Raw genomic sequence first — 142957 nt, 5'->3', positions numbered from 1 at the left:
TCATATATTTTACCTTGTATTCCCTTAGTATATTCACATCTTTTGCATCTTTTGCTATCCATTTTGACCATTATTGCATAGCTTTAGGACTAATCATGCATTAGAGTATAATTGCATTGCATTTGCATCTTTTCATGCATAAACAGGTGATTTTGGAGCCTAAGGAGCATGGAAGCAATGCTGAGGAGAAGTGAAGCAATCATGAGGAGAAAGCAAGGGAGTTAAGGCTGAGGAACCAAGGTCCAGAGTCCAACTCGACCGCACACTCGACCAGACACTCAACCGTGTGCTGAGGAGGACTCGACCGAGTGAGGATGCACGAGAGAAGCCAGCTCGACCAGCCACTCAACCGAGCATGGGTCGAGTTGACCGAGCCGTTGACTATTTTGTCTTTTAGTATTTTTAGGGCTTCCACTCCCTCTCCTATATAAAGCCTTGTACCTGCAGCCACCAAAAGAGTCCAGCTTTTTAGATATTCTCTAGACCTAGTATTTACCCTTTTGGGAATTATTCCTTTTGCACTTTTATTTTTCTTAGATCTTGTACTTGTTTTAGGAGAAAAGGACTAAATTCTTGTATTTTGTTGGTTTCATAACTTTCAAGATATTAAGATTTCGAGTTTCATTTCTTCATCAATATTATAGATCTTTGTTTCATCTTTCTAATAATGCAAGTTGCAATATTTTCTGGGTTTTTGACTTTGTTCATCATGTGTTCTTGTGAGTAGTTCTCTAGGATCTTGAGGATGGGTTAGGCTGGATTGATCTTGTGGTTTGTGTGATTTGGTCAAGCTTGATTGTTGTAGATCTCTTCTAGGCTAGATGTTCTTAATGCTGATCCTATATCTGAGAAGGTAGGGTTTGATTTCAAGCATCTTAGCATCACACCAATGTCTAAGAAGCATAGATAAGGCTAGATCTAGAGCTTACCATTAGGCTTGCTAAGAGATTAGAGGTCTTGTTTGGTTTGAGATGTATTGCTTAATGCCTGCTTGTGTAGATTCTTTACTATGTGAGAACAAGTCTAGAAATGCATAGGTTTGATTGTTTCTTGCCATGAGAGTGGATTAAACATGTCTTAGAATAATATGTCGAGAGATTAGCTCAAAGTTTGCTTGAGATTTGTTGACCAAGTTAGATAACCACAATGATTAGTTCAGCCCATGAATCCCTCCTCAGGACCTTCTTTGTTTATTGATTTCTTAGCTTAAATTCTGTTGTTTGATCGTTGTTTGATTCGTTTTGGTATTGCTCTGTTTTTATTGCATTGCTCTGTTTTCTCGTTTTAGTCCAGCTCGACCTAGTACTCGATCTACACTCGATCGAGTGCTTACTCGAGTTCATCCCCAGAATTCTTGTTTATGCTTTGTAGTTGTCCTGTCTTATCTCTTGTTTCATTCTAATTGCATTTTTGTTGCATTTACTTAGTGTCCTGTTCATTACTTGTCTTGCATTAGTTCATTAGCATAGTTTCTATTTCTATTGGTAGCTTCATATTAGGCTTAATCATTCTGTTCCATTTACATTCAGCATCTAGTTCTTGTAGTTTTACTTTATGCACTTTACATTTTCATTATAGGATTGTTAGTGACAAACATCCTTTTCATTTGGCTTAACTTAGATTCATATGCATATATTAATTGTTCACAAACACTCAGATAGGATTGATACCTCTTATACTGCAATTGCATAAGGGGAATTGAAACACCTTACCATCCATTCATTCATATCTCACCATTGCATACATTCATCATTCCACCACCACAAAATAAACTTGTTTCATTTGCTTCCACCGAGATTCTTGGAGTAAAATCCGCAAAAACCGTAGGTGAAACATGCTGGCCTGAAGTAGAATAAATGTTTTTGAAAAATTGTTCAGCATGGTCTCCTATCTCTTTATCCCCTTGATGAATAAGCCCTTGATCATCTTTGATAGAAATGATCCATTTCTAGCAAATCGTGTTTTTGCACAAGCATGAAAGAAACTTGTGTTTGATCTCCTGAAGTCATCCACTGGTTTCTGCTTATTTGTTGCCAATGTGTTTCTTCATCGCTATAAGCTTTAGTAAGAGCATCTTGGAGGTCTCAGATTGTCCGTCGTACAATAGGAATGAGACTCTCCATTGCATAATTTAGCTTTGCTTGAATCGTCCCAATTCTTTGCTCAGAGTTTAGCTGATTGGTTCGTTTTAAGTTCGCCATCGCCTGTCTGCAATTTCTTATCTTTTGGTTGATTGGTATGTCCATAGAGTCAGTGCCAGATATCCGCCCTGTCTTAACCGTTTCTTGAAAGTTTGGTACATCCACCAGCCGTTTGTCAAACTGGAATGACCATCGTTTGTGTCTAGTGAGGTCTTTCAGGTCTAGCAGAATGGGTTTATAATCAGAGCCTGCAAAGTCTAAGAAAAGGGTCTCTGCATTTGGGAAACTCGCAGCACCAGCAGAGTTAAAACATGGCTCTATCTAGGCAACATTGAATGGTGTGAGAATGTCATTCTCCAACCCATGACAAAGGATTTCCTTTTGAACAGATATCTTGTAGATCACAGATAGAGATCATGTGTCTAAAGTCTCTGAATGTCCATGCTTCACGTATTGGTCCTCCTAGCTTTTCCTTGTTGGATGTTATCGCATTAAAATCACCAATGAGTAACCATGGTGTATTGCGTGTATAAGAAAATTGTTCAAAACGTTCCCATAGTTCATATCTCTCACTTGGATTGGGATGTCCATACACACAACACAAGTAAAACACAGTTTTATTTTAGGTAATCGAAACATCAATGAGTCTCTCATCCTTAGAAATCAAGGATAGACACACATTGTCATTCCAAAACAGAGCTAAGCCACCACTCCTACCATGAGGGGGCGGTATAATAACGTTTGCAAATCCTAAGTCACACTTAAGTTTAGTTATTACATCAGATTGGTTTAGAGTTTCAGATAAGAATAGAATATTACACTTAGTAGTAAAACATAGTTTTTTAAAACGAGAAATAGTTAGCTGCGGACCAATGCCTTGGCAATTCTATGAGAGAATCTTCATATTAGATCTATTAGGGGTACCGGGCCCCCTGCACCTCTGTCGAATCCTTTGTTTACAGAACATGAGCCTACCAAGATTGTGCGCTGATTCTTCTTTCGGAGTTGATTAAGGACCATCAACTCCTCTGCTGCCTCTGCATTGTTGAAAGTAATCTCAAACTCCACTCTCTTCTGCTTCAAGAACCCAAAGTCAGCGTGTGCATTGTCAGGACTCTCGTCTCTTAGAACTCTTGTCTGATGATAATCAATAGTGTTTTTTCCTGTTTTTTTGGCCTTTAGATAGCGAAGACGTTCAGCCGACAAATCTTTGTCTTTAATCATACTAGGGAGAGCATGGTTCACTACAGATTGTGGTACATAGCGCTGGACTGGAGCATTTGGTGGTGATGGCAACTGTAAACCCGGTATTAGGCTTGTCGAATTCATTGATGGAAGAGTGTTTGCCTCGGACATGTCTTTGTCGTCGTCATTGTATCATCTCCATCACTGTCATTATCAGAGTTCTCTGGTGCAGCATCCTCAAAACCAAGTTGATATTCCTTGGCATCATGTTTAAGAGAACCACATTTGGTGCAAAAGTTCCGAAGTCTTTCATATCGGAACTTAACAATGGTGTTCTCATCAGCAATAAAACATATGTTCTTTTGGAAGCGTAAGGGATCATCTATATTCCAGTCAATCCTAACACGAACCACCCCAGTCTGGTTTTCATTCTCATCATAGTCGACTTTAGAGACATAGCCTAACTTATTCCCTACCATCTAGCCATAGCATTAGTTAAGCAAAAGGTTGGAATACCTTGGATTTGAACTCAAAAGGAGATGATCTTCATATTGGTCTCACTGATTTTCGGATACCAACGGTGCTTAGTAACCATCCAATCATTGAAAGACCACGGTCCCATGTGCAGTACGAGATTCAAGGAATCTTCATATTGGAAGCGAAATTGTACTCGTCCTCCTTCGAGAATGCGTCCAACACATTCATCAGCAAGACCCCAAACTCTTGGCATCTGTCTAATGAGAGCACGCAGGTTCTGCTTTCTGGGATTGACAGGAGTCACAACCAACGTGTGTCGATTAACAGAAATCGCGCGGTTGAGGAATTCTGGTGGTAGCGAGATTGGAGCATCTTCAATGCCCAAATCCAGGTCTTGAACGGATTTACGGAGATTATCACTCATTCTTTTCGTAAATTGGGTGATTGAGGGAGACAATTGGAAGATGGATGAGAAAAAACAAGGGAAGAAGAGGAATTTATAGGAGATCCATGGCGGTTTCGGTTGATGTTTAACTCCCGTGAAACAGGAAGACAAATAACTGTCATGAGTAACTGACAGAAATAAACCGCCGATATAGATTCCCAACACAAATTTTAGGGATTTCACGGTCGGAAAAAAACTCTTGATCGGAGACAAGATCGGAGATGAAAAAGTGAAAAACGGTTGGAGACGATCGCAAAACGAGTCGTCCAGAGAGAGAGACATCGTTTTGATTTTTCTTTTTAGTGTATATTGACTAATTAAGAGAAGGTGAACAAGAGAAATTATACTCGAGATTGTTTCTTCATATAACAAACGGTGCATCCAATTTTTTTCATAACATATTTTAATATTTTGTTCAGTCAATAGTCTCATCTTGTTTGGAAAATGAAGGTCAAAGTATGAAAACAAAAACAAAGTCAATACATTTCTTTTTTTTTGACCTCACAAAGTCAATACATTTCAATTCCATAATTTTCAAACCTTTGTAACTGTGAGGCCACCATATGCATATTTCTTTGCTTGTCTACTTACGTCTCTTTCTTGCATGTTTTGTCTCTCTTCTTAAGTTGCAAGAAGACACCGCAGGTGTCCGTGTCTCTTTTAAGTTGACGGCCGTTAGGAAGCAAAACCAAAACCAGCGCAAACCTCTAATTTGTTTCGTCAATTTTGTGATTTTTGCTTGGAAGAGTAGTCTTCTAATTTAATGTATCGTAGAAAAATAAATGAATCTTCATCAGTTGATAAAAAAAAATCAAAAACACAATTCTATTACAAAATATTTTATGTTCTGATTTTCCTTATGACAAACAAAATACATAATTTGCGCAATAAAAATTCAATTCACAAAAAACAAAATTCATTATTCTTTTCAATAATATTCTGTATTCGTCGAACATAGAATACAAATTGAAATTCAGAACAGAAGAGTTGGTTAGAATTAAATGAAGAAACACAAAACACGTTTTGTAACCAACGTTTTGGATTTTTGTGTAAGACAACATGATTGGATTTTAATGGGTCAGCATTTTGTGTAAGACAACTATAGTACAAGAGAGTTGCTTTAAATTATATAACAAATCACAAAACACGTTTGTAACGAACTCCCAACTAAAAAAAAAAAGAAAAAAACTCGAATTCTTCTAGTCACTAAAACTTTAGATTCTCGAAGGTACCAACTAGTATTTAAGTGACCCTTGTTTCATCACCATTTCATCAATACAAAATTAAAACTAGTCCTCTCATACATTTTCTGATCAAATTAATCATCTAATCAATCCAAAGATGGAAGGCAAAACTGTAATTGTAAGTGTGCTCCTAATGAGTCTGTTTATGGCACAAATTCAAGTCGACGCAAAGAGCTGTTGCCCATCCGTCACCGCGAGAAACATCTATAATGTTTGCCGTCTAACGGGAAGTTCTAAGCAAGTATGTGCAAACATTAGTAACTGCAAAGTGGTTAGTGGGTCGACATGTCCTAACGGATATCCTAATGACACTCTCGAAAACACAGGTAAATAATTATGCCTTATTACGTATTTTATTTGTTACAAAACAGATTAGAAATTCATTTTTTGTCATGTGTTTTTCATTTTTTTCTCAAGGTGATGCTGTCAATGAATACTGCAAGGTCGGATGTGTATCCTCTGTTTGTGGTGCTTTAATCACTCTCCAGAATTTCAGTAAAACAAATTCTCCAAACTCATTTTCATTATTACGATTTTTTTAATAATTAACAAGAGAATAATGTATATTTTTTTTTTCTCGATGAATAGATGCAGATGAAATCGTGAATGGAGCTGTTGGAAAATGTGCTAACGCATGTTCTACAATCTGCACCAAAGGCTCCATAAATGTAATTGAAACTGCCTAGAAAATCATATCCATAAAAATACCACGTACGTCTGAAGGTTAAGGAGGTGGTCATCTTTCACAGTGTTGTTGGTTCTCATGTTTTCAATAATTATCTCGTATGTGAGAAAATGTTAGATTCTTGTGTTTGTGTTTGTGATGTATTTTCCTTGAAGGTTATCGATCTCTAGATTGTATATGCCTTCTATTCCCTAATTTTTAAATAATAAATAATGTGTTGGTATCCATACATATCTTCTCCTCTCAACCATTTTCATTTGATCTGTTCTTTTTTTTTTTTTTAATAATCGGAATTGTCTTTTGATAAGGATTTCATATCATGACAAATTGATAACAGGTGATACTAACAATATTGTAGAAACTGAAGTTTCTCACAAAGAATTTGTTTAGAAGAGAAACAAACTTAATAACAATCTCTAAAAGAATTCCGATCAAAGTAAACAAGAAAAGAAGAAATGAAATCTCTTGAGAAACAAGTTAGGTTTTGCTCAAGAACAAAGAGGAATTAGAGTTTTTGTATTGATAATTGGATGATCTTACAATGAGAGGATTGCCCTCTATTTATAGGTATTCAAAGATCTACTGAATATATTCGAATATATTGAATATATTGACTTTCCTAATTACAGGCGAACTGATTAGGAAAGTCTTTCCCTTCTTGCTAGGTCAGCCGCAGGGCGAGTTGGAATGCCGATTTGTCACCTCGTCCGTGGGCTTCTCGGTGTTATTGGGCCTTCAGGGATGAGGTCCAAACCCAGGTCGAGTTCCCGGTTCAGATGATCGGTTCGCTTAACGGGTTTACATCGGTATGTTGGGGGTGCTAATTCCCGCACCAACAAATATATAGTGTTAAGGTTTTTTTCACTATATATTTGCATAACCAAACTATAGCCTTCTTTCTACGTATCTAATATACTGAATCTGACCTAAGAAATAAATCAAATCAAATCTCTAAATTCGAGTTTTCACTCTAGCACAATCTTATAAAAATCCACTAAAATGTTCTAATATTATTATTAGCAATCAGATTTCACAATACTATTACATTATTTTGCTTTATTTATATCGAAATAGAATTTGAAGTTGGTGCAGGATATCGCCTCCTCACTATTGGTGGAGGATATCTTCTTCAGCCCTAGTTTGCTGCTAGACTCCTTTGAGGCTATTATTTGCACCAGCTTCAAATTGTATTTCCTTTTGAAAAGTATCAAAAAAGCCATGTAAAACGTTTTTTCTGTTTACTCTTTTGAATATAATTTAATATTTATTAAAAAAAAATAGAATAATCATTATTACAAATATAATTATGAATTTGATAGAAACGTACAATGAAAACTACTACTCTCTCTGGTTTTGTTTACTTGTCGTTCTAGCATATTTTTTTTGTTTTGAATTAGTTGTCATTCTCGTTTTTTAAGGTGACTTTTACATTAAAATTCCAAATTTAACCTTAATTAAACTAACACAATACATAAAAATGAAAAAAACTAAAACAAAATATTTATTTAATAATTGAAAGCATTCTCAAGCTGGATGATATTGAAGAGTCACTTTTTTGTTTTCAACTTAGAATCACGTTCTATTGTTGGCAAAAAAAAAAAAAAAAAAAAAAAAAAATCACGTTCTATTATCTGAAACAAGAAAATGGAGATACAAACATACAAATATAACATGCATCAATTCATCAAGGATCTGATTCTTTTTTAGTTTACCGGAAAACTCAAATGGGGTCACCGTGTTGGGTCCATGTACTTGAGAGCAGTGAGAGCGTGAAACAGTTGAGATTTTTTCACACGAGATTAATCCCACAACTCTCCTCTAACTCTCTCTCTCCTCCCTCTCGGTTTTTTAGTAAAACAAAAAAATGAGCTATAGTTTAGAGAATTAGAACTTATCCAGATTAAGTGATGAAATTGTAGATGTGGCAGTGATGAAACTGAGATCAAAAATAGAAAAAAAAAATTGATCAGTTAAAAATCTAGAATCTAGATCCTTATAGTTAAAATCAAAATTCTTCTGGGTTCAGCTTTCTAGATTCTTCTGGTGGTAAACTGCATCAGCGGGATTCCATGGAACAAAATCGCCAATATTTACTTCAAAGATTTTTTGTTTGATTGTCGATTAATTTTAAATTTAGCTGAAGTAAAATTTGGTGAGAGATTATAAAAAACAAATACATTAAAAATAAGATGGTTAATTGATATTATTTGCCAGGTTAGAATTGTCAAATTACAAGAATTCTTAATATGCGTGAAACTTTCTAAAACGTCAACTAAATAAAACCGGAGGGAGTATGAGATTAGTCTTATATTCTTGTCCCCATCAATATAAAGCAACAGAATATATATAATTGACTCAAATTCTCAAACATAATTATTGTATTCTCATACTAGTAGTTTTCTCAATAACCTATAAAAGTAACTGACGTTTATAATTAGTCTCATATTTGAAAACATGTTTCTTCAGATGTAGACGGTAATCTTCTAATTTTAATGTATCGTTGTAAAATACAAATTATACAGAAAAAAAAAACAGATGGTCCACTTGGAACAGCGAGGTTTAAAACAATCTTAGTCGTACAATTGAGATTGCCAGAATCTGATGTTTTCTCACACTGCTCTAGCTTTGATTTGGACAATATCTGGATCACCATTTTTTGTTTCTTTAAATGCTTATTTTTATAACTTCGCCATAGGTAGCCCCAACTATTTTGTTTCTTTTCCTTTCAAGCTCATTAATTAACACAACTTATAAACTGGAATCGACGATATGGTTTGAACCAGGAACCACTTGTAAAGTTTGGTTCAACCAAACTCATGCAGTCATGCTGCGCTTGAGCGCGCATGAAAGATACTGTAAATGCGGATGAGGCAATAATAAAGTGCAGAAAATAAACGAGACAAGAACTTTCTTAATGAGGTTCGATTTTTCATACTCCCCGAGACTACGTCCAGATTTTGATTTCACTAGAACAAGAAAGCAAATACAACCTATTCGCAAACGCGTAAATCAAGCACAACCCTCTTAATTCACCGCTCTGTTCTATAACATGAAATCTTAAGGATAAATCTCTACCCTTAACTAAACTCACACTGAGCCTAGATTCAAACCAAGATAACTTAACTTTGGGCTAAACTCTCCCTGAGCCTAGACTTCTGATTTCCAACTCTCTGGAGCAACCTTCGCACAAACGCCACACCGACGAACAAAGAAGCTTGAACAACGTACAAGCACTAAACCGCGAAACTAAGCCGCACAAAACGAGAAAGCTTTCTATGATTTTATTCTTTATGCCTCAGCTCTCTTGCTTCTCTAGGACATTGATATATCATGATTTTTTTGGTTTTTAACCATGATATAAGGAGTCTTTTAGAGTCTTTTGATGTTTTTTTAGGTTCTTTGAGAGTCTTTACAGGTTTTCTAGGATTTTGGCATTGATGGAGTAAAGTAGAGCAATTTGGATAATTTTGGAGCATAAATCTCGAAGAATCAATTTGGACTCGGATCAAAGCAATGGCATCAATCGACACCATATAGGAGCATCGATCGACACCCACTTTAGCCGATGAAGAATAACAATTTTGGAAGTTTCACAAGTTTACCCAAAGTTTTCCATAATTGCAAGACAAGTCCCTAACGTGTTTTAGGACATATATATAGTATTTTTAGGTTTTAGAAACCCTGAAGTTATTTTCTAGCAGTTTTTGAGAGAAATATTATTTAGAGCTTTTGGGAAAAAAGGATATGAATTCTTTGTAGAGAGAAGATTTCTAAACTCCCTCTTTTACTTTTCAATATCTATTGCATGTTATTCAGAATTATGATTTGCTCTTCATTAAACATGTCTGAGTAATTTGCTTGTTAGGTTTAGGGTATTTCACAGGGTTTTAATGATTTATTAGATCTGTGATTTTGAGGGTTCTTAATCTTTTATGATCTTCATCATTGGTTGTTCTTCACAATAATTCTTGATTGATCACCTAGAATTATTATCTTAGGGAAATAAATTGATATGAGAATATAACTGTTTTTCTGATTAAACCATTGATGAACAAAATTATTTCTTACAAAGAGATTTGAATTAATAATTTTGTGAATTTATCTAAACCTGTTCTTAAAGCTGATTTTTAACTTAAAATTTTACAAAGAGATTTGGATTTTCTGGTTTTAAATTTAGATAATAATTGCAGTGAGAACTGATTTATTTTACCAAAAGTTTAGAGTTCTAGATCTTATTTTTATTGCTTGAACCTTCATTATTTTATTGATTTAATATTTCATAATTACCTGAGAAATTTCCTAGGCCTAAACTTTTGATTTTCTGAATTCACAACACCTTTATTTAATACTTTGCATTGTTATTTCAATTTTAAATTAATCTGTTTAGTATAATTAAAAAAACTCCATAATTTATTGTGTAGACTTGAGTCCTTTTGGAATTCGACCCCTAAGTACTGCAGTGATCTCTTAATTTGAGAGAGTAGCTCTAGGGTTAATTTGAGCATATCAAATTTTGGCGCCGTTGCCGGGAACTCTTTGATCTACCATTAGATTTGAGTTTTTAATTTTTTCTAAATTTTTCTTTTAATTTTCAACATACACGCTTTTGTTTTTTTTCTCTTGTGTGTTTCAGGTACATGCCTAATAGGCCTAACACTAGAAACAATAAGACTGGTCCAACTTTGAAGCTTTCAAACCAAGAGTTGGGAAAACTTGAGCATGAAAACCGAAAAGCAGCTAAATCCTTGAAGATGGTTAACACAGTCATTCTAATGCATGATGAGGATGGTGCTTTGAGGGATCAAGAGGGCTACTTGCGCAACGAGCAGGGCCAAAAGCTTGATGCAGAAGGAAATGTTATTTCTGAAGTTGTTGTTGTCAACGAGCAAGCAGATGTTGGCGATGAGCAGGCCGATGGTGTCAATCGACACCAACAGGGTGTCGGTCGACACCAACAGGGTGTCAGTCGACACCCCCTTCCTGCAGATGGACATGGAGCTGCAAACCACGTTAACAATCCGGTTCGAAGACAGGAGAACAACCGAGACTTGATCAGGACCATTGCTGACTACAACTGGGCTGATCTTGTGTATGAGAACCGGTTTGCTATTGTTCCTCCCCCATTCCAGAGGAATGATTTTGAGCTTAAGCCTGCTTACTTCCAGCTGGTTGGACAAAGACCTTTCTCTAACTTGCCCAGTGACAAGCCTTTGGATCACATTGAGCACTTTGAAGATCTTGTTACCAGTATCAAGGCTAATGGAGGGACTGAGGATTACATCTTCTGCAAGCTCTTCCCTTACTCACTTGCAGGAGAGGCATCTCAGTGGTTGAAACAATTGCCAGCTGGATCATTGACAAATTTGCGTGACGTCAAGGTGGCCTTCCTCAACTACTTCTATGATGATGCAATGGCAGATGAGTTGAGAGACAAGCTGTCCTCTTTCAAGCAAAGACCAGATGAAGCTTTCAAGGCAGCTTGGATGAGATTCAAAGCTTATCAAAGGGACTGTACACACCATGGTTTCTCAAGGGTTCAATTGCTAAGCATCTTCTTCCGAGGGTGTGACTGGGAGTATCAGTTGGCTTTAGATGCTGCAAGTCATGGAGATTTCAAGACAAGATTTCCAGAAGACGCTGAAGGTTTGATTGAGATCTTAGCTGCTAGCAATAGTACTAAGAGAGCAGATGCTGAAAGAAAGAGATTACATGGATGATTTGATTCAAACCAGTTAGCTTCTGTTAATGCTAAGCTGGATTCAGTGCATAATCTCCTTGTGGGTAAGAAATCTGTTCATTTTGCTGCTGAAGTTGAGACATTTGAGCCAGAGCAGGAAAATACAGAGGAGAATGTCAACTATGTGTATGGAGCTGGGAATCAAGGTCAGAGATTCGGTAATCAGCAAGGCAACAGGCCTCACAGTGGGAACTCTTCAGGTTACACTTCCAAGCCAGAGTATCAGCAGCAACAACAGAATACCGGTTATACCAGAACCTATGGGAACTCATCCTATCAGTCTCCTCCTCCTAAGAATTCTCCTGAGAGTAGAATGGAAGCTATGCTAGAGAAACTTTTGCAGGGTCAAGAGCAGTTGTCAGTAACTTTCAATGGGAAGATTGACAATGTCTACACTGAGCTGAATGGGAAGATTGATGCATTGAATGTTCATGTTAAGAAGCTGGAGATTCAAGTTGCACAGACTACTGGGTCTGTTAAAAGGCAATAGAGTTTTCTTCCAGCAAGAACTGAGTCAACCCCCAGACATGCTTGTAATGCCATATCTGTGAGAGGTGAAGATGCTGGTGAAATTGCTTCTGCAGAACAGGGTGAGAATTCGACAAATCTCTCGAACCCAGATGATGATGTCGATCGACACCACCTGGGTGTCGGTCGACACTCATCTCAGACCTAACCAGAAACTGCAAAATCTCAGGTTCCAGCAGTTGAGAGGGTGTACCAACCTAAGATTCCTTTTCCTAAGCCAAGAAAGTCCAAGCATGAGATGGAGGAAGCTAGATGCAAGGCAATGATGGACAAGGTGATGATTGAGATGCCTTTGATTGATGCAGTAAAGCTTTCACCATCACTTAAGCGATATGTGAAGAGAATGGTATCAAATGGTTTGAGCCCTGAGGAAGGAGCACTACTTACAAAAGATGTCAGTGCTATTCTGTTAAACCAGCCTCCACCGAGGAAGAAAGAGAGAAAGCAGGACGTGGTTGTTTATGAGAAAGTGAGTGCAGCAATTCAGTGTAAGACTGCTAAGAAGTTACCAGATCCTGGAAACTTTGTACTTGATTGTTCAATCTCAGCAGGAAGGTTTTCTCACTCACTTTTTGATCTTGGCTCTAGCATCAACTTGATGCCACATTCTGTTGCTGTGAGACTTGGGATGACAGAATTCAAGCCAACTCAGATTTCTCTTATCTTGGCTGATCGATCCCGAAGAATTCCTGAAGGTGTTTTAGAGGATATTCCAATTAAAGTTGGAAACTTCATGATTCCCACTGACTTTGTGGTGCTGAAGTATGATACAGAGCCTAAAGACCCTCTCATATTAGGAAGATCTTTCTTGGCTACAGCTGGTGCAGTCATAGATGTGCAGAAGGGACACATAGCACTGAATGTGGATGGTTTGAGTATGAACTTTGAGACGGATAAGCTGAGGAGGGCTCCTACTATTGATGGACAGACTTTTTCTGTTGAAAAAGTTTCTAATACACGAGCATCCGACTCAGTGTCGACCGACACAACATTGGTGTCGGTCGACACTCCTCCACATCTGAGACAAAGCTTGTCCAAAACTTATGCTCCAAGTCATACAGCTGTTCCCAAACAGAAAGCCCCCCACTCCACACACCAGAATCCTCAGGTAAGGCAAAGGTACACCTCTTCTGCACCTAAACCTCCTCTTATCATCAATAAGACCTTCAAAGATACAAAAACTGTTTTGCAGTTAACCAAGCCACGAGATTATCGTAGAGCGTTTGTTTCTTCTGTTGATGATTTTGTAGGACATAAGAGAAACAATCTCATCCCTAAATCCTGTCCTGGTCCTGTTCCTCACATCCTTGGCAGACCTCATGCACTAAAGCTTATACACCACCTTGGATACCTCATGCACTAAAGCTTATACACCACCTTGGATGATGAGACATTCTTCTCAGAAGCATTCAATGCCACGTTCTGATCCACCAGATGCTTGAGCTCCAGCAAAGTCAAGCTAATGACAGAAAACAAGCGCTTAGTGGGAGGCAACCCACTGGTAGGTTTTTCTTTTTCTTTTGATTTTCATTCATATTTATTTTATTTTTCTTTTGTCAATCTTAGGCTTGATAACACTGGGGATAGTGTTGTTTAAGTCTGGGGGAGGTTGTCTACTAACTACGTTTGTATTTTTGAGTTTCAGTTGTGTCAGTCAAAACCATAAAGTTTGAGTCAAATTTTTCAAAATTTTCTTTTTGTCTTTGGGAATTATGATCTTGATTAATGATTTCTATTATTTGGCTAACACTCTAATGATTATTTGTTTATGCTTGATCTTAGAACTGAAGCTTAGAAAGATTATGAGCCTTATCAACAATCCTAAAAGCCCTTATTCAATGGATATCTGATTGATCTAACTTTGTCTCAACTTTTATCAGGATTTTAACCGGTCTTAATCTCTTACTTTGGGGTTGGAAATCAGTGGACTAGACTTCTTTTTCGGGCCATACAAGACAATGCAATTTTTTCAAAGTATGTCTCCCCTCTTTCTTCCCTTCAATACTTAAAAAAAAGAAAAAAAATCAGAAAAAGAGAGGAGAATAAAAGATGAGATGATTTTGATCAGTTTACAGAAGTATGTAAATTACATGTGACCTCATTATTCTACTCTTGAGTCAAATGATCACACAAAGCTTGGAAGTGAGGGGAATGTAAATTACCGATGACCCTAATATCCGCTTACATCTTTGATTTAAAAAAAAAGAAAATTAGGGAGAAATCAGCTCCATAGAAGTAAGAAAAGGGAGAGGAAAGGAGATGTATGAAAAATGTCTTGACCTGAAAAGAGTCCATATGCCACTGATCGATACACCAAGGTTAGAACTCATCTGTACTTGCTTTAATTTATGTAATGAGATGACAATGGTGAGACTATAGATTCCAAAGGATTGTGGGATTTGAGTAAGGAATGTTGATACTTATCATGGTTAAGTATAAGAAGTAAGTTCTTGAGTCAGGTAAATGAAGAGTGCGAATAAGAATCATCATGCAGTTGAGTGAGTTCCCTGTTTTCAAACCTCTTTCAAATGTCTAAGCTTATGTTTTGCTTGAGGGCAAGCAAAGGCTAAGTCTGGGGGAGTTAATATATCATGGTTTTTGTGGTTTTTAACCATGATATAAGGAGGTTTTTAGAGTCTTTTGATGTGTTTTTAGGTTCTTTGAGAGTCTTTACTGGTTTTCTAGGATTTTGGCATGGATGGAGCAAAGTCGAGCAATTTGGATAATTTTGGAGCATTGATATGCTCATATTTACCCTAGAGCTACTCTCTCAATTTAAGATGTCAATGTAGTATTTAGGGATCAAATCCACAAGAACTCTAGATTAACACAATAGACTTAATAATCTTTTAATTATGCTAAACAGAAATATTGTAATTAAATTGCAAAATAAAACAGAAAATAAAAGAGATGTAAATTCAGATGGATTAAACGCTAGGCCTAGGGAAATTCTCAGGAAATTATGGAAAATCAGATCAATTAATTAAACAAGCAGGATTCAATAATTAAGCACCGTTCTTGAACTCTAAACACAATTATAAAATAAATCAGTTCTCACTGCAAATATTATCTAAGTTTTAAAACCCGAAAATACAAATCTCTTTGCAAAATTCAAAGTAAAAACCAGTAATAAAATCAAGTTTAGATAAGTTCACAAAATCACTAAATCAAATCTCTTTGCAAGAAGTAATTTTGCTCGCCAAAGGTTTTTGTCAGGAAAACCAATTATATTCTCATATCAATTAATAATACTAAGATCGAAATCCAGATGACTAATCAAAGATCTAGCATTAAGAACAACCTATTGTGAAGAACAAGAAAGATAATGAATCCAGACAATTAATCAATCTAACAATCAATGAAATCCCTAATGAGAAACCCTAAACCTAACAAGCAGATATACTCAGACATAATCAATGAAACACAAATCATAATCTGAATAAATTGCATTAAGAGATTAAAGGAAGAAGAAAAGGAGTTCTGAATCTTCTCTGAAGGAGTCTTGATTCTTCTCTCCAAAAGCTCTCTAAAAATCTCTCAGGGTTTTCTCTCAAAAAGTTGTAGGGAAAAATAAAGCTTAGGTCTAAACAATGACCATAAAAATCCTATTTATATTCCTAAACACGTCCAGAGACTAATGATGCAAATATGCAAAACTTTGGGGCAACTTTGTAAATCTGCAAAACTTGTTGAGAAAACTTCCAATTTCTTCTTTGGCTCTGCATCGATCGACACAGCATCTGCATCAATCGATGCATCTTTCTAAATTCGTCTCCCAACTTTACAGCTTAGCCTCAATGCTTGATTAAGCTCAAAATCCTCCTATTTAGCTCCATTATGCTCCCATCCATGCTAAATCCTATAAAGACTTAAAAGACTCTAAAAATACCAAAAAGAATCTATAAATAAGACTTATATCATGGCTAAAACCCCTAAAAACCATGAAATATCAACTCCCCCAGACTTAACCTTTGCTTGCCCTCAAGCAAAACATAAACTTAGCCCTGTGAAAGAGGTTTGAAAACGCAGGAACTCATTTTCTTTTTAAAGTAATGTCATGATCATCCAAACCATAATCCATATGCTTAGCTGATAAATCCAAATCGAACCACCATGTACTTCTCCGTTGATTTTCATAGCATCCCAAATTCAAACCAAATTCCACTACTTCCTCCATTAAGCCTTCATCGGTGGGTCTCATCAATTTGATCAATGTCAAGAACCTTCAAGACTCATTCCCGTACAATACCATAACAAGCAAGATAATATCTTTAACACATGTGGTACTCTTTTTCTCCCCCAGACTTATTCTATTTATCTTCCTTAGAGCTTGCTTTGTCTTTTTTTTTTCTCAAAGTTGTAGGCGAATAATGGGGTCATCGGTAATTTACCTACCCTTCGCTTCCAAGCGTTGTATGATCATTTGACTCAAGAGTAGAATAATGAGGTCACAGGTAATTTACCTAACTCTCTAAACTGATCAAAATCATCTCATCTTTTTTTTTTAACAAAGCTCTCAGGAAAAATATTTTAAATTTAAATAAGGGAGAGGAGTACCAATTTTTTTCTTTTATGAAATCTTACTTGTCAGGTATGAACAAGGAGTCAAGCTCTATGAACATCAATCTCCTTGATGAGGTAAAAAGAAAATTACAGAAGTTACCTTAGGCTTTTGTGAATTATGTTGGAAATTTGGATGTCTCTGGTTCACTAGTCAGCCATTGGATTTTTAATTAGTCAGATTTTTGACTTAATCTGCAACATTAATCAACCAAGGCAGCACACTAAAAAGAAAAATCATAGTTCCCAACAAAATTTTGACTCAATAAAACAAATTTTTTTTTTTCGACTGATGCTCAAAAATAAAAACGTAGTTAGTAACTGCCTCCCCCAGACTTAAACAACACTGTCCTCAGTGTTATCAAGTAAGAGATTGGCGAATAAAATAAAATAAAAATAATTCAAAAGAAAAAGGAAAAAGAAAGAAAAAAAACTACCAGTGGGTTGCCTCCCACTAAGCACTTGTTTTCAGTCATTAGCTTGACTGTGACAGATCTCAGGCATCCGGTGGATCAGAACATGGCAATGAATGCTTCTGAGAGAATGTCCTCTTCATTCAAGGTGTTGTAGAAGCTTTAGGTGCATGAGGTTTGCCAAGGATGTGAGGAACATGACCAGGGAGGGACTGAGGTATTGGTGGCTTCCTTTTATGTCCTGCAAAATCATCAACAGAAGAAACAAGCACTCTATGATAATTTCGTGGCTTGGTTAACTGCAAAACAGTTTTTGTACCTTTGAAAGTCTTATTGATGATAGGAGAAATTTTAGGAGAAGGAGATGCATACCTTGGCCTTACCTGTGGGTTCTTGACTATGGAATGGTGAGATTTCAGCTTTACAACTGGTCTAGGACTTGCAGCTAAGGAACCAACTCGAGAATCTTTGGTTTTGGACAAGTCCGAGCCGATTCTGGAAGGTGTGTCAATTGATGCAACAGCTGCATCGATCGATGCTATGTCTGCAACTCGTGTTTCTTCAACGATTCGGAAACTTTCCTCAGCAATCCATGTTTCCATTACAAAAACATCATCTACCAGCGACTTGTCATGGATCAGAACCTCATCATGGTCTCTAGTACTGATTAGATGATCTCCACTCCAATCTTTAAGCTTAACTGCTTGTTTGCTCACTTTCTCAACAGGCTTCAACTCAGTACTGTCTCCATGAAGCTCAATGATCGGATCTTCATCAGAAGCTATCTCCACACAAAATGTCTGACCATCAATAGTGGGAGCTCTTCTCAGCTTGTCCATCTCAAAGTTCATGACCAAATCATCCACATTAAGAGATATGTGTCCCTTCTTTACATCTATGATGGCACTAGTTGTAGTCAAGAAAGAACATCCTAAGATGAGAGGATCATTAGGCTCTTTGTCATACTTCAACACCACAAAGTCAGTGGGAATCATGCAATATCCAATATTGATTGGAATATCCTCTAAGACACCTTTAGGAATCCTTCTGGATCGATCAGCTAAGATAAGAGATATCTTAGTTGGCTTGAAATCTGTCATCCCAAGTCTTACAGCAACAGAATGTGGCATCAAGTTGATACTAGAGCCAAGATCACAAAGAAAGTGAGGAAACCTTCCTGTGGAGATAGAGCAATCTAGCACAAAACTTTTAGGATCTGGTAACTTCTCTGCAATCCTAGTCTGAATCACTGCACTTACTTCCTTAGAGACAACCACCTCCTGCTTCTTATCCTTCTTCCTCTGTGGAGGCTGTTTCAACAGTATTGAGCTGACATCCTTTGTAAGCAGTGCTCCTTACTCAGGACTCAAACCATTAGTGACCATCCTCTTCGCATATCTCTTAATACCAGGAGAAAACTTGACAGCATCAATCAAAGGTATCTCAATCATTACCTTATCCATCATAGCTTTGCATCTAGCTTTTTCAATCTCCTGCTTAGACCTCCTAGGCTTAGGAATAGGAACCTTAGGCTTATAAGCTTGCTCTGAAGCAGGTGGAACTTGAGGAGAAAGCAGAGCTGGTCGTGGGGTGTGTCGATCGACAATGGCGGTGCATCGATCGATGCTAGATGATGGTTGCATCAATCGATGCTGCTCTGTATCGGTCGATGCAACATCCACTTCCGAATCACCTTCTACGTCCTTCACCAAAATGGCATTATAAGCATGCTTGGGATTCCACTTTGTTCTTCTAGAAAGAAGTTCCTCTTGTCTTTTAACAGACCGAACAGTCTGAATAATTTGATTCTCTAGCTTCTTGACATGAGTATTTAATGCATCAAACTTCCCAGTCAGTTCATTGTAGACATTATCAATCTTTTCATTGAATGTCACTGTCAACTGCTCTTGTCCTTGAAGAATTTGATCAAGCATGGCCTCCATTCGACTCTCAGAAGTCTGTGGAGGTGGAGACTGATAAGAAGAATTACCATAGGTCCTTGTAAAGCCGGTGTTCTTTTGTTGCTTCTGGTAATCCGGTTTAGGAGTGTAGCTTAAAGAGTTCCCATTGTAAGGTCTGCTGCCCTACTGGTTGCCAAATTTTTGTGTCTGATATCCAGCTCCATACACATAATTGACATCTTCTTCTGTAGTCTCTGGATTTGGCTCAAAAATCTCAACATCTTCAGCAAAATGGACTGACTTCTTTCCAACAAGAAGATTATGCACTGTATCCAACTTAGCATTCACCGTAGCAAACTGATTTGAATCATGGCCGTCATGTGCTCTTTTCCGCTCTAAGTCTGCATTCTTAGTACTGTTGCTTGAAGCTAGTCCTTCTATCAACTTTTCAGCATCATCTCGATACCTTGTCTTGAAGTTCCCATCACTAGCAGCATCCAAAGCCATCTAATACCTCCAGTCAATCCCGCTGAAGAAGATACTGATCAACTGCACTTCTGAGAACCCATGATGTGGACAATCTCTCTGGTATGCTTTGAACCTTACCCAAGCAGCTTTGTAAGATTCAGCAGGTCCTTGTCTAAAGGTAGAAAGCTTAATCCTCAGCTTATCAGACATTGCATCATCATAGAAGTAATTGAGGAATGCCACCTTGATATCATTCCAGGTCTTCAGAGATCCTGGTTTGAGTTGTCTCAGCCAATGAGAAGCTTCCCCAGCAAGAGAGTAGGGGAAAATCTTGCAGTAGAGATAGTCTCCTGTGACTCCATTAGCCTTGATGCTTGTAACTATATCCTCAAAGTGCTCAATATGGTCTAGAGGCTTCTCATGTGACAAGTTCTGGAATGGCCTTTGTCCAACAAGAGCAAAGAGGAAGGCTTTAGCTCAAAATCATTCCTTGGGAATGGAGGAGGGACAATTGCGGAGCGGTTCTCATAGAATAAATCTGGTCTGTTGAAATCTGCAAGAGTCTTAACAAGCTCTCCATTGTCATCCCATCGCCTCTGAACATTCTCCGCATCAGCTCTGGCATTGCATCGATCGATGCCAACATTGCGTCGGTCGATGCCTTCCTGGTTGCGTCGATCGACACCATTGTTGCGTCGCTCGACGCCACGTGCATTCTCATCGGCCACGATGAGTTCTTCCTGAATAATCTGTCCGTCAGCATCAAGTTTCTGGCCTTGCTTGTTGCGCACATTACCCTCTTGATCCTTCAAAACCCCAGCCGCATCTTGTCTCAATATGATTGGGTTGACCATTTTTGCTGATTTGGCTGCTTTTGTGTTCTCACGCTCTAGTTGTCCTAACTCTTGATTTGTAAACTTAACAACTGGACCAGTTGGATTTTTCCTGGTGCTAGGCTTAGGCATGTACCTGAAACACACAAGAGAAAAGAAACAAAAGCGTGTGAGTAAATTAAGAAAAGAAAAATCTAGACAAAATCAAAGACTTTAATCTAATGGTGAATCAAAAGAGTCCCCGACAACGGCGCCAAAATTTGATATGCTCAAATTTACCCTAGAGCTACTCTCTCAAATTAAGAGGTCAATGTAGTATTTATGGATCAAATCCACAAGAACTCTAGATTCACACAATAGACTTAATAATATTTTAATTATGCTAAACAGAAATATTGTAATTAAATTGCAAAATAAAACAGAAAATAAAAGAGATGTAAATTCAGATGGATTAAACGCTAGGCCTAGGGAAATTCTCAGGAAATCATGGAAAATCAGATCAATTAATTAAACAAGCAGGATTCAATAATTAAGCACCATTCTTGAACTCTAAACACAATTATAAAATAAATCAGTTCTCACTGCAAATATTATCTAAGTTTTAAAATCCGAAAATCCAAATCTCTTTGCAAAATTCAAGTTAAAAACCAGCAATAAAATCAAGTTTAGATAAGTTTACAAAATCACTAAATCAAATCTCTTTGCAAGAAGTAATTTTGCTCACCAAAGGTTTTTGTCAAGAAAACCAATTATATACTCATATCAATTAATAATCCTAAGATCTAAATCTAGTGACTAATCAAAGATCTAGCATTAAGAACAACCTATGATGAAGAACAATAAATATAATGAATCCAAACAATTAATCAATCTAACAATCAATGAAATCTCTAATGAGAAACCCTAAACCTAACATGCAGATGTACTCAGACATAATCAATAAAACACAAATCATAATATGAGTAAATTGCGTTAAGAGATTAAAGGAAGAAGAAAAGGAGTTCTGAATCTTCTCTGAAGGAGTCTTGATTCTTCTCTCCAAAAGCTCTCTAAAAATCTCTCAGGGTTTTTTCTCAAAAAGTTGCAGGGAAAAATAAAGCTTAGGTCTAAACAATGACCATAAAAATCCTATTTATATTCCTAAACACATCCAAAGACTAATGATGCAAATATGCAAAACTTTGGGGCAACTTTGTAAATCTTCAAAACTTGTTGAGAAAACTTCCAATTTCTTCTTTGGCTTTGCATCGATCGACACAGCATCTGCATCGATCGATGCATCTTTCTAAATTCGTCTCCGACATTCACAGCTTAGCCTTAATGCTTGATTAAGCTCCAAATCCTCCTATTTAGCTCCATTATGCTCCCATCCATGCTAAATCCTATAAAGACTCAAAAGAATCTAAAAATACCAAAAAGACTCTATAAATAAGACTTATATCATGGCTAAAACACCTAAAAACCATGATATATCAAGCATAAATCTCAAAGAATCAATTTGGACTCGGATGAAAGCAATGTCATCGATTGACACCGTATAGGAGCATCGATCGACACTCTCTTTAGCCGATGAAGAATCACAATTTTGGAAGTTTCACAAGTTTACCCAAAGTTTTCCATAATTGCAAGACAAGTCCTTAACGTGTTTTAGGACATATATATAGTATTTTTAGGTTTTAGAAACCCTGAAGTTATTTTCTAGCAGTTTTTGAGAGAAAGATTATTTAGAGCTTTTGGGAACTCTTTTACTTTTCAATATCTATTGCATGTTATTCAGAATTATGATTTGTTCTTCATTAAACATGTCTGAGTAATTTGCTTGTTAGGTTTAGGGTATTTCACAGGGTTTTTATGATTTATTAGATCTGTGATTTTTAGGGTTCTTAATCTTTTATGATCTTCATCATTGGTTGTTCTTCACAATAATTCTTGATTGATCACCTAGAATTATTATCTTAGGGAAATAAATTGATATGGGAATATAATTGTTTTTCTGATTAAACCATTGATGAACAAAATTATTTCTTACAAAGAGATTTGAATTAATAATTTTGTGAATTTATCTAAATATGTTCTTAAAGCTGATTTTTAACTTAGATTTTTTTTTTTTTTTTTTTTTTTTTTTTGTCAACCAAACATTAAATTAAAAGATAACTCCAAGATTGGTCGCCCAAACTGGAGGAAAAGTGTTTACAAAAGAAGAAGCTGTAAGTAACAATCTCGAAGAGCGAGCAAGGCAATCAGCCCGCACGTTAGAGCTGCGCGATATCCTCGAAAGCATGAAGGATGGGAAGGAGGAGCGAAGTAGACTAAACTCATCTAGCAGGGTGGAGAAAGCGGGCCAATCATCGGGAGACTGCACCATCGCCACTAGTTCAGCACAATCCGTCTCGAAATACTGACAGTTAACGCCTGAGGCTAAAATGGAAGCCATCGCCCAAATCAAAGCATGAAGGTCCGAATGAAGAGGTGAAGGGCCACGACGCTGACTCCGTGCTCCCAATAACTGCGTTACATCCTCACTATTGCAAAACCACCAGCCTAAGCCTTCCAAGGGATCTGATGCCTTCCAAGATCCATCAATCTGACACCGGGGAGCGTGTGTCTGATCCTCCAAGGTAAGAGGCTCAGTCGAGGTTGAAAGAGAGGATCTTACTTCCTCCCATAACAACTTATCAGAAGTCGCATGGGTCAGAACATCACCTGGTTCTGCCTCGAAACCCTGATAGACTTTTTTATTCCTATCTTTCCAAATAGACCAGACAATCCATGGTAGGTGAAAACCAATATCCGGGACAGCCGACTGGGACGACGCCCTCCAAAAAAGAAAATCAAGATTTGAATAAATAGAAGCAAAGGGGAATCCATCAGTGCATAAATCTACCGGGGATAAATCCCAAATCCGCCGCGAACGGGAACATTCAAAAAGAGCATGATTGATAGTCTCCACTGCCAAGCCACAACGCGTACATAGAGGATCACACCGAACACCCTGATGAGCCAAACGCTCCAACACGGGAAGAGTGCCGGAAGCAATCTGCCAGAAGAAATGCTGAATCTTTGGGGGAACCTGAAGTTTCCAAACCTGAGCCCTAAGAGATGTGCACGTCGGCCCAATCTCTACCTCATTTATTAAATCACGGGCGAGACGGTAGCCAGATTTTACCGAATATTTCCCAGATTTAGTAAAATGCCAGATCAGTTTATCCGATTTAAACGATTTACTAACCTCCATAGATAAAATGATTTGAATATCTACCGGATCAAAAAACTCCTCTAGAATTGGCATATGCCATTCCTTCGTGTATGGATTAATCAAATGGTTGACCATTAGACTGGGAAGTAACTGCCGACCTCGACCATTTGCTGATCTCGGTTGAATATCTGGAATCCATGGATCCCGCCACACTGAGACATTACAACCCAAACCAATCGCCCATCGAGAACCATGTTCTACCAAACCCTTAGTTGAGAAGATGCTCCACCAAGCAAATGAGGGGGAATAAGGTTTCTTAGCCTGTAAAGGATGTGAATTCCAAAAATATCTACCTCGCAACACTCGAGCCATCAGAGACGATGGATAATGAATTAACTGCCAATATTGTTTGGCCAACATAGCATCATTGAATTGTTCCAGTGCGCGAAAGCCCAAGCCGCCTTCACTTTTGTCCTTACATAATCTATCCCACGCCACCCAGTGCAAACCTCGTTCCTTATCATTAGACTTCCACCAAAACTTTGCGATAACACTTGTTAAACGAGACGTTAACTCTGTTGGTAACTTGTAGCAAGACATAACATGAGTTGGAAGAGCCAGAGCTACCGACTTAATCATTACCTCCTTTCCTCCCTTAGATAGAATTTTTGCGGACCAACCATTCACACGATCATCCAAACGGTCACTAACGTAACGGAAAGCCTTTGTTTTAGAACCATGGAGGTCCTCTGGAATACCCAAATACGAACCCATACCACCCTCACTGGAAATACCCATTACACCTTTCAATTGAGTCCTTACTTCAGTGGGTACTTTTTTGCCAAACATAATGGATGATTTCTCCAAATTTACCTCCTGGCCCGAAGCTCGTCCATAATCACTTATAATATCCATAACCGTACTACATTTAGCAGGGTCAGCCTTACAGAAAAATAAGCTATCATCAGCAAACAAGAGATGTGAGATAGTAGGACAATCCCGAGCTATCTTAATACCCAAAATCCTATGCTCCCGTTCGGCCTTTTTAATATTGGCAATTAAGACCTCAGTACACAGTATAAACAGATAAGGAGATAAAGGATCTCCCTGACGTAGACCCCTCTGAGGTTTGATATAACCTCTGGGTTGACCATTTAGGAGGACTTGATACGAGACTGAAGAAACACACCACATAATCCAAGAAATCCATTTCCTATCGAAACCCAGCTTAACCATTACCGCTTCCAAAAAATCCCACTCAACACGGTCGTATGCCTTACTCATGTCCGTCTTGAAAGCTAGAAACTCTGATTTACACCGTGGATTAGTATTTAAGCCATGAAACATTTCCTGAGCCACCAGGATATTATCGGTAATTAAACGTCCAGAAACGAAAGCCGATTGGGTTTCAGAAACAAGGGATGGAAGAAACCGCTTAAGTCTGAAACAAAGAACCTTAGAAATAATCTTATAGCACACATTACAAAGACTAATTGGCCTAAACTCCGTCATCCATTGAGCCATCTCCTTCTTAGGTATAAGGCATATATTCGTTTCGTTTAACCGAGGATCAAATCGATCAGTGCGGAAAAAATTTAGATAATAATTGCAGTGAGAACTGATTTATTTTACCAAAAGTTTAGAATTCTAGATCTTATTTTTATTGCTTGAACCTTAATTATTTCATTGATTTAATATTTCATAATTACCTGAGAAATTCCCTAGGCCTAACCTTTTGATTTTCTGAATTCACAACACTTTCATTTAATACTTTGCATTGTTATTTCAATTTTAAATTAATCTGTTTAGCATAATTACAAAAACTCCATAATTTATTGTGTAGACTTGAGCCCTTGTGGAATTCGACCCCTAAGTACTGCAGTGATCTCTTAATTTGAGAGAGTAGCTCGAGGGTTAATTTGAGCATATCAGACATGTCCAACACCTTGTTATATATCCATCAATACTTTCTAATCACCATAGAATAAGATTTCCAAATTCTATAAGAAAATTACTATTTTCCTTTTCGTTGTAAGACTCCAATTTAACCAACAAAAGAAATAGTAGTTTTTCTCTTCAATTCATCCTCAAACCGTCCTTCAATATTGCCTTCTCAAACCTTCTAGAAACTTCTCAGTCATATAAAACAACAACAATCCTGTATCACGTCTTTTATCACACAGACACTGCTTCAGATAAACTAATACATCTTCATTCTCCCCCTTTTTAACTATGCTTGTGAACTCATCAGTTCAAACACCTAAACAACATCACTAGACACATCTTCATTCTCTCCCTGAATGAGTCACAACATGGTCAAAACTAACTAGAAAATTCTCTCCGCTTTGCAATAAGCGGTTGATAGCCTAATACACCACCTCCATTGAAATTATCTTTTCTAATCCATATCTTGTTGCGCCTTAGACCTCCATGTTTAACCTCTTGAATCAACCTGAAACAATTCCTCTTAATATGTCTTTGAATTCCACAATGATAACATGTATGACTACAAAACCTTACATCAAAAGCATTCTCCATGCAGCTCCTCTCTCTCAACAATCTGAAACATCTTGGTCTAATATGCCCAACAACACCACAATGATGACAAACTGGTCGAAAAACTTTTCTAGGTGCACTCTGCAACTCGAAAATCCTTTTACTATGCTCTTTCACACATACATTCTCTGTAGCAATCTTCAAAGCAGTCCTTGAAGCAATCTTGACACAGTTCCTCATGCAGACTATTTTTCCACTTGAAACAAACACCGGATCCAATTTTGAAACTTTTCCTTCATATCCAAGGCCACACTTATCTGTCTTGCCATATTTAAAATATGATCCAACTTCTCTGTACCATTATTAAGCATCCTCAAATTCTTTTGAGTATTAAGCATCCTCAAATTCTTTTGAGTTTCTTCAACTCGCAATTTAGCTTATAATGCTTCTTCCTCTATTTTTGTTGCATATTTCTCTGCTTCAACAATTTTAGCCTTTAACTTGAGCTTCTCCTTAATTAAAACTGAATTATCCTCAACTACCTTAAGCCAATGTGCATACAACTTCTCATAACTCTTACCAAGTTCTTCATAACTCATATCCTCTGCATCACTAACATTCTCAAATTCATGTTCTGCTGTAGTTGCAGATTCATATGCAATTGCAAATTTTGCTGCAGATTTAGAAGTAGTTGCAGATGTTGATGCAGAACTATCTTCAAAAGTTGTAAATGCTACAAAATTCTTCAGATCTTCTTCTTCATCTGAATCAGTTTCAGAATCACTAGAAACAACATTCATAGCCTTCTTCTTATGCTTTTGTAGATTGACACAATCTGACCGTACATGATCATATCCTTTGCATTCAAAACATTGAACATTCTTTGATGAAGTTCTCATCTCTTCATCCATTCTATTTTTCTTCTCCTTTGCCCTAAGCTTCAAATATTTAGCAAATCCTTTTGATAACATAGCCATTGAATCTTCATAAAATGATAAAATGATACCTTAAGAGCTACTCCAATCTCAACTTCCTTATTTATTGCTTCCTTAACTTCATCATCTTTCTTCTTTAACTCCTTCAGATTCATATGCTTTGCTTAATTCAAAAGCTTTAATAATCCCAACAAACTCATCAAAAGCCATCTCATCTAAATTTTGAGCTTCTTCAACAACATAAATTTTTGATTCAAATTTTGCAGGCAATGATCGCTTCAGCTTCTTCACAAGCTTTTTGTCTTTGTCCTGCTTTCCAAGAGCAAAAGCCTCATTAGATATATCACATAACTTAGCACTGAACTCAACCACTGAAACAAGTTTATTTTGTGTGGTGATGAATGGTGAATGTATGCAATGGTGAGATATGAATGAAATGATGGATGGGTGTTTCAATTCCCCTTATGATGTGGCAGTATAGGAGGTATCAATCTTAAATGAGTGTTTGTGAACAATTAAGATATGCATATGAATCTAAGTTAAGACAAATGTAAAGATTGCTTGTCACTAACAATCCTAAGATGAAAATGTAAAGATGCAGAAAGTAAACTACAAGAACTAAGAACTAAATGCAAATAAAACTGAATGATTGCAACAGTAATGATACTAGAACAGAAATAGAAACTACTACTAATGAACTAATGCAAGACAGGTAATGAACTGAAAACTAAATGAATGCAACTGGAATGAAATAGGAATGAAATAGGACAATCACAAATCATAAACAAGAGTTCTGGGGATGAACTCGAGCAAGCACTCGACCGAGTGTAGGTCGAGTACAGGGTCGAGCTAGAATAATCCAGGAAACAGAGCAACACAATAAAAACAGAGCAATGCAAATACGAATCAAACAACAAGCAAGCAACAGGATTAAGACTTTAAAATCAATAAACAAAGAAGGTCCTGAGGATGGATTCATGGGATGAACTAATCATTGTGGTTATCTAACTAGGTCAACAAATCTCAAGCAAACTTTGAGCTAACCTCTAGACATATAAATCTAAGACAAGTTTCTTCCACTCTCATGGCAAGAGACAATCAAACCTATGCAATTCTAGACTTGTTCTCACACAGTAAAGAATCTACACAAGCAGGCATTAAGCAATACATCTCAAACCAAACAAGACCTCTAATCTCTTAGCAAGCCTAATGGTAAGCTCTAGATCTAGCCTTATCTATGCTTCTTAAACATTGGTGTGATGCTAAGAAGCTTGAAATCAGATCCTACCCTCTCAGATATAGGATCAGCATTAAGAACATCTAGCCTAGAAGAGATCTACAACAGTCAAGCTTGACCAAATCACACAAACCACAAGATCAATCCATCCTAACCCATCCTCAAGATCCTAAGCAAACTACTCACAACAATACATGATGAACCAAGTCAAAAACCCAGAAAATATTGAAACTTGCATTATTAGAAAGATGAAGCAAAGATCTTCAATATTGATGAAAGGATCAAACTCAAATTCTCAATATTAAGAAAGTTATGAAACCAACAATATTGAGGAATTTAGTCTTTTTCAAGTACAAGATCTAAGAAAAAAAAAGTGCAAAAAGAATAATTCCCAAAAGGGTAAAAACTAGGTTTAGAGAATATCTAAAAAGCTGGACTCCTTTGGTGGCTGCAGGTACAAGGCTTTATATAGGAGGGGAGTGGAAGCCCTAAAAAATTCTAAAAGACAAAATAGTCAACGGCTCGGTCAACTCGACCTGTGCTCGGTCGAGTGGCAGGTCGAGCTGGCTTCTCTCGTGCAATCTCCACTCGGTCGAGTCCTCCTCAGTACACGGTCGAGTGTCTGGTCAAGTGTGCGGTCGAGTTGGACTCCGGACCTTGTTGTTTCAGCCTTAACTCTCTTGCTTTCTCCCCATGATTGCTTCACTTCTCCTCAGCATTGCATCCATGCCCCTTAAGCTCCAAAATCACCTGTTTATGCATGAAAAGATGCAAATGCAATGCAACTGAAGTCTAATGCATGATTGGTCCTAAAGCTATGCAATAAAGATTAAAATGGATAGCAAAAGATGCAAAAGATGTGAATAAACTAAGGGAAAACAAGGTAAAATATATGAACATCAACCACAGATTCTTTTCCTTCCATCATTAGATTCTCAAATTGTGATGCTAACATATCCAGCTTTGTTCTCTTAACACTTGTAGTACCCTCAAACATATTCTCCAATGACTGCCTCGCTTTCTGAGTGATACACATTGAGTGTGTGTGAGTGACTTCCTGGATGTCGTAGCTTAAGGCGGTTGGCCTCATAGCGAGCCGGCATGATTTGTTGGTTGCGACCACGGACGGGGGAAGCATTGAGTTTTGAGCAAATATGGACTTTGATGTGATTATATTGGCTAGAGGGAGACCTCATGGTTTAGTCGGAGGTGTGCGGTCTTTTGCGACAGTGCATGGGAAACTTTGGCTGACGGTGTTCAGTCCTGTCGGAAGATGTGTGGGCCGTGTTAACGGTGGCACAGAGGTCCTTGACGGATGGACGGTGCTGCAGGATTCGAGGACAAATCCTTATTGTGGGGGAGAATTGTAACATCCGCGAACAAGTTATTGTATTTTTGGAGTGGGTGTCGATCGACACCAAGGGTGTGTCAATCGACACCACTATTTCTGGGTTCGTCGGGTTTGTTTTAATTCGTGATTTTGGTTTGGTTGGTTTGGTTTGGTTTTGTTAAGGGTTTTAGGGTGTGTCTTGTCGCCGTTTGTAGAAGAAAAAGAGAGAAAATAGAGAACTTGTGGTTTGTGAGTTTTTGGCTTGTTCTTGGTGGTTTTGGTGAGATCTGTAGCTGTGGAAGGGAGAGTTGCTGCTGGGAACGAAGGAGAAGCTTGTGAAGGTGTTGTTTCCACCGATTTCTCAACCCAATCTTCCTGTAAAAGAGTTGAGTGCTTGACCATGGTTGATCTAAGCATGAGATCTCTTTTGTTTGGTTTTTCTTTGTCTATTTGGGGTGTTTGCTTGCTTGGGTTTGTTGTTTCGGGTTTCCCATAGGTTCCCGAGGCATTTGGGTGAGTTTGGGACGGTTTCAAGATGATTTGAAACGGATGATCGATGTTCGTGTTCGTACAGTTCGCGTCTGCAGAAGCAGTGTCGATCGACACCAGTGTGGTGTCGGTCGACACCATGTTGTGTCAGCATCGATCGACACCGACTTAGTGTCGGTCGACACCAGTCTCATCCGAGACTTGTTTTCCTGGTTTGATGTATTGTTCGTGTTATATTTGCTTGCTTAAACATGAGGGTCTCAAATGCTTGTGTGTATAACCTAGTAGACGGGAGGACGGCCTTACTAAGTATTTATGATAATACTTACGCATCTCTATTGTTGTTTGTGGTGTGCAGGTAAAGGTAAAGTGTGATCGTGGAATCAAGGCGATGAGGAGGAGGATGTTCTAGAGAGTTGGTTGATTGTGGTCTAGCTCTTGTTAGGTTGCTAGTGTTGAGTTGATAGAACATTGTAAAATGTTGGAACTTGGTTATTTCATTGTTGGTTTTGGATTATTGCATTGTTGGTTATTGGATTGTTATTGTTGAAATTCTTATTAGTTTAATGGAATTGTTTTGTTATCCGCTGTTGTTGATTGTTGCAAGGTTGTTAGTGGGTATGGGACCACTAGTAAATTAATATTATTTATATAAAAAAACGGGAAGGGTTGTTTCACTTATATATCCATCAAGACTTCCTAATCACCATAGAAGAAGATTTCTAAATTCTATAAGAATTTTTTTTTTTCTTTTTTGCTATCTTCCTTTTCGTTGTAAGACTCCAATTTAATCAACAAAAGAAATAGTAGTTTTTCTCTTCAATTCATCCTCAAACCGTCCTTCAATATTCCCTTCTCAAACCTTCTAGAAACTTTTCAGTCACATAAAACAACATCAATCCTGTATCTAGGGATGTCAAGTTGGGTAAACCAACCCAAACCAACCCATAACCATAAAGATTTAGTATTTAATGGATAATGAGTCAACTCAACTCATTAAGCAAATGGTTTGGATCAACCCACAACTCATTTAGTTTAATGGATTAATGGGTTAAATGAGTTGATCCATTTATATCATAATCAGAAATTTAGACCTTGTGTAATTTTATAAAATCATCAAAGCTTGTGTATTTTTTTATACATAAACTGTTTATGATAAACATGATATATGTCTCCAATTATTCAAATTTTGAAAACCAGAAATTTTAAACAATAATAATCCAGAAATCTTAAGATCCATACTCAATCACTCATCAAAACTAATTACTCAAAAAGTCTTAACTCAACAACATCTTAAGTCATAACCGATTTGTAAACACCTAACCGAAACAAACCCAGTTCACATAATCTCATCAGACACCAAATTGATCTAATGAAATCGATTTGAAGATCAATACTCATCATAACCGTTAATCACAATCTTTTTTGTTAAAGAACCGTTAATCACAATCTGACAAACAAAAACAGAGAATCTAAGCATACACTTTGAAGAAAAGGAAGATTTTCATCAACGACCTGGAATTAGCCAATTATGTCGTGTAGAATCATAAGAGCATGAGGTCGGTTAATCAAATCACAGCTAGAACCCATAAAACTCAGACAACTACGTAAAAATATAACTACTAAACCAATAAATATGAACAGATCGAAGAAGAAGTGGGAGAGAGAGCGAAAATCGAAAGAAGAAGAAGAAGATATTTTGGAAAGAAGGTATTCAAATTTAATTCAATGGTTTGGTTTGAGTTAACCCATAAACTCATTTTAATCCAATCCATTTCAACTCAATCCACTAAACTAATAAACCAATTTGACTCATTAACCCATTAATACTCAAATTATCAACTCAATAAGTTTTTGGATTGGTTTGGTTTGAGTTAATCCATTAATTTTGACCCATTTTGACATGTCTACCTGTATCACGTCTTGTATCACACAGACACTGTTTCAGACAAACTATTGGAGATAACCGGTTTAATTAACTTGGTATAGTTTATGTAGGATTAAGCTTCCTTTTACTTAATCTTACTCTGGTATATAAACTGATGTAAACATACTATTCTACATTAATGAGAAATATAGTTTTATCTGATTCTTGTTATGGTATCAGAGCTAACAGAATTTCCAAGCTTCCGCCATTGTTTCTCATTCATCTTCTTCGATTGAGCTGAGATTGAGCTTGCATCTTCAAATCATGAGCAGTTTGATTTCCTAGATTCTCATCGATTTTGTTCTTTGCTTTTCTTTCGCTGTACTCAAATTTCTTTTGTTCGCGTCTTTCATCTTCTTCTTCTTGCTTTTGATTTTGATTTCTTTGACCTAGATCTGTTGCTCTCTTCTTCGATTAATCACTCTGCACAGATCCTCTTTGCCGTTCTCAATTTCCTCATCGGCAATGGGTTCGGTTAATCTAGTAAATACAGCGACTCAAAGCAATGTTAATCAAGATCCAGATCAATACGAGAATCATTATTTCTTGCACGCGGCGGATCACGCCGGACTCGTGCTTGTTTCCTATCGTCTTACCGATGGATCTGAGTTTCATTCTTGGCGTCGTTCCATTCTTATGGCGCTTAATGTTAGTAATAAACTTGACTTCATCAACGGTACAATCCCTAAACCTCCTGATACTCATCGTGATGCTGGATCTTGGTCTAGGTGTAATGACATGGTAGCTACCTGGTTGATGAATTCAGTTTCTAAAAAGATTAGCCAGAGTCTATTGTTTATGTCTACTGCTGAGGCTATTTGGAAAAATTTGTTATCTCGTTTTAAACAAGATGATGCGCCAAGAGTCTATGTGATTGAAAAACGATTGAGTACAATTAGGCAAAGTTCACTTGATACCTCTTATTATACAGAGTTATTCACCTTATGGGAAGAGCACAAGAATTATATAGAATTACCAGTTTGCACTTGTGGTTGATGTGAGTGTAATGCTGCAGTTTTGTGGGAAAAGCTACAATAACGCAGCAAGGTTACTAAATTCTTAATGGGGCTCAACGAGAGTTATGAGGCTACTCGAAGGCATATCTTGCTGCTTAAACCTTTACCAATATTGTAGATGCATTCAATATGGTGACATAGGATGAGAGACAGAGGACTATCGCTCCCACTACCAAGCTGGAGAATGTTGTGTTTCAGAATACCGGTCCTACTGAAGTGGTTCCTCCTAGCTACTATGGTACTGATGCTACTCAGTCTATGAGTACTGGCTACTACAGTGGTTCTCCTGATAACATGGTCTATGCCGCGGTGAATTATCGACCTAGTCAGCGTCCGTATTGTACACATTGCAATCGTTCTGGTCACACATTTCACAAGTGTTACAAGCTGAATGGTTATCCACCAGGACACAAGTTTGGACCGAGTGCTACTACTCAACAGTATTCTATTCCTCGTAGCCAAACCACTTCCACTTCAGGGCAGCGCCCATCGTTTCCTCAACAGTCTTACTTCCAGCAATCTCAGTCTACTCGTCCTGGTCTGATGGCTAATGTAGTGACAACTCCTGCTCCATCCTATGATGCACAAGCATCACTCTACATGCCGTCACCAGCTATGACTGCCACTAACCTTGACTTGTCACAGTTTAGTCAAGATCAGATTCATTGCTTGGTCCATCAACTCAACACTCATGTCAAGTTGCATGAACAGTCATCTCCTCATCTAACTGCTACGATAACTGAGAGTGGAGCCATGGCACCTACTTCCACCTCCGGTTCTGTTTCATTTGAATTTCCTTCTTCTAGTCTTCGATTTGAAAATCACTCTTTCACTTTTCAACATCATTCACTCACTTCTCTATATTCTACTCTACCTAATGGTGCTTGGATAATTGACACTGCAGCCACTAGTCACGTTTGTTCTGACTTGGCTTTGTTTAGTGAAGTCTTTCCTATTTCAGGTGTTACAGTCTCACTCCCTAATGGTACTAGAGTACCAATTACTCACACTGGCACCATACATATTTCGAATAATATTGTCTTGCGTGATGTGTTACTTGTCTCGACTTTTAAATTCAATCTGTTAAGTGTTAGTTCTCTGTTGCATAGAAATAATTGTTCTGCACATTTTTACTCTGATACTTGTTTTCTTCAGGACCTTTCTCTGGACTTGACGATTGGTAAAGGCATCTTAATACACAGTCTTTACATCCTGGAAACTGAAGTTCTTGCCGCACATTTCTCTGGATCCTTGCTCGTAGATGGTGACCTTTGGCATCAACGCATGGGACATCCATCTCCTGCCAAGTTACAACATATGTCTGGTACATTGCCTATGTCTAAGTCGAGTTCTTTACTTTGTCCAGTCCGTCCATTAGCAAAACAGAAAAAAATTTCTTTTCCATTTAACAATCATTTGTCTTCATCACTGTTTGATCTGGTTCATCGATATTTTTTAACAATAGTGGATGATTGTACTCGAGTTACATGGCTTTACATGTTAAGAAATAAAAGTGATGTCTCTGTTGTTTTTCCTGATTTCATCAAATATGTTCATACTCAACATAAAATTGTTATTAAACCCATTCGTAGTGATAATGCACCAGAGTTAGCCTTTACACATCTAGTTAAGACTCATGGAATAGTACATCAATTTTCATGTGCATACACTCCTGAACAGAATTCAGTCGTTGAACGTAAACACCAGCATTTGTTGAATGTTGCACGGGCACTATTATTTCAGTATAATGTTCCTTTACAGTATTGGTCAGATTGTATGCTCACTGCTGTTTTTCTTATCAATCGCACACCATCTCTTTTGTTAGATAAAATTTCTCCTTATGAAAAATTATACAAAAAGGAACCGGATTATAGTTTTTTACGTTTCTTTGGTTGTCTTTGTTATGCTTCCACTCTTGTCAAGGATAGGCACAAGTTTACTCCTAGAGCTGGGTCATGTATCTTCTTGGGATACCCTTCGGGTTATAAGGGATATAAAGTTTTACATCTTGATACTAATACTGTTTCTACGACTCGTAATGTTGTTTTTCATGAAAAAGTTTTCCCATATAAAACCATTTCATCTGATTTACCGAAACATGATTTGTTTTCTAAGATCATAATGCCTTTATCTACACCTGATGCTCTTGATTCTCTGAGTTCAGATATATATCCTGTTTTTGATGGAAATGCATTAGCTTCTACTCCTGTTACGACTGCATCATCATCATCTGCTCCTGTTACGCATGCATCATCATCTGCTCCTGTTGCGCATGCATCATCTTTACCATCATCAATTGTTCCTCACTCTAGTACCACACAACTTCAATCTAATCGCGAGACTGTGACATCTGCTTCAGCACAGGCTCCTCTGATCACAACCAGGTCACAACGACAGGTGAAGGCTCCAGGTTACTTATCTGATTACCATTGTAATCTCATTCATACTTCTCACTCCTCTGAATCTGTTCTCCCATCATCTTCTCATTTTGTTCCTCTTTACCCGTTATCATCTGTTATTACATATTCCAGACTTAAGCCTTCCTATCAGGCTTTTGTTCTTTCTTGTTCACTTGAAACAGAACCATCAAATTTCCACTAAGCCATGGCCCATCCTCATTTTCCGAAAGCTATGGATGTGGAGATTACTGCTCTTAAACAGCTTCACACATGGACAGTTGAATCTTTACCCCCAGGTAAGCATGTGATTGGGTGTAAATGGGTTTACACTATCAAATATAACCCAGATGGTTCAATTGACCGATATAAAGCACGTCTAGTTGCCAAAGGGTACACACAGCAAGAAGGTATTGACTACATTGAGACGTTTTCCCCTGTTGCTAAACTGGCTAGTGTCAAGTTTATCCTTGGTCTTGCTGCGAAACTTGGTTGGACTCTTACTCAAATGGACGTCACAAATGCCTTTTTACACGATACCATTGATGAAGAGATCTACATGAGTCTCCCACAGGGTTATACTCCTGTGAATGGTGTGCCTTTACCTCCAAATGCAGTGTGTCGATTACACAAATCCTTGTATGGTCTTAAACAAGCATTGCGACAATGGTACTAATGTTTCTCTCCTGTGGTGCTCAATGAGGGTTTTGAGCAGTCTCCTGTCGACAATACCTTGTTTGTTAAACAACATGGAGACTCCTTCATTGCATTATTGGTCTATGTCGATGACATTATGATTGCATCCAATAATGACTTTGATTTGTAGAATCTTCAAGCTGCTCTCCACAAGGCTTTTAAGATCAAAGACCTTAGTGTGCCTCGATACTTCCTCGGTCTTGAGATAGCCAGGAATGACACAGGAATTTATATTTGTCAGCGCAAATATGCTTTGGATATCCTTGCTGCCACATGTATGCTCGCATGTAAACCTGAGACTATACCTATGGATCCGAATGTTCATTTACGTAAGGAATCAGGAACATTGCTAGTAGATGGAACTTTGTATAGAGAACTGGTAGGCCGACTGTTATATCTTACCATTACTAGGCCATATATTACTTTTGCTGTCAACAATTTGAGCCAGTTCTTTTCCTGTCCTACTGAGCCAGTTACTAGGCCAGATATTCAATGATGCAAATTACGGTACATGTCCTGATTCACGGCGTTCAGTCACTGGTTTTTGTGTCTATCTTGGCACCTCCTTGATTAGCTGGAAATCCAAGAAACAGGACACTGTTAGTCGCAGCAGTACAGAGGCCGAGTATAGGAGCATGGCTTTAGCAACCTGCGAGCTCCTTTGGTTAACTCAGCTACTGAGAGATTTAAAGGTAACACTGCGAGTTCCTGCTAAGCTCTTTTGTGACAATAAATTGGCTCTGCACATTGCATCTAATCCAGTCTTCCATGAGAGGACAAAACACATTGAGATCGATTGTCACACCGTCCGTGATCAGGTGAAGAATGGATTTTTGAAGCTGTTTCATGTCCGTAGTGCTAATCAACATGCAGATATTATTACTAAGCCTCTTCATTCTGGTCCATTTAACTCTTTATTGTCTTGTATGTCAGTTTCAAGTCTCTTCCTCCCTAATCCTGTTTCGGTTTCAGAGACTTAAAGGGGGTGTATTAGAGATAACCGGTTTAATTAACTTGGTATAGTTTATGTAGGATTAAGCTTCCTTTTACTTAATCTTACTCTGGTATATAAACTGATGTAAACATACTATTTTACATTAATGAGAAATATAGTTTTATCCAATTCTTGTTACAAACCAATACATCTTCAGTTACAAATGTGATGAAACTTCAAAAACCTTTAAAATATGATATAAGAGAAAAGATGACAAAAGCTGTCGTTGTTATACATATTATATATCTCTGAATAATATATTTTAAACATTTTGTTCATTCAATAGTCTCATCTCATATCAGGTATTGAAAATGAACGTAAGTAGGATAAAAACAGAAACAAAGTTAATACATTTCACTTCCACAATTTTTAATTATTTGAACTGTGAGGCCACCATATGCATATTGTTTTTTTCCTTACGTCTCTTTCTTGCTTTACTTGTTCATTCTTTTATTTTCTGCTTTCTCATGACATGTCTCTCTTCTTAAGCTGCAAGAAGACACCGTAGTTTCTGTCTCTTATATGTTGACGGCATTTAGGAAACAAAATCAAAACCAGCGCAACCCTCTAATTTGTTCGTCAATTTAGTGTTTCATTTTTTGGAAGAGTAGTCTTCTAATTTAATGTATTCTAAAAAAAAATTGAATGATCCAAAATATTGGTAAAATCCATAAACAAAATTCCATTACAAAATATTTTATATTTTGATCTTCCCTTTTTTGGGCAAAACATATTCTTCACTAGGGTATAAAACTAGGTTTCCGTACACAGTGCCTGCTTAAACATATTACATGCCCCTGGGCAAACTAAAAAAATGCCCCTTAACTTATAGAAAAACTTACTAATTATTTTTTTGGTTCTCTTTTGTTCATATAACTTTTTTTCTTGCCTCTTTCTAGCTTACAAATTTTTTTTTGTGCCCCTTTAACTTACAAAGTTCTTTTTTGTGCTTATTTTAATTTACAACTTTTTTTTGTGCCCCTTTTCTTATACGTATATGCCCTTTTAATTTATGTACCCGGGGCGGTCGTACTGTCCGCCCATCTAATTAAGCCGGCACTGTCCATACATAAGGGGAGGAGAGCCTCTTTTGCTAACGCAACGACGTCATGATTTTGGTTGCGGGGAACGAAATTAAAAGAAGCATAAATCAAAAAAGTTTGAAAAGACTAAAATATCATGGAGAATCCCATGAAGTTCCTTTGATATAGAGTTTTCGATTGAGTGCCGTGGATATTCTAACAAAATACGTAATTTGAGCTGTAAATGTTCAATCCACATTAAAAAGTTCATTATTTACTTTACAAAATAATGGTATACATTCATCCAACATATTATTCGAATTGAAACTAAGAACAGAAGATTTAGTTAAAATTAAATAAAGAAACACAAAACATTATTCAAATTGAAACTAAGAACAGAAGAGTTAGTTAAAATTACATAAAGAAACACAAAACACGTTTTGTAACCAACGTTTTGGATTTTTGTGTAATACAATAATGGATTTTATTTCGTCAGCTACTAGTATATAATAATAGTTCTGTAGTTGAGAGGTAACAGGTAAGGATGTGTTTTAATGATCACAACTACAACAGACATGGTTAGAAGTTAAATAAAGAAACACAAAACACGTTCGTAACGAACTCCCAACCAAAAAAGAAAGTACTTTATATAAATAAATCATTGCAACTAAAAGAAAAAAAAAAAAAAACCCCTAAAATTCTAGTCACTAGAACTCAAAACCCCTAATTGTTATCGATCTCTTAAAAAAAGATTATGCATGAAGAAAAATTTGGTCCCAACACAATTACAAGAAGTTTAGTTATAACGTGGTTTTGAGTTCCAACACAATTACAAGAAACATCCCAGAAAAACGTCGTAACAATTAACAAACACCTTCTGTGTGTATTGTATAATTTATGCAAAAAAAGAATTCAATCATGAAATAATAAAGTAAAATTTATAGTCACAAAATTATAGCCAGCAAAACTACTACAAAATAATTAATATTAAACTGTTAACTAAGTAGCCTAATTCAAATATTAAGGAACCCAAAACTTTAATAGATTTCCTTTTTTTCTGCTTAAGCAAAACGAACAAAAAAGAAAAAGAAAAAAAAGAAGAGAAGAATGTAGATTGTCGAAGGTGAAAGGTAGCCAATGTAGATAAGGGTGGTCTACCAGCATACATGTATATTGTGTAATGCGCATGTGATAGCCTTGTTTGTGGTTGCAAATTCTTGACCAACTAGTATTTAAGTGACCCTTGTTTTATCACCATTTCATCAATACAAACTTATTAACTACTCCCCACATACGTTTTGTGATCAAACAACTAATCAAGTATCCAAAGATGGAAGGCAAAACTTTGATTGTAAGTGTGCTCCTAATGAGTCTGTTCATGGCACAAATTCAAGTTGACGCAAAAAGCTGCTGTCCATCCACCTATGCTAGAAATGTCTATAATACTTGCCGCATAATCGGAACTTCTAGGCAAGTATGTGCAAATCTTAGTGGCTGCAAAGTCATTAGTGGGTCGACATGTCCAAACGGATATACTAAGGACACTCTCGAAAACACAGGTAAATTGAATAATTTTGTGCTTTATTTTGTACTCTACTTGTTGTAAAACAGATCAGAAATTCATTTTTTGTAATGTGCTTTATTAATTTTTTTTTTTTTATTTTGTGTCAAGGTGATGTTGTCAATGAATACTGCAAGGTTGGATGTGTATCTTCTGTGTGCGGTGCTTTAACCACTCTCCAAAACTCCGGTAAAGCAAAATCACGAAACACATTTTCATTATTATCATTTTTAAATAATTAACAAGTTAAGAATATATGTCAAAATTTGTTTTGATGATTAGATGCAAATGAAATTGTGAATGAAGCTGTTGAAAAATGTGCCAACGCATGTTCTACAATCTGCACCAAAAGCTCCATAAATGCAGTTGAAACCGCCTAGACAACTAAATCCATGAAAATACTACGTACGTCTGGAGGTGAAATATTTCACGGAGTTGGTTTTCATGTTTTCAATAATTGTCGTGTATGTGAGAAAAAAATGGTAGACTCTCGTGCTTGTTTGTGATGATGTGCTTTTTTTGAAGGTTATCGATCCCTAGATTGTATATGCCTTCTACTCCCTAAATTTAAAATAATGAATAATGTGTTTGTATCCATCTTCTGCTCACAACCATTTTTATTTGATCTTTTTTTTTATATATCAGATTGGTCTTTTTATAAGGATCTCATATTATGACAATAGATGCTAGTTGATGACTTGATGCAATGATGCTACTTAATTACAGTTTTTTCACTATATTGCGTAACCAACTAGCCTTATTTCTACGTATATATCTAATATCCTGAGTCTGACCTAAGAAATAATCAAATCAAAACTCTAAAACATTAGTCTTCACTCCAACACAAACTTATAAATTATATTAACATGTTTTAATGTATATTATTATTATTTTTATTATTAGATTTTACAACACTAAATTGCTGCTAAGGCTGCAAATGGTTGCTTAAAATTGAAAAAAATGGGTTGAACAAAATTGGGTTGAATAATATTCAACTCATTCATCTCCAAAATATTGGTTGAACAAGTTGAACATTTTTGCTGTAGGATTAGTTTATTTTTTTAACTTTTTAAGTTGAACGAGCTAAATAGTTTTTTATAACCTCTTCAACCTTTTCAATGCAAATGGTGAAAATTAGTTAAATAATTTTTTTCAGTCTGTTCAATCTCTTCAACCTTGGAACCATTTGTAGTTACGTCTCTATCATTTAGTTAGTTTTCTTGCGTTGCTTGAATCATTCTTTATTTGCTGCTTTCTGTCATGACATGCCTCTCTTCTTTAGTTGCATGACGACAGACACCGTACGTGTCTCTTATACGTTAAACCCTCTTTGTATCGTCAATCTTGTGTTTCATTGTCTGGAAGAGAAGTCTTCTAATTTAATGTACTGTAGAAATAATAAATACTAGTCATCACTTGGTAAAATTCGATAAACACAATTCCATTACAAAAAAATTCTTGAGGTTTGTAAGGTACATCCTAAAACGTTTTAAAAAAGGTCAAACTCACACTTAACACAAATTCATACCTAATGTAAGTAAGATCATAGAGAGCATATGCTGCTGATTTGTTCACTCACTACAATAAAAAGTGAATATTGTTACCAATTCAATGGTCATAATATATTAATTTTTGGTCACAAATACTTTATTGTGACGAAAATGAAACGGATTGAAGAAGGTCAATAAAATGGTCACAAATGGGTGTAAGTCACAAAAAAGTCATAAACAGTTGTGACGTTTCTGAAGTAACAATTCGTCACAAGTTGTGACGATAATTGAATAGTCACAAAAAAATTGCAATTTATAACGGTTAATAGAGTCACAAATATGACACAAAACATGATCCAAAAAATGTCATATATTTGTTACAAATTAGTACTATTTTAAGTCACTACGTTGTGACTTTTTGCCACCAAAATACAATCACAAACTAGACACAATTAATGACTCGATTAGAGACACACAACCGTCACTATTTGTTTTTTTTAATTTTTTTTTTTAATTTTAGTTTTTTTTTAATTACCATAATTTATATTTATTTGTGACATTTCACGTTCCTAGATTTTTTTAAAATATTAAATCTATTCACCATATTTCAACAAATATATAATTTTAGAATAAAACATGAAAACTAAAAATAATATGCAAACGATAATATATAGATAACAAACTAATATCCAAATACAAAGTTGATACATAAACACAACTGAAAGGAAATATAAACCAAGCACAAAGTTAATCCATAAACATAACTGAAAGGAAATACAAACAAACCATAGTAGTTAGATAAAGGTGGATGGTCTTGGTAGTGGTGTTGGATTTAGACATTTTGACTTGCAAAAGATTCAACAAGTTTCTCCATAGCTTCAAGTCTTTTCTGGATTTGCTGATTTTTTTCAAAGTTTTTTTTCAGATCAGTTTCCATCTCCTGCATCCGATGTGTTATTGTCTCTATTTCTTCACCAGATTGTGGTACACTTGAAGAGGCACCAACATATGGTCTCCAAGTCCAAAGATATGACCATGTCTAGATGATCCAGCAGCCTAGAAATAAAAAATAAATACATAAGCTATCATACACCAAACCAATACACACATAACTCACGACCAAACAATAACATATATGGTGACTAAAAAATTTGCTCAGACCAAACACACAACTCACGACCAAACAACTCACGCCCAATACACCAACCGTACGTAACTCAAACCAAACAATAAAACACATCTTCTGTGGCCGTTGACTGCATCTCACGATAAATCTGAAGTACATAATTGCATAAACCGTTAGAAACGTTTGAGGCAGTGAAAAATTAGAAGCATAGGGGTATGCATGACAAACCAGGTCGTGAAAACATGTCAAGCCAACTTCACTCAGTGATGGAATGCGTCTCCGAGGAATAAAGTATCTGTCAAGATAACCAAAGACCCTGATTAACCTGTGGAGAAGAATTTAATTGTTCTACATAAACTGTGATAGTAATTTAGCGAGAAAACTAAAAACTTTGATTTAGTCATGGATCTAAAATACCTCTCGTAATTCTGTCTAAGAATTTGATTATATCATCTTCAATATCCATGTTTCTCTCGCTCCTACAAACATACCTAGACCAATTATTCTTGTTATTGAAAATCTATATATTGAGAAAAGTGGCAAAGTACTCACTGTAATTAGGATTTTGAACCTAGGAGGAGGATGATCATACTTTTTGCGATCGATTGAAAAAAATTATGATGTGTGTGTGTCAAATCCATTAAATATGGGGTATAAAAACGCAGAAATCATGGACGAAGAAAAAGGATCGTGGATTGTGGGTTGGCCGGTTTTAAGAAATTGTCAGTCAGATGTTTTTTTTTTTGATTCTTAGCATTATGTCACTAAAATAGGAAATTTTAAGTAATTTTAAAAACTGTTTGTAAAATCTATGTACCAATTTTTATTGGTCATGTGACTTGTGATTTATATGATAACACTAATTATGTTGTCCAATCTGATTCATTGCACGTTGAGACACTATTATATCCAGATGGTCAACCAGAAGATCTTGATGATCCAATACTAGAAGAAGAAGATGGATCAGACGCTGAAGATGGGAATTCTGATATCGAATTAACTACTGACGACGAATGTAAGTAATAATTTTTAGATTGTTTTTTGTCATTTGAACTCTTTTGAAAAAATTGTATTTTCAGCTCTCTCTTTTTTTCCATTATTGAAACCATTTATTATTTAATTAGAGTAACAAAAGTGGTAATAACTATGTCACAATTTATGACTAACACACAAAGGTAACTAAAATAGTGACTAATTTTGACTAGGTAGTTACAAAATATTTGTAACTAAAAGTGACATAAATATAGTCACAAAAACCGTATAATTTAGTTACCTTATTTTGTTACAAATCCGTATTTATATGTGTGACTAAATATTTTGTAACAAATTCGACACAATTAGTGACCAAAATTAGTTACCTTTATGTCGGCCACAATATTATAACTAAATAGTAACTTAGATAAGACCGTTTTAAATACGTCACATTTTTGTATCTAAATTGTCATAATATTATGATGGAACAAACGGTCACAATTTTTCCGTCACAATATTCACTTTTTCTTGTAGTGACTGTAATAACTGGTGGAATCCGTACGGTTTGCATATTACTACTGGAGTTATCTTCAACCTCGACGATCTCCGCTACAATCGAAGCCTCTCCTCCACTCTTTTATAAAACCAACAAAAAAATCAAAACTGCTGAAGCACAAAATCGCATGCATAATACAGTTATACAGAACGAAATGTAAAGCAGAACAACACTGCTCTTGTTGTTTCCGTTCGACAAGGTAAGAAGATGAGCTTCGTCAAGGAGGTTCAGCCCATTAAGATTCTAAGTCAAGAAATGCTAAGACAAGAAACACTCTGCAACGGTAACAAAACAGAGTCATGTGGTCCTTGCCGTACAGCCAAGCCATTGAAGACAGCTCACTTTACAGCTCACACAACACTCCAAACAATGAACAGATTTGCTCCTCTAGGCTCTGCAATACTCTGTAGATGATGACATGTGTCAAGAATAAAACCTAATCTTTTAAACCTTAATCTAGACTATATAGACAATGTGATGTAACAAGTAAACCTAAGATGAAATTATCCTTTTGAGCCACCATCTCTTCTCGTTTACTACACTACAAGAAAAACGTACATTGTTAGCTCGGAAAATATGCTATCATATGTAATACATAGCGATTTCATAAATGCTATGATATCGGCAGCTATGGTAGATACCCCATCTACGATAGCGTTATTTTTCTGAGCTATAATAAGTTCCTATACAATAGCGTTAGTTAAATGTTTTAATTTAGTGTTTTCGTAGCAATATCTGGATGCCGTAATTTATTTTTTCATAACAATTTATAAAAAATTTCAATTTTTTCTAACAACTCAAATTGGGTGCTATGATATATCATTGTACAATAGCAAATATTTTTTGCCGTAATTTATGTTTTCATAACTCTTTTTCGTGTTATATTACCTTATTACATAACTAAGTTTATTCGCTATGATGTATATTATAACGTCTTTTTTTTTTGCTATTATAGTTGCATATAACATTTTTCTCCTGCTATTATATGTAATATATATAATCTGAAATTTCCCGAAAAAGATACCATTTATATAACATCTCAAAAGCATTGTGAATAACATCCCAAACACAATTCCAAAACATTCTAAATCACAATACCAAACACAATTCCAAATCCAAAATGCACAACATAAAACATTCCAAATTCGAAATACATAAGACTAGTCTTAAACTAGCTGGACCAAAGTTGCTTCATCCCTGCAATAATGGACATTGTCTTATATCAGTGTTGCACATGAAATACTAAAAGCACAAGGATCACAGTAAATAATACTTACCAAAAGCACAAGCATCAGTTTACAACAGTCAATAGATGACCAACTGATCAATTGGCCATGCGATAGATGAACCAAGTGCATCTCTCATATACTCAATCTCATCTGATGGCCTCCAAACCGCTGCATCATCTACCTTGACTATATCTATCCAACCGAACACAGTGTACCTTTTGCTCTGGATCAGTTGAATGCACCCGACCTTCAGCAACAACCCGCTTCCTTCCGCTAATATCCATTAACTTACACTTCTGATTTTCCTTGATAGCTCCATTTTTTCGCTGACAATTTGACAATATCAACCAACTACTACAGGAAGGAGACATAACCATAATCAACTTCTCAGAACATATAAATATAAGTTACCGGAGATCTTCGAAGAGGTGACTGTGCAGCTACTTGAGTTTCCATTGCATTAGATTTTTGAACTGTTCTTGGAGACTTCTCGCATGATGCTGAGGTTTGTGTCTTATGCGATTTAGATGCAGACTTTTGAGTAGGAGATAACTGACCTGTTTCATCTAGGTTGTTTTCAAAGACAACTTTGGTGACAGGCCATGCTACAAAAGACAGTAAACAGTCCTCTATGTATGTCACATCTACAGTAGGCCTCCAAATAAATGTGTTGGGTTCGTGTACCACATCAACAAAAACTTTGACACCCTTTGGTCCGAGTCGAAGTCCATTCACTAAAGCTTTCTGATCTTGTGTGTTCCAACGGCCTTCAGCAACAACTACATCATCGTCAGACAGATCAAGTAGTTTGCATTTGTTCGAAGAATTGGTTCTTGTGCCCTGTAAAAAACATCAATAAATCACTTCAGTATTCTAGATGATCTATAATATGTACGAACTGTTTAATACTTAAACAAGATAGAAACTTTACAAGTGGTGTCATATCTTCTTCGTGGTCCCCCTGTTCTAGACTAACACACTTCGTGGCAGGCCATGCAATCATGTGCCCAACAGATTCTTCAATCGTGAACATTTCAGTAGCAGGTCTCCAAAGGAATGCTTCGGGTACAGTGGCAGTGTCAACCAATACTTTATAATCTAAAGGACCTAAACGAATCCCATTCACAACATCATCTGGATCCGTCGATATAATACGTCCCTCGGCAACATTCGCAGCATCACCAGCCCAGTCAATCAAAATACACTTTGGTTGTGTTTTCTTGTTCACACTCTATGCAAATTTAGATTATTAAAAACAAAAATAGAGTGTATAGTTATAAAGAAATCAATATAGTGGATTATTAATCACTTACCCTTGCAGCTGAGTTTTCACCAACTTCAGCTTCTTGTCTCTGTAAAATGCAAGAAAAATATGAAACAAAGTTTACATCATTATCAATCAGCTTATTGTACAAATAGAATAGTGCATTACCTGGTTCTTCAGATTGAAAATTTCATTTTGTAGTTCAGTAACCTTGTGCTTGAGCTTAATTTGATTCTTTTCCATTTCAACGATAGACTTGTGCTTAACTTGGAAACAAGCTAATTTGGTCTTACTCATATTTCTGCCCATTGCCCTCAATCGACCGGGATTATCTGGTCCTAACAGTTGGGTTAGTGTATCTTGTCCTACATTTGTTGCAACTGATGGATGATCAGCATTAACAAGTTCTGCTGCCTTTTCCTGCAAATGTAGTCATTTACATGTGTAAACAGTATAATTTAAATATAAATTAACGAGTTAATCTAAAAACCTAATTAACGAGCATACTAAATCATAACTTACAATTTTTTCAGCTGCATTTGTATTCACGGGTGTCCCATCCTTTCTAGTACGCGATTTCACCCACACCTTTAGTCTTGACACTTCAGAATGATCTGAACTTTCTTGTTTCTAAACAAATAAACAATATATCATTCAAAATATTTTTTAAGTGCTGAGAATTAACAACGTAATTGCATTAACCTTACCAATTCTTCAGCTAGTCTAACCATTCCTTTGCGACTACAAGTGTGTGGTATCTGTTTGCGTCTCCTTTCCTTATAGCTATCGCTTATGACCTAACACATGATTGTAGATATGTCATATTAGATCCAAAACAAACATAAAATTAACTAACTTAATTAAAAAATAATACCTTAAACTCATTGCTAGTTTTGTTTTTCACAAATTTACGCCAACAAGTTGGATTAACATTCTTGGGTCGCATATTCATCCGTTGTTGGTTAGTGTGAGCCTCCCTTATTTTCTTAACCAGACGTGATTTTGATGACCTCCACAAACCTCCCATCTGTTTAAGCACGGCAGTCTTTTGGTAATCGTCATCTAATTCAAACCTTACTTGTAATCAATCACATTGAAAGAATAAATATTTAAACCAGCTATTAAGTAAGTAGATGTCAAAGTACAGAAAAGTTTACCTGGACAGATTTCCAAAGCACTGTCTTGACATCCTCAGTAATTTTTGACCATTTTTCAACTGTCACAGGAACGTGTTCTCGTACCAATGGACCCAGATACGATGACAACTTAACAGACCCAGGACCGTAATGTTCTCCCATGAAAGTGAAGTCTACATGTACTCTGCTATTTGGATCCTTGGCGATGTCTTTCATCCTTGTTGGTCCTCGCTTTCTCTTAAGTGTAGCCTGCTCTCCTAAAGGCTGCTCTTCTAAAGGCGGTTCTTGTACAGGTTGCTCTTCTTCAGCCTGCTCTTCTTCAGTCTGCTCTTCTTCAGCCTGCTCTCCTAAAGGCTGCTCTCCTAAAGGCTGCTCAGTTTGTGGAGGCAATGTACACACGAATTCTGGCTCATCAGAGTTCTTTTTCTTTTTTCTATTCCCTACATTCTTCTTCGGTCGTCCCATGTCAATTCACCTGAAAATAAACAATTACCATGTCATTAATTAATAACCAGTCATGAGACATAGCAAACAATTACCAAGCAGTCATCAGACATAACAAACAAACACAACTACAAATGAAACAATTATGAAGCACTCATCAGACATAGCAAATAAACAATTAGAAGAATGTAAATGACTAACAAACTCCATTTCAGACATATATGCCTTCACAATCATTTCAGGCATTTTCAGATTCATCCATGTGAACATCCATGTCCACATTTGACGGTAATGGTCCAATGTCTCCAATCCCATCATCCAAATCTTTCTTATATCTTCTTGAAGGACCTCGCATAACAACATGCCAACTTGATTCTGCATCTTCCCGTAAGTAAAACACCTGCTTTGCTTGTGAGGCTAATATATATGGATCTCTTAAAAAGGAGACTTGACTATAATTCAAATTAACTAATGTGAAACCATCTTCTACCTTAACTCCATTACCCAACACTGCCCATTGACACCAGAAAAGAGGAACATAAAAAACATTATAATCTAACAGTATGATATCTATCACTCTGCCATAGTAGGATACCAAATCAACCACCCAGACAATATCCTTCCTTTTCTCCCCTGTTCAGTTTTTCCATCAAACCATGACTTCTTTAATCTGAAACTATGCTTTGGTGGCAGTCTCTTTCGATGGCACATATAGACATGTTTTCGGCTGAACTTCAACCACAAACTGTCTGTATTTTTTCCACATAATGGACAGGCCATCTGACCCTTTACTTTGCAGCCTGCAAGATTCCCATAAGCCGGAAAGTCACTAATCGTCCAAAGCAGCATTGCCTTCAGATTAAAAGTTGATTTACTAAATGCATCATATGTTGTCTCTCCATTGTTCCAGAGATGGTTAAGATCCTCTATGAGCGGCTCTAAGTATACATCATTGCTATTACCAGGCTGTTGTGGTCCAGGTATCAACAATGTAAGCATGATATTCTCCTTCTTCATGCATAGGTTAGGTGGCAAATTGTAGTTTACTAGCAAAACAGGCCAGCAACTGTAGTTGTTGTTCTTCATATTGAATGGATTAAATCCATCTGTGGAAAGACCAAGCCGCACATTCCTTTCTTCAGCTGCAAAGGAAGGATATTTGGCATTCATCTGATCCCATGTTACTGAATCCACAGGGTGGCGGAGTTTACCATCGTTGCTCTTGTTAGTCTGATGCCACCTTAAGTCCTTAGCCATCTCTTCGGACCTAAACATTCTCTTCAGCCGTGGGATTATGGGAAAGTAGCGTAACACTTTCTGTGGAACACCTTTCTTTACTTCACCAGTAACCATGTTCGTCTTCCATCTAGAAGCCTTGCATTTAGGACAATTATCGAGCTTCTTGTACTTCTTTCTAAATAAGCAGCAATCATTAACACATGCATGAATCTTCTGGTAGCCCATATCAAATGACTTAAGAAATTTCTTCACCTCATATAGTGATGTGTGTAGCACATTGTCCTCTGGTAACATTTCCGGCAATGTCTCCAGAAGATCATTGAAACTCTTGTCAGACCAACCATTCTGTGTCTTAAGTCTGGATAGGGACACAATTTTCGAGAGTTTACTGTGATTAACACAACTTGGATATAAGGGTGTTACAGCATCTGCAAGCTTTGCAAGAAACTCATCTTCTTTCTTGTCCTCACAGTCTGCAATCTCACCGAGTTCAGCATTTCTAACAAAGTCATCATCCATGAACTCAGCAGCTTGATATAACCCATATATCTCATCATTAAACTGACTGGCATTATTGTCACCTTCAACCCCAGACTTTAACTCTCCATGATGATACCAATCTGACCGCCACTTATAAGCCTCATACATACCCCTTGTAACAAGATGGTCAACTACAACACTGGCTGAGTGACGATCAATGTTACGACAGTCAATGCAAGGACATATAATCATATCACCATCTCCCAAAGCAGCAGCCACAACTCGTACAAAATTTGAAGCCCCTCTCTCGTAAGCTGGATCAGCTCTTCATTGCAGAATTGAAGAGAAAAAAAAAAAAGGTAAACTCTCTAAACCCCTACTTAAGCTAGCCTAACCTGAATAATTTATGCAATGATATACCTGCAAAGATGCACCCAATCCTTGTCCACCATTATATGATCTAACCTTACTACATAAACAACATATACGATTTATTGAAAGAATCTTAGACATGAATCACAATGACACACACATATATCGCATATATTAAATCAATAGCAATCACAAACACAAAACAGTATTTAGACAACTATATCGCATATATTAAATCAATAGCAATCACACAGTATTTAGAAACAACCAAACAGAAAGAAAAAAAAAACAAAACAATATACTTAGCAAGATTGTTCAATACACATAAGAGACAGAAAGAAAGAAGCAACTAACATGTCCTGTAAATGGAGATAAATAAACTCTTGTTCAGTTCCAAGATATACACTTAGCAACACTTGCAAAACATAATTAGAGAAAGAGTATAAGTTTCAAATCGGATACATAACTGTGTATGTCGGAGAATGGAAGAGACTAATCTATTGCATGTCGAAGAATAACTGTGTATTGTTCCAATTTCATAACTGTGAATCAATTTCATAACTAATCGGATAGTAATTGAAAAAATCTAGAAGAAATCAATTGAAAAAATCTATTGCATGTCCAAAAATCAAAACTTATATAAAACAATAAAATGAGGAAGAAAACAACCTTCGAGTGGAGCTCAAATCCAGAAGTTAACTCCGGCGGTTCTTCAGAGGGTGGTGACGGCGACGGCGATTGGCGAACCAATTGGTATGTGTAAGAGATTTACGGGTAACTGGGAGAGAGACTCAAACAAACCAAAAGAACGGCAACGGCGGTGCTTAATTGAGTCCTGTGGTGCTTCAGAAGCGGCAACGGCGAGGAATTGCCTCTCGAGATTTTAGGGTTTCGAGAGAAAAGGGGTGAAGTGAAGGAGAGAGAGTGCGATAAGTGAAGCTAAGTGTTTAGTATTTTTATTTTTTTGGTAAAATTTGCTAAGTGTTTGGCGGAATAAGTGATTTTAGTTCCTGCTTCTTAAAACACTATTATAGCGTTTATACAATGCTATCATATGGTAACAAAATTATAAACTACACTTCGATAGCAGTTTTGAAATTCGTGCTATTACGAGATGCTATCAATGTATATAATTTTTGTAGTGCTAGAGTCATCGACTCTTGCTTTCACAAAACAGATTAAAAAGGACTTACGCGCGGTTCTACTTGGAACAGCGAGGTTCAAAACGATCTTAGTTGAACAATTGAGATTACCAGAATCTGATGTTTTCTCACACTTCTCTAGCTTTGATTTCGACAATATCTGAATCCTGTCGACTTCGTTAAACATCCTGACGATGATTCCGGTGATTACACAAGCCATCGCTGCCATGTTCACCATTTTTTCCTTTTAGATTCAAAAATAGAATTGTGTTTTTTTTTTTTTTTTTTTTCGTTCCAATAACTTTATTAATCAACTGGGTAGTACATCATGTAGCAAACCAATACAAAGCTTCAAAAACAAATTATCATATAAACAGAAATATGTGTCATATATTGAAGATAACAAACATGAAAAAGTGAATTTGACGATGCTTCCTTTGGATAAGCCTTACTAGCTATCATGTTGAATGTGATATGCAAGCCTTACTAGCATTCTTTAGTTGAAGCTCCACAGAAAAAACTCATTGCTTTTATAAAAAGTTTTGAAATCTTGACAATCCAATACCAATTAGTCCGTATCGTTGTCCTTGCTTGCACAGAAAATTTGGCTTGCTATTAGTGTAATTTCATCCTATTATAAATCTCACACCAAATACATCGTTGGAGATCTTCACGATGAACCACATCCTCATCGCACGAACAATTACGCCTATGTGGAGTGGAATAAACGGAGACATTGGAATTTGATTATAAGCAGAACGAGACATCCATAATTTCTTCCCATAAACGATAGTATCTGATGCAGCGAAGATACAAGACTCGAGGACAAATCTTTTCTTGGCCAGCGAGACCTGATGCAGCGCATAATTAGGATTATTTCCATTTATTTGTATTTTGATATTATTATTAATTATATGATTTATCTTTAGAGGTTTCTAGAATATTGCAGAGATTTCTTAGGTTTTTATGGTTTTATTATAAATAGCCTATTCATGCTTATTGTATGAGGAAGTTGATTTGATTAATAAAACTAAGAGCTTTTAGTTTTTGTGTGAAGAGTATTCACAAACCTTTGTTTCCAGATAGATCCAGAGAGATCTCAACGATTCCAGGAAGACATTGATCTTAGGTATTCTTAGACTAAATAAGATTTTGTATTTATCTTAGCTTCCGCTATGTCAGTTGGTATCAGAGCCAGTTAAGATAAATACAAAGATCTTATTAGGGGTGTCAATCGGGCTGGCCCGGCCCTAAATATTTCTGAGCCTATATTTCAAAGCCCGAACCCGGCCCTGTTAGGGCTACAGGGCTTTTCGGGCTTTTTCGGGCTTATCTTATCGATCAAAAATTGAAACTTATAAGCCTTACAAAACAGTGTTTCAAGGTGCACTATAAAAAAATCAATCAAAATTTTAATAACTCATCTATATTCATTACAACCAACTTAATTTAATATAAAAAGTTTAAGACTAAACAAAATTTTGATACTTTAACCAAATAAAATAGTATATAATTCATTTAAAATATCATAGATAAAATATTTTAAAGTATTAAGTATTATAAAAACTAGGATTAGAGTTTAAAACTTTAATTATAATAAATTATTAATCAAATATTGCAATCAAACAAAAATGTTAACAAAAAAGTACAAATATTTTTGTTAAAGAGTTTTTCGGACTGGTCCGAGCCCGGTCGTGCTAAGCCCGAAAAACCCTATAGCCCAAACGGGCTGAACCCGAAAGACCCAATTTTTTCTGAACATATATATTTAAGCCTGAACCCGCTATTTTTCAGGACCGGGCCGGGCCAGCCTGCGGGCTTTGGCCCTAATTGACATGCCTAGATCTTATTTAGTTTAAGAATACCTAAGATCAATGTCTTCCTGGAATCGTTGAGATCTCTCTGGACCTATCCAAAAACAAGAGTTTGTGCCATCTTTATCGCCGAAACAGTTGGCCTGTTCTTGGGCTTTTTAAAATTGGAAAATATTAAACAGTGGGCTTAGATCAGAAAAACTGATCTTATTTGCGAACTGTTTTTATGTTGTTCTTGTGCTATGTGTGCTATTTTCATTGGACGTCATTTTGTGGTCGGTGGAGAGATTTGTCTCGTTTCAGCTTCTTCGATATTGTCGACCTAGAGATTTTTTTGTTCTCTCACAACGGCAAAACGGCGATTTCATTTTCTTCCCTTCAATATTGTGCCGATCTCATCTCCGCTGTCTCCTTGTCTAAGCCCAGTGTCTCCTCGGCGATCTCTTCGTCTACTCTGTCTCCGTCGTATCGCCAAGCTCCTCGTCTCCCCTGTCTCCGGTGTCTTGCGAAGCTCCTCAGCTCCTCTGCAAGAGATCTCCTCGTCTCCTCTGTCTTGGCTGGCTCGCAAATCTCATCTCCGGGGAACAAAGGCAAAGGTAATCTCATCTCCTTGGTTTCATCGATGTTTCATCGATTTGGGTTATTCAAATCTTTGAATTGGGTTTTGAGTGTCGTGTGTTGTTTGAGTCAATTTTGAGATTTGTGTGTTGTTTGAGTCAATTTTGAGTGTTGTGTGTTGTTTGAGTCAATTTCGATTATGCTTTAGCCTTTGCTTTAGGGTTCAATCTCGTGTCTTTGAATTAGAGTCAATTTTGAGTGTCTTGTGTTGTTTGAGTGAAACCTTGTGAGTGTCGTGTGTTGATTGAGTCAGTTTTGATGATGCTTTAGCCTTTGAATTAGAGTATAATGTCGTGTCTTTGAATTAGAGATTATTTTGAGTGTCGTGTGTTGTTTGAGTCAAACCTTGTAAGTCAATTTTGATTATGTTTGAGTCAATTTACAGTGATGAACATTAATCGATTTTGCTTGTTTGTTTATGAGGCTTGTAGGTGAGGTTATACATGGGAAATTAAATCGAATATTCATCATCAAACCTGCATCATCAAACGATAGTAATCACAAGGTAAGTGTATATTGACAGTTTTGTGAATGTTGCTTGCTTGATTAGGTTTATTTCTTGTAATCGGATATCCATCAATAAACTTTAAAACTTGGATGATTTGAGTGTAGTTGTTGTTTATATATGAAAGGTTTTAAACTTGGTTGATTTGATTGGTGTTGCGGTTTAGTAAGTGTTCTGTGATTGCTTGTTTATCTCGGATGTTATAAAGTTAGTAGTGTAAGTGTTGTGTGATTGCTTGTTTATCTCGGATGTTTTTAAGTAAGTAGCGTTAGTGTTGAGTGATTGAGTCTTAAGTCTTAAAACATTTAAAACTTTAGTGTTGAGTCTTAAAGTTAGATGTAAGTGTTGTGTGATTGAGTCTTGACTCTTAAAACTTTGAAAACCTAATTGAAAATTTTAAAACCTTTAAAACTTTTAAAAAAACACTCAATGACCATTATTTACTTCTGATTTGACTGAAGTAGGTAATGGTTATTGCTTGATTTAAAGACTCTGACAACAAAAAACTTTTGATTTAATGATCCTCTTACCTTCTCTATAATACATCCATCGAGTTTACTTCTTTCTTCCAATCTCTAATAAGCTTCTTCCTTGTATAAGACCTTTCTAATAAGCTTCTTCCAATCTCTAATAAGCTTCTTCCAATCTCTAATAAGCTTCTTCCTTCTTTAAGACCTTTCGAGTAAGCTTCTTCCTTCTTTAAGTCCGATTGCTATGGCATCAAACAATACTCCTAACAGCCAGTCTCAATCCTATTTTAGCCTTCTTAACTTCCCATATGACAGCTTTGCTCCCAATGTAAACACTAGTTCGTCTCAAATCCCTGCTTTTAGTTTGCAACCTAGTTCACTGCCAACTCAACCTCCTAGTCAATCAGAAGAGACAGCAGAACAGCGTAGGGAGAGACGGTTATGGTCTTCACAAGATGACTTAGTCCTGATAAGCGCCTGGTTAAACACATCGAAGGATGCAGTAGTTGGGAATTGCCAAAAGGCAGGGTCCTTTTGGATTCGTATAGGAGACTATTACCGTACAAGTAGTCATGTACGTGGTGGTGCTGAGCCTAGGCGCCCGGACCATTGTAGACAAAGATGGCAAAAAATCAGTAAGGAAGTGAGCAGGTTCTGTGGAGCTTTTGCAGAGGCAGAGGGTGAGAAAGCTAGTGGCATGAACGATGTAGACGTTTTACAAAATGCTCACCAAATCTACACGAAGCTGTACAAGAAGAAGTTTGCTATGGAGTATGCTTGGACTGTGCTATGATTTGAACAGAAATGGGCAAACCTGGAGACTATGAACCCCACCCCAAAGACAACCAGTTTGAACAAAAGGAAAGCTGATGATGCTGCTGGATCGACAGGTTCTGTGGTTGGTGAGCACGAGAGCAGACCTCCGGGCATAAAGGCAACAAAAAAACTAAGGAACAAAGGCAAAGATAAGGCTACACCATCTGCAGAGTTTAGTCAGATATGGGAGATAAAACAGAAGGACTCAGAGGGCATGAAGCAACTCCAAAAGATGTCCATTCTTGACACTCTCATTGCCAAGAATGAAACCCTAGACGAAGATGAAAAAGCGCTTAAGAAGAAGCTAATGGCGGAATTGTTTTAACTTAGATGAAAACCCTCGAATGTTTGTTTTAACTATGCTTGTTTGCTACGTTTTTAATGAATACTATGCTTGTTTGTTTTATGGTGTAATCGTATGTTTCTTATGTTTTTAATGAATACTATGCTTGTTTCTTATGGTATAATCATATGTTTCTTATATGTGTGTTTATGAATACTATGATTGTTTGCTTTGGTCTAATCATATGTTTCTTATATGTGTGTTTATGAATACTATGATTGTTTGCTTTGGTCAAATCATATGTTTCTTATATGTGTGTTTATGAATACTATGATTGTTTGCTTTGGTCTAATCATATGTTTCTTATATGTGTGTTTATGAATACTATGATTGTTTGCTTTGGTCTAATCATATGTTTTCGTTTCACATGTGTTTTTAATGAATCGGGTGATGTTTAATAAATCGATGTGTTTTCGTTTTCAGGTTGAACAAGTCATGGACCGTTTATACGACTATGGTATAAACAGCCCTTTAGATGGTAGTCGCGATTCATCAGAAGAGGAGGCTGAGACCTGTTACTATCCTCCGGAACCAGCTCCTGCTATTGGTTTCACAAGTCTGTCGAGCCGTGTAGCTCAACCACTTCCTGCTAATGAGACACAACTGAACCAGCTCAAGGACCAAGTAATCCAGCTCAACGACCAAATGATCCAGCTCAAGTTACTTGTGATCCAACTCAAGGATCAAGTGATCCAACTCAAGGACCAAGTGATCCAGCTCAAGGACCAAGTGATTCAGCTAAAGTAAATTTGTGTCATTTTCAGTTGTTGTTTTGAACCCGTGATCGGATTGTTAGTTTAGGCTTGGTATTTGGATTTTTGTTTAGGTTTGGTATTTAGATTTTTGTTTAGACTTGATATTTGTGTCATTTTCGGTTGTTGTTGTGAACCCGTGATCGGATTGTTTGTTTAGGCTTGATATTTGGTCACATGTATTTGTTTTTGGTATGTTTGGATTTTAGTTACAAAGACAGAGTCACATGCATCAAGTTAACACTCACATGCTTCAAATTCACATGCACCAAGTTCACTTTAAGTTCACAAGCATTTGTCTCTTCTCTTTTCTGTCCGAAATTCAACTCACACTCTCAATGTCCAAAAGTTCTATATATATGAGACGAGAACAACTCAAACATACCAACTCAAACTTACCAACTCAAACATACCAACTCAAACATACCAACTCTTCTCTCTTTTGTTCACCTTTTTTATTTTACTCAAGGTATTTGTAAAATCAAACCATTTTCTTCCTCTCACCAAAGACATTTTCTTTCTTAATCCTGTTATGGCATCTTCTTCCAACAATTTTCACTACCATTATGATGCCAATAACGATAGTTTAAACCAATACTTTCAAGAGCAATTTAGTAACCAATTTCAAGCTGTTGAAGAGGAAAGTCCTGTCGAAAGGAAACCACGTACATATATCGATAGAAAACGCGAAGAAGGGCATGACCGTTTGTGGAACGATTATTTTTCTGATAATCCGACATACAATGCTCACCAATTCCGCCGACAGTTTCGAATGAACAAACCTTTGTTCTTGCGTATTGTGAATCGTCTCTGTGAAGAAGTTCCATATTTTAAGCCAAAAAGGGATGCAACCTTGCGGAATGGTCTTTCACCACTACAACAATGTACTGCAGCAATTCGACTATTAGCATATGGGGCTGCAACAGACTCGGTTGACGAATATATACGTCTTGCTGAATGTACTGCTCGTAAATGTTTGGAACATTTTGTCGTCGGAATAGTTGACTTGTTTGGCACTGAATACCTACGCCGGCCCACACCAGAGGATCTTGAAAGGCTACTCTTTTATGGAGAAAAGCGGGGTTTTTCCGGGATGGTTGGAAGCATCGACTGTATGCACTGGAAGTGGAAAAATTGCCCAACCGCTTGGAAAGGAATGTATTCACGAGGCACCGGTAAGCCAACAATTGTTTTGGAGGCGGTAGCTTCACAAGATCTCTGGATATGGCATGCATTTTTTGGAGCTCCAGGTAATTGTAACGATTTAAATGTTCTTGATCAATCACCAGTTTTTAATGACATTATTTACGGTCGAGCTCCCGAAGTTACGTACTATGTCAACGGAAATGAGTATAATTTGGTTTACTATCTGACGGATGGTATTTACCCCGAGTGGGCAACATTTGTTAAATCCATCCCACAACCACAACACCCGAAGCATCGATTGTTTGCAGAACGTCAAGAAGGTGCACGAAAAGATGTTGCGCATGCATTTGGAGTCCTGCAATCTAGATTCGCCATGATTAAGAACCAATCTCTTTTATGGTCAAAGGGTAAAATTGCATATATTATGAGAGCATGTCTAATACTCCATAATATGATTGTCGAAGATAAACGAGATTCATACACACTCTATGACGAACAAGAATTCCAACAAGATGATGGAACTGGAACTACTCCGGATCTTACGTTTTCGGTAAATATGTCTTCAAATCTTGGGGGATTAGGTGATGGCCATACAATGATCTGTGATAGACAAGCACATCACAATTTAAAGGAGAATTTGATTGAGCATATATGGAATAAATTTGGACCTTAAACTATGTATTAATTAAATTTAATGTTTGTGTGTTTTAATTAATTAAGTAATATGTTTGTTTGGTTTTAAAAAAAAAATATTTACAATGTTTTGTTGTTTCATAAAAATTTGGTATTATATTATGAATTTTAGTAAAAGTTTTATAAGTTTGAAATTTAAATGTTCTTTTATAATTTTTATAATTTATAAGTTTATAAGTTTAAGAATATGATTAAGAATATTATATAATTGTAATAAGTTTAATTCTAATATTATATACCAAATTTATTAGATTTTATAATTGTTATATGTTTAAGAATATTATATTATTAAATCTTAAGATCTTAAACATGTTATTTCTATAACTAACTTTTTAGCAAAAGATCTTAACTACTGATCTTAGATTATTTTCCTAATATATTTAATCTAAGAACACCAAAAACAGTTATGCCTATAAAGATGTCCTGAATACTCTTCACACAAAAGCTCTTAATTTTATTAATCAAATCAACTTCCTCATACAATAGGCATGAATAGGCTATTTATAATAAAATCATAAAACCCTAATAAATCTCTGCAATATTCTAGAAACCTCTAAAAATAAATCACATAATTAATAATATTAAATATAAATAAATAGAAATAATCCTAATTATGCGATGCATCAGTATCGCAATTATATTTTCAAAATACATGCTTAATAAATGCTTTATTTTTACAATGTATGTAGCATATTACAAATTTACGACAAAAGCCTTAATATGCGTGTTGTTGAAAGTTTTGTTAATCTAATAATCTATGCTTGATAAAGTTACATTTTCTCCTATTTAGATAAGAAAAAAAAGTAAGATGCTTGTTCAGTTGTGCATGTTGAAAGTTTCGGTAATTTGATGCGTTGAAATATATATATATATATATATATATATATATATATATATATATATATATATATATATATATATATATATGTTAGGTCACTTGATTTAAAATAAAATAATTAAAATACGACTTAGAAGAAAAAATGATAGAAAATGTAGTGTAATCTAACTTAATTACAATTTATTTTAGCATTTTTTTTTAATTCATTCAATAGTCTCAAATCAGATACCGAAAATGAAAAGTAATGGGATAAAAACAAAAAAAAACGTCGATACGTTTACTTTGCTTAGTTTAGATCATTCTTTACTTTTTTCTTTCTGTCATGACATGCCTCTCTTCTTTTAGTTGCAAGGCGACGGAAACCGTACGTGTCTTTATCTTGAACCCTCTTTGTTTGTTTCGTCGAGTTTGTGTTTCATTGTTTGGAAGACTCGTCTTTTTTTTTTCTATCAAACACTCCATAATATTATATTAGATTAAAGGTTTACAAGTTTCCTTTGAAGAGGAGCCAAATACACTAATAAACTTATACAGGAAGACAAAATAAACTACAAACAACGATCTTAAAACGTACATAAAACAAGCTTTAAACCTTGACTTGAAACCATAAAAGTGACAAGATACATAAAGAGGACAACAAGTCCTAAAGGTAAAGAGTTGCCACACAAAGTAAAATTACTCGTGGTGAAGGATGCCCGACCACCGCCACATAATCAACCACCTTGATAGCCATTGCCACAGACGTTGTAAAAGAACAAACACAGTGTTTGGATTCCGAGCGTGCACCAAAGGTCCCTGGAAAGGGTGGTTACATGCTTGGCAAGACGAGAGTCTTGAAAACCAAGAACCTGAAAGGACACTTGGAGAAGGTGTTGTATTGCACAAAGCTTCAATTGCTATTACTATGCTTTCCAAAAGACACAATCGAAGAGGAGAGGAAACAAAATCCTTAATTAGTTGTAAAAGCCATATTCCTACCTTTAGAGGGGCTTTCTTGAAGTATTTCCTAAAAACATGGGCACACACTCTTCCGTTTGAGATATAGAAGAGGAAGGAGCTCTCCTCAAATGAGGAATTAGGTATCACAAGCGCCAAAAAAGACCCATTTCATAAGCAAAACAATTTTATAGACAAAGGCAAAAAGGTCTCGACTTACACATGTAATTCGATGATGGGAAACCAAAAGCTTATTACATGGTAAAACCGGAAGCATACTAGTAGTTTATTATACCAAAGGACATAGGGATTAAACCATGGAAAGGAGGTAGGGGAGAAACCTGGACATAGACTCACTTCCAGTCGACGGCTACGACACAAAGTGCCCGTCCCTTGTGGTGACCAAGACAAAAGAATCATGTTTTGGTATCGGGTGGCTCCCTAGCCTCCACCGTACCTTTATGCAACTCCACAGATTCTCCTGTCACCTTTGCTTTATGATGCAATCTTACAGTCTCACCTCCTAAGGAGGTGGATCCCTGTTTGGGTTTCCTTGGTTTTGAAGGTATTGAGGTTGAGAAACGCAGGTTGAGCAACTTTTTTGAGGCTGCTCCATAATTATACAGAGGCCCATGGACCTTTTCCTTATCTTTTGCTTCTGGTTTCTTATTTTTTTTTTTTCTTATTTTTGCCTTTGGCCCGGCCCATTACCACATGAGATGCACGACACCCGTTCTCCTCTTTCTCCTTTGTGATCTCCAACGGGATCGTCTTCCCCATATGACTTACTAAATCCATCGTATCCTGATCATCATCACCCAACAAGTCATCTGCCTCTATATCCAGATTGAAGGGATCCCATCCAGACGACACCGCCTCCCGGCTACCGATAGGCTTCCGCATCTTCCTCCGTCCATTCGAGATCAATCTTAGCCAGGTCATCGAGATTCTTCTCCCATTCCATTGCATCTCTCTCGACGTCCTCAAGATAGTCATCGGCTCCTTCTTCGTTGATCGCCGATATTTCCTGCGGTGGAGTTAGATTTGGTAACAAGGGTTCTCTTAATTCGATCTCTGGTGATGGAATAGTAGGTCTCGAAACTTCAATCTGGAACTGGTTGGTGAATTTGTCTTCAAGGGGAGTTTCGTGCATCTCTGATTCTTCCTCCTCAAAAGTCTATTCATACCAACTTTTCTTGATTTTCACCATTAAGGTAGGGGGCAGAGTCGATATGGTTTCCACTGTGGAATTAATTAGACTCGGAGATGGATCACTCAAATCAAACTGTAAGCTTTTCTGCACCGAACCTCCATCTTCTGGTGTAGCTACCACCGCTTTACTTGGGGCTGGGTTACATCTCTCCACATAATCAACCACATTTTTCTTTTGCAGGTTGAGACGAAAGGGTCTCTCTCTTACAGGATTTGGAGATATGACAACTTTTTTAGCTCAAAAGGTCGCGACCTGAGGGTCGGAGATTGTTGTTTGAAAGTCCGACTGGTTGGTGGTTGTAGGTCTGATAGCTACACGGGAACTGGGATTCGCACAAGAAGAGGGTAGTTCTTTGTCCTCACTCTGTGGAACACTGATTTGTTTCTCCAGCCCAAAGGTATCTTCATAGCTCCTCTTGCGTCGACTATTTTCTTGTTGACGGGTCTTCTCTCTTAATTCTGACCGTTGTCCAGAGAGATGTACACGCGAGCTTTTATCGTGGTATGAGTGATCACGTGGAGCACCGTTTCTATAGTGCTTTTCTGATTGCTTCAGAGTATCACCACCAGACTGTCGTGGTACAGGGACCTTACGCTGGGAAGGGGGACGATATGGATTAGAGCTTGCCTTCTCCAATCTGTTCCACACCGGCTTTCTACCATGGGAGACAACCTTCTTTCCCTCAGCCTTTTCAAGCCGATAACCATCAAAGAAACTATCCTGGGCCTCAGGACTGACAAGGTCAGGCCTCTCCTACTGCCAGCCTCAGTTTGGGCAACTTCCCTATGGTTTTTTAGTCTCCCACTCTCTGACTGGGAGCTCTCTTCAATCGTTTTCACCAGTAGTCTCCCATTTTTGCTAGATTGAATGGGGTCAGAGTTCAGTGGGCACGACTCTTGCTCATGACAGATGAGGTGGCAAAGCTTGCACCACCTGTATAGCTTCTCATATACCATGGAGACCCAGACTACATCCCCCGAAGGAAGTTGAGTTTTCTTTCTGAATCTTAGAGGTTCATCTCCCCTGACAGTTACTTGGATTCTTCCCATTGGAGCGTCCACTGCTCGGCAGATGCCAAATGAATCTCCAAAGTTACGCAGGGTTGACTCCACCCAGTATAGGTTGGGAATACCTTCAGTTTGGATCCAGAAGGTTATGGTATTTGGGAAGGAATCACCAATATGGGGTTCCCATCGCTCAAGAGAGAAAGACCACCCGTTGAAATGGCATGGCCTCTTGTTCAAAATCTTGTGCAGGTCACGTTCTAATTCAAAGTCAAACTGAAACCTTGACTTTCCCAGAGATATACCAGAGAAACTGAAACCTTGATTCAAAGTTAATCAACGACCTCGTATGCCTTCCTCTGTTCGATCTGACGGCAGCTTGCCAGTGTGCAAACACTGTAACCGTGGTGGCCATAATTCGGATAGTTGCTTTGCGGTGGTCGGCTATACTGAATGGTGAGGGGACCGTCCACGAAGCAGGACCATGCTTGGCAAGGGTCGTGGTGCTTCCTCTAGTGGTCAAGTTTGCAACAAGAGCTATGCAAATGTCGTTCATGTCCCAAAACTTCCACCTCATGAAACAGCTAACTACGTTATCACGGACAAGGATCGAGATGGCGTTAGTGGACTCAGTGACACTCAGTGGCAAAGTCTTGTGAAACTTCTCAACACCCGCCCACATGGTGAAGCGAGTACAAGCACTGAAAAACTCTCTGGTAAGTCTTTATCTCCTTCTTGGATACTCGACACTGGTGCATCACATCATTTAACTAGTAGTTATGCGTCTCTTACTAATGTAAGAAACATGGAACCAGTCCTAGTGATTCTTGCTGATGGTCGTGAACGAGTTTCTTATCAAGAGGGTACTGTTTTGTTGGGTTCAAATCTGGTTCTGAAGTCAGTATTTTTTGTTGAGGAATTGCAGTCTGATCTCATTTCAGTGGGACAGTTGATGGATGAAAATCGTTGTATTGTTCAACTAGCTGACCAATTCCTTGTTATCCAGGACCTCGCTTCGAGGATGATGATTGGTGCGGGTAAGCGAGACTGTGGAACTTTCCGCTTCTGCAGAATGGAGTCCGCGGCTTTGGTCACACCTCAAGACGTAAAGCATTACAAGTTATGGCATTCAAGGTTGGGTCACCCATCTGCTAGAGTTGTTGGTTCACTTCCTCAAGTTAATGTTTATGTTGATTCTGAAATTTTCCATAAGGCGTGTGATGTTTGTCTCCGCGCTAAGCAAACTCGGTCTTGTTTTCCCATTAGTAATAATAAAACAACAACAGTTTTTGAGCTTCTACATTGTGATCTTTGGGGTCCATATCGCACTCCATCATCATCTGGTGCTCGTTTTTTCCTCACTATTGTTGATGATTTTTCCCGTAGTGTATGGATATACCTACAGAAAGACAAAACCAAAACTGCAACAAACCTCAAAAATTTGATTGCTCTGGCTGAGAGGCAATTTCAGAAACCAGTCAAGCGTGTAAGAAGTGATAACGGCAAGGAATTCACAAGTATGGGTTCTTTCTTTCGTGAACAAGGCATTCTTCATGAAACATCTTGTGTGGCTACACCGCAACAGAATGCCAGGGTTGAACAAAAGCAATGTCATATTTTAAACGTGGCTAGAGCTTTGCGTTTCCAATCACATTTGCCTATTTTGTTTTGGGGAGAGTGTGTCTTGACTGCTGGTTATTTGATCAATCGGACACCAAGTCCTGTCTTGAATAATCTCACGCCTTATGAAAAACTCTATGGTACACCTCCTGCAATTGATCATTTGCGAGTCTTTGGCAGCCTTTGTTATGCCCATAATCATCTTCACAAAGGTGTTAAGTTTGCTTCTAGAAGCAGAAAATGTGTTTTCGTGGGGTACCCTTACGGGAAGAAAGCATGGCGATTGTACGATATTGACAAGAACGAATTTTTCGTTTCAAGAGATGTTCGTTTTTGTGAAATCGAGTTCCCATTCGATGACTATGTTTCTCCGGATCGATTTAACGAAGACGAAGAAGGTGAAGCTTTGTGGGTCTCCAACTCTCTCGGTCCATTACCAGATGATCCACTAATTTCCAATGTCTCTTTGCCCGGCCCAGTTATCTTAGATGGCCCATCAACTCCATTGAGCCCATCTACTCTTATTTCGACTCCAGCTTCGACATCCTCCTCTGCTCATAGGTCCGATGAATCTCCATCTCCGTCACCACCGGTTCCATCTCCTTCACCTTCTCCCTCTCCGACTTCGTCTCCGGAAACACCAAATTCTCCATCACCCGTGGTAGCCGCAAACAGTCCGGTTCCGGCACCTCCTCCTCTCTGTCGTAGTGACCGTTCACGACATCCACCTGCAAAATTGCAGGATTACAAGGTCAACACCGCTCAGACAAGGATTATTGGAACTTCTAAATCTCTTTATCCCATCCACAATTATTTCACTTCTCAACGGTTTTCATCTACGCATCGTGCGTTCCTTGTTGCCATTAGTGACTATGTTGAACCAAAGACATATAAACACGCCATTCGCAGTAAGGTTTGGACGACGGCGATGAGCTCTGAAGTTCAGGCTTTGGAGGAAAATAACACTTGGACTATTGAAGATTTGCCTCCAGGAAAGAAAGCCATTGGATGTAAGTGGGTTTACAAGATCAAACACAATTCAGATGGGACAATCGAACGTTACAAAGCGCGTTTGGTAGCTCTTGGCAACAAACAAATCAAAGGTGTGGATTATGGTGAAACTTTTGCTCCTGTGGCTCGAATGCAAACTGTTCGAATGTTTCTTGAAGTTGCTGCAGGAAATAATTGGCATGTTCATCAGATGAATGTCCAAAATGCGTTTCTACATGGCGATATAGATGAGGAAGTCTATATGAAGCCACCACCAGGATACTTCACAACTGATGAGAACAAGGTCTGTCGTTTACAGAAGTCGCTATACGGTCTCAAACAGGCGCCTCGTTGTTGGTTTGCCAAATTAACTACTGCACTGCGTGAGTACGGTTTCACTCAATCTCTCTCTGATTACTCTTTGTTCGTGTTTGATAAAGGCGGGATCCATATTAACTTGTTGATTTATGTTGATGACATGATCATCACAAGCAATTCGGTATCTGATCTCTCCTTGTTCAAACAATATTTGGCTTCCTGTTTCAAGATGAAAGACCTTGGTAATCTGAAATATTTTTTGGGCATAGAGGTCTCACGCAGTTCACAGGGTTTTTATCTGAGTCAACGCAAGTATGCTCATGAGCTTGTTTGTGATGCTGGTTTGCTCGGTTGTAAACCTGATATGTTTCCTTTGGAGCAGAACAACAAGCTGGCTATATCTAAATCACCTCCTCTCCCTGAACCGACACAGTACCGGCGACTCATTGGTCGTCTAATCTACTTGGCCGCAACTCGTCCCGACTTAGCTTACAGTGTCCACTTTCTCGCTCAGTTCATGAAATCACCACGCGAGGATCACTGGGAAGCTGCTTTACGAGTTGTCCGCTACCTGAAAGGCAATCCAGGACAAGGAATCTTGCTCAAGGCGCAACAAAACTTCCAGATAACGGGCTGGTGCGACTCCGACTATTCCAGCTGCCCACTCACACGATGCTCTATCTCTGGCTATTTTATTCAGCTTGGGTCTTCTCCTGTCTCTTGGAAGACAAAGAAACAAAAGACTGTAAGTATGTCATCCACTGAAGCTGAATATAGAGCCATGGCATATATCACCAAAGAACTTATATGGTTGAAACGAGTGCTTCATGATCTAGGCGTCGTTCATTCTCAGCCAATGCATCTCTTTTGTGACAGTAAATCAGCCATCCACATCGCTACCAACCCTGTTTTCCATGAACGCACAAAACACATTGAAAATGATTGCCACTTCGTCTGTGACGAGATACAATCCGGTCATCTACTCTTGCAACATGTTCAGACTCATTCTCAGTTGGCAGATATTTTTACCAAACCGTTGGGTCGATTATGTTTCCAACAACTTTGTGCCAAACTAGGCAATTTGGATCTGCATGCTCCAATTTGAGGGAAGGGGGGGGGGGGGGGGGGTATTGGGATATTATTCTACAAATCATATCCCGTATGTCATGTTATTTGTTTCCTTATCAGTCTCTGAATATTCTCTGCAAATCTTGTAGTTATTAGCCTTACTGGCTAAGTCTATGTCTTCTATATAACTCTGTAATGATTCACAAAGTAAATACACACATATATTTTCTCAAACATTGTCCATCGTTTTAACAAATCTAAATTACACTAAGCAATAACGATTATAGATTCGTTTCCCAAAAACAATAGTAATGATAAAACAAATACGATCTCCATAACCAAGTATGACCGTTTTTTTATATAGCATGAATCGAACGATAATAAAAGATGATGTTACTTATCTCAATATTGAAACCGTGGATTCAGAGGTGTTGGATCTAGAACGGAGGTGTTGGAACCGTGGATTCAGAGGTGTTGGAGATCTACAACTATTTGCTTGGTCAGCTAAGGTTTTTTTTTATTATTATTATTTTTTTGAAACGGCTAGGTTTAGAGCATGCTGATAACGTGTTATAAACAGAGGTTTTAGGGAAATAGTTCTCTCTGTTATTCATCTGTTGCATAAACTACAATATATATATAGGATACAATATTAGGGTTTAGGGTTTACACTAATGGGCCGATAATGGACATCCACGTTATACAATATATCTATAACACCTTTTTATTTATAAATCAGTTGATTAATTAGCCCAAGATAAGAAAAAGGAAAAAAAAAGTATCAGTCCACGATACATGTTTGCATATTTGAAAAACTAATATCCCTCCAATGTGTTGTATTCAAATCTTTTGAAACTGAATAAATATATAATAAAAAGATATATTACAGTTTTGTCGAGTAGGAGTTAGTAAGAAAGAACCAACCTAGATCTTGCTAAATCTTGTATTTTCTCATCTATCTCTACATTTTAATTAAAAACTGTTTTTAAAGAAATTTCAACCTTAGTTTACATTTTTCAATACAAGAATTGTAAGTTTTTCTAGTTAAATGGATTCAGTACTAGAAACAGGAGACTCATAAAGCACTGAATCTATTTATTGCACCAGTGAATAGTGACAGTTTTGTGACTGCAATTTACGTAAATACAAAACGATGAATTTGCAACGCCTTCGTTGCGTCTATTTAGCGACGTTTCTAGAAAGTCACAAATCACATTAGTCGCGATGATATTACGACAAAATTTATTTCTGACTAGCTAGCAGCAACGATTCTTCAGTCATCGCAAAAATGTTGTTATATCTTAGTTGCAACTATGTGCTGACGAATTATGCCGTCACTAAAATCATGTTTTCCTGTATACTTATCGAAATAGACTTATTTTATGAACCACTTCTTCGAAATTGATTCTTTCTTTTTCGAATCGACGCCAACATTTTCGGAAACATTATATCAATCAATGTCATCATAGAACTTGAGAACTGCGGGAGCATCGAGAAACTGGCCAGAAAATATAGTCTATCTCTTCCTTGATGATCCCACTTCTAGAAAAATAAAATAGAAAAACATGTTATTTTTAAGTTGCTAATACACTTTTTAATAGTTATTGATGATGATTTGTAAATTTCAAGAAAAATAATTATATATTATTGGTTTAGAGTTATAGAAATTTGAAAATTACAAAAAGTATGACATTTATAATCAAGTTTTGATATGTTTTCTTATTATATGTGAAAAATCTGAAAATAAGATCAATGAGAAAAGAGGGAGTATAAAAGGAAACTGTCTCAAACCCAATTTATTTTGTAGTCTTTTAAACCATAACCGAATTTTTTTTTTTTTAAAAAAAGCATAAACTTATCGTCCAGAAACATAAATTATATCAATTGAGTGCACCGTTTATTTTAAAAGTCAAAACTGAAACAAAATACACCAAAATTTTGTCTATGATTTAATTTAACAAAAGAATCTGAACTGATTACAACCAAAACAATATTGAAGTTCTGCATTAAAGTTAGTGGAACTATAACTTATCTCCTGCGCTCTATAAGAAACGAGTTCTTCAATCTTTAGCCCAAAAAAAAAAAACAATCTAAACAATAAAAATATGATCAAAGCAAAAGAGTTTATGTTTGTGACAATTTTGATTGTAGTATGCATTGAAGCGAAAAGACTTGAATATCCATGGTCAAGAGATTTAGGTAATGGATGTAATTCAAGATTTCCATCACCTGCATGTCGTTTGCGTATACCAGCGAATCCATATACTCGAGGATGTACAAAAGCCAATAGATGTCGTCGTGAGGCTTCAGTTGGAAAATCATCTTTGAAGAAACTTTGGGACAAGGTTTTGGCCGATGCTGCGTATATATTAGAACTAATGTAAAACGATGATTATTGTAAGAAAAAAAAGATGAATAAATTTCCTACGTGTTTTATTTTATTTTGTTCACATTAAATCATTAATCTCGCTAACAATAATTTATAAGAACATCAAAAAGCAGGGTATTATTGAAAAACAAAAAAATTACGATCCATTGTTTTAAAATTCTGAATAAGTATTTTTTTACCCGACCGAAATCAAATGTTACCTGAGAAAATTTATTGGAAAACATTTTTTAAAATTTTAATTTTATATGATTATAAGTATACTTTGTTAAGAAAAAAAAATGCACAAACTCATTGGAATACATTAGACGAGGTATTAAGGTTATACAGATTGTATATTGGACTTATTATTATGTTTTATTTACGTTAATGACGGTTTATATAAACCTAGAAATCCTAAATCTAATTATGTATATGTCGGATTGTGATGTTTATGAATAAAAACCAAGTCAGTTCAATATCTAATTCTACGTGGTATTAGAGCAGTCGATTTAGTAGATCAAAACTAAAAGTTTCTGCAGTATAAATCATCTTGTGTGATCTTTTCGTGATCGTGGAGAAGCTCACCAAGGATGAAGATGCTGACGATGATGATGAAGATGATATTGATCGTTAGATTATATAGGTTTTTTTTTTTGTCAACAAGTAAAGAAAGAGACTCAAAATAGCCAATCCGAGGGAATATTAATTACATAGGTAATGCAATGCGGTTTTGAGCGAACACGACGCGTCAAATTATCCGTTTTACTATTCTCTGTGTGAGGAATCAAAGCTATCGAGAAGGACATGAACTCCACCTTGTCAATCTGTATGTCCTCTAAGTAAGGTGTAAATGCAGACCACTCAGAAGGCGAAGAAACCATCTTTACCATATTAGAGCAGTCGGTGAGGAAGATAACATTCTAATTATCCATCCCAATCATACACCGCATAGCCCATATTAGGGCTTCAATCTTGGCATGGAGAGGCGTGAGACTGCACCTAATATTCCCTGCCCCCATAGTTGGATCCTCCCTTGAGGGTGGTGAACAGTACTATCTTTTACCTGCAAATTTATCAGTAGCCTTCCAGGAAGAATCTACAAGACATAAATAGCTTGTCATACTCCTGAGAGGTGAAGACCCACAAATGTGAGTTATCCTGGAAGCCTCAGTGGGACCTTCAACCATAACCTCCGTTTGAGCTGCAAACCAAGGCTTGGATTCAGTCTCCGCGATTTGCAGAACTACAAGTGGATTAGAATCCACATTAGTAAAAAAATTAACATTGCGCGCCTTCCAAATATACCACAATAGCCAAGAATAGTACTCCTGTGCGGATATCCGCGGGAGATGCCTAAATGAGAAATCCATGTTCGCATATAGCGATTCACAAGGAAAATTTCTTGGCGCCGTCGGGACCTGAGATAAAGCCCAGACCTGCCTTGTCGGTGTGCAATCAAACAAAGCCTTATTAATCGTCTCCTCAGAACAACCACATATAGAACAATCGACATCACATCTCAAACTTCATTTCTGAAGGTTAGTCGTGACTGCTACACAGCCAGTAATTGCCTGCCACATAAAATGCCGGATTTTGGGTGGGCATTGAACTTTCCAAACAAAAGCTTGTAAAGGGAACAAGTTTGGACCACACACTCCGGAGAAGGGACCAACCGAGTTACTTAAACGAATGTGTTATATCCAGAATTAACTGTATACTTCCCAGTTTTTGTAAAATGCCAATCTAACAAGTCAACCGCATCCAACTGACCAATAGGTAAAGCGCAAATAAGGTCAACATCTTCCGGTGCGAAAGTAGCCGTGAGATGGGTCATATCCCTGTCGATTAAATTTTTGACTTGGAGCGATGGATCAATAGCCGAGCCATTGCCCAGAGCTGGTCTCAAGGATTGAGCGGGTATCCAAGGGCCAGTCACTGAAATGGAAGCCCCATAACCTACTTGTTTAATAAATCCTTTATTAACCAGAGATCGAGCGGAGACTATACTCCGCATATGATTTGATTGGATCCAAAGGATCTGAATGCCTATAGTACCAACCTTTGAAGACCCTAGCGAAAAGTGATTCCGAAACGGTTATCAACCACCATAAATGCTTAGCTAAAAGAGCGGTATTATAATCATCAAAACCTCAAAAACCCAAACCCTCTTCTAATTTATTGCAACATAACTTATCCCATGCAATCCCCGCGATTTTCTAGTGGAACTCCACTAAAAATTATAGATACCGCACTAGTTAACTTTTTCTGTGACCGTCTTCGGCAGACGAAAACAAGACATAAAATAAGTAGGAACCACCGTAACTACTGACTTGATTAACACCTCCTTACCCCCTTTGGACAGCAGCTGTGCCGGCCATCCACCGGCCCTTGACTATAATCTGTCCTGGACGAAGGAGAAAATTTTCGTTTTATAGCCACCCAAACTCTTCGGTATACCCAAATAGGAACTCATACCCTCCAAAGTCGTGATCCCCAAAACTCCTTTTAACTCTTCTCGCACCCCAACGCAATTGTATGACCAAATTGAATGGAAGATTTTTGAAAATTAATTTGCTGACCAGGCACACGCTCATATTTGTTAAGGAGTCGTAAGACAATGTCACATTCTTCTTTCGTGGCACGATAGAGAAAAAACTATTATCCACAATTAAAAGGTAAAAAATCGCCGAACTCGCCGTCGACACTTTGATTCCGATGATAACTTTAGCTTGACTCCGTTGAATAAAACTACATAATAAATCTTTGTAACCAATAGAACAAGATACCATATGTTAAATTCTAATGAGTGGGAACATCTCGAGAAAACCTTTTAGGAGATACATTATGTATTTTACAAAACTTGAACCATCGTTTCATTAACTTTGGATGCCCCATAAATAATTTAAAGCCATTTTAATTGGTGAAACAAGATTATTTTGAGAAACTAATAAACCATCTTGAACGCATAAATTTAAAACATGACAAATACATCGAACATGAAAATATTGTCCACCTAAAATAGGACTACAATTATTTACTAATTCAGAAACAGAGGCAATATTAGCAGATGCATTATCAAATGAAATAGAAAATATTTCATTTGTTAAACTACATTCTTCTAAAATTATTTTTATCTATTTAAATATATTATCAGTTGTATACCTTTCATCAAAAACCTTAAAAGCAATAATTCTCTTTTGAATAATCCAGTCATTATCAACCCAATGATGTATCTGCCAATGATCACGCCAAATATCACAACATACTGAAATTTTATTATGAATATTAGAAAACAATTTTTCTAAATCTAGTTTTGTTTTTCGATAAAGTGATTTTAGAGTACAAGTAAGAGTAGTTCGAGGAACGTTCTTAGCTTGAGGATTTAAAGCATTTATGCAACAGTTATTAAAACTAGATTTTTCACTGAAGCTAAATGAAAGATGATCAACCGCAACCATCTATGCTAATTCTTGTCGATTTGTTTTTTATCTGAATAATGAAAAGACGAAAGATTAGAAGAAGAAGAAGAAGAAGCATTTTGAGGGTTAGTTTCTACACCAAGTTTTTCAGGATGAATATGTTGCAAATGATACCTATATGATCCATATCCTGAACCTGACCTCTAAGAAAACCTTTCGTTGCAATGATTACAGCAAGCTTTCATTTCACCATCAAATTTTTGTTTTCAAAAGTGTACCTCAAAAATATCGGAACCATTCAAACATTGCTTTTCCAAATTTCTGCTAGCTTGTTCTTGAGTTGTACTCTCTTGAGTATTGATGGTTGGTAATTATTTGTGGACATCTTCTCTTTGACTGTCGAAATGAAATGAGTTGGAAGACATTCTCAAATAACAAAAGAGCTCAAAACTGTGAAAAAATGAACACGTTCACTTTGGATAATAGAGTAAAAGAGAAGTAGTATCTGACTCTTTGTTTTGAACAATACTTATAGAGAAATTTGTTACTAAAAGAATGGAACTGCTACTTTTCCACAGCTCACACTAACAGTCTAACATGTTGACTAACGGTTCCCTATCATTCGGTCAGTTTTTTTTTTTTTTTTTAATATCTAACTTTATAGATGTAAAATGTATGTTACAAGGAGTCATATAACCATCTAGGTATTACATCAAAAGGTTGTGATAATGGAATCATTTTTGTAGCAAAATGAGAAAGTTTATCAGCCGATCGATTTGCGTCCCGAGTAACATGTCCCAGCAAAGAATATGGTAGCTTTGTCATCCAATGACGAATGTCAACCAGCAATGGGCCGAGCTTGTGATGATCTTGTTGCTTGTTGATCATGTTTGTTAGTTCCAGATTGTCTCCTTCAAACCATACATATCTATAACCTTGTTCCCATATCACTTGTAGTGCGTTTAGAAATCCTAGTGCCTCAGCTTGAAGAGCAGAATATGATTGTTGCAGTTTCGCACATCCTGATCGTATTACATTTCCGTAACTATCTCGTATTATCCTGCATGTGCCTGTATATGGTCTTCCACGTACATACCCACTATCAAAGTTGCATTTTAACCAACCTTCAGGTAGAGGATTCCATTGTTGATTTGGTGGTCTTCTTGTGGGAGGATTATGGATGTGATTCGTAGCTTGGTTGCTATCTGGTAGTATTTTTGTGTTTTCAAACCATTCCTTGATTTCTTGTTCTCCTTTTTGCGCTTCTTTGGCCGGATGGCGATTTATTTGTCGGAAGATGAAGTCGTTGCGTGATTTCCAAATACGCCACATCAGATAGAATGGAAGATGGCGCACAATGAAAGAAGATTGTTGTTGTTGTTGGAGATTGATCAACATTCGGATGTTGTCCTCTAGATTATCTGTAAATATCAGAGTCCTTCCCATCGTAGCAAAGATACAACGCCAAAGTGCTTCTGCAAATTGACAAGTAAAAAGCAAATGGTTAATAGTTTCATCACCATAACAACATCGTTGACAAATCGGATCCGCTTGTATATTTCTTGTCCTGAGTTGTACTGTTGTTGCCAAAGCTCCAGACAAACATTTCCACAGAAAGTGCTGTATTTTCGGGGTAATAGGTAGTTTCCATATTTCTTTCTTGAGGTCTATAGGACCCGGGGGTGGTTGAATCATGGCATTATCTTGTATTTCGGAATGAGTAGCAACCCAATATCCTGACCGAACTGTGTAATGACCATGGTGAGTATAGGCCCAATCATAAGAGTCGTCTTCTGCATGTTTCGAGAGATACAATTTTTTTGCAAGTTGTTGATCTTCAGGGTTTAAGACTCCTTCAAAGATTACTGGATCCCATTCTCTCTTATTCTCTTTCCATAGATCTGAGACCATCATGTCTCTATCAAAGATTGGTCCATTGGCAGGTCTTGGTGGAAGGGTGGGGAGCCAAGGATCTTCCCAAACTCGTGTAGTAGTCCCATTACCAATTCTAATCTATAATCCTTGTTGCAGTAGCTTTTTTCCTTCTTGAACTGATTTCCAGCCATAGGACGCAGTAGGTCCTGTTTGCGTCTGTAAAAATGGTGTATCTGGATAATACAAACCTTTGTAGAGACGTGCTAAAAGACTGTAAGGATTGTTGAGAAGTGTGGCAGCCTGTTTTGCCAATAATGCTTTATTGAAGGCTTGAAGATCTTTAAAACACAGTCCTCCTTCTTTTTTTGGGAGCGTCATTCTTTTCCAAGCAATCCATGGGATCTTTCTTTTTCCATTATCATGTCCCCACCAAAAGTTTGAGACTACACTGGTGATTTCATTGCAGATGGTGATCGGTAAAAGGAAGCAGTTCATTGAAAACACTGGGAGCGCCATAGCTATTGTTTTAATAACAATTTCATTTCCTGCTACAGACAAGTGTTTGTAGTTCCATCCCTCTGTTCTCTCTTTTAGTCGTTGTACAATATACTCAAACAATTCTACCTTTTTACGTCCAAACTGCTCTGGGAGTCCCAAATATTTCCCTCCACCACCAACTCTCTCTATGCCCAAAGTCTGATGAATTCTCTTTGTCTTTTTGAATCTGGAGTTTTAAATCCAAAAATCACTGATGATTTTGCATAGTTTATTTGTTGCCCAGAAGCTTCCTCGTACCTCTTGAAGATATATGCTATATGCTCACATTCTTGAGTAGATGATCGACTGAAAAACAAAGAATCATCTGCAAAGAGTAGGTGGGATATAGACGGACAATCTCTTGCTAACCGTATTCCATGAATTTGTTTATCTCTTTCTGCTTTTTGAATCATATTACTCAAGACTTCCACACAAAAGAGAAAAAGATATGGGGAAAGTGGGTCACCTTGGGGTATTCCTCTGCTTGGTTTTATCTTTCCATAAGGCGAACCATTGATTAATACTTAACTAATGTTACGTACTCCATTATCAATTTAACCCATCGTGGAGCAAATCCCATCTATGTCATAACTGCTTCTAAGAAATTTCATTCAACATGGTCGTAGGCTTTACTGATGTCTGTTTTGATAGCTACATATCCTGTCCTGGAAGTCACGTCTGGATTTAAGAGAATATATAAGTTCATGTGCCACTAGTATATTATCCGATATACTACGTCCAGGAACAAATGCTGCCTGTGATTCTGAGATAACCATGTCAAGGCATCGTTTTAGTCGCATAACCATTACCTTTGAAATGATCTTGTAACTGACTGTACAAAGGCTTATCGGACGATAATAAGACAATAGTTTTGAGTCAATGATCTTCGGGATTAGACAGAGTTGAGTCTGGTTGATTCGATGATCCATTTCATCAGTCTGAAAAAAATGACGTACCATTGAGCAAACATCATCACCGATCAAATCCTAGAATTGCTGATAAAAAGCTGCAGTGAAACCATCAGACCCGGGAGCTCTATCCGCCCCTATTGAAAAAAGTGCATCTTTAATTTCTTGATATGTAACTGGTAGTTGGAGCTCTCTATTCATTTCAGTTGTTACTCGGGGCTCAATGTCAGAGATTATATCATCCATATTGGTGTGTTGAGTCGTAGTGAAAATCTTCGTGAAGTAGGATTCTGCTACTTTCCCTATAGTATCATCTCTGAAGTGTTCTAGACCTTGCTCATCTAGAATGGATTTAAGACGGTTGCGAGCTTTTCGCATCTTTGTAGTGGCATAAAAGAATTCTGTGTTACGATCTCCCAGGTTCATCCACTGATTTCTACTCTTTAACTGCCAATATTGTTCTTCTTTGCTGTACGCCTTAGTTAGCTCATACCTTAGGTTTGCGACTTCTGATAAAGGTGTCGAGCTGCTTCTCTCCGCTGCATCCAGTTGAAGCTTTAAGATCTGGATTTTTTCTGCTGAATTTGTCTTTAATCTTCTTTTCCACTTGGCTAACTCTTTTCTGCAAGACTGAAGTTTGTCGTGAATTCCTCTATAGGTATCAGGTTGACCTGCTGACCATCCTTTTTTAACAGTTCTGACAAATTCCTCTGAATCAACATGTCGCTTATCATATCTGAACTGGCCTCTTTTTACATAAAACTCTTCTTCAAGAGCAATAACTACAGGCGCATGGTCAGATCCTGCAATGGTGAGGAACTCTGTTTCAGAAGCAGGATATGACGCTTTCCAATCGGAATTGATGAAAACTCTGTCCAGACAATACTGGATTGTTTCCTTCTGCCTCTTACCAACCCAACTAAAAGGGTTCCCCTTAAACTTCAAGTCTTGCATATTACAACAGTCAATCATTGTTGTAAAGTTTCTTAGACTGCTAAGACTTCTCTGCCTTCCCCCTTGTTTTTCTTCTGGTTGTAGGATCTCATTGCAATCACCACACATCATTCAAGGACCATTTCTATTTGTTGATATTCTCTGTAGCTTTTCCCAGAGATGATGTCTTTCACTAGGAATTGGGTGACCATAGATGCAAGACAAGTAGAAATTAAAAGATTTGTATTCAACATAAAGATCTACAAGTCTTACATCCTGAGAAATAACTTGAACAGAAACATGATTCTTCCAGAAAACAGCTAAACCACCACTTTAACCTCTAGGAGAGACAATACACATATCACTGAACCCCAAACTGACACCCTTATCTCTGATATAATTATCTTGTTGCTTTGTTTCAACTAGGAACAACATGTCCAAGAGATACACACCCTGTATCTCTTCTAGGCGTCGAACTGTAAGGCGTTGTCCCATGCCTTGACAGTTCCAAAATCCAACTCTCATGGAACCGGTGCTGGGATAGGCCACACCGTGGCTCCATCTTGTTCTTCATCAATGTTTGTCATTCCTGATCCACTTGCTTCACTCGGTCTTTTCTTACTTTCCCTGGAGAATTCTGCATCCTCTGTATCCGGATCCTTTTTCCTCTTGCGTAACTCAGTTGCCATGTTCTGAATTGTACCAACTGCACTATCTGCATCATTAACAAAGGATGGAAAAGGGATGAGTAATGCTGTCTCACCATCTTCGCCGTCTCCCTGAGATCCAGAGGAGATATTGTCAAGAGCATTCTGGTCTGGATCAATGTTGGAGAGCTCTTGTTCATTGGGTGGGATAGTATCTGGGTTAACCGCTGGATTTGCTGGCTCTGCGACTTCATTATCCTCTATGGGGTTGCCATCGTTATCAACTTCTTGGATATGGACTCCCGGGTTACCGTGATGTTCTGGCATTTTGTCTGCATCCTCTTCATCACCATCAGACTCATTCGGACCACCATTTTGAATCAGACATATTCCGGAATTGTGAGTCAATAATCCACAAACTTCGCAAAATCCTCTCAATCTTTCATAGAAGAAACGCAAGATCGTATTAACACCAGGCGAGAATTGGTAGTTTCGCTGGAAGCGGAGAGGGATATCCACATTCCAGTTAATTTGAACATGGACAAATTGGACCCGGTTTGCTGATGTCTCGTCGAAGTCGATGCTTAAAGTATCTCCCAGGGAATTCGCAATGCTCTCTATGTCGCCATGATTCAGATATTGGAGAGGTATGCCCCTAATTTGGATCCAGAAAGAAATGAAATTGAGAGACAGGGGGTCCTAATTTGGAGACCAGCGTTGGAGGACGAGCATACGATCTGCAAATGACCACGGGCCCCTTTGTATGACTTTCTCGAGTGACTCTTCTGAAGGGAAGATGAATTGGAAGCGCCTTTGTTCCTCTATTCGACCTCTGACGAACCCAACGAGGCCCCATGAACGTGGTAGGGCAGAGATGATTTGCCGAAGATTCTGTTTCCTTGGCATCAAAGGGCGACCCATGAGACAAAACTGATTTTCGTTCACCGTTTGTTGCATGATTGCTTGTGGTAGGGCAATTGGAGCATCATCGATTCCGAGATCGATGTTCTGGAGGGCACGCTGAATGTTATCACCCTTGGAATTCGATTGATATTGAAGAGTGTAGTATAGTATTTGGGAAGATTCAGAGAAAGATTTTTGTCTGACAAATACCCAAATCGAACACTTAAATAGATAGCATTCCATCTCTGTTCAACTGCTACATCGTGCAAAGTCTCCACGCCTTTGCCAGAAGAAACCGCTCGATCGTGGGATAGAAGAAACTGACCCACTCCGGCGCAAGTAACCGTCTGAATCTTCGTCGGAAGATGACAAGAAAATAACCGCTTAATCGCCTTAAGAATCGCCTCAGAGCAATTCATTGTTAATTGCTATGAGTTTCTATCATTTACCGAAACTAGTATATAATACTTTTTAATTTTTTGTTTTTAGCATAATTAATTTAACAAAATAATTTAAATTGTGTCCCAGTTTTACAAAGAGAGTCAAACACATTTACACCAACACGATTTACATAATCCATGATATTTTCATCCACAAGTAAGAAGCCACTCACATCAATTTTGTCATTTTTTCAGTAACTTATTTTTATGAGAATATTATCAGATCTGCCATGTACAGTGACAAACATTGTCACCAATGCCATTTTCTCTTCACTCTTTTCCCGCTTGCCACACAGCTATTATCAAATAACCATTATACCCTTTATCTTTTTTTATTCAAAATTATTTTTTTTTTTCTTTGTTTTTAAGGAACAAACTCTCTCTCCTTATAACTCTCGATTTTTTCTCTTTTTACCAACTTTTCATCTTCTTCTTCTTCAATATTAAACTGTTATATGAATCTCCCATTTCTCTGAGTTCTCCTGCAGTCATGCAGTCAATTCTACTACGTTTGAATCCTCCGACTGCTCCACCTCCGTCCGTCATGGCCAGCGAAACATCTGAGACGAGTTCCTGAGTTGAAACCTTCGTCTTGTCCGCTTGCCTCCTCCATAGCAGTCAAAACCGCTAGGTCTAGTTCCAGAGTTCTTCTATCTGATAATAGGCAAGCAAAATCGTAGGTCTGCAGATCTGGTGGATCAAATCCAGCTGCCCAGATCCGGTGGACCAGATCTAGCCGCCCAGGTTTTTATCTATCCCTATTATGTATTTCGTTCTCTTGAGTAGACTATATCTGTTTGATCATGATAAAATTAGATCTTGTCCACACTACAGGTCTGCAGATCCCGTGTCCGGTGGACCAAATCCAGCCAACCACGTTTTTGTCCACCACTATCAAATTTGTCCACACTGCAGGATCCGCTGTCCGATGGACCATATCTAGCCTACCAGGTTTTTGTCTACCACTATCATGTATTTTGTTCTCTTGAGTTAGATCATATCTGTTTGATCATGCGTTTTTTGTCCATCGTTAACAAAAAATGTGTCTACACTGCAGGTCTATAAATCCAAAGGACCACATCTATCAGCCAAAGTTTTTGTCCACCACTATTATGTCCTTCGTATCTTGAGTTGACCATAGTCAATGTTTGGTCTCACGATTCATGGACTATAAATACAGGCCAATAACAAAGGCCAAATTGTGGACTAAAAATACAAGACATCAAATTGTAGACTAAAAATATATATGAGAAAAAGAATTATGTTCATAGTTAATGTTGTCCACCGTATCTATACTATTAAATCGGGAGTACAAAAGCAGAAAAAAAAAAAAAAAAAAACTTTACAAAAATTCCATATATTGCCCCTACGCCCAGAGAAAGGAAGAAGAAAAAAAAAATTAAAGGCAAATGAGTAATCCAAAGTGCCAAAAGGACGCGGACCCTATCAGTTTGGAGATAATTTCATTCGGATCTTACCTATCTTATATGTGTATCCAAACACTGTCCTTTTCCCAAACCTGTAAGCAAAGTGAGTATCCAAACGTTTATTTAGGGAGAAAAAATATTCTAATTAATCATATTATGTACCTACCAGAACAACTCTTAACGACATTTAAACTCCAAAAAATCTATTTTTACAAACCATACGGTTTTAGAAACTAACCATTCTTAAAATTGAAATATCAATAATCAATCATTAAATTAAAATTCCATAATCTCCTGAAACTTAATCCTTTCCAAAACTGACAGAAACTCTATCATCTCCATTATCTCCGAATCAAAACTTTTTAAAAATGGAACAATGAAATCCCTAAACATCCTCTATAATAATATCTCAAATCAAAATCATTTTGAAAACTAACAAAATACTACCATTTCGGAAAAACATAAACTGAAAATCTTTAATATAGATTATGTAGAATATTCGACTAATTGTAGATAACACAGAATAAGATTGTGTGATTTCTACCATTGCACCAAATCACCTCCATTACTACTATAAATAACAAAGTAGACGTCATACACAACCGAACCCATAAATATTTTTCATAAAGTCACCTTCTACCATTCTAAATAAGCTACACATCGTCCAAAACACCGATCCCAATAGAAAAAAAAAATCGAAAAATGGTTGCTGGATTCACATACCTTAACAAGTTGGCACATCAGGTCAAGAAACTCCACCCATGGAAGCAATATAGAATATAAAAACTACAAAGCATAGCAGAGATGAATTTGTAAGTCTAAAGTTTACAGTATCTGATTGAAGAACTCCATGAGAGTGAGGAAACTACAAAAGCCAAAGAAATCCAAAGGATTTACAAGATTAGGCAAAAGTAAGCTCATTCTAACCTGCTTAATGATATTATTATGGATTTTAATTTGACCTGTCAAATTATATTAATCAATGTTTTGCATTGCCAGGCACTCACATATGAACACACTATATCAAGATCAGTGAGAATTCTAACTCTTGAAATCCATTCATTTATAATTTTCAGAAAGGTGGATCTATGCATTCAACTTATTTGGTGTTGGACCATCCAACTAATATTATGTTATCATTATGAAACAATTATGTTCCGATTATTTCATCTTTTGAAAAAAATATTCATTTCAAAAACTTTAAAGTTGAACCTATGATAGAAACAAGTTTGTTACTCTTTAAACTACGTATATGTTTGGGTTTGCAAATACATCACATTTGGCATTTTAAGTAGTCTACCCAACCAGAGGGGATAAAAAAAAACTAGAATCAGATGTCTTATTTTCTCAAAATATGTTATTAAAGAACTAATAAAAAAAAACTTATGTGATCGGTAGATTTCTTGAAGAGCCAAGCTCTCCGTGACAAACATCACAGAAAATTTTAGTCAACAACAATTTATCCTAAAATTAAAGCTTTTGAATTTGTAAAACCCTAATTTGAGTCCCAAATATCCTATTAATCAATACTCCTGATTCAAACCCAACTAACCTGTTTGTATTGAGGGTAAGCGTATACAACATAAATCCGTTTAACATGTTGAGGATAGACTGCAACTCCAGTAATGGTCTCTACCGGCGCCGGAAAATAAGGTGAAGGAGTGGCGTATGGTTATGGAGCTTGGGTATGCGGAATAGTAGAGTGAGCTGTATATGTGAACTGATAAGATGACAAAGAACAAGCTGAAGACAACGGCGACATCGATCAAAGAAGAAATCGCTGAAACACGATCTAAGGTTTTTACTTTTCAGCTTACAAGAATCAAGCGTGAGAATCTGACTTTGTTTTTTTTTTTATTTTATTTTTTCTTTTAAAAATAAAAACATATATTGAAAAACTAGAGAAAAGTACTCTTTAAAATATATGGGCCGAGCCCATTACTTTCTTCACAAAATTCAACACATAAATTTTTTACGTTTAATGGTTCCTAAACAAGACTAGAATAAATGCCGAACATTGATGAATGAACAGATAAACCGGACTAATCCAAGAGATTTACGAAAATTTGATTTTTACTAATATAATTAATAATATACATCAAATCAATATATGGAATTATCTTGATATATCGGATAGGGACAGGAACGGGTAATTCGGATAAAAGTGTCCAAAATTTTATTATAATTAATGATATGCACCAAATCAAATTTAATAATTTGGGAGATACAAGACAAAAAAAAAATTAATGTGAGTAATTAAAAGAGACTATCCAAACTACCCTCGATAAGATACAGGAAAATTATGAGTAATGAGATGAGATCAGAAATTTCGGTTCGCTGGACTCTATTTTCACTAATTTGAGTAAAAATAATTTCAAAACGGGTAAAGATCAACTTAGATATATGGGGTCTAAATCTTTTACCATTTTTATTTTATTTGTTGGACTAAAATATAAAATTTATGTCGAATTTAAACTTGATTAACTTACCTGGATAAAATATTAGAGTAGAAAATTCATCATAGTAGATATATAAACACAATTCGAAAAGGTTTTTTCTTTAGCTTTCATTTAGGCTTCTTTATTTGTATTCCTGTTTTTTGTTTACAAATCAACAAAGACGGTAATTATAAAAATCAATATAGATCATAGAATGATTCGATTTAAACAAAAAACATGATTTAAAATTTTGGAAATATATACCAACCTGTACAAGAAGATCCATATTCGATTCAATCCTTTAAGAATCCAGACCGATACTATATACATACATAAAAGCAGTGGCGGAGCCAGAAAAGTTATTCATGGGTGTCATAACTCATAATATTTTTCTCAAAAAAATATAGATTATGATTAAAAAAAAAATGTTATTACAAAAGTTCATTCTAAAGATGAATCCTACGCTCACTCATACTTTGGAAACATTTAATCACTGTTTCGTTTGTCACAGTGTCAAGTACCTGTTTTTCAATAAAGCAAACTAGACAATCACTAAAAATGTATCACAAATACGATTACGTGAAGCTGTCTTCACAATGTTCATTGCAGAAAAACATCTTTCAACGGTTGTGGTAGCAACAGGTAGAATCAAGGCTAGCTTCAAAAGTCGATAAACCAAAGAATGAGAAATATGTTTTTTTGTCTCCACCATCACACGAGCTAGATCACCAAAACTTTTAAGATTAGAAAACCTTCATCTCTTTGCACATTATCAAGATAGATGTCAAGTTGATGATCAAGAGATACACGCTCCACAAAACTAAAGTCATCTGGATAAAGCTCAACCATTCTCATCAACATTGATTTATTAAATTGCCGAAAATAATCCACTGAACTTAAGGATGCAATGCAAACAAGTAGTTCTGAATTTACCTCGTCAAATCGATCATTGAACTCTTGAAGTTGCATATCTAAGACAGTGTAGAAACAATCTACCTTATAGTGATGCAAGTTGCTTATGTTGGTCTTTTTCCTTGGCCTTCTTGAATCAACAAACTCTTCGTCCATATTAAGCACTTCAGTATTGTTTTTCTCACCAAAAGAACATACTTTAGTAAGAAAATCATCCCATCCATCATCTCTAAGCTTCTGCAGTTGTCGCTTAGTAGATGCCACCAATGAAATAGCATTCAAGATATCTTGATCTCTTCTCTGTAAAGCCTTGGATAAGCTATCAGTGAGCCCCAAAATATGTAAGGTTAACTGGAGATAGAAAGCAAAATCAAAGGTATGAAAGTATTTGAGGAGGCCATATGCTTGTCTCCTTTTGGTTGTGTCTACGCCCTCATCCTGAATATATTCAAGAACCTCAATAATACAAGAAAACAAATCAACAAGCCGTAGTAAAGTCCTATAATGTGAACCCCAGCGAGTATTTGTAGGCCGTTGAAGTGAAAGCTCCTGATTTAACCCAGTTCCAGTCTTAATTTCACCATTACTAATTCCTTCTTCAATTTTTTTGCGATAGCTTTCCCGGAGCATGTCTTTTCTCTTGCAAGAAGCCCCAACCACATTCAATAAGAGAGAAACCATATCAAAAAAGTCTCCAACTTCAAAATGTTTTTTTGCTACCGCCACAACAACTAACTGCAATTGATGGGCAAAGCAATGAACATAATATGCTGAACTACTTTCTTTCAAAATCAGTGACCTCAATCCATTGAATTCTCCTTTCATGTTGCTAGCTCCATCGTAACCTTGTCCTTTCACCTTTTTCAAACTCAATCCATGTTTGGCAAACAAAGAATCAATAGCAATCTTCAGAGATAAAGAAGATGTCTCCTTCACATGACTAATGCCAACAAATCTTTCTTTTACTATTCCATACTTATCAACAAAGCGAAAAACCACAGCCATCTGCTCTTTGTCTGAAACATCAGCTGATTCATCTACCAATAACCCAAAAACATCGTTACCAATTTCTTGGATAACAGATTTAGTTACTTCTTCTGCAAAGCAGTGCACAATATCTTTTTGAACTGGAGGAGATGTCATCTGATTATTTTTAGGGGCATTCTTCAACACAACTTTTCTCACAGTCTCATTTTGGCCAGCAGTATATTTGAGAAGCTCCAAAAAATTACCTTTATTTGTTGAATCTTCTGTCTCGTCATGGCCACGAAAAGGTAATCCTTGATGTAACAAATGTCTAGAAACATCAATTGAAGCACTCAGCCGAACTCGATACTCATCTTTCATAACATCAGTTTGCTTCTGTAAAGCATGTTTGATAGACTGACCTTGTCTCATCAAGGCATCACATTTATTTTTGGCAATGCTGTGAAAACTAGTATGATCACCTACATGCTTAGTAAACCCATAGGTTTTATTCCACCCACAATAACCAATCAAAACAAAAGCATCACTCCCACCTTGTTTCTCAGCTTGATCTCTGAATAAATAACAACACAAGCAAAAAGCTTTTTCTTTTTCCACATTATACTCTAACCAATCACTTCCATATTGATCATACCATTGTGGATTAAAACGCCGTAATATACCTCCTACAATAATTTGTTTAAAATTATGATCACGAGGTTGATAAGGTCCTCTTATCAAATATCTACGTCGTACCTCCTCTCTTTGATTAGGATGATAACTTAGAATGCTTTTTCTTTTAGCTGGATCCCATGGCAAGTCATCCGAATCAATGTTGGGTGGTGGAGATTTTCTTTTCAAAAATCTATCAATTGTATTGCCTACAAAAAAATACATAACCGAACAAATTATCTATACATGTAACATGTTTGCGTAATTATTTGTACAAAAAAAATCTAACATACAAGTAATGAAATAAATCTTTGTTACGTTCCAACTAGGTAACAAACTAACAATAATAAATAAGAATTCATGATTCCATTCCCACTAAGATATCCAAGAGAAAAAGTAATCCCTTCTATTTTCACAAATCCAAAACCGTGTATAGTTTTTTAATTACTTAAACTAAACAAAAAAAAAAATCTTATACAAATGAATTAACTTACGATTCATAGTTTTCAATCTGCTTAAGCAAAGATGATGATGGAAATTGGAAGAGGAAGACTGGAAGAGTACGCACGATGATGATGGAAGAGAAAGAGTCCAAACTTTGGTTAAATTAGGTTTTTTTAATCAACTTATTATTATGTTTAGTCATACAAATATATTGGATTAAGATTTTATTAAAAGCTAAACCCACCAATTTGTCTAAAAGCCCAATGACCCATATGTTCACATTTATTTAAGGGTGTCAACAAAATTTCATAGGGATGTCAAACATGACTTAAACATATACTAATTAATTATTTTTATAAAAACTCATCTAAATTTTATAATTTCATGGACACCCCTCATTCTTCACTGCCTCCGCCACTGCATAAAAGAACAAGTAAATTAGAAATCTACACCGAATCTTGATAATTGAAACGGCGGATATAAAAATAAAAGATAGACCTATTACCTTACTTATCCATGGAAGTCGAAATCTTTTTTTTTACAAAAAGACAGATGATCAGATAAATCCGAACCATTTTGGGGGAATCCGATCTGGTTGCTTTTACTGGAATTCTGAACTCGAAATATCATTACCTCAGAGATTATCGGAGAAATCCGATCTATATTGTTCAATTCGTTTCTTTGACTCCATCAAACAACTCTCTCTATCATTTCGACGTTTTGTTTTTTGATGTCTCTTTGTTTTCGCGAAAAGAACATTGAGAAGAAGATAAGCGTGTTAATGGGCCAAATTCGGATCCAAATAAAAACCCATCGATACAATTACCAAAAACTAATACTCTTATAGTCCATTAAACTCTGGTGTTTGTTGAATTTATACATCTATACATCACATACAAATACATAATATTTTTTTTTTGTCCAAAACAATAGAGCTTATATTTTATTTTACAAATATTTTAATATACAATTTTATTCAATAAGGAAAAAAAATAAGGGTTTCCCGCACGTATGTGCGGGTCTTATCCTAGTAAACTATAATATCTCATACCAAACAACTAATCACTAGCTTATTTTTCCTTTTTTCTTACAAGGGTAAATTGTCTTTTTATTTATGACACAAAGATGAAAAGTGTCAGTTCTCATAAGAAAAATAAAAACTGGCATTTCTAACAATTTTTGTTTTAAAAATGACATTTCTGGCTAAATTCCCTATTTTTATTCGTTTCACTTTTGTAATTTTTTTTTTAAATGAATGAAACATATCTCATTTATTTTTAAAAAATAGAAACTGTTAAAATTAAGAAAACTCTATATTTTCGAAACTACATTTAATTAATATAGTTTTCTTCCTAAATGTTTTAAATATTTAGTACTGATATTTTTAAATTTGGACGATAAATATTTCTTATATGTAATATTTCTATAACATATTAATTATACATAAGTAGTTATTTGTATATTTTATTATATTTAGAAAATGGTTACGGTTTTACGGTTTAACTATGCGGTTGACTGACGGTTTTCATACGTTTACAATTAATAAATTTGGTAACTTTAACTAATATGGTTTTACGTTTACGGTTACGGTTTTTAACCGTTTAATATGGTTACGGTCCGATTACGGTTAAAAGCGGTCTGGTTACAGTCTGAAATACCGGTTTAATTTTGGTCATGCATACTTCTTATCATCAACAACTAGTAGTAAGTGATATATGTTTTTTTTTTTTTTTTTTTTTTTTTTGGCAGCTGAACAAATCAGAGGTTCAAGAAAATGATTGGATTCTTCTGTATTTGGAACTTGCGGTTGCCACGTCTTCCAGGAACCATATCTCACATGGTATGACCAGTTGAAGATTCTGGAAGAGGCAATGGAGATTACACGAAACCTGGAGCCCTTTAACATGGGACTTGACGCCTATGATGCAATTTTCTACATTAGGTACAATGACTTTTGCAAGGCTCGGGTAGGTGAGGATATCAATCGCGTTGCTATAGTCAGAAGAATAGTGGATGTGCACACGGACGTCTTCAGAATCGTCGGTCAAACTCTGAGCTCACAAATCATAAAACTATCAAACGCCACGGAAGCTAGCTCGTAGTCTGCTCAAGACTAGATCCATTTTGTGCAATTTGTATGGTGTTATTCTCCTTGAATACATTAACATTAGTCTACTAAGTTATTTGGTGCGTTTGTACTGTTAATTGGATTGGTTTTTTTAAGTGTTTTGTTCCTCTCTGCCACGTGAGAATAGCACAATATCAAAAGTCATGAAATCTCTTTCAAAAATCATTTTTGGCTTCAGAGATCAAATTACAGATTGAAGTAGATGGATCAATCCCTGAACCAATCATCTTCTCAACCAAATACTCAGCTTCTTTCGATTTTCTTTCTTTACAAAGAACTTCAATCAAATATCTATAGCTAGCAACATTTGGAGCCAACTCTTTCTCTTCCATCTCCTTGAACAACCTCAATGCTCTATAAGAACTACCTTCCTTGCAATACCCAAGAATCATTGTATTGTATATCACTTCATTTGGTTCTAACTTCTTCTCAACCATAGACTTAAAAAGCCTCGATGCTTCATTCATTTGACCTTTGATGCAAAACCCATGAATCAATACGCTATAGGTATGAACATCAGGGACTAATCCTAGTTCCTCCATTGATGATCGAAGCTGAATAGCTTTCTCCATGTTATCAGAACGAGCAAATGTGTCGATAAGAATTGTGTATGTTACTTTCGACGGCTTAATCCCTCTTTCTTCCATCTCCTTAACAATCTTAGCTGCTCCTGAAGTATCTCCTTTCTTACAGAACCCGGAAACTAGAATGTTATACGTGACCAGCGACAGAGACAGACCTCTTGACTTCAATTCTCTGCATAGACTCAACGCCTTCCCCAATTTTCCCACACCACAAAACCCATCAATCAAAGTGTTATAAGTAATCAGATTCGGGTTGATTCCATCACTCTTCATTTGATCCATAACCTTATCTGCCTCACTCGCCTTCATCTCTCTACATAACCCACCAATCAAAGTATTAAAAGTAACAATGTTACAAGAAACCCCTCTCTCACGCATTTCGTCGAACACTTTAAACGCATCTTTCGTTCTTCCATCTTTACAAAGCTGATTCATCACACAGTTATAAGTATAGAGATTGGGTAAAACTCCATCTCCCTGCATCTTCTCGTACATCTCAAACCCTTGTTTCTTAACCCCGTTTTTGAATAACCCATTAATCAAAACAGTGTAAGTACGCTCATTAGCCACTAATCCAAGTTTCCCCATTTCAAAAAACAAATCTTTCGCCTTGTCAATCTCACCTTTCTTGCAACACCCATCAATCAAAGTAGTGTAGATAACAACGTTTGGAGAAAACCCAAACTCTCTCAATTCAACTAAAAGATCAAAGCTTTTCTCAATCTCACCAGCTTCACAACAACCTTTAATCACAATCCCAAAACTATACACATCTAAATCAACTTTGCTTTTGCTCTCGTTGAAGAAACACCACCATCGATTAAAAGAAGACGACCCAACAACGAAAGTTAAGAGATTGTTGAAGCAATTCGATCTAGGAACAAAACCCTTATCGACCATCTCGTTGAAGTAAGAGATCGACGAGTTTAGGGATTGAGATTGAACATATGTATTGATGATTACTTCGTAGAGTCGAAACTTGGTTTTTGACGTTTCTGATTCAGTCAAATAGTGTAACAGAGAGGACGAAGTGAAGAACTGGGAGTGGATTTTTCCGGAGATGACTTGAAGAAGAAGTGATTGAGCGTGTGAGAATAAGTTCCCAGAGAGAAGGAGACGAACAAGGATTGAGATTGATTCGTGAGTGTGTTGCAATCCATGAAAACTCGGAGAGTTTAACAGAGAGAAAGATTTTAATGGAGGAACCTTGATTAGGTTCGCTAATAGAACGAGACTTTTCTGAGCTTTCTCCGCCATAGTTGATACGATTTAAACTGAAGCGTTTAAGATACATCATACAATTATAGATAGCAAAAGCAACAAAACTGACCCGAACCCAAAAAATCTCGAACCAAAATTGAACCGGAAATTAACCGGAAATTAAACCTTAATAACCAAAACATCAAACCCGAAGGAACCGGCTTGAGTAAACCAAAATCCCAGACATTGGATACGAAACATCTCACAACTTTTCCTCACGTTATCGTTTCATCTCTCTTATTACCTTTCTGCAAAAACCTGTACGTCCAAATTTTTTTTATCTCCAAACCTTTTTGGGGACAGATCATCGTAATTCGAAATCCCTTTTCGCATGGCATTAAGTCATTAACCGATCGAAATTGAGAAAACGAGAAAGCTTCACAATGTCAACGACGACGACGAACACCACAGAATCGGACTCATCATCTTCTCGCGTCGGCAGATCAAATTCCGACGGAATCATCGACACGACACCGTTTCTTCCTCCTACCACCGTATCAAGAACCATAAGCGTAGATGAAGAACCCAATCCGATTCACCGATCCGCTAGACGACAAGGTCTTAGAGAAGCAGCGAGGTTCCTACGTCACGCTGGTAGCCGGAGGATGATGCGTGAGCCGTCGATGCTCGTTAGAGAAACCGCGGCTGAGCAACTGGAAGAGAGGCAAAGCGATTGGGCGTATTCTAAGCCTGTGGTGTTTCTCGACATTTTGTGGAATCTAGCTTTTGTTGCGATCGGTGTCGCTGTTCTGATTCTTAGCCGTGACGAGAGGCCTAATGTGCCGTTGAGAGTTTGGGTTGTTGGTTATGGGTTTCAGTGTGGTTTACATATGGCTTGTGTTTGTGTTGAGTATAGGCGGAGGAGACGGCGGCGTGGGAGAGGTTTGCGTCACCGATCTTCGTCTTCTTCTTCGGAAGATGGTGGTCTTGGGTTTACGAATCCGTCGCAGCAGTATGTTTCGCTAGCTCAATTGGAGGATAGAAGAAGTACTACGAGGTATTGATTTTTTTGTTTAACAGTTTTGGATTAGCTTTGTGCTTTGTTTGATCTGGTATAATTTCGAATTGGGAGAAGCTGGAGATGAGATTTGTTCTCTGTATATATACATTTTGAATTTTTGAATTGTGGAATCTAAGTTTTTTTAGGTTAATGTTAGTTGATGCTGTATTGTACATGTGAATCCATGTAACTTTTCGTGTGACCTTTTTCATACTGATCATCAAGAACATGGTTGCAATTGATCTTTGTTTGCAGTGTCTTAGAGATATTTTATGCTATTTTGATGCTTCTTTATTATTTGTCTGAGTTTCATATCTCTGAAATTTTCGTTTTGTTCTGCATGGTTCGTGGTGATCTACAACGTTGATGGTCTCAGTAATCCTGCAAAGCATCTGGAATCAGCCAACACAATGTTCTCATTCTTCTGGTGGATAATTGGATTCTACTGGGTATCTGCAGGAGGCCAAACACTATCTGCTGACTCTCCTCAGCTATATTGGTATGCTTCTTATTTTAGAGTCTCTTTGAAGTTGTATCCTTGTGTTGTGGGAGTTATTTAAACAGCTTGTACTTTGGTGTTTTTCACTTGCAGGCTTTGTATCATCTTTCTCGGTTTCGATGTGTTCTTTGTTGTGTTCTGTGTTGCGCTGGCTTGTGTTATCGGACTTGCTGTTTGCTGCTGTCTTCCATGTATAATTGCAATTCTTTATGCTGTTGCTGACCAGGTAAGCTCTCTTCTACTAGACTACTTCTATTCCCATAGCAAATTGTTAAAATTTAGAACCTATTCTTTCATCTACATAGAATTAGTAAATCCGACTTCAACTCCTGATCTGCATTTATAATCTTGTGATGCAAATTTGTGCAAAACAGGAGGGAGCATCAAAGAACGACATAGAGCAAATGCCAAAATTCAGATTTAGAAAGAGTAGCAACGATGAAAAGCTATCAGGAATAATGACAGAATGTGGAACGGATTCACCTATTGAACACTCTCTTTCTCCAGAAGACGCGGTAAATTCCCATTTCCACATTCTTATGCAGTCGTACATTTTTAAAGTGTGTAGATTGATAACGCATAGCTGCTTCTTATGATTTTGAAGGAATGCTGCATTTGTCTATGTGAATATGAAGATGGAGTCGAGCTAAGAGAACTCCCTTGCAACCATCACTTTCATTGCACTTGCATCGATAAATGGCTTCATATAAACTCACGTTGTCCACTCTGCAAGTTTAACATCTTGAAGAACGCAAACGAAGAAGTCTAGTAAAATATTTTTGTGGTTCTAGGATCAACCCGAACCATCCCAGATCAGAAAGTTGCAGATATATGTAAACTCTGGTTCCGTGTTTTAGTGTTGTGTTCAGATAATCTATCTTCTCCTGTGATTTTTAGTACAGTGCCTTGTGGAAATGAGAATTAATCCTTGCATTATTGCACTGTACCTAACAGAGCTTTGTGTTTCTCCTCGTTTATTAAATCAAAGTAAAAAAATATATGAAAAAATAAAAAAACTAGAAACCGATCGGTGTGGTCACACAGATTAAACGTCGTCGTTAGTTCTGTAGTATTAAATTATGTTGTCGTTACAATTTGAGTCTTTCAGAAATTAAAGACTTACCAAAAAAAACAAAAGAAAAGTCAGATTGTCAGAATATGAAAAGAATCATGGTAAGTAAGGTTATTTTGGTATTTTAATCGATCACTCCCCGTGCTTTTTCCGCGCTTCCCCCAAAAACCCAGAGCTCCCCCACCCTTCTTCCATCCATGGAGAGGGGACAACAAAAAAGTACAAGCTGAAGGAAAGCCCTCTCTGCAGCTCCTCTTCCTCTTCGAATTGAAGATTTTACGGTTTAGGTCAGACGCGATTTCTTTTCCCGTTTCCTGACTCGAACCGGGAGGCGAAGATGGATTCTCTGTTGCAGCGTTACCGGAACGATCGCCGCAAGCTCCTGGAGTTTCTTATGTCTTCGGGTTTGGTAACGGAGCTTCGTTCCCCTTCTGGTTCTTCCGCTTCTTCTCTTTCCCCTGATTTGGATTCTCTCAGCGCCGATTATGTCTTGGATTGCGTGAAATCCGGTGAGTTTTTACGCTCAGAAAAATAATAATCTCTCCTTAGTTAGTATCTGTCTCTGAGTTGCACAAGGGTTTGATGGAGTTCTTAGATTTTTTTTTTTCCCCCGATTGTTTTAGTCCGATTTGTTAATTTTTGTGGAGGAAAAAGAGTTCTAACGCAGTTAGGGTATAAGAAGACTTTGTGGTCTTAACTATTACTATTGTTGAAACACGAACGCAGGTGGTGTAGTTGATGTATCCAAGGGCACGAAGAAATACAATTTTGAGTCCTCATACCCTGTAACAGTAAGGATCCGTGTTTGTTGGTGTCTTTAAATGCATGATTGAGCTAAGAAAGTTTTGCATTTTAAATTGGCATCTGTGTATGATAATTTAAGTGATGCAATGTTAACGTTTCTTGATTGTTTTATTGCTTTGTCGATGGTAAGTTTAGTTTTAGTAAATACTTCAAGTTGTATGATGTACAAGAAAATGTATTATGGGTGTGAAGTAGAGCTGTGACTATTGGAAGTTAGATTGAGTTCATGTGGCGTAAGCTGGTGATGTAAAACACTAACTAATGTTTTTGTTGATAATAACCCCTGAAGATGATTAGTTTTTGATGATTTGAATGAATTTGCAGATACATTCCGAGTCTAGAGATTCCTTTTTTCTTGTATCAAGTCCAGATATAGCAGGATCTCCTCCTCGCCGTATGCCTCCTCCTCCAGTTAACATGGAAAAATCCAGTAACATTGGCCCAGACATGTCATGCCACATTGATTCTTCTAATACTCCTTCGTCTAGAGACAGTTATATATTTAAAGAGGAAACACCTGACATCAAACCTTTAAAACCTATCAAAATCATTCCTCTTGGCTTGCCACCCTTGAGAACAGGTATTAATTAAGTTAGGGAAATTTCTTTTGAATTTTTATGTCCTTGTGTCTTTGTGAATCTTGATTATTTTGGTTAATTATCTTTCGAGTGAACTGATACATGATGTTAGGGATTTTGAAGGGTTATCGGATGATGATTTACGTGAAGCAGCATATGAATTAATGATTGCTTCTATGTTGCTTTCAAGGTATTCACTCTCTTTTCTCCTTCATACATGTCTATTCTGTGTTGGCTTTGATACAGCCTTGCTACTGACATTCTTACGTGTTTATACAAACAGTGTTGAGGCGTATCCTACTCAGAGAAGAAAGATAGAAAAAAGTTCAAGACTATTGTCAAGTTTGAAAAGAAAGGATAAACCACATTTACAGCCTCGGATCTCAAATACACACTCAGAGGTCATCAACATGATCCGTGTCCAGATGCAGGCAAGCTTCAACATCATTAGTCTTGGTTTACCCTAAGAAACCTATCTAACATAAAAGGAGAAGAGAGAGGTCTCCTGGTTATACTATTAGCTAGCATTTTGTTTAAACCAAAACAATTAGCAGTTATTTCAAGTTAACTTAATTTGCATCACTTGTGTTGAATCTTTCTGTGCAGCATATATTCAATTCCTGACTGTTTCTGCTTTATAGATTTCATCAAAGATGGATACATGCATACGGAGAAATCTGGTACAGTTGGCTACATTAAGGACAGGTGAACAAATTGATCTTCCACAGTTAGCATTGGGGCTTTTGGTTGGAATATTCAAATCAGATTTTCCTAATGAAAAACTCTACATGAAGTGGAAGACTAGACAGGTGATAATGAACTACAGTACTTTTTTTTCTTGTCGTCCTTAAGCAACTCTTTGAACAATTTCTTGGATTTCATGGTTTAATGTAGACTAAAATAGTATCGCATAAGTTTGGATGAGAAAATGATAGGAAGAGGCATATATTTGGTACCACAGCTTAAGTTAAAACGTAACCTACTATAATACACACATGCAGCTTTCGTGATTTCGGTTTGGCTTGCAAAATTTGTTTACTTCTGCAGCATCCTGCTGCCCCGAGGACATTTACTTAAACACGTAGATATGTATATTCAAAATATGTAAAAGGCAACACAAATATTCTCGGCTTTATTGTTACAAAGTGCCTCTTTCCATGTCAATGTAGGCTAACCTACTAGAAGAAGTCCTCTGTTTCTCACCTAGTCTGGAGAAAAATGAACGAGCAACTATGAGAAAATGCCTTGCAACAATTAGAGACTCAAAGGTACGGACTATATATGTGATCTGGATGTTTCGTAGCAGCAAGTTCTCAACTAGTGATATGACTTAACAGACTTCTCTTTCTTGAATCTAAAACTATTTTTGGCTGGAACAGGAATGGGATGTTGTAGTGTCTGCTTCACTACGTATTGAGGTTCTATCGTCTATAAGGCAGGTGGCTTCAAAGTTGTCATCACTACCAGGACGATGTGGTATTGAAGAAGAAACTTATTACTGGACTGCTATCTACCATTTGAACATTAGACTCTATGAGAGATTATTATTTGGTGTATTTGATACTCTTGATGAGGGTCAAGTCATAGAGGTAGGTTTTCTTAGCCCTTGTTATTCTTCTTATCATTTGTGTCATGCATAATTTGTCCCTGACAGCATATATATATTACTGTATTAGGATGCCTCATCAATGCTTTTCCATATGAAATCAATTTGGTCGACATTGGGCATAACTGAGAATTTACATAATGCAATATATGGATGGGTTCTTTTTCAACAGGTACGTCTTTCTCAGAAATATGCTTTATCTAACTGATCACTATGCGCACAAAGCTGGCATGTTAGAGCTCTTATGTACCATTAAGTACAAATAACATATCACCAATAAAGTCGGTCTGTTTCGGGTTTAAATTCGAAGGTATAATACTCAAGCACATTCGCGTGCACACACACATCACACATGTGTATTATGTATAGAATCAATATAACAATCTTGTTTAGGGAAGCTAAAATTGAGGAAACCTAAACTTACAGTTGGATAAACCAGAACTTAAGCTCTACCGCCTTGCTGCTATTACTAGTTTTGATACAATACCAGGTTGAGTTTTCTGATATGTTGTTTGATCCTCACTGCACCGATGCATGTATGTTTGCATATATAATTTATCACAGACAAGAGTTTAAGGTAGCCATCACATGTGCTCCTTTCCTGGGAAGTTTGTGTGCACAGGTGAACCATCTCTTCTAGGGAGCGCAATTCAGGAGTTGCATAAAGTTACTTACGCTGAAAGTGGCAACCCGAAGGAAAATCTTTATTTAAGTCATCTAGTATGTTCAAGGCAAACCAGTGGAACTGACATACACTTAGGTCTCATGAAGGCTATTTTCACTTCAGTTAGTGCTTGGTGTGATGATAAACTTCAGGACTACCATCTACACTTTGGTAAGGTCAGTTCTCGATCTATGATAACGACCTTATAATTTACATAAATTTGCATATTCTTTTCAATTTTTCTGGCCAAAATTATTCCTTTGTTTTTTCCTCGTAGTGAAGATAATTGGATTTTCCTACTTCCTAAACTGCTCAAGCAAAATACTTTTTTCATCTCTGTTCAAAATTTATATTCTCGAATCTTTTTTTGCAACTCCATCAGGACATAATAAGCATCGTATCTTTAATTAATTTTTTGGTCGTCTATGTCTCCCCAGAAACCTCGTGATTTTGGAATGCTTGTCAGCTTGGCATCAACTGTTGGACTTCCTCCATCGGACAGTACCAGAACCGAGGTTGGCGTTTCTGATCATCCCTATACTGTTATTTTCCATTTGACAACAAACTTTTCTTTTGCCTTTCCTATTTTAATCTATATTTTGTATATGTGTTGACTTATGAATTAATATTCAGTTAGAGTTAACATTTTTGACAAACGCTGCATGCCAAAATTCTCCTTGAGTCCCATACTAGCAGATTCAAACTAGCTCTTTCATATTGATGTTGACATTTGCGTAACTATAATGTTCAATTCTGCAGTACAACTATTTTCTGGCATGTTTCGTTTTATGTATAAAGTGTTTGGCTGTTATAAGAAAAGTTATTAGTTGGATATAAAGAAAGGAACTGCATATATGTTATCTAGTGTGGGCTTGTAATGTGGAATACTTGGGTGATTGTCGTTGATAGATATCGTTTTTCTCTTGCAGCTTATCAAGCTAGATACCTTGAGTGATGATGTTAGTGATAAGATACAATCCTATGTTCAGAACTCTATCAAAGGTGCATGTGCGAGGGTGAGTTTGTCTTTAATTACTTGTATAGCTATACTGTATAAGGCACTTCTTTTATCGCTCTGTCATGTGATGTAATGATATACTTAAATCCTATTTTTAATCCTCCTAGGCGGCACATTTTGCTTACGTGAAATCTCATGGTGAGCGTGCACATGCTCTAGCTCTACTTGCAAATGAACTGAGCGTCATCGCAAAAGCAGAGATCAATGAGTTTGTCCCACTTTTCTCCAAATGGTTACCCGAATGTATGATGATCTCGGCCATGCTGCTACATCGGTTTTTTGGAGAAAGACTGGTTTGTCCCTAACCATTTTCAATGCATAAGACGAAAAGTTAGTCGATGGTATCTATATTTACGATTGATCTTGTTTTACTGGAGCAGACGCCTTTTCTCGAAGGAGTTTCATCCCTCTCTGGTGATGTTAGAAAAGTAGTCCCTGCTGCTCATATGTTACAGGAAGAGTTAACTCAACTGTATAACTGCCATAGCAGATCCAAGTTGCGCAAACCTTACCTCCACAAACTGAAGAATTATGAGGTCATTGAATAGATAGTTTTATATGGATTGGATTTCAGAACAAAATCATATTACTGCTCAATTTTATGGTTTACTAACTCAGTTTAACATGTCAAATAACTCGTACAAGAGACTATCCATTTGTCTATGTGCAGATAGAAAAGGTTATCAGACCAGTAATGCTGGACTGGCTTATCTCTCAACATGATCATATCTTACAATGGACTAGGCGAGCTTTTGAAATTGAGGTTATATATTCTTGGCGAAAAAGATTTTACATGTTGATTGCTGTTGACAGTAGATAGACATTAAATTTGGGCCATAAGGGGATCTTATTTTGATGGATCACTATAAATTTCATCTGGTCAGTATTGAGGAAAAAAAATTTGAAAAACAAAAGTTGCAACATACATAGTTTTAGGTCATAATATAGACTGACTAAAGAAGGATCCGTGAAGTCAGAAAGATATAACATATACAGACCTCCCTTCACTTTTCATTAACAAACAAAACCAAAGTATGATTCAGGAAACTTTATTGTCCAACAAATGGAAAAAGAATTTTAATCTTAAGGTTTTTCCATGAGCAGGAGTGGGAGCCTCTATCAGTTCAGCAAAGACATGCTGCATCAATCGTTGAAATATTCAGGATCATTGAAGAGGTATACGTATCTACATACTTTCTTGATATCATGATTCTGAATACTCTGCAAACTGTAGGAGCTTAACAGCATTAGACAAACAAAGCGAGTTCAGTATGCTAAAACATGTTTCTTTGCTTTAGGTTACCTCTAGATTTACTTGTTGGCTTTGTTTAAGTTCTTGCTTTATTTCTAGTATGATTCTTCCATCTTTACTTATTAGTGTTGCACACAATTTATTTGCCGTCTTACTATCTCATTTCACTTACTCTGCAGACTGTCTCTCAGCTGTTTGGTTTACATCTACCTGTTGATATTACACATCTCCAAGCTCTTCTCTCATTAATTTACCATAGCTTGGATACATATCTTCAGAGAATTTTCGATCAACTAGGTACTGACCAACTCTACATCTTTTTAACAATTTTTACTGAGTCGTGTTTTTGCTTTACATGAAATATGCTATGTAAAATTATTTTCTCTTATGCCAATACCCGGAGACACATTCTTTTATGTGTCTGGTAAATAATATACATCATACAGGTTTTATTGTTGTGTTTCTTTGTATGGGACTTTCATATCATTAACATTTTAGTATATGTATAATCTCTTGTTTAAATCCAAAGGTGAAATGAAACATTTTGAATACTTGTTTTAAATTAAGCTGACTTTTCAGAAGCATACTGCCATACTGTGATATATTAACCATAAGCCTTTATCTGCAGTTGACAAGAAATTTCTGTATCCGTCAGCACCCCCTTTAACTCGATTCACAGACAATGTAATGCCAGTAATGAAGAGGAAGTCTCTTGAGTTTAGTGAGCCAGATAATAAAATAGTTAAGATACTAGATGAACTGACAATACCGAAACTCTGCATAATATTGAATACACTGTGTGTAAGTGTGTTCTTCCAAGCTAAACTTTTATATATTCTTGTGAAAACTGACTTACTTCATTTTTCTTATTCATTTTCATTCTGTGTCCATGGATCAGTATATTCAGAAACAAATCAGTGCAACAGAAGATGGCATAAGGAAATCCTTGACACTTGTTGGAGCCTCTCTTGACAAGAGTTCAAGTACGCTCATGCACTTGGGTTTATACGCTTTTCTCTTTATTTTTGGTGGTTGTCTAGTATTTAAATGTGCATTGGTGGATTCATTTGCGTGACTTTGTTTCAGAAATCGAGACTACTGAAGCTGAAGTGGAGAATTCATTGACGCATAGTGAAGCTGTTGATGAACTCTTTGCTACCACCTATGACAGCCTCAGGGACACCAATGCCAATTGCATAACCAAAACCCGTGACCTAATTGGTAAGCGAATACTCTCAGCTCTTTAAATTTGAGATAAGCTGAAAAATCTGTCCAAACTTAACTATTTTCGACAACCTCAAGCGTCATAATTTGAATTTTCTGATTGCGTAATCTTCTCATCTACAAACAAGATGGATTAGCATCTTTGTACATAATATGCATTAGCAAGGTTTCTTTCGTTATTGAGACTCTTGAATAAGCGTACATATTATTCATGTTTCAGTTCGTTTTGCAAACGCACGTATTCCTCTTTTATAAGCTGACCCCTCATGGGTGAGTATGAAACTTTGAATGTTGGATGGATATTGTTACTTTTAAGAGTTTTATGTTACCGAGGACGAAGAACTTGGTTTAGATCTGTTTTCTGTATTTATTGTTGCTCTTTGTCAGGGGCAAGAGCGATATTCTGGGATCTGAGAGACATGTTCCTAGTACAGTTGTACAATGGCACAGTCGAAGACGCCCGCTTGGAAAGAATACTCCCTCACGTTGATTCTGTAAACAAAATCATCTCTTTCCCTAGTTCAGCCCTTTCTACTAAAGCATGAACTTACACTAAGAAATGCAATGCACAGGTCCTTGATAATGTGTGCGGTTTGAGTTATGAGGACTCACGGGATATGGTTGTTTTAAGCATTTGCCGATCCGCGTTGGTAACACTTTGTTTACTTTTGCATATTTAAACAAATTAACTTCAGCCTATTTTATCCTCACCGAAATTATATGCTTCTCTCACATAGGAAGCTTTTGTTCGAGTACTGCTTGATGGAGGGCCAACCCGTGCATTTTCGGATTCAGACATTACCTTGATGGAAGAAGATCTCAGTATTTTGAAAGTAAGTAATATATATACTTATTTTGAAATTCCGTACTATTATGCTGGAATTAGATTATCCCACTCAAAGCTTTCGAGCTATCATCTTGGTATACTCCAGGCCTCGAGTTGTGTACTAACCTCTGGGCATCCTCGTAGGAGTTCTTCATTGCTGATGGAGAGGGTCTTCCTCGTTCATTAGTTGAGCAAGAAGCAAAACAGGCGAAAGAGATCCTCGACTTGTACTCTCTGGAGGTAACTATATTTGCTCACTTGCGAGTTGCAAAGTTAGTTTCCTTCCATAGAAAATCTGAGATACTAACGTTTTTTGGGTTAATGTCTGTTTTATGTGGCAGAGCGATATGCTAATTCAGATGCTAATGACTGCGAGCGAGCTCATCAACATGGGAGTGAGTTCAGAGCAGCGGCGCCTGGAGGATGCACAAACTATCGTTAGAGTTCTATGCCACAAGAAAGACCGTAATGCCTCCAAGTTCCTAAAGCGTCAGTACGAGCTCCCTATGTCATCAGGTAAAAACAACATACACACCACTAGAGGACTTGAACTATCTTTTAATAAGAAATAGAAATTCCATTTGGATTATTACAAGTCAGAGACCTACAATTGTTTTGAACTAAAAAAAACGTAATGGTTCTGTATCAACATTACCATAACTCTAAAAGAACGATTGATTCTGCTATTTGTTGCAGAATATGAAGATGTTACATCAAATCTGCCTGCTTTATCTGAAATCGTGAGAAGCACATCCACCCGCTGGAGCACAACAAGCCAGAATAGTTTCAGTTCCATCAAGAAGAAGATTCAGGAGGCAACATCTGAAATTAGGAACAACTCAGGATGGTAGAATCTGTGTGTTTAGGTACCTTTGTACCCCCAACTTAATGAACCTCTCTTCTCAGAGCCATTGTTTTTATGACGGAACATCGTCCCATTTTCCTCTCGGGGCAGCTTAATCGTTTACCTTTTCAATGGGATCAGTTAATTTCCTGCAAATACAACAAAACCTGTGACCTGAAAAGCGTATTCATTTTCCGAGTTCAAGCCACGGTCCATTATGGTTACTAGAGTTATTCTCCTCCATGGGCTCTGGCTTAACATCAGAACTTTCTTCTCCCTCTCGGGTAACCGCTTCTTGTCTATCGTCATCCTCCTCCTCTGCAGCACCCAACTCTTCCTCTCTTCTAGCTCGCTTAAACCCAATGGAAACCCCAAACAACCTCGGAGTCAAATCATCATCAAGCTTCAGATCACTCCCTGCATCTATTCTAGAAGCCATGGCAATGGCTTCTTCACTCATCCCTTGTTTCTCCGGTAAAAGATCCAATGGTTTCCCTGGTAACAAATTCGCACAATCTGCTTGACCCGGTGTGAAATTTGCCATCAATGTATAGATATTCGCATACAAGCCTTTCAGCTTTGTCAACTCTTGACTCAACTGCATATTCTCTTTCCTCAACCGCTCGTTCTCCTCAACCAGCTCTGGTGCAGTAGTACAGCTTGTCGTCCTCTGCAGACCAACACCAACCACTCCTGTAGCAGCAGCTGCAGCCGCAGGCGAAGAATTAGACGATATCACCTGCTCTTCTCCAGAGTTTGACGGAGAAACAGCGTGAGCTACAACAGGCACCGCCGCAACTGTAACAGCTGAAGCTGCAACTGCCGCTGCGGCAGCTGCAGCAGCGGCAGCCATAGCAGGCTGTGAGATTTTCCGCCGTTGAATATCCCGGAGCAAAATCTTCTCACCTCTCCTAAAACAGTCATTAGAAAACTCCCAACGATCCGGTACTACTTTTCGAAATCCCTAAAACCAAATATCAATACCAAATAAGAATCACTACTACAAAAGGTCGAGATTTTGATTCATACTTAGAAGTGAGACTCACGTAAGTATTGAGCTGACGAACAAAACTTGAGAAATTATTGTGTTTGAAGTATTTGGGAAGAAGATCTCTTGCGAATTCAGCTGGTCGCCACACAATGAAACTGGTTCCATCATCGTTCCACGAAATCAATTCGTCGTAAACCGGATCATCAACAAGCTGATACGTTTTCGTCAAAAACGGAGTCGGGATTGACCTCTGCGAATCTCCACCGCCTCCACCACCAGCGCCACCACTACCACCACCGCCGGCACCACATCCACTACTTCCACCACTATTCCCAGCGCTACAACCAGCTCCACCGCCGCCAACACCGGCTACAGTCGGAGTTTCTCCGGTTTGTTCCCCCGGCATGAGTTTATAGATCCCCAAACACACACCTCAACTTTTTTCAATCCCAATACCCAAAAATTAAGATTCAGATTGGAGAAAATGATGAAAAAGAGCTAAAATCAAATCCAAAAACACACCAAAAGAAATGTTGTGTAAGCTTGATGAAACTTGGAATCATAAGATCCAAAATACATGAAACTATAGACGGAGGAGAGAAAAGGAGACGTCTATCACAAAACCCATTAGACCCAAATCCAAAAAAATAAAGTTCTCTCTATTGACGCAATCTTTTTTCTCCACCAACCAACAAATGAGATTGTCACAATCCAGACAGAACCCGTGATTAACACACACACACGATGATCACGAAGCTAGAGAGAGAGAGAAAGATTGTGGAGTTCTAGAATGTTCTGGGAGAAACGTATTGATAAGAAAGAGAGAGGAGAGAGATGAGGAGAGAGACAGATCGGAAGTTCCAGAAGACAACAACAACAAAAGAAGAAAGAAAAAAAAAAAAAAAAGATGGAAGGAAGGAGAAAAGGGTAGAATTGGAATTTTAAAATTTTGGGACCACGAAGAAGGAAAGAGTATAGGAATGTGCGAGAAAGAGCGTATGTGGCTTTCCTTTACTTTTTCCAGAAGTTTCTTCTTTCTTCTTCTTCTTCTTTTATTTTTATTTTTTAATATATATATAGATGAGAAACGCTGATATGTTTGTTTTTGATAACATTTTTGTAGTTAATGTGAGTGGAATAAAGTGCAATGTAGACTCGAATTAATTACTTGTCTGTGTTGACTCTTTTTTAAATGTTATGTTACATTAATAACAATTCCAATTTCGAGATTCGTTTATCCAATTTATTTTGTAGACTTGACTAATTTGTGTAAAGTGAGTATCTAGCATGTATTATTAGTGGTGCGTGAGAATTATACAGAAAATTTTAATTTTAATGTTAGTACAGTAGTGTATCAATTATCATTATCCGGATTCAGATACATATTTTCTTGAGAATAAAACAAAAGAAAATTCCATAAAACTCTTAAATAGTCAAAACTCAAAAGTATGAATTGTATATTTTACATTTGGTAAGATCGTGCGTAAACAAAATAATACATGGATATAAAAATTATAGGTAAATTTATTAAGTTTTTCACTATTTTTTGTTTTAAACCAAAATTTTACTTTTACACTTTCATTTTTTTTCCTCTACACTTTTATTTTGTAATACAATTTAACTATATATCTAATTATAAAAAATCTTATTTTGATTTTACGCACTTCATTTTTAGGGATAAATTTTTTCAAATATATATTAAAATAATATATATATATACTGTATATCAAATCTATATCGTAGTTAATATTAAAAATCATCAAAAATTTAGAAAAAATAATTACTAAAGAAAACAAAGCCACAAAAGTTTTGGATAATATGTCGTAATCTCATAAGTAATATTTTCATGTTAATTAATTACAAATGAGTTCAAATTTTTAAAATAAAACATTTAGGTCTATACCTATTTTCATTTCAAATGGTAATCAAAAAAATTAAGAAAAATATAAAATAACTAATTACAAAGGGTTATTAAATAAAAGAAAACAGTAAAAATTATATTTGTAATTATATGAATTAAATTAAAACAAAAAGAATAAATTTTGTATAAAATAACTGAATTTTCGTTTTTTTAATTAAAGAAATAGATAACTCAACTTACCACATCTTAATTTATGAAAATTTCCATGATGTTGAATAATGTTTTGAGTTAACAATTTTACAAAGGATATAACTCAAAATTGTAAGTCAACCATAACACATTATAACTCAAACTCAACTTTAAAATTTTTAGTTTTGTTGTTGATTGGTAACATTTTTGAATAATCTATGAGTTAAGTCCATAACTCAACTAAACTCAATGGTAACTCATGTTACCAATCAAAGCCAAAGATATAATAATATTTTCATCAAGTAATCAAAGATTCATTCCTAAAACATCATTCATTTTTTCAAGATTTCTTGTGTCCATAAGTATAGTGGAGTTTGAAGACTTACATAGAATACATATAATTGAAGAGAATATTACAAAATTTGAGTACTTTGATGAACACCTAATATGTTCTTGTAGGGATGAACAACTAAAATGTGAGATAAGAAGACTTTAAAAACATTTCAAATTTTCAATAAACATTTTCATTGCGTTTAATTAGCAAAAAATACTAAAAATCTCTCCAACTAGACAGGGGATCCCCTTGCCTAATTCCTCTTTGGAGATAAACTCTGCTTTGGGCTGCACCATTTAGGAGGTAGGAGTATGAAACCGATGTAATATATTTGCATAATTCACTGGATCTAAGTTTGGGAAATCCCATTTTTTTCATTACTGCTCTGATGAAGTCCATTCCATTCTATCATATGTTTGACTCATATCAGTTTTAATCTCCATGTACCACTTTTTCTTTGCTTTTGATGTGTGTAGGTAGTGGAGGGCTTCATGGGTGATCAGGACATTACCCGCAATAGCTCTTTGGGGCACAAAGGCAGATTGGTTTTCCGAAACTAGATTTTGGAGAAAAGGTTTCAATCTGTTGGTAAGGATCTTCAAGATTATTTTGTAGTAGACTTAACACAGGGCAATGAGCCGATAATACTTCATTTTTTTGGACTAGAAATCTTTGGAATTAGTCTAACATGGGTGATGTTAATGTTGTATGGCAGGACACCAGAGCAGAAGAAGCTCTATATCTCAGTGATGATCTGTTGGCCTATTGTTTTCCAATTGGATTGGAAAAAACATGCAGAGAAACCATCAGGTCATGATGCGTTGTCCGGGTGAATAGAGAAGCAAGCATTTCTGATATCCATGTTTGATGGTAGTTCTTTCAGCTTTTCATTTGTTCTGAGATACATGGGGTAATGGCTTCCTCAACTGTTGACTCTATTTGTCCTGTTTTTGCAGTGAAAAGGTGTTGATAGTAGACAGTGATTACTTTGAGTATGGACTTCTCCTCATAGAATGCAGTTCCCAGGTCATTTTCAAGTACAGAGAACTTGTTGACTGTTGTTCTTCCTTTAGTAACCGAATGGAAGAAGCCGGTGTTCTGATCTCCTAGAGAGAGCCAGAGCTGATGACTTCTCTGCTTCCAAAATTCTTCTCCCTCCTTATACGCCTTCTAGAGCTCTTCAGTAATTGAGGATACTATATCTGCTGGAGTATATGGGAGCGACATCGCTTTATCCAGGTTTTCCTTAAAGGTATTGATCCTCAATTGGCTGTTTAAGTGTTTTTCTTTGCTCCACTTGATGATTGCATCCCTGCATATACACAGTTTTGTTTCCACCTTTTAGTAGACTGTAGGGTTTCAACTTTTGAAAATTAGTTATGTGACCTCTGGGTTCTTCCGGAGTCGTCTGTCATATCTGAAGATGCTCTTCCTTTTTTTTTCCTTTTCAAGTCAAAATATGTGATTAATGGTCTGTGGTCAGAGGCTTCAAAAGATATATACTCACTTCTTCCTAAGGGGCAGTTTAATGCCCATTTAGTATTAGACATAACTCTGTCTAACCTGCAGAAAACTATATGCTCATGTATTTTCCTTCTCCAAGATAGGAAATTCCTAGAATAGCTTAGATCATAGAAGTCACATTCGGACATAAAAGTCATGAGGTCAATAAAAGATCCTTCTGGACGAGCAGGGCCACCCATTTTTTTTGGATGAGTCAATATCCATGGATCACTTCTAGTCTGGCCTAAGCTAGATATCTGGTCCCATATATTGTTCCTCTTAGGTTTATCAAGTTCTCCGTATTCGAATGTGGCAAAGAAGGAACGTCCTTCTGTCTTCACGAGGGTATCTGATATGCTCAAATTTACCATAGAGCTACTCTCTCAAATTAAGAGATCAATGCAGTACTTAGGGGTCAAATTCCACAAGGACTCAAGACTACACAATAAATTATAGAGTTTTATAATTAAGCTAAACAGATTAAATTGAATTAAAATAAAAGCAATGCAAAATATTAAATAAAAGCTGTTGTAAATTCAGAAGATCAAAAAGCTAGGCCTAGGGAATTCCTCAGGAAATTATAAATTATTAAATCAATCAATAAATTAGGATTCAAACAATTAAGAACAGATCTAGAACTCTTAACACTTTTGTAAATTAAATCAGTTCTCACTGCAAATAATATCTAAATTTAAAACCAGAAAATCCAAAACTCTTTGTAAAATTCTAGGTTAAAAATCAGCAATAAAATCAGGTTTAGATTGTTCACAAAATTATTAAATCAAATCTCTTTGCAAGAAATAATTTTGCTCATCAAAAGGTTTTATCAGGAAAATCAATTATATTCTCATATCAATTTATTTTCCTAAAGTATTAATTCTAGATGGCCAATCAAGGATTAATATGAGGAACAACCTAAGATGAAGATCTAGATAGATAATGAATCCTAAATAATCAGATCTAATAATTCATAAAATCCATGTGAAAAACCCTAAACCTAACAAGCAAACTACTCAGACATAATCAATGAAGAACAAAACATGATTCTGAATAATAAGCAATTGAGATTAAAAAGAGTAAGAAGGAGTTCAAGAAATTCTTCTCTCAAAGCAGTTCAGATCTCTCTCCCAAAAGCTCTCAAAATCTCTCAGGGTTGCAGGAAAAAGAAAACTTGATAGAATAAAACTTAAGGGTTTGGAAAACCTAAAAACTATATATATATATGTCCTAAAACACGTCAGGGACTAGTCTTGCAATTATGGAAAACTTTGGGGCAGATTTGTAAAACTTCCAAATTTGTGATTCTTCATCGCCTAAAGAGGGTGTCGATCGATGCTAAGGCAGTGTCGATCGTCACCATCTCCTCTGATCGATTCCAAGTTGATTTCTTGCGGATTATTGCTCCAAACTGATCCAAATTGCTCCACTTTGCTCCTTCCATGCTAAAAACCTGTAAAGACTCAAAAACAATCTAGAAACAAATGAAAAGACACTAAAAGACTCCTTATATCATGGTTAAAAACCACAAAAACCATGATATATCAACTCCCCCAGACTTAGCCTTTGCTTGCCCTCAAGCAAAACAGAAACTTAGACCTGTGAAAGAGGTTTGAAAACAGGGAACTCACTCAACTGCATGATGATTCTTTATTTGCACTCTTCATTTACCTGACTCAAGAACTTACTTCTTATACTCAACCATGATAAGCATCAACATTCCTTATTCAAATCCCACAATCCCTTGGAATCTCTGAAATCTCCATTGTCATCTCATTAGTCAATATTAAAGCATAAATAAGGTGAATTCTTACCTTGGGTGTATTGATCAGTGGCATGTGGACTCTCTTCAGGCCAAGACATTCTTCTTACATCTCCTTTCCTCTCCCTTTTCTCACTTCCATTTTTTTTTTTTTTTTGGATATTTTTTTTTAAGCAAAGGTGTAAGCGAATACCGGGGTCATCGGTAATTTACCTACCCCTCGCTTCCAAGCTTTGTGTGATCATTTGACTCAAGAGTAGAATAATGAGGTCACAGGTAATTTACCTACCTCTCTAAACTGATCAAAATCATCTCATCTTTTATTCTCTTTTTTTTTTCTTAAAGCACTGAAGGGAAGAGAGAGGGGAGACATACTTTGAAAAATTGCACTGTCTTGTATGGCCCGAAGAAGAAGTCTAGTCCACTGATTTCCAACCCCAAAGTAAGAGATTAAGTCCGGTTAAAATCCTGATAAAAGGTTGAGACAACGTTAGATCAATCAGATATCCATTGAACAAGGGCTTTCAGGATTGTTGATAAGGCTCATAGTCTTTCTAAGCTTTAGTTCTGAGATCAAGCATAAACAAGTAATCATTAGAGTGTTAGCCAAATAAGAGAAATCATTAGTCAAGATCATAATTCCCAAAGACAAAAAGAAAAATTTTGAAAATTTTGACTCAAACTTTATGGTTTTGACTGACACAACTGAAACTCAAAAACCGAAAACATAGTTAGTAACTAACCTCCCCCAGACTTAAACAACATTGTCCCCAGTGTTATCAAGTAAGAGGAAAGCAAAAATAAAAATAAACAAAAATCAAAATCAAAAGAAAAATAAAAACCTACCAGTGGGTTGCCTCCCACTAAGCGCTTGTTTTCAGTCATTAGCTTGATTGTGGTGGAGTTCAGGCATCCGTAGGAGCAAAACATGGCATTGAAGTCCTCTTCATCCAAGGTGGTGTATAAGCTTTAGGTGCATGAGGTCTTCCAAGAATGTGAGGAACAGGACCATGGCGGAACTTAGGTATGGGAGGGTATCTCTTATGTCCTGCAAAATCATCAACAGAAGAAACAAGCACTCTACAATAAGCTCGTGGCTTGGTTAACTGCAAAACAGTTTTTCTCTCTTTGAAATTCTTGTTGATGATAGGAGGAGGATTAGGTGCAGAAGAGGTGTACCTTTGCCTTACATGAGGACTCTGGAGGGTGGAATGGGAGACTTTCTGTTTGGGAACAGGTTTCTGTCTTGGAGCTTCAACTTTGGACAAGCTTTGTCTCAGATGTGGAGGGGAGTCGATCGATGCCTCCTTGTTGGTGTCGATCGACACTGAGCCTGATGCTCGTGTTGCAGAAACTTTTTCAACAGAGAAAATCTGTCCATCAATAGTAGGAGCTCTCCTCAGTTTATCCATCTCAAAATGCATACTCAATCCATCCACATTCAGTGTTATGTGTCCCTTCTGCACATCTATGATGACACCAGCTGTAGCCAAGAAAGATCTTCCTAATATGAGAGGATCTTTAGGCTCTTGATCATACTTCAGCACCACAAAGTCAGTAGGAATCATGAAGTTGCCAACCTTAACTGGAATATCCTCTAAAACACCTTCAGGAATTCTTCGGGAGCGATCAGCTAGGATTAGAGAAATCTGAGTTTGCTTGAATTCTGTCATCCCAAGTCTCACAGCAACAGAATGTGGCATCAAGTTGATGGTAGAGCCAAGGTCACAAAGTGAGTGAGAGAACCTTCCTGCTAAGATTGAGCAATCAAGTACAAAGCTTCTAGGATCTGGTAACTTCTTAGCAGTCCTACATTGAATGATTTCACTCACTTCCTTAGAGACAACCACTTCCTGCTTTCTCTCCTTCTTCCTCTGAACAGGCTGGTTCAACAAAATTGCACTGACATCTTTTGTAAGAAGTGCTCCTTCTTCAGGGCTCAAACCATTGGATACCATTCTCTTCACATACCGCTTAAGAGGTGGTGAAAGCTTTACTACATCAATTAAAGGCATCTCAATCATCACCTTGTCCATCATTGCTTTGCATCTAGCTTCCTCCATCTCTTGCTTAGACTTTCTAGGCTTGGGAAAAGGAACCTTAGGCTTGTAGACCCTTTCAGCAGCTGGAACCTGAGATTTTGCAGTTTCTGGGTTCGTATGAGAGGAGTGTCGATCGACACCCAGGTGGTGTCAATCGACACCATCATCTGAAACCGAGAGATTGGTCGATTTCTCTTCTTTTTCTACAGAAGCAATTTCACCATCATCGTCATCTCTCACTGATATGGCATTGCAAGCATGTCTGGGGTTTGACTCAGTTCTTGCTGGAAGAACACTCTCTTGTCGTTTAACAGACCCAGCAGTCTGTGCAACTTGAATCTCCAGCTTCTTAACATGAACATTCAATGCTTCTATCTTCCCATTCAGCTCAGTGTAGACATTGTCAATCTTTCCATTGAATGTCACTGTCAATTGCTCCTGTCCTTGCAAAAGCTGCTCAAGCATGGCTTCCATTCTACTCTCTGAAGAATTCTTAGGAGGTGGAGACTGATAAGATGAATTCCCATAGGTTCTTGTATAGCCATTGTTATGTTGCTGCTTCTGGTCACCATTGTAAGGTCTGTTTCCTTGCTGATTACCGAATCTCTGTCCCTGATACCCAGCTCCATACACATAGTTGACATTCTCCTCTGAGTTCTCTGGCTCTGGCTCAAATGTCTCAACTTCAGCAGCAAATTGAACTGACTTTTTTCCCACAAGAAGATTGTGCACTGAATCAAGCTTAGCATTAACAGAAGCTAGCTGATTTGAATCATATCCTCCATGTAATCTCTTCCTTTCAGCATCTGCTCCCTTAGTGCTATTGCTAGAAGCCAAATTCTCAATCAAAACTTCAGCATCTTCTGGAAATCTTGTTTTGAAATTCCCATGACTTGCAGCATCCAAAGCTAACTGATACTTCCAGTCACACCCTCTGAAGAAGATACTTAGCAATTGTACCCTTGAAAAACCATGGTGTGGACAGTCCCTTTGGTAAGCCTTGAATCTCACCCAAGCTGCCTTGAAAGCTTCATCTGGTCTTTGCTTGAAAGTGGATAGCTTGACTCTCAACTCATCTGACATTGCATCATCATAGAAATGGTTGAGGAAAGCCACTTTGACTTGTTGCCAAGATGTCAAAGATCCAGCTCGCAACTGCTTCAACCACTGAGATGCCTCTCCTGCAAGTGAGTATGGGAAGAGCTTGCAGAATATGAAGTCCTCAGTCACCCCATTAGCCTTGATACTGGTCACAAGATCCTCAAAATGCTCAATATGGTCCAGAGGCTTCTCATTGGGCAAAGCAGAGAAAGGTCTCTGCCCAACTAGTTGAAAGTACGCAGGTTTCAACTCAAAATCGTTCCTCTGGAATGGAGGAGGAACAATAGCAGACCGGTTCTCATACACCAGATCAGCCCGGTTGTAGTCAGCAATGGTCCTGATCAAGTCCTGGTTTTGCTCCTGTCGTCGAACTGGGTTCTGTACGTGGGTTGCAGCTCCACGCACGTTTGCAGGTGGGTGTCGATCGATGCCACCTGGTTGGTGTCGATCGACACCAAGATCCGGATCATCAACGACACCAGCTTGCTGGTTCACAACAGCCTGCTTGTTGACAACAGGTTCAGGAATCATGTTTCCTTCTGCATCAAGCTTTTGGCCCTGCTCATTGCGCAAGTGGCCCTCTTGATCCCTCAAAACACCAGCCTCATCACGCATCAGAATGATCGTATTAACAATCTTCAGAGATTTGGCTGCTTTTCTGTTCTCACGCTCAAGTTTTCCCAACTCTTGGTTTGAAAGCTTCAGAATTGGACTAGTCTTGTTGCTCCTTGTGTTAGGCTTATTAGGCATACACCTGAAAAACACAAGAGAAAAGAAAACAAAAGCGTGTTAGTTTGAAAATAAAAAAAAAAATTTAGACAAAATCTAAAACTCAAATCTAATGGTAGATCAAAGAGTCCCCGGCAACGGCGCCAAAATTTGATATGCTCAAATTTACCCTAGAGCTACTCTCTCAAATTAAGAGATCAATGCAGTACTTAGGGGTCGAATTCCACAAGGACTCAAGACTACACAATAAATTATAGAGTTTTATAATTAAGCTAAACAGATTAAATTGAATTAAAATAAAAGCAATGCAAAATATTAAATAAAAGCTGTTGTAAATTCAGAAGATCAAAAAGCTAGGCCTAGGGAATTCCTCAGGAAATTATAAATTATTAAATCAATCAATAAATTAGGATTCAAACAATTAAGAACAGATCTAGAACTCTAAACACTTTTGTAAATTAAATCAGTTCTCACTGCAAATAATATCTAAATTTAAAACCAGAAAATCCAAATCTCTTTGTAAAATTCTAGGTTAAAAATCAGCAATAAAATCAGGTTTAGATTGTTCACAAAATTATTAAATCAAATCTCTTTGCAAGAAATAATTTTGCTCATCAAAAGGTTTTATCAGGAAAATCAATTATATTCTCATATCAATTTATTTTCCTAAAGTATTAATTCTAGATGGCCAATCAAGGATTAATATGAGGAACAACCTAAGATGAAGATCTAGATAGATAATGAATCCTAAATAATCAGATCTAATAATTCATAAAATCCCTGTGAAAAACCCTAAACCTAACAAGCAAACTACTCAGACATAATCAATGAAGAACAAAACATGATTCTGAATAATAAGCAATTGAGATTAAAAAGAGTAAGAAGGAGTTCAAGAAATTCTTCTCTCAAAGCAGTTCAGATCTCTCTCCCAAAAGCTCTCAAAATCTCTCAGGATTGCAGGAAAAAGAAAACTTGATAGAATAAAACTTAAGGGTTTGGAAAACTTAAAAACTATATATATATGTCCTAAAACACGTCAGGGACTAGTCTTGCAAATATGGAAAACTTTGGGGCAGATTTGTAAAACTTCAAAATTTGTGATTCTTCATCGCCTAAAGAGGGTGTCGATCGATGCTAAGGCAGTGTCGATCGTCACCATCTCCTCTGATCGATTCCAAGTTGATTTCTTGCGGATTATTGCTCCAAACTGATCCAAATTGCTCCACTTTGCTCCTTCCATGCTAAAAACCTGTAAAGACTCAAAAACAATCTAGAAACAAATGAAAAGACACTAAAAGACTCCTTATATCATGGTTAAAAACCACAAAAACCATGATATATCAATATCAATGAAATTAGGGCTTTCCAATAGCATTGTAATGTAAATTGATGTTAGTTTATATTTTATACTTCCCAGTTAATAATAAAATAGGATTGCCACATATTTAGTATGTTAAAGGAAATAAAAAGCTTTGAAAAATATCAGATAACCCCCATGTGAATATTATTGCAGTTAAGTAGTAGTGGTCTAAATATCAGATGGGTTTTGCGTTGGCTAAGATAACCCTTATGTTCAACACTTCAACCACCCGAAGGTTCTGTGGACGCGCACAATAGTAAACCAACTCGTTAGTAATCTCATATTTTTTTAATATAAGCTTTCTTTTTTTGTTCTTTCTTTATATAAGAAATTGAACACATAGTTTTGTGAAATTCTTAATATTGTTCATAGCTAAATAATGCTATACCAGATTTCAAAGAAGACGAAGAATACCAAATCAAAACCGCATAAGCGCGAAAAATCAACCCTCATAACGATTGATACTCATGGAAAACACCGTCATCCTGTTTAAACTTTGGGACAACCTACCAATAACAGTGTTAGAATTTAGTGTCTTAGTTACTAGTTACTACGTATAGATGATCTAATATGTGGACTTCTTGGTAAGCTCACTGAAACGTAATTTTATTTATGATACTGTATGAAAAAGCCCAAACAAGTTATTTAACTTAGTCATCTTTAGTAATATGCATATTTTATGGTTTTAGTGGTATTATTAGATACTCTTCATTCCTTGATCAATCACTATTTTAGTGACACTAAAATCCTTTTTGTCACATAATATTTTAGAACCCATTTACTAATTAACTAGGTACTAACCCGCGGTAAATCGCGGACTGAATATTTTTATTTATTGAAATCTATAATAATTTATTTTGTCATTATATTATTTATAATAGTTTGTGATTGAAAATTCAGAAGCTCCATTCTCGATTTTTTTTATTAAGTCTTTTTTAAGGTCAGCTCCCATCTTATCATCCTATATATATGTTTAGAAAAATAAAATTTTTAATAAAACAATAATGAGAAGAAAACATTAATTATGGAAAATAATATACAGCTTCATCCACTAACATGAATTCCATGGAATCACCGGCAATAATCTAAGGGGCTGTTATTGGAGAGATGATTTCTAAATCCATATGGAATTGTAAATTTTAGAAATCAAAACAGATGGATTTTGAAATAACATGTTTTATCCTTGGATTTCAATCATTCTATTTTATACTATCAAATCCATTCAAATCCATATAAAACATAATATGGATTTTGAAATCCAAAAACAAATCATTAAATGAATAACAGGGGATTTTAAAAAGTATTTGTAAATCATAGAACCAATAACACATGATTTTGATAAGTATTTTAAAATCAATGATTGAATAACACATGATTTTTGTTTGGATTTCTAAATCCATCAAAATCATACATCCAATAACCCCCCCTAAGATTGCCTCCACATTTAATTCTCCTCCACATTTAAAGAATTTTAATGCGTATGAGATTTGTTGGTTAAAAGAATAAAGATTTAGTAAATAGATTTAATTTAAGTCAATTGATTATCCATGCAACCCACTATTTTTGCTGATTGATGATAAGATAATAAAATGATTAATTATTAATTATCTTTTATACCCTTAATTGTTAGGGGCATTCTCAAAAATGCCCCTTTTTCCATATCTCTTTTTAAAAATACCCCTTCATGTTGACCATTTTTAAAACTACCCCTCTTTATATACAAAATGACCAAATTACCCTTTTTGAGTGACAGCAAGAATGTACAGTCATCAAAATCGAAAATATTTTCCCGCCAAAAAAATTTCCCGCCAAAATTTTTTTTCCCGCCAAAATCAAAAATTTTTCTCGAAAAAATTATTTTTTCCTGCCAAAAAAAAAAAATTTCCCGCCAAAATCGAAAAATTTTCCCGCCAAAAATATTAAAATTTATACCTTTTAAAAACCTTGTAAATGCTTTTAAAAAACTTTTAAAAGCGTTTACAAGGTTTTTAAAAGGTTTTTAAACACATTGTAAACGCTTTTAAAAACCTTGTAAATGCTTTTAAAAAGCTTGTAAATGCTTTAAAAGGTTTTTAAACACCTTGTAAACGCTTTTAAAAACTTTTTAAAAGCATTTAAAGGTGTTTAAAAACCTTTTAAAAATTTTATAAAAACTTTTACAAGGTTTTTAAAAACATTGTAAAAGGGTTTAGAAGGTGTTTAAAAACCTTTTAAAAATCCTTTTAAAAACCATTTGAAAACCTTTTAAAAACCTTTTAAAAACCTTTTAAAACCTTTTAAAAACCTTTTAAAAATCTTGTAAAAGCGTTTACAAGTTGTTTAAAAAACCTTTTAAAACTCTTTAAAAAATCTTGTAAAAGCCTTTACAAGGTGTTTATAAGGCTTTTATAAGGTAGAAACCTTATAAAACCTTTTAAAAACCTTGTAAATTTTTTTTGGCGGGAAAAATTTTGGCGGGAAAATTTTTTTTTTCGAATTTTTTTATCAAAAGTTTTTTGACAAAAAAATTTTTGGCGGGAAAATTTTTTTGAAAAATTTTTGGCGGGAAAATATGTCGGAAATTTTTTGGCGGGAAAATTTTGTTTTTCTTTTTATTGAATAAAATAATTTTCATCTAAGGGTAAAATGGTCATTAAAAATTAAAAGAGGGCATAAATAAAAATGGCCAGAAAAGAGGGTATTTTTGAAAAGGGGTATATCAAAAGGGGTATTTTTAACAAATTCTCCAATTGTTTTAGCTTTTATTTAACAATTTTTAATGGCATTTGTATGTAAATTTTTACACTTTTTAAAGTTATTTTTATTTTTGTACTTCTCAATTAATATAGTAGGATGACACAATTTGGAAAATTAACATACGACACGAGGGAGACAAATATACACTTAATTAATTTGTACAATGGTCATGCATGTACAAAGTAACACTTGACTATTTCAATATATGTTGATGCAGGAGTTGTTGATCCGAATTTACTACTGTACTAATTTATTTATGGTAAATGTAGTCGTCTAATAATTTGCTCAGCTAAAATTTTCATAGATGTAAAACATACACTATTTCGATTAATCGAACGAAAATATATAGACAATTTCGTATTTAAGAAGTTAATAGTAATTGATCTTTTGAGTCTTTGACTTATACCAATAAAGCAACTCCTCAAATATAAACCATTAGACCATTACCACTTGATCGTGATTACTCCAATATTAACATGATGGCTATTTGATATTTCCCAGAACTTTTTTTTTTCTTTTGAAACTTTGAATATGTGTAAAGGAGTTCTTTTGTTGAATAAACTTTTACATTCCAGCAAAAATATATATATTCATGGAGTAACATGATTTGAATATAAAAAACAAACCCCTTTACAAGACTCTATGTGGCCCTTTACAAGACTTAATTACCACATAAATCTCTTGCAAAGCTTATACCCTGACAAGAGGCTAGAGAGTGTCAAAACCAAAAAGGCAGAGAATGACATTGAAACTGAAACTATAGAGCTGTTTTTTAGTGTTTTTACCGCATCCTCGTTTCTATGTTGGATCCACGCGATGGCCACAGAAGAAGATGATACTAGTAGATAACATATAACCTGATTATGTTTCGCATACGTACATTAATATTTAATTAGTTCAAACTTTTTTCACTGTTAACGATTGAAAATATAAAAAATGTATAATCATTAATCAGTAATAATGTAAAAATACCTGGTCAAAGATAAAGCTGATATAATCCGAGAGAGGCTCAGAGATTAAAACTCCTCTGTGAGTAATATCACAAACTCCTTTGAATGTTTGCAAACATGTATACGCGAATCCTGTCACCGATACACCAAAACAATACCTGCATATTTGTTTTTTTTTTTTCGTTTTATTTTACGTTTTTATATGAATTTTAAGTATAAAAAATATCAACCAAAAAATTTTCTATAAATTTGTTTCTTAATGTTTGTTTGGTACGTTAATTTCGCGGATGTGTTTAATTTACGGCGTTAAAATTTTGTATCCAACGCGCCTACACATTTTATTTCACTTCACATATAACGTTTAGAATATTCATTTTCATGCATAGTAAAGATAATTGGAATTTCTATATATACACTTTTGTCCATTACTTTTTGTGGAATATATATGACTATAATAATAGCCTATTTTGTAAATTAACATATGAATAAAATGTTACTAGTAGTTAAAGAAACATGATAATCTAAAATCTATACCTTTAGTATTAAAAGCACAAATTAAACTCTAAACTTGAATCCCAAAATACAACCCATAAACCCTAAAATTTGAACCTTAAACAATATATAGTTCTCTTCGTTTAAGTTATAAAATCCAACGTAGTCTTTTAATAGTATCATTTAAAAGACTTTTTATATATCAACTACTCTTTATTTCCAAGTTGTAGCATTGATGCAGGAATAACGATAAATAAAATCCATATTGCTTGGAAATAACAAAACATCATTTTCTATGAAGCAAATTACTATAAAATATCAGTAGAACTATTAAACAATGAATTAAAGAAGATAAGGTTCTTACAATAGTTCAGGATATGAAGCAAAATTCGAGGAGTTCTGTGTCAGATGTCTCCTCGAAGGCCGACGAACATTCACCGCCAACGAAAGAGCCGAGACGAAACAAAGAACCAACGTTATAAACCGGAGAACCAAACCGCTAATATGAACCGACGCTCGCCGTGAGCTAAATCTTGATATTGACGGCGTTGCAGAGTATGCAAACGAAGACGGCGTTGGAACTGAGGCCGTGTGTTGAGAGACAGGCGATGCCGTTACTGAACCCTCCGATGATGGTCCATAGGTGATCACTACAACGTGATCTTTTTGCTCTTTCATTAAAAGTTTTTGAGTCTCTATCTATAAAATAGTTGAAGAGATTGATTAATTTATATGAAGTGAGAAGTGTTGTATTCGTTTAGCTAGAGATATATTATTAAAGATTTGACTGGTGGGTTTGCTTTTGAAGGTTTACATGAAGTTTCAGCGAAAGTTTGTTGGAATTTTATAAAAAAAAATTTCTTCCATGTTATAATCTTATGATATGGTTGTATGACAAATAAGTTATTGTTAATAATTATTTTTCTAGGTTGACTAAATTTCTCTTGCAAAATAAAGTCTACGTAATTGGGATAATTGAAATTGTACCCTGCAATTCATATTTTCTTATATATCACTACAAAAAATAAATTCTTAATCATCCAATAGTGAATTGTGCTCCTGATAATATAAAAATTAACATACTAAGCCATATACACAACACGTTATTTTGGTTTAATATCACGATTCAAAATAGGATAAATTTTGGAGTGGCGATGTATATCTTTACGTGAGTTTGTTTGTTTTTTTTGTTTTTAGTTGGTTTTTTTCTCATATTAAGACTAGTCAGACGTTACACTCAGTCATCTGACTAAAATTATACCAAGAACAAAAAAATTAATAAAATAGACAGTTGAAAGAATATAGAAATGAGCTAGGTAATTTCCGGGAAATCGTTGAGGGTCTTATTTTTTTCTTTCTAGGTTGTAGCTTTCGCTTTTTCTAAAATATACATTCATCTCAGTCAGTTACTTAGATGTATGTTACATCAGCATATATATGAATCAATTTGTAATTTGGTAGCGTTTGGTTTAGGATTGGGATGACAAGGACATTTTCGAATATAGGATCGTGTATATCACATACGAGTTGGGGTATGAGTAATTAGAGTTTCTAAAACTATTATCGGAAGTACATGAAAAACAAATTAAAAGGAACATGTACCTTGAGTAACAATTGATACCAAAAAGAAAAAAAAACCTTGGGTAACAAGTATATGCACAACTCACATTCATCTAATTTAGGACAATTTTGGATTTTATAACCATTTATATGATTCTCCTATAAGAATCAATATTATTTTAAAAGAAAAAAATAGTGAAATTAAATCAGTAAAATCTCAACAAAAAAAAAAACGTTGCAAAATAATAAATGTATATTATTATACTAATAGTAATAATAATAACTGAAACAAATACTGTAACACCAATTCCACCAAAACAAGATTAGACTTATGTATTAAAGATAGTGAATTGTAACTTATCTTTTTGTACTATATATAAGAAGCTGATTTTCCAATATTTTCACCAAATAAAAAAATAGAATAAAAAATCCAAATTCTAAAATCATGATAAAAACTAAAGATGTTATGCTAGTGACACTTTTGATTGTGGTATGCGTGTTTATAAGTTGCACTGAGGCAAAAATAAAATATATCCCGTATGTACCGTCTATAGGTTTAGGTAATGGTTGCGATCCAAGATTTCCTAACGCCAAATGTCATCTGCCCATACGAGCGAATCCATATAGGCGACCATGTACTTATGCTAATAGATGTCGACGTCGGGATGTTCGTCGACTACAAATGTCATCCTTACAGAAATTTATGAAAAAGGTTCTCCAATTATCATTGTAAACACAATAATGATTATTACAAAAAAGTGATAGATAAAAAAGTTATTAAGTATTTTTGTTTATTATCATTGTAAACACAATAATGATTATAACAAAAAAGTGATAGATAAAAAGTTATTAAGTATTTTTGTTTTGTTCGCATTAATCTCTCTATTTTAGGAAGAATTATCATATACAATTCGATGTTGTCAAAGATCATCGAAGAGTGCATTTTAATTTTTGAATAAGTAATTTTTTAATAGATTTTACTGATTTCTTTAAAACATAAGATGCAACATTATATGAATCTATTAAATCAAACACAAAAATAATGAATAACTCTCGTTTATTACTTTAGAAACTTCTCAAAACTAAAACAATCTCAATCTCTCTAATCTCTCTAATAAGCTATGCAACACCCTGCATTTTCTTATATAGAAAGAAGAATAAATATTCATCCTAACAACTTTAGGAAATATTACATAATTTAGATATCTCCTAAATCTTTAGATATGTATATTTAGATATCTCCTAAATATACTTAGCTTAAACCTCAAGCTATTTCAAGCTTACACTAACATTGTCCCCCGTAAGCTTCAAACCATCTTGCTCACTCAAATCTTGAACTCCAATGAAGCTTCTCTGTTCTTTGAACTTGATTCTCCCAAGTGCCTTGGTCAAGATATCAGCTTTCTGCTCAATGCCAGGAACATACTCGACCTCTACCAGCTCATTTTCTACGCATTCACGAACAAAATGAAACTTCCTATGAATGTGTTTGCTGCGACCGTGGAAGACAGGATTTTTGGTAAGTGCTATAGCAGATTTGTTGTCTATACGAACCGTTACTCTCTTGAGCTCTTCACCTGTAACTTCAGAGAGCAAATCTTGCAACCAAATAGCCTGCTTAGCTGCTTCTGTAGCCGGCATAAACTCGGCCTCACAAGAAGATAAAGCTACCGTCTCCTGCTTCTGTGAGCACCATGTAATAGGACAGTTGTTGAGATAGAAAATGTGACCACTTGTGCTTTTACCATCATCTTCATCTATATTAAGACTGCTGTCACAATATCCTACTAACCCGGAGCTGCTTCCTTTCTTAAATGTGAGACCATAACCTGAAGTTCCTTGTAAGTACCTCAAAACATGCTTCAACGCCACACCATGACTTCTCTTCGGGTTATGCATATAGCGGCTCAAAATGCCAACTGCGAAGGAGAGATCAGGTCGGGTGTGAATCAAATATCTCAGACAGCCAATATTCCTTCTATACTCACTTTCATCAATAGACTGATCATCTATAGCCTTTGAAAGCTTCGAACCTGAGTCCATCGGAACCTGAACAGCATTGCAATCACTCATGCCAGTCTCTTCGAGAATTTTTTCTGCATACCTGCTCTGCTTCAAGGTGATTCCGCTATCTTCTTGTAAGACTTCAATGCCAAGATAGTATGTCAGTCTACCAAGGTCACTCATCTCAAACTTAGATGACATCCCTTGCTTGAACTCTTGAACTAGACTCAGGCTGCTACCAGTGACAAGAAGATCGTCCACATAAACCGCTACAATCAACAACTGTTCTTTATCTTGTCTTCGGTACAAAGCAGGCTCCTTAGCACATCTCACAAAATTTAACTCCTTTAGAATCTGATTGAGCTTATGATTCCAGGCCCGTGGAGCTTGACGCAGTCCATAAAGCGCTTTGTTCAGCTTGTACACCATTCCTTCGCTTCCTTCCTTCATAAAACCTTCCGGTTGAGAAACAAAGACCTCCTCTCGAAGTTCTCAGTGTAAGAAGGCAGTTTTTACATCTAAATGGTGTACTTCCCATCCTTTAGAAGCGGCTAAGGCAATGATAAACCGTATTGTTTCAATACATGCTACTGGAGCAAATACCTCGTCGAAGTCAATCCCGTGTCTCTGCACATACCCTTTAGCAACGAGTCTTGCTTTATATTTATTAATGCTCCCATCTGCATTGCGTTTGATCTTAAATACCCATTTTAAGCCAATTGGCTTAACACCACTCGGTAATTCAACTAAGTTCCACGTCTTGTTCCTTTCGATCGACCTTAGTTCCTCCATACAAGCTTCTCTCCACACTTGTAGTTCCTTTGCTTCTTCAAAGAATCTTGGTTCATCATCTAAGCTTAACAGAAGGCGTTCTACTTCTTCCTCTGCTAACAACACGTAATCATTGAGATAACTTGGTCTCACACTTGGTCGTGTTGAGCGTCGTAGTAAAGGCTGAACTTCCTCTGTCTCTTGCTCCTGTCGAGTTTCTGCTATCACCTCGATTCCAACCTCAGAATCATTATTCTCGCAGTCTGCTGCTTCTTCGTGTAGACCATTATTCCCAAAATCTCCAAATCTTACGATAAATGACCCTGGAGCCTCTGTTTCTTCACTTGCAACACTCCAATTCCACCTTTTAGCTTCATTGAAGATGACATCTCTGCTTACTGTTATCCTCCTTGTTGAGGGATTTAACAAACGATAAGCTTTACTACCAGGTTATGTTCCGAGATGCACCAAAGCGCGAGATCTATCATCCAATTTCTTGAGATGTTGTGTTTCCACTCTAGCATAACCGATACAACCAAAAACTCGCAAGTGCTCCAAGTTTGGTTTCTTGCCTTTGAACATCTCGTACGGCGTCTTGTCACTCAACGTTCTCATAGCTACTCTGTTGATCAAATACGTGGAATGTCTCACAGCCTCTCCCCAAAGGTAATTCGGAACATCCATGTGTTTTAAAATGCCTCTCGTCATTTCAAGCAGGGTTCTGTTTCTTCTCTCTACTACACCGTTCTGTTGTGGCGAGTATGGAGCCGTCAAGTGTCTTTGGATCCCAGATTCTTCACAAAATCGCTTGGACTCAGACGATACAAACTCACCACCTCTGTCTGTTCAAAACATCTTGATTGTTGTACCAACTTCTTTCTCAGCTCGGGCTTTAAAACGTTTGAAAGCATCATATGCATCACTCTTATCTTTCAAAAGCAGTGACCACATATACCGAGAGTTATCGTCAATGAGCACAAATATATACTAATTCTGTGCAGCTGTGGCAGGCATAATCGGACCGCAGAGATCTCCATGGATTAAATCAAGAGGTTTTTCAGCTCTAAAACTGGTTGCCTTGGGAAACGTCTTTCTCGTTTGCTTCCCAAGCAAACAAGATGCACACGTCTCCTTAACAAAAGTCATGTTTGGAATTCCAAAGACTAGCTCTCTCTTCACCATCAATTCTAAGGTCCTGAGATTGACATGACCTAGTCTCTCATGCCACCGTGTAGAGGTATCAGCTACCTTAATTTGCAGACAGTTACTTTCAGCTTCCATACGGACCTTATAGAGTCTGTTCGGTGATCTATTTGCCTTTACAAGGAGCTTTCCATCACGATTGTGCAGTGTTAGGTAATCCTCCTTCATCCTAACTTCACACCCTATCTCCGTAGCTTGTCCAAGACTGAGAATATTACTCTTGAGATCAGGTATCCAGTACACTTGAGCCAGAATCTTTCGATCACCCGACTTGGTGATAAAAAGAACAGAACCTCTTCCCTTTATGTCGACTCTTGAGTCGTCACCAAACCTCACCTTCCTCGTGACTGTTTCATCAAGTTTGGTAAAGTAGTTCCGGTTTCCAGTCATGTGATTATTGGCTCCGTTATCAAGATACCACAGATTATCTCCCTCCGGTATAACTTCGTAATCACGTGGCTTGATTTTCTTCTCATTGAGCAGCACAACCTCATGCATCAGTAGCTCCTTTGCATCTTGACTATCAGATTCTGCACCATCTTGAATTTCTTGAAGTTTAAGTAACCGGTCTGGACAATTTGAGGCATAGTGACCATTCTTGTCACATCGGTAACAAACAATCTGTGACTTGTCTCTGTTTTGGTAATTGTTGCGACCTCGTCCTCTTCCTCGACCCGAGAACCGACCACCTCTAGCACCCCTACCACGTCCTTGGTCATAACCCTCTTGATAATTGTTAGCATACATAAGTTTTGTTTGATCATCTTCTTGATCTTCCTCATCACGAATCCTCTCCTCATATGTCTTTAGTCGACCAACTATGTCCACAAAACTTGTCTTGTTAAGATCAAGAACTTGTTCCAAGGCTGCTATGATATGAATGTACTTCTTCCTCGGCAAGCTATTGAGGAATTTTTTGACCATCTTAGACTCTTCAATGGATACGCCCAAAGCACCCGCTTTTGATGCAAGCTCCGACAATCTTCCCACAAAATCATCGATCGTATCTGTAGTCTTCATCTTCATCCTCTCGAAATCCGACATTAGTGTTTGCAGCCTCGCCTCTTTTACTCTCTCAGCTCCAACGTATCGTGACTTGATCGCATCCCAAACCTCCTTAGGAGTAGCAAGGTTTCCAACTTGTAAAATCAGATTCTCCGGAATCGATTGGAACAGAAGAGCTTTGGCTAGGTCAATCTTATCGGCCTCTGCTTCCCCTGTTTCGATCGTTTCCCAGACTTTGTTCACTCACAGCACTACCGTCATCTTCATGGCCCACAACGTATAGTTGGTTGTGGTAAGCATTGGACATTGAAGGGATGAAGTACCGGTCTCCTTCGGTATGGACGTCATAGCAACGATTTCACTCATATCTCTTACACCGATTTTTGTTTAGCCACGAACAAGAAAGAAAAGTTTTGTTTAGAGATTCAATATAAGCTCTGATACCAAATATTGAATCAAACACAAGAATAACGAATAACTCTCGTTTATTACTTTAGAAACTTCTCAAAACTAAAGCAATCTCAATCTCTCTAATAAGCTATGCAACACCCTGCATCTTCTTATATAGAGAGAAGAATAAATATTCATCCTAACAACTTTAGGAAACATTACATAATTTAGATATCTCCTAAATCTTTATATATGTATATTTAGATATCTCCTAAATATACTTAGCTTAAACCTCAAGCTATTTCAAGCTTACACTAACAGAATCCATCATATGTCATAATCAATAATTACGTAGAAATTTAGATAAAACAGTAGAAGTTTATCTGGCTAACGAATTAGAAATCCGTTACTTTACTTCCTTGTACTTGAATTCAAAAGTGATACAATCTTTATGTTTCATTATCTTATGAAACTCCAATATCATTGTTGCCAACAAACAACATTGCTTATTTGCTCTCACCAGTCACTTAACTTTTTCTGACATAAAAAAAAAAATCAAAACAAAATAATTTAGCTGTAAGTGTCAAACACGGTAAACAATTGTAGATATGTTTCCTCTAGAAGATGGTTTGATCTTTGTTGGTCTTATGATATTAATATTCGTTTTCTCGAAAATAGTCTTTGCCCATAATTTCCTAATAAACTATCTCCATCATACAAAAAATTAAATCACTATACGATCAAACAATATAGGAGGTATATTCAATCAAACATTTCAAGTGATTTGTGTAAATGCAGATTTCGTCGAGAATTGGATTATTTGAGATTTAAAATCGTTGAATCCAAATATGGTAGGAATGATATATATGCGCATGATCTCATGTGGTTTGATGCATGTAAGGACGATTGTTGAGGCTCTATTTCATGTAGCAAGTCTCCAAACCGTGGAGAAAATCATAAGAACAAAGCTGTTGTGTGGACTCAATAAATCAGCTTAGTGTGAACCCATCTGTTTTTAAGAAAGTCTAAGATATTCACGTTTTTATTTAAAAAAAAAAAGTCGAAGTGTTAACGCATAGGCCTGACCCTATGGTAATGCATGAGAAGACGTCTTCTAAAGATTCTAAATGAGAATGAAGATCTTTTGGTCCCAACGCATAAGTCTCCAAAGAACCAAATACGGAAAATACCATATACATATATATTTATATATTACAATTGGTGAATGTTTCTTGATGGATTGCATTTAAATATGCACGTCGTGGATGGATTTTTAATCATGTGAAGGTTGACGAGTGTTTTCTCTAGATTGACACTTCGTTTCCAAACTAAAGTGGTTAGGAAGGCTTATGTGAACAACTCTAGATTTATATCGGCAATGATCATATGTAGCCGAAGAAGTGGTGGGCGAGTGGTAGGACTAGCGTGGGGAAAGGGTGCAACTCCCATACCCAAGTTCGATCCTCCTCTGTTGCTGTTATCAACTGAGAAGTCTGTTAGGTGGGCCTTGGTTTACCTAGTAATTAGAAATGCAGGCAGTCTGATTACTCCCGGACGTTAGTCCGAAAACACTTCAAACTTGGGTTAGGCAGTGTGGTAGTCCAACATCTAGATGTTGGCGACGAGTCCAAATGGTAGCACTTCGGTACGTTCCTCCCAAGACTGACCGGATCAGCCGATCAGGTATATCAAAAAAAAAAAATGATCATATGTATGTAAAGAATTCTTCATGAAATGGTCAGACTGTCGACGAAATATCAATATGGTTCGAGGAAAATCTCTGTTGGTGTGGTAATCACCAAATCCTGTATATCACATATTCAACAAGAAAATCTTCACATAAATGTATTTTTCATAAAGCATTTCAAACAATTTATTTGCTTTCTTGAAACTCTAGATACCATTAGAAGGGGTCACTCTTTCACATTTGACAACATATATTAAATCATAATTTTCCATAAAGCAAAGTGACTAATGTGAATAAAAAAATGACCTAATAACTTAATCTAACATTTCTTCGAATAATCATTATCATGTCTACTTATAATATATCTAGATTATTGTTGGGACTAGAACCCCCTTCGGGTTTGGATTCTCAGTCAAGAGCACAAAACGTTGATTTTTGGTCTCCTTTTAGGACACGTGTCACTAGCGGTCCGGGGGTCAATGAGCTTCGCATCAAGGCGGCTCGGTTCAGTGTCCTTTGGCTCGGGAACCAAAGAGAGAGTTCGGGCGCTAAAGTGAGCAAATGAGAGAAGTCTAGGATTAGGCGGAGAAATGTGTGGGTTATGGTGAGATTCGGTCAACTCGAAGATTCATATGTTATGGTTTAAATGCATATAAGAATCGAAACAGATACATTTATGGAGAATAATGACGTTTAATTGAAATTTGTCCCCAAAAAAAAAACGTCTAATTGACAAATTAATTTCTAGTACAAAAAACATGTATAGCAATTAATATATTCGTGGCTAAGCCTAAATATTTGTGGCATAAGCAAACAAATCATGAATAATCACCAAAAAATCGTAGATATAGCGTTGTAACCAAATTATTAGCGTCGCTTTTCGTGGTTGTGGAGTCATGAATTTGTCATTCACCGTTCGTGGCTAAATGTAGCTAAGAAACTATAACCATTAATTTGTGGCTAACTGTAGTTACGAAGCTACCACTATTATTTTGTGGCTAACTATAGCTACGAAATGGTCACAATCCTTAGTGGCTATATTATCCACGAATTGACCACACTATTTGGGTGGCTAACTAGCCACGTTTTTGTCACCACATTTTTCGTAAGAATATAACAACAAATTTACAAAGTAGAAATTTAGTAGCTAAGCTATTTCAGCCACGATATATGTTAGTGGCATTATTGTGACAACGTAGCCACTAATTTTATGAACATTAATGACAAAGTTAGTAGCTTCTAAAGCTACAAAAATAATTTGTTTCATGGCTGATTATTTGCCAAAAGATAATAATATTAATTACTAAAAACAAAAACATGTAACAAAAAGCCAAATTCACAAAATATGAAATCCAAATAGCGATATACATTATCATAATTAAGTAGTCTTATCTTTATATATTACCAAAAAAAACTAACTAAATAACTACTTATCTTACATTTAACCAAAAGACTTGCTAAATAAAAGTCTATCCGTTAGAAAGTTTTAACAAAAAAACTTAACCATCATTGCCCAAAATTTTAAAACCTAATGATGCACACCATGCATCTAAGTTGCCTTGGTGTGAAGCTGGAGCAGTTGCAGAAGATGGAACAGGAGTTGTAGAAGCTGGAGCAGTTGCAGAAGCTGGAACAGTTGCAGAAGCTGGAACAGGAGTAGCAGTAGCTGGAGCAGGAGCAGATGTTGTAGAAGCTGAAGCATGAGCAGCAGCAGAAGTTGTAGCAGGAGCAATAGTAGTAGAGGGTTGTCTAATTCCAAAAGACTGCATGATCAAATTAAGTGCTTTTCATGATGCACCAGCTCTTCCATAACCATTCCCATGTTAGTATTCAAGTCTCCAACATTGGTGTTGAGCGTCGTGAGGTTTGTCTCCAAACTAAAGATGCACACTTCCATGTCCAGGTTGTGAGAAATAGAAGCTGCTACTTTCTCAGATGGATTGATTTCCCGGTATTGAACACTGCCGATTCATAGACATACCCATTTTTAGACTGTCCACGCTGTGAGAGAAACAAAACAAATATCAAACAGTATTCAAAAGCAAAAATATATATAATGCAAATAGATAAACTTAAACAATCAAACAAAACAAAAAAAGAGCATGAGGCATTAAAAAGTTAAAAGATTTTTTAGAGAGTACCTTGAGATATTCTTTGTTCAAGATAATAAGAGAAGGAATAGCACCAGATGTGGCAGTTTGGTTGTGGGGAGAACCATCTTCAGATGTAATCTGTGCAGCAACTTCCTCTACTTCAATTACAAGACACTCAACACGAGCATCGATGAAAGTTCCATCTTTGTGTGTGTGTGTCTTCCACACAAGAACAGTTAAGGCTGGTGGTTCATCCAGACCAGACTCAATCATCTACAAAAACAAAGATGAAATATTAATGTAGATATGAAAGTAAATAATAAAAGAAGAGAAGTATAACACTTACCATCTCATGCTCAATCTGGAAAAAAACATAGAGGACCTGCACAATGCTTGTGAATCCCTTTGCCATCAGTATTAGATAAGAGGCTTCCAGCAGCATTCTTGCTCTTCTTCTTTGCTGGTTATGTTGCCCAATACTCCATTAGAAAGTCCCAATCAGCCTCACCAATGTACTTGGGTTTCTGATTTTCACTCTTCTTTTAGCTGATGCAGTCACAAACTGAAATCATAGTGTGCTTCTTCCAATGAAAGCGGACTGTGTCATGAAAACGAGGTCCTAGTAGTAGTGTTGATACAAAAAAAAAGGGAGAAGAGAGATTAGTAGTTTGGTAGTTAGTTGGAAAATATTGTTGACTTGGGGTATAGAAACATTAATTACCACAAACGTTTGCCACCAAATATCTTTCCTCTCATCAGGAACCTATGACCAGTTCCTCCATGATCCCATGAAATTTGTTTTCCATGTTGTTCGAAAAAACTTATAGATAGAGGGGTCAACACCAAACCTGAGAGAAGAGAGAGTAAAATTAGATTCAGGCTATGAAGAAACAAACACAATTGTAGTTCTTACAAACTAACCATAAAGCTCCATTGAGTTTCCTAGAGTGGAGGTGTGGCTGGGATTCTCTTTCAGGAGCACTCAGAAATGCATCGAGAGTTCGTTGGCTGTTGGTGTTTGCGTATGAAGGCATTGCGCTTGTAGAACGTGTGGCTCCTGGCTGTATGGAGCCTGGTGGTATGGCACATGGTGGCATCCATCTACGTTGCAGCTCTGCAGTTAGAAGCACAAAAAAAAAACAAAAATAGGCATTGTTTTCATTTGTCAACCTATATATTGGTAATGGCATTGCCCCATCTCGGCGAAGGTTCAACGTATGTCTTTTACATAATGCGGCAAGATCCATCCTTGATTTAATGTTATCTTTAGTTTTCCCGGGAACATTTAAAACCATGTTGATGAGATTATCAAAAAAGTTCTTCTCGATATGCATGAAGTCAAGGTTATGTGGAAGAAGAAGATTTTCCCAATCTGGCAACTCCCAAAATATACTCTTTTTAACCCAATTATGATGAATACCATATCCTTTGATAGTTCGAACAGGCTGCTGGTGTCCATTCCCTCCACAATCAACTATTCTAAACAACCCCGTAATATTGTTTATTCTTTCATGAAGAATTTTCTCTCCATTTAACCATGGTGGATGATCGTCTAATACTTCATTCCCTCGTTGAAAGGCCTGAACATTATGCCTTTATGGATGATCTTGATGTAAAAACATTATGTGGAAATCAAACTAATTATGTTTCCTTCCATTTGTTAACCAAAATGATTTTGTCACATTTAGACAATATGGACAAGATAAACGACCATGCGTCGTCCAACCAGACAACATGCCATACGCGGGGAAGTCGTTGATTGTCCACATCAATGCAGCTCGCATCGTGCATTTGACCGTTCTTGACACATCATACACTTCCACAGCGTCAATACATAGACTTTGCAATTCTTCGATCAATGGTTGAAGATAAATATCTAGACTTTTTTATGGATGCTTTGGCCCAAGAACGAGTACCGATAGAAAAAAAAAATTATCTTTTCATGCACATATTGGGTGATGAATTATAGGGAGTTACAATAACAAGCCATACTGAATGTGCCTCCCCATTCATACCAACATGATTAAATGCATATGTTGATAAGCCTAGATAAATATTGCGAACTTTTGGCAGAAAAATTAGGATATACCTCATTAAAATGTTTCCATGCTACTCCGTCATATGGGTGCTGCATTTCTTCTTCAGTAGACATATGTTCATCATCGCATAGCCGTTGCAGTCGCCTCTAACTGGTATAACCTCTTCAACCAATCTGTAATCGGCATATAAAACAATCTCTGCTTAGGTATATTTTTCCCTTTCCCATTGTTCGAGTGGTATCTATCTTTATTACATAACCGACACTGCATAGATCTCGATCGTCTCCTTTCCAAAAGAGCATGCAATTATCCTTGCAAACATCAATATTATATACTGGTGGCCAAAGCTCTCTTGTCAGCTTCTTTGTCTCGTAGTATGATGCAGGAGCTTGATTTGGTGTGGGCAAAACAGCTTTGTTAGGCTGTTATAGCTCATCAACGCATGCTTCCACCATATTATAATCTGATTTTGCTTTCAACTTACGGGACACAAGGTACAACTGAGAAATTCCTTCCGGACATCCATCGTAAAGAGGCTCTTTAGCGGCTTCAAAACCTTCGAAAACACTATCAACATATGTATCTTCGTATGTTGTTTCCATTGTATTCTCTAATACATGTGGAGACGCCGCCTGTGGTACAATGTTAACATCTGCATGTGTAAAATACACATAAGTATTTTCTGGAGCTTGAAAGTTTGTAGCATTTGGCGGCAACATTGTGTCTTCACCAGTAAAATGACTTACCCCCAAGGATTCTCCAACATCATAATAATTTTATCCATTGTTCAACCAAATATAGTAATTTCTTTTAAACCCCACTCGATAAAGATGTCTAGTGACCGTTCTTGCATCATGCTACTTTCCATTCTTACACCTAGCACAAGGACACAACAAAGTGTTGGTTTCCGGATAAGATGCTTGATTACAAGCAAATTTGATAAAAACATCAATCTCCGCCATAAATGTTTCTGAAACACAATTTCTTACTGGATCAATACGTTGATCCATCCACTCTCGACTTTGAAAATAATAAGACATGAAATTTTTGAAAAAAAAAAAATCTGTTCCGATTTTTTTTCTTATTTACTTAATGGATTTGGAAAATGAAGCGAGAAACATTTTGCTTTTATAGAAAACGTTAGCCATGAACAAAACGTGGCTAATATAGCTACGAATTTGTTGTCATAGCTAAGAATTAGTTGTCATAGCCATGAAATAGCCACTTCATCAATTTGTTGCTACATGTAGTCACAATTACACACTAAAATTTACCGTGACAATATTTTGAATATATTCCCCAAACTATTACTTCTGTCGGACTAGTTGGATTTGATGGCTCATTCGGTGGGATAGCAACGAATATGTCACGAATGATTTTAGTGGAAACATTGTAGTCACTGTTTAGCTACGGATGATTAAGTGGCTATACAGCCATCTTACTTTTACTTTGACGGGATAGATAATTCGGTGGAGTAGTCACGAATGGGCCACGAAAGTAATTTGTGACAGTGAGATAGTCAAGATGTAGCTACGCATCCTATCGTGGTTATATAGTCATTTTACTTTTTCTGCGGTTCAGTGTGATGGGATGGATAATTCGGTGGAATAACCACAAAATAGCCACAAATTTTGTCCTGTCTATTTAGCCACGAATGTTTGTGTGACTTTGCAGTGACAAAGTTTGTCACGTTGTGTATTCGTGATTATTTCATGGCTAATTTGTCATGAATTTGCTATGAAATTCGTTGGTGGTTTATTCGTGGCAAATAAATTTTTAGTCACAATTATGGGTGACAAAAACGTGGCTATACATTTTTTTCACTAGTATAATTCCATGTTTTAGTATAAATATACGACAATGTATGTAATTCCAAAAAAGGGAATGAATTTCAAGGCAAAAGCTTATTAATATACATTTTCACATAATTTGTTTTTGTGATCTGATTCATGTTTGATCTCTATATCAAATTATCAACAAGTGTGGGATCCGACTGTAACATCTACGAACCAAAGTGTCTGTTTTGGGAGTGGGTGTCGATTGACACAAGGAGGGTGTCGGTCGACACCACCATTTTTTTGGTTCGAACAGACTGATTTAAATTGTCTATTTTGTTCGGTTTGGTTTAAGTGAAACCTTAAAACTAGGCTATTTAAAGGGAAAGTCGACCTAGGCCATTGAGTTTAGAGTTTTTGCCCTTCCCGAGAGTTTGAGAAAAAGAGAAAAAGTTCTAGAGAGTGTTCTTGAGAGATTTTTGGAGATTCTTGGCTTGTTTTGTGAAATCTGTTCCTGTGGAGTGGAGATTTTGTGCTAAGAACGAAGGAAAAGTCTTCGAAGGGGTTGGATTTATTGTTTTTGGGTCAGAATTTTCTGCAAAAGAGGTGAGTGCATGATCATGGCTGATCTAAGCCTGAGATCTCCTTTGTTTTGCTTGTTTAGGTTGTTTATGGTGTTTTTATTGCTTGTTATGGCTACTCACTACAAAAAAAGTGTGGTATTACATCATTTATTTTCTATTTTTGCATCAGTTTTAAGTGATGCAAAAATAATTTGCATCACTTTAATGAATTATTTATATTTTGTTGATGCAAATAATTTGTATCAATTGAAATAAATATTTGCTTCAGTTATTAGAATTGATGTTCATTTACATCACTTCTAAAATTGTTACAAGTCTTACATCATCTTTACTAAATTGATATAAAATATTTGCATCATTTATCAGAAATAATGTTAAATATTTATATCATTTCAGAAAACTGATGTTGAAATTAATATTATAATAAATTATAGGAAAATATTTTTTTTAATATAATATTTAATAATTTATATATAATCATATTTGTTTATATATTCATTTTATAATTTAGCTATATTATTTATACTGTATTTATGGGACCCACACAAAGTTGTTATCCCATTAAAATGTACATATATAGTAGGACTAAGTGAAGAGATTATATAGGAGCAATATTGAGAACATTTTTCTGATACAGCCGATGTGGGATAACAAACTCTAATCGGCTATTTGTTTTTTTCTTTTTCTTTTAGTTCTGTTAATATATTAATTTGACATATAATTTTACTAGCATCATTTTCAAAATGATGTAAATTTTGGATCATTTTTATAAGTGATGTTAATATAAATTAATAAATACATCAATCATTAAGTGAAGTAAATTTATATATTTTGTGTCAGTATTCTGAAAGTGATGTAAATGATTTATATTTGCATCGATTATAGTGAAATGATTCAATAATAATATCGATTATTGTAACTGATGTAAAATTATAATTTTTGTATCAATTATTAAAAAGTAATTTAAAATAATATCACTTAGTTTTGTGATACTATTTAAGTGATACAATATGTCTGTTTTTTGTAGTGACTACATGGTTCCTATGGTTTCATGTGGCTTCTGGTCGAGTTTTGGACGAATTGTAGATGGAGAGAAACGGAGTTTCAATTTTTGGCTTCGAGCAGAACGTGTCTGCGGAGTCGGTATCGATGGACACCAGGTGGGTGTCGGTCGACACCAAGGTGTTGATGGTGCGGAGACTTGGCGAGTGTCAGTACTAGGGTTTTCGGGTTGAGGAGGGGTGTTGGTCGACACTAAGGAGCAATGTCGGTCGACACCGAGAGGCAGTGTCGGTCGACACTAAGAGGCAGTGTCGGTCGACACTAAGAGCCAGTGTCGGTCGACACAAACCCTTTTAGCAGGCGGTTGATACTTGTTTTTCTGGTTTGTTTGTGTTTGTTTGATGCTTGTTTGACATTAGAATCTCAGTTACTTGTGTATATAGCCCAGTAGATGAGAGAATTGTCTCACTGAGTGTTTATGACTAAACTCATGCATCTCAATTTGTGTTTGTGGTGCAGGTAAAGGCAAAGTGTGATCGTGGAATCAAGGCGATGAAGATGAGGATGTTCTAGAGGCTTGGTTGTTTGTTCTATGCTGTTGTTAGGTTGCTAGAATGGAACATAGTGGTCTATAACGGATGTTTTGGTTGCTGATTTATTGTTCTATGACATGTGGTATTGATGGTTAGATGTTATTGAATTATTATTTGGTTATTTTATTCATTGGTTTATTGTTTGGTTATTTCTGCTATTTGGTTTGAATGTAGTGAGGTGGATAGTGAGTATGAAATCACTAGGTTATTTTTTATTTATCGTACAATCCTCTCAAATCCCCCCTAGACCATGAGAATCAAAATTATGTATCACAACTTTGCACCCAAACTCTCAAGAATCAAGCTAATGATATTTTTATTTTTGGCATAGCTTGCCATCCAAGCTCCAACGACCATATTCTTTATTTTCTACAATTTATTTTCTAATTTTTTTTTTTTGAATGAAGGTAAAATACATTCAACCAAAAAAAAATTATTACAATATATGCATCTTTAATTTGAAAGTTGTTTTGAAAGAAGATCTTAAAAAATCACATAAGAGTTTCATAAAATATATATTTTTTTCAATTTTTCTAATCATTAGAACATTGTATATGAGTCTCTAAAGTGTTTTGTTCTTTTCACAAAGTCCGGATTCTTTATGTATCGTTCTTTAGGCTCTAAGTGTGTGACTGAAGCTGCATATTAAGAATATTGAGTGATATATGCTCTTGTTCATCCATTGATTGAGCGAGTCAATCCTCCCCGCCCTACACTTTCAATCTATCATCAATTCGGTTAGCAATTAAGAGTGAAGACAAGTTTGTTAATCTCTATCTCTATTCCATAGACAAGTTTGTGTCGATCGTACTACAAATAAAGCTTCCCTTTGTTTTGGTTTTCTTCTTACTCTTGCATCGTTAGATATTATATATTGGTGGATGAGGAAAACACGCATGTATGGTTTTTAATATCTAACTGAATTTATTATGTCTGAGGTAAAAGATATATATATATATATATATATATATATATATATATATATATATATATAGCTAATAGTCTTAAATTTGTTATAAAAAAAACAAACCTAGTAGTCTTAACTAAATTTGGGGGAAGTCGTGTGCGGACTTGTTCAACGTTAGGTAGCTTTCACTTCTTCATATTTTTGTATTCAGTTTCTTTAAATAAATGATATGAATCAATACGTAATTTGGCTAAGGATATGAAGCAATTCGTAATTTGGCTATGGGCTAGACCATTCTTTCAGGTGTTGGACATATGAACCAAGTTTTTTTTTGTTTTTTTTAATAAAATATTAAATTATATTTAAAATAAAAAAATATCATTTTACATCTGCTTCTTTAAAAGAATTATTGAAAAAGAATCTAACAAATTTCCTACCTTTTCAAAAAATTTAAAAATTTGAAAAACCTCCTAGCTTCGAGTGGCAAACCATGCCTAAAGCCCCGATTTGTAGTGGCGATCTCCCAAAGAAGCAATAGCCAAGAGTTTTGCTCACACCTGCTTATCTATTCATCCAATCATAGTTATTTATGAAATAGGCACTTTCCCATGTCGTCTTGCATTTCTTTCCTGCCAAATAAAATGAATGGTAAGTTGGAAAGTGTATCTCATTAAAAAAACCCTGTACTTGATCAGATGGTGACTCTGAAACAGAAGCCACTAACTGCTGCCAGACTGTAGAGAATTTATGCTGGTAGAGAGTCCATGCTATACCAGACCAAACTGCAGCAATGTATTGACTGGAGAAAAACAAATGGTCTCTAGTCTCAACCAAGGCAGAGCATGAAATGACCCGACCCTTTTTTTTAAAAAATAAAAATAAATAATAAATAAGAAATATAATAATAATAATAAATAAACTACAACTAGTGGTCCCATACCCGCTAGCCACCTAACCACAATTACAATCAACAGCGAAAATAACTAATATCATTATCAAATAAATAACCAATAATAATCCAATAACTATAACATAAGCAATATCCAAAGTTCAACCAACAGGAATCATAGAACCAGCAACCTAGCAATGTTTCTAATGATCCAACTCTAGCAACCTAGCAATGACAGACAACAACCAATCGAGTCCCTAGAACATCCTCCTCTTCATTGCCTTGATTCCACGATCACACTTTGCATTTACCTGCACTACAAATACAAATTGCAATGCATGAGTATTTTAAAAACACTCAGTAAGGCAATCCTCCCATCTACTGGGCTATACACACAAGCAATAGAGACATCTCTAACCATCAACCAACAATCAACAATCAACAATAACAAACCAGGACACATCATCGACCGACACAAACATACATCGACCGACACCAGATGGAGATGCATCGACCGACACAAGGTTGTATCGACCGATGCTAGATGCACTTGCATCGATCGACACTCGCACTGCATTGACCGACGCATGCTCGACATAACACGAAAACCCTAGGTTTTACGCGCCGTCCTCGCACTTGCATCGACCGACGCACAAAGAGCATTGACCGATGCAATGTTGAGCATCGTGTTTCCCCGAAGCTTCTCGCCGGATCTTCGTTCTTACAACAACAAAAACTCGATCACAAGCCACAAGAAAGCTTCCTAACGTCCCAAATAACAATCTAACAAGCCTAACAACACATAACAAGCAAATCAGAGAGATCTCTAGCTTAGATAAGCCATGGTCATGCACTTACCTTTGCCAAGACGATTCTGAACCTCAAACAAGCAAGAAGACACTCCTAGCAAGCTCCTACAACGTTCTAAGCCTTAGATCTCACCAGGAAACGCACAAACCTCCAAGAATCTCCCAAAATGCTCAAGAACTCTTAAGAACCTTTTCTATCTGTTGTTTTCTCTCAAAAACGGCCAATCTCGTCGAATGAGACAAAAACACGAGTTAAGGGTTTTCCCTAACCCAAAAGGCAGCGTTTAACTTAAAACTCAACCGAGAAAACCGAACCTGCATCGACCGATGCACCCCTAAACCGGAAATTTGGTTCGCGGATGTTACAGAGCAAAACACGCAGTTCACAGCACAACCATTATTCCAAAGTAACATTCGATCTCCAGTTGACAGTCGATTTTGCACAGGTAGCCAAGTACAGAAAGAGTACATTAGGGTTGCACGAGCAAACCATACTCCTTTATGCCAAGCTACTTGGTTTGAAGTTGTTTGTATATGGTTCCATTTGTCTTTGGTGGACCAAGTTTCAAGGTCCAAGTTTTAAAGACACGGGATAATCAAGATCAACCAATAAGAAATGTTCAGTAATCTCAAATAATATATATTCGATAAAAAAAAAAGATAATACTTACCCTGTTTTATAACATAGGATGTGTTTTAAAGAATTTTTTTTGTTTCGTAATATTGGATGTTTTCAAGTTTCTATGCAACTTTTAAATTAATTTAATATTTTCTATTATACAGTATTATTTATGATTGATTGAACTTTTTAAAGTAAATACTTTTTAATCTGTGTGTTTTTAGTTATAACATCCTATATTTTGAAATGAAAGAGTATATTATAATACTAACATTCTATATTTAGAAATGAAAGAGTATATTATAATACTATTGACATCGTTTGACAAAAAATAAATAAAATATTAATAATATTTGACATCAAAATTTTATCTCTTTTTTCTCCATTACTCAAAATAGTGTGCACCACGCATGATCATTATTTCGTGCAAGAATGAATTATACTCAAAATAGTTGTCGACATTAATTCCTGATTAATGATTAAGGAAGAAGTAAATATATTTTTCTCTTCTGTAGAAAATTGAACAATTTCTGAAAATGATAAAGAAAGCATATATATATCTAAGATCCTAAAATTGATAATTTGATGAGAACAAGAACATAAATACGTTATTAGACTCCCATAAATAGGAATTACAGAATATATTTATTTATATAGGGATGAATTAATTTTGAAAATTTTAAACAAATATAAATACAAATAGAAGAATATATTATAAAAAGAAAAATACAGATAAATTTCTTAAACTAAGACGTTCGCAAATTAAATATTTATGATTTATGATTTTTTATTTTCGAATTTCTAATCATCAGACAATTTTTATCAAACTCCATTAAAAAAAAAAAGATAATAATATGTCTTTAACTCACATATTCATGTTAATGAAAAAAGCAAACATATATTTATTATAAATTAATAAAACAAGTGAGTCATAATAGTATATCCTAATTCTACACCCCCAATCTAGAAACAAGACTTTGGCGCAAGTCATCAACATATAGTCAAGCCGCCCCTACCTACCAAATTGATTAAAATCATATTAACATTCATTATCTAGATAACTTCGAATTGTAAATACTAATTAAATAACAAAACTATCAAACTTATACGTAATCCTTTACCTCTATATAAATTCCATAACAGAAGATCACACATATACACAAAATTGGTAGAACGAAAAAAATGGCAAACATCTCCCTCCCTACGTTCATTTTCTCCTCACTTTTGCTCATCTCCACCGCGACGGCTGCTACATTCGACATCCTGAACCAATGTAGTTATACCGTATGGGCCGCTGCGAGCCCTGGAGGTGGCCGACGTCTAAACTCGGGCCAGTCATGGAGGCTAGATGTCGCAGCCGGCACTAAAATGGCGCGAATTTGGGGTCGGACCAACTGTAATTTTGACTCCTCGGGCCGTGGCCGATGCGAAACTGGTGATTGCAGTGGTGGACTACAATGCACCGGTTGGGGTCAGCCACCAAACACGTTGGCTGAGTATGCTTTGAACCAATTCAACAACTTAGACTTCTACGACATCTCACTTGTCGATGGATTTAACATTCCTATGGAGTTTAGGTAAGAAAAATTAGTGAAGATGGTATTTCCCCCATTTAGATTAGAACCGTACAAGCTCGATCCTGATAAGTTTTTCTTTTATGGGCGATCTATGTCCAGCCCAACTAGCTCAAACTGTCACCGGATAGTATGCACTGCGGACATAAACGGACAGTGTCCAAACGTGTTGAGAGCCCCGGGTGGATGCAACAACCCTTGCACGGTTTTTAAGACGAACCAGTACTGTTGTACCAACGGTCAGGGATCATGTAGTGACACTGAATACTCAAGGTTTTTCAAACAGAGGTGTCCTGACGCCTACAGCTATCCACAAGACGACCCCACCAGCACTTTCACTTGCACGAACACTAACTACAGGGTCGTGTTTTGTCCTAGAGCTAGGGTCGGTGCTACTGGATCCTACCAGCTCCCGATCCAGATGGTCACCGAGGAAAATTAATAGACTCGTATCTATTGTATGTGTGTGTGTGAGTACGCACGTAGATATGCGTACGCGTAACGCGTGTTATCATGTTTACGTGACTGTATATTCAACGCTTATGGATAATAATGAACGAAGTAATAATTACGTTGGTCGACCCACGTATAAGTTAAACTTATATTATTTCTTTCTTTCCAGTCATACTATTATTAATTAAAACTTAATTTTAAAATAACAGTACTTGGAACTTGTTTTGACTAGACTCTTATATGTTTTCTTCTCCTACAGGATTTTGAAAATTTTAATTTTAGAAATTAATCTATCTAAAAAGATAATTAAGTATCTACTATATTAATTGGGAAGTACAAATATGAAACTAACCTTAAATGTGTAAAAAATTACATTCAATTGCCACTAGAAAAACTTAATTAAGATTAATAAATTAATATAATTAATTAAAAAACGAAAATCGGAGATACATTAAATAAAATAAATTGTAGAAAGGTACAAAAAAATCTGCATCAAAACTAATCCGTATTAAAAAAAAAATTAACAGCTAAGATTTTAAAAATCTAATCAAATAAAATGTACAACTACAAATTTTATCCTACTATATTAATCGAGAAGTACAAATATGAAACTAACCTTAAAATGTGTAAAAAGTACATTCAATTTCCATTAAAAAAACTTAATTAAAATTATTTAATTATTTAAATAAATAAAATTAATTAAAAATAAAAATAGGGAACACATCAAATAAAATAAATTGTAGAAAAGTAAAAAGAATCTATTAGAATCAAAATTAATTTGTACTTAAGAAAAAATTAACAGGTAAGATTTTAAAAACCAAATCGCATAAAATATACACAAATTTTATCAAAAAAAATTTCCACCACAGGTTAGAATTATTACAGACAAGAAAAGGAAGCCACAGAAAAAAACAATGAATGTTGTTTTCAAAAAGACTTTTTAGAAATTTTACTAGCTATATTTAGTTGTTCTTTTTTACATGTTAGTAAGTATTGTGTTTAGTTGACAAAAGTTTAAACAATTTTATTCATTACATACAAATATTTTATTGACAGTTTTTCAATAAACATTTTTAAAGTACAAAAATTATAATATAAGCAAACTAAATTTTTAATCATAAACTATTATAAATAACATAATAATAAAATAAATTATTACAAATTTTTATTAAAAAAATGTTTATCCTGTGATTCTCCGCGGGTTAGTATCTAGTTTTAATGTATATAGCAGAACAATGAGACGTATTTAGTACAACCATTCTATAATTTTCAAAAGAAAATGAAAAAAACATTATTTCTGCCTAATAATAATTTCACTTTTTACTATTCATAATCTTCTGAATATAAATTTAAGAAAAAGAGAAAATTTTGGACTAGTACAAAAAAAATACTTTTTTGTGTTTTAGTTTTGTTTTTTTCTTTCTTTTTTCATCATTATATCAACAAGGTCTGATCCATGGTTAATCCTTACAACGCAGGATAACGTGATTTAATGAGAAACCAAATTCTAGCGGAGTTGGTTATAGAGGTGGTACGATAACCACTTGAATAAAAAACTTCCCTTGTGTTCAGTGGATGAATAACGAATAAAACCTCTGAAAATCTTAAAATGGTGGATGGGGCATCAGTGACGGTGCGATTTGTTTGCTATATTTTGCGTTGGAATCTACTGAACTCATTAATCACTGATTATTCTAGTCATGACTCATTTCTCAGATTTTGTGTTGTTTTGAGGTATAGCAATTGAGATTTTGTGTTTTTTTGAGATAGCAATTGAATTCGATAAGAAATGCGAAAATATACATATACATATACAGAAATACAAAATTTAATAGATCGCTATTTTTTTGTAACATCCACGAACCGGAATCCCCAGTTTAGGGGATATGCATCGGTCGATGCAAGGTCGGTTCACTGGTATAAAAAACATCTACAGCCACTAAAATTTTCATGGCTGAACCATAAAATTCGTGGCCATTTCATCATATAGCCACGATTAGTCACGAAAAAATAATGTGTTTATAGCCTCGTAGCTATTTTTTCGTGACTTTTTCGTGTCTGTTTAGCCACGTAATTGACACGAGCGTTTCGTGGAACATTTAGTCACGAATGACCATATTTTCTGCTACGAAGTATCAGTAGCTACTTGGTACGAATGACTAGTCTAGCTACGAATTTGTGACTAATTATTTTGTGGCTAATCGTGTATTTATACAAAAAAAAAATTAATTTAAATTGTAAAAATCAGAAATGTGAAATGAAATTCCACATTTAAAACCATGAAATCCATATACCAATATCTTCAATTACCATGCACAAGCATTCTTATCCTTAACTATAAACTCTCAAACACATTTTAATTATAATTTTGCATCATATCTATTAACTACAAAATTTGCCTTTAATCTGTAATTATATATATAATAATAATTGTTAAAAAATATTTAATAGTCAAACAAAAGGTGAGACACTAAAACGTTTAAGATGCAACGTTTAATCGTGACTATGTGTATTCTTATAAATCCGGAATCCCCTTTTCGTTTTGATAACAGATAAGAAACAGGAAAACCCTAATTTGAGAAAATCATGAGAATCGATTATATTTCTGAACTTCATCCCGGAAGGACGAGTTGGTGTATCCACGCCAAGGTCTTAAATTCTTGGCATGTCAACGAATTCTTCACAAAACGAGTTCTTCTTCTTGTGGACGAAAATGTTAGAGGAGTTAATAGAACGCGAATTCTACCTATATTTGTTATTTTAACAGTGCTTATATAATAGATTTCTTACACAATGATTATCAAACTTTGAAGGGTGACACAATTGAGGTCGCCTTTATACCAATTACACTAGCCAAGCTCCGAAAGTATATTGACGAGGGTGAATGGTATGATATTAGGACTTTCAAAATCATCAATCCAACCCTCAGGGAGAGGAATACTCATCATCCTTATCAGATCAAGTTTACGGATGATTCAACCATGACTCTGCTCTAATCAATAAATTCCAAGAATTACTTCCGATTCAAAGATTTGGAGATATATATCGTGGAAGAATCCATCATCCCATCTCATTCGGTATGTTTTTCTTAAAATAGTTTAAAATAATTTAAGTTAAACTCCGTGAATATAGTTATTTGCTATCTTTGTGTTGAGAAATCTAGAGACTTTTTAGGAATTTTGGAACTTTGTGTATTGGTTCCTCCCATAGAAAAGTACAAATTGAACTTTTTTACCGAAATAGTTATATGTGAATGTTAAATAGATTTGGAAACATTCATTCATCTCATTGTAAAGTAAATTTCTGACTTTTTGCCAAAATAGATGTTTGCAGATGTGTAGTAGCTGTGATGGACAAAAGAAATCATGGAAGTAGAAATGATTGTAATGAAGTTGTTTCCACGCTATTAGATGGCAGGTAAAACACATTTATTCCACCTATAATGATTATAAGATTTATAAGTTTGACTCTATTATAAAATATAGCGACTATCTTCATCTGTACGAATGAAACTATAAAGTGTTGTGCAATAAACAACTATGCTACCTATTTCATGTCTTCATAGGAGTCATCTGGATGCCATCTCATATATCAAACCAAACCGATGTTTTGTGTAATGCGTTTCTAGATGGTTGGAGAGTATGAAGGTATGTACTATTAATAACACTTGCTAGATTGAACAAATGCTAAACACTATGGGTTATACTCATTCACAAAACTTTAATAACACTTTAAACATTCCTAGGTGAACCGTGTATTGTAAACACATTGGCCTCCTCCAAGATCTTTATAAAACCGGAGTTTGAAAGACTTGAGCATCACAAGGCTATGTAAGTTTTGAATGTACATTAATATCAAGTAGTGTATCATGCTAGGGTTAAACTTATGAATGTGTTTCCTATATTTACAGCTCGGAATTTGCTGGACGTTATTACATAAATCATATAATAGAGCGTGAAAGGAAAACTTCAAGGACTTAAACTGAAGTCACGGTAGCTTAAAAACTTTTTTTGTGTATGCAAAATTTAGTATAATTTTGAATGTTTGTATGACAAAGTAGTAAAAACCCTTTTATGGGTTGATTTTTATAATATGTTACTGGTCTAAACGAAATTACATATTATATTGACCCAGATCATTATATCAACCTAATTAAAATTAACCATAACAAATGTATTGGACTCATTTAATACTTTAAA

The 142957-nt window shown here is 36.3% G+C and overlaps 15 protein-coding genes, 1 long non-coding RNA gene, 1 other non-coding gene and 4 pseudogenes across 35 annotated transcripts in view; 9 read left to right on the top strand and 12 right to left on the bottom strand.

Moving 5' to 3' along the window:
* LOC147948621 (uncharacterized) overlaps positions 1-3470 on the bottom strand; it is a 4199-nt gene extending 729 nt beyond the window's left edge. Inside the window, exons 1-3 of the mRNA XM_087467904.1 lie at positions 3066-3470; positions 2103-2462; positions 1745-1948 (exon numbers count right to left, since the gene is read on the bottom strand). Coding sequence (XP_087324030.1) covers positions 1745-1948; positions 2103-2462; positions 3066-3470 — 969 coding nt within the window. The remainder of the gene's footprint in view (positions 1-1744; positions 1949-2102; positions 2463-3065) is intronic.
* A 385-nt stretch (positions 3471-3855) lies between these two features.
* LOC147948620 (uncharacterized) lies at positions 3856-4227 on the bottom strand. The gene has a single exon (XM_087467903.1). The coding sequence runs from the start codon at positions 4225-4227 to the stop codon at positions 3856-3858; it is 372 nt and encodes a 123-aa protein (XP_087324029.1).
* Positions 4228-5523: 1296 nt separating this feature from the next.
* On the top strand, positions 5524-6404 carry LOC104718475 (putative thionin-2.4). The gene is made up of 3 exons (XM_010436239.3): positions 5524-5818; positions 5910-5987; positions 6081-6404. Exons 1-3 carry the CDS (start codon positions 5590-5592, stop codon positions 6176-6178), a joined length of 405 nt encoding a protein of 134 aa, XP_010434541.1. The 5' UTR covers positions 5524-5589; the 3' UTR covers positions 6179-6404.
* A 13095-nt stretch (positions 6405-19499) lies between these two features.
* LOC104748941 (uncharacterized) lies at positions 19500-26549 on the bottom strand. The gene is made up of 4 exons (XM_087467902.1): positions 26329-26549; positions 22812-25254; positions 19733-19823; positions 19500-19597 (listed from the first exon to the last, which is right to left on the bottom strand). Exons 1-4 carry the CDS (start codon positions 26547-26549, stop codon positions 19500-19502), a joined length of 2853 nt encoding a protein of 950 aa, XP_087324028.1.
* LOC147948619 (small nucleolar RNA R71) lies at positions 19879-19985 on the top strand. Its single transcript, XR_015586201.1, has one exon. It is a non-coding gene; the product is annotated as a small nucleolar RNA R71 (small nucleolar RNA).
* A 3086-nt stretch (positions 26550-29635) lies between the features above and the next one.
* On the top strand, positions 29636-35844 carry LOC147948618 (uncharacterized). The gene is made up of 5 exons (XM_087467901.1): positions 29636-29785; positions 32621-33205; positions 33385-34236; positions 34399-34567; positions 34709-35844. Exons 1-5 carry the CDS (start codon positions 29636-29638, stop codon positions 35842-35844), a joined length of 2892 nt encoding a protein of 963 aa, XP_087324027.1.
* Positions 35845-39393: 3549 nt separating this feature from the next.
* On the top strand, positions 39394-40507 carry LOC104718486 (DELTA-urthionin-Uf1a). The gene is made up of 3 exons (XM_010436249.2): positions 39394-39910; positions 40024-40101; positions 40195-40507. The coding sequence occupies exons 1-3, from the start codon at positions 39682-39684 to the stop codon at positions 40290-40292; spliced, it is 405 nt and encodes a 134-aa protein (XP_010434551.1). The 5' UTR covers positions 39394-39681; the 3' UTR covers positions 40293-40507.
* A 4588-nt stretch (positions 40508-45095) lies between these two features.
* On the bottom strand, positions 45096-47862 carry LOC147948617 (uncharacterized; annotated as a pseudogene).
* An 840-nt stretch (positions 47863-48702) lies between these two features.
* Positions 48703-50309, bottom strand: LOC147948616 (uncharacterized). Its single transcript, XM_087467900.1, has 2 exons — positions 50269-50309; positions 48703-50173 (listed from the first exon to the last, which is right to left on the bottom strand). Exons 1-2 carry the CDS (start codon positions 50298-50300, stop codon positions 48703-48705), a joined length of 1503 nt encoding a protein of 500 aa, XP_087324026.1. The 5' UTR covers positions 50301-50309.
* A 4704-nt stretch (positions 50310-55013) lies between these two features.
* On the top strand, positions 55014-55910 carry LOC109126407 (uncharacterized). Its single transcript, XM_019229938.2, has 2 exons — positions 55014-55475; positions 55572-55910. The coding sequence occupies exons 1-2, from the start codon at positions 55014-55016 to the stop codon at positions 55908-55910; spliced, it is 801 nt and encodes a 266-aa protein (XP_019085483.1).
* Positions 55911-73547: 17637 nt separating this feature from the next.
* Positions 73548-79870, bottom strand: LOC147948615 (uncharacterized). The gene has a single exon (XM_087483174.1). It carries the CDS (start codon positions 77518-77520, stop codon positions 77068-77070), a length of 453 nt encoding a protein of 150 aa, XP_087339300.1. The 5' UTR covers positions 77521-79870; the 3' UTR covers positions 73548-77067.
* A 47-nt stretch (positions 79871-79917) lies between these two features.
* On the bottom strand, positions 79918-81835 carry LOC104748963 (uncharacterized). The gene is made up of 3 exons (XR_002034687.2): positions 81516-81835; positions 80687-80749; positions 79918-80055 (listed from the first exon to the last, which is right to left on the bottom strand). It is a non-coding gene; the product is annotated as an uncharacterized LOC104748963 (long non-coding RNA).
* A 1012-nt stretch (positions 81836-82847) lies between these two features.
* On the bottom strand, positions 82848-84711 carry LOC147948614 (uncharacterized; annotated as a pseudogene).
* Positions 84712-87676: 2965 nt separating this feature from the next.
* Positions 87677-89377, bottom strand: LOC109128383 (uncharacterized). The gene has a single exon (XM_019234596.2). It carries the CDS (start codon positions 89362-89364, stop codon positions 87679-87681), a length of 1686 nt encoding a protein of 561 aa, XP_019090141.2. The 5' UTR covers positions 89365-89377; the 3' UTR covers positions 87677-87678.
* Positions 89378-89531: 154 nt separating this feature from the next.
* LOC104718506 (E3 ubiquitin-protein ligase At4g11680) lies at positions 89532-91802 on the top strand. The gene is made up of 5 exons (XM_010436265.3): positions 89532-90364; positions 90744-90866; positions 90960-91092; positions 91241-91381; positions 91471-91802. Exons 1-5 carry the CDS (start codon positions 89751-89753, stop codon positions 91633-91635), a joined length of 1176 nt encoding a protein of 391 aa, XP_010434567.1. The 5' UTR covers positions 89532-89750; the 3' UTR covers positions 91636-91802.
* A 170-nt stretch (positions 91803-91972) lies between these two features.
* On the top strand, positions 91973-100920 carry LOC104718523 (protein unc-13 homolog). Of its 18 annotated transcripts, none has more exons than XR_015579323.1 (26): positions 91973-92447; positions 92665-92729; positions 93067-93322; positions 93444-93510; positions 93604-93751; positions 93962-94129; positions 94490-94588; positions 94700-94909; positions 94997-95098; positions 95536-95766; positions 96028-96105; positions 96520-96606; positions 96716-96901; positions 96989-97144; positions 97279-97371; positions 97713-97784; positions 98040-98157; positions 98489-98661; positions 98759-98843; positions 98947-99081; positions 99472-99578; positions 99657-99734; positions 99822-99917; positions 100017-100150; positions 100252-100426; positions 100607-100920. XR_015579323.1 is itself a non-coding variant. In XM_087483085.1 (26 exons), the coding sequence occupies exons 1-26, from the start codon at positions 92276-92278 to the stop codon at positions 100759-100761; spliced, it is 3408 nt and encodes a 1135-aa protein (XP_087339211.1). In that variant the 5' UTR covers positions 91973-92275; the 3' UTR covers positions 100762-100920. The 18 variants fall into 18 exon arrangements, 15 of the variants coding, with proteins under 15 accessions (XP_087339211.1, XP_087339217.1, XP_087339223.1 ...); XR_015579332.1 differs by having other exon boundaries at positions 93433-93510; XM_087483085.1 differs by having other exon boundaries at positions 100055-100150.
* LOC104718514 (heat stress transcription factor B-2b) lies at positions 100467-102954 on the bottom strand. Its single transcript, XM_010436278.3, has 2 exons — positions 101801-102954; positions 100467-101718 (listed from the first exon to the last, which is right to left on the bottom strand). Exons 1-2 carry the CDS (start codon positions 102149-102151, stop codon positions 100942-100944), a joined length of 1128 nt encoding a protein of 375 aa, XP_010434580.2. The 5' UTR covers positions 102152-102954; the 3' UTR covers positions 100467-100941.
* A 7446-nt stretch (positions 102955-110400) lies between these two features.
* Positions 110401-110501, top strand: LOC147948613 (small nucleolar RNA R71; annotated as a pseudogene).
* Positions 110502-115906: 5405 nt separating this feature from the next.
* Positions 115907-117588, bottom strand: LOC104718533 (CASP-like protein 4A4). 2 transcript variants are annotated; one of them, XM_087483165.1, is made up of 4 exons: positions 117166-117588; positions 116332-116467; positions 116145-116216; positions 115907-116056 (listed from the first exon to the last, which is right to left on the bottom strand). In XM_087483165.1, the coding sequence occupies exons 1-4, from the start codon at positions 117477-117479 to the stop codon at positions 116021-116023; spliced, it is 558 nt and encodes a 185-aa protein (XP_087339291.1). In that variant the 5' UTR covers positions 117480-117588; the 3' UTR covers positions 115907-116020. The 2 variants fall into 2 exon arrangements, with proteins under 2 accessions (XP_087339291.1, XP_010434601.1); XM_010436299.3 differs by having other exon boundaries at positions 115907-116216; positions 117166-117583.
* A 10801-nt stretch (positions 117589-128389) lies between these two features.
* LOC147948612 (uncharacterized) lies at positions 128390-130593 on the bottom strand (annotated as a pseudogene).
* Positions 130594-137790: 7197 nt separating this feature from the next.
* LOC104718543 (osmotin-like protein OSM34) lies at positions 137791-138907 on the top strand. The gene is made up of 2 exons (XM_010436309.2): positions 137791-138308; positions 138408-138907. Exons 1-2 carry the CDS (start codon positions 137914-137916, stop codon positions 138745-138747), a joined length of 735 nt encoding a protein of 244 aa, XP_010434611.2. The 5' UTR covers positions 137791-137913; the 3' UTR covers positions 138748-138907.
* The last annotated feature ends 4050 nt before the right edge of the window (positions 138908-142957 follow it).

This window comes from Camelina sativa, chromosome 2 (genome assembly GCF_030686135.1).
Source record: "Camelina sativa cultivar CO46 ecotype springtype chromosome 2, ASM3068613v1".
NCBI classification, from domain to species: Eukaryota; Viridiplantae; Streptophyta; class Magnoliopsida; order Brassicales; family Brassicaceae; genus Camelina; species Camelina sativa.
Note: the sequence above shows the minus strand (reverse complement) of the source record. Positions and strands in the feature narration are given on the sequence as shown.

Bases quoted from the DNA above. Each gene is read 5' to 3' on its own strand.
- LOC147948620 (XM_087467903.1), bottom strand. From the start codon at position 4,227: ATGAGTGATAATCTCCGTAAATCCGTTCAAGACCTGGATTTGGGCATT.
- LOC104718475 (XM_010436239.3), top strand. From the start codon at position 5,590: ATGGAAGGCAAAACTGTAATTGTAAGTGTGCTCCTAATGAGTCTGTTT. The intron at 5,819-5,909 runs GTAAATAATTAT...TTTTTTCTCAAG, and splicing joins TGACACTCTCGAAAACACAG to GTGATGCTGTCAATGAATAC. The intron at 5,988-6,080 runs GTAAAACAAATT...CTCGATGAATAG, and splicing joins AATCACTCTCCAGAATTTCA to ATGCAGATGAAATCGTGAAT.
- LOC104748941 (XM_087467902.1), bottom strand. From the start codon at position 26,549: ATGAGGAACTGTGTCAAGATTGCTTCAAGGACTGCTTTGAAGATTGCT. The intron at 25,255-26,328 runs GTTTTGTAGTCA...TCTTTGTTTCAG, and splicing joins GAGAATGCTTTTGATGTAAG to ACTTAAGCGGTTTCTTCCAT. The intron at 19,598-19,732 runs GTACTAAGAATG...ATTTTGCTGAAG, and splicing joins AGGACTAGCTTCAAGCAACA to ATGTTGAGATTTTTGAGCCA.
- LOC147948618 (XM_087467901.1), top strand. From the start codon at position 29,636: ATGGACTTTGATGTGATTATATTGGCTAGAGGGAGACCTCATGGTTTA. The intron at 33,206-33,384 runs GTTTGCACTTGT...ATGGTGACATAG, and splicing joins AGAATTATATAGAATTACCA to GATGAGAGACAGAGGACTAT. The intron at 34,237-34,398 runs GTACCAATTACT...TGTTTTCTTCAG, and splicing joins CACTCCCTAATGGTACTAGA to GACCTTTCTCTGGACTTGAC.
- LOC104718486 (XM_010436249.2), top strand. From the start codon at position 39,682: ATGGAAGGCAAAACTTTGATTGTAAGTGTGCTCCTAATGAGTCTGTTC. The intron at 39,911-40,023 runs GTAAATTGAATA...TTTTGTGTCAAG, and splicing joins GGACACTCTCGAAAACACAG to GTGATGTTGTCAATGAATAC. The intron at 40,102-40,194 runs GTAAAGCAAAAT...TTTGATGATTAG, and splicing joins AACCACTCTCCAAAACTCCG to ATGCAAATGAAATTGTGAAT.
- LOC147948616 (XM_087467900.1), bottom strand. From the start codon at position 50,300: ATGGTGGACAAGGATTGGGTGCATCTTTGCAG. The intron at 50,174-50,268 runs GTATATCATTGC...TCTGCAATGAAG, and splicing joins GATTGGGTGCATCTTTGCAG to AGCTGATCCAGCTTACGAGA.
- LOC109126407 (XM_019229938.2), top strand. From the start codon at position 55,014: ATGGCATCAAACAATACTCCTAACAGCCAGTCTCAATCCTATTTTAGC. The intron at 55,476-55,571 runs GTAGACGTTTTA...TGATTTGAACAG, and splicing joins AAGCTAGTGGCATGAACGAT to AAATGGGCAAACCTGGAGAC.
- LOC147948615 (XM_087483174.1), bottom strand. From the start codon at position 77,520: ATGCCAGAACATCACGGTAACCCGGGAGTCCATATCCAAGAAGTTGAT.
- LOC109128383 (XM_019234596.2), bottom strand. From the start codon at position 89,364: ATGGCGGAGAAAGCTCAGAAAAGTCTCGTTCTATTAGCGAACCTAATC.
- LOC104718506 (XM_010436265.3), top strand. From the start codon at position 89,751: ATGTCAACGACGACGACGAACACCACAGAATCGGACTCATCATCTTCT. The intron at 90,867-90,959 runs GTATGCTTCTTA...TTTCACTTGCAG, and splicing joins GACTCTCCTCAGCTATATTG to GCTTTGTATCATCTTTCTCG. The intron at 91,093-91,240 runs GTAAGCTCTCTT...TGTGCAAAACAG, and splicing joins TTTATGCTGTTGCTGACCAG to GAGGGAGCATCAAAGAACGA.
- LOC104718523 (XM_087483085.1), top strand. From the start codon at position 92,276: ATGGATTCTCTGTTGCAGCGTTACCGGAACGATCGCCGCAAGCTCCTG. The intron at 93,323-93,443 runs GTATTAATTAAG...GGGATTTTGAAG, and splicing joins CTTGCCACCCTTGAGAACAG to GGTTATCGGATGATGATTTA. The intron at 98,662-98,758 runs GTAAGTGTGTTC...TCCATGGATCAG, and splicing joins TAATATTGAATACACTGTGT to TATATTCAGAAACAAATCAG.
- LOC104718514 (XM_010436278.3), bottom strand. From the start codon at position 102,151: ATGCCGGGGGAACAAACCGGAGAAACTCCGACTGTAGCCGGTGTTGGC. The intron at 101,719-101,800 runs GTGAGTCTCACT...ATTTGGTTTTAG, and splicing joins TTCGTCAGCTCAATACTTAC to GGATTTCGAAAAGTAGTACC.
- LOC104718533 (XM_010436299.3), bottom strand. From the start codon at position 117,479: ATGAAAGAGCAAAAAGATCACGTTGTAGTGATCACCTATGGACCATCA. The intron at 116,468-117,165 runs GTAAGAACCTTA...ACAAATATGCAG, and splicing joins GCTTCATATCCTGAACTATT to GTATTGTTTTGGTGTATCGG. The intron at 116,217-116,331 runs GTATTTTTACAT...AAACATAATCAG, and splicing joins TCAGCTTTATCTTTGACCAG to GTTATATGTTATCTACTAGT.
- LOC104718543 (XM_010436309.2), top strand. From the start codon at position 137,914: ATGGCAAACATCTCCCTCCCTACGTTCATTTTCTCCTCACTTTTGCTC. The intron at 138,309-138,407 runs GTAAGAAAAATT...ATCTATGTCCAG, and splicing joins AACATTCCTATGGAGTTTAG to CCCAACTAGCTCAAACTGTC.